Source organism: Lampetra fluviatilis, chromosome 56, assembly GCF_964198595.1.
Source record: "Lampetra fluviatilis chromosome 56, kcLamFluv1.1, whole genome shotgun sequence".
NCBI classification, from domain to species: Eukaryota; Metazoa; Chordata; class Hyperoartia; order Petromyzontiformes; family Petromyzontidae; genus Lampetra; species Lampetra fluviatilis.
Genome location: NC_136330.1, coordinates 2,319,671 through 2,430,021, shown reverse-complemented (window position 1 = coordinate 2,430,021; position 110,351 = coordinate 2,319,671). Strand labels below are relative to the sequence as shown.

Sequence of the window (110,351 nt, the reverse complement as noted above, 5' to 3'; positions counted from 1 at the left end):
TGCCGCTGGCCAAAAATCTCTGGGAGCAGGCGACTCAACAAGGCCCCCTTTGAGTGGTCAAATCGGTGCCGGGGAGTTGCGAATTTTACAGCAAAGGGGAAGCAATTAAGGTGCAGGTGGCTTTAGGTTACTGCCAGGTTAGGGTCGTTGAGTTGTTTTGTTTTATTGTTGTTTCAGTGTTGCCCATCTTTTAAAAAGCAAGACATATTTGAAAGGCGATTTCATTTTTTTTGTCTTGGAGGCGATCAGGATATTGAATTCGGCATGTCTTCGCAGCAAGTCTCAAGCATATTCCAACCACATCTGCATTCCGTGGAGGCTATTGGTAAATATCTCAGTCCCTCTCTGTGTGTCTCTCTTTCGCTGTCAAATCTGCGGTGCGATTACCATATAGAGTTGTGGTCGTACGCTGAGTTTGGTCAGTAGTTCGATGGCATCGGGAGTTTGATTAAAACAATATTTCGGGTTATTGTGTGCATCTCGCCACGGTGTCTTGGAGATGTTAGCTACCTCGCCTGGTATACAGGAGGTCGTGGGTTCGATCCCGACCCTGACGCCTGCTGCTGTATATTTGGAGTTTGCGTGTCTCTCTCTCATCATCATCATCATCATCACGGTGGCTAGGAGATGTTAACTACCTCGCCTGGTGTACAGGAGGTCGTGGGTTCGATCCCGACACTGACGCCTGCTTCTATATATTTGGAGTTTGCGTGTCTCTCTCTCCCCGTGGTCGCGTGGATTTTTTCTGCGTCCTCTGGTTTTTTCCCTCCACGTTTAGAATCAACATCACGCGTTCAGTGTATTGGGCTGCCGCTATAAATTTGCACGTGTTAAGCCACTTGGTTGAGCTATCATTTGCGGCCAGGTCGCTTCTGAAATAGAGCGATAGAGCTATATAGCTATATATAAAACCATGTTTCATTTGTTGCGCTGCAGAACTGCGCGATGATTTTTTCAGTTAAAATGCCGCGATCTTGACATAAAACAAAATTGGACGAGAATGCGTTCGCTGTTGCTGTTCATGAGTTTTTAATTCCGTATTTGTGTTGCATATAAAGCGTGTTGTTGCACAGAACGCGTGGTGTTGCACAGAACGCATGATGTTTCACAGAACGCGCGCTGTTCCACAGAACGCGTGATGTTGCACAGAACGCGAGTTGTTCCACATGATTCGTGTTGTTCCACATGACGCATTTTGTTCCACATGACGCAAATTGTTCCACATGACGAGTGTACCCGAGGTGACATGTGACAGCCGATTAGACTTCCGATCTGAGCAGGATTTTTTGCCCCGGTCTGAAATTTAGCGAATGCATCAACTTTTTAAACACAACATATAAAATGAATGCACATTCACCTGCGATTGAACTTTAAATCCGGGGCTGTCCATCGTGCGCAAGAAGCTCAGCATAAAATAATAAAAATAAAACATAATAAAATAATTCTCACGACGTTTCGGCCACAACGCAAGCAGCCGTCCTCAGGTGAAGAAACAGACCTGCTTTTTCACCTGAGGACGGCTGCTTGCGTTGTGACTTTACCGAAAGAACCAAGAAGGTGAATCCCTGCAGTCACGAAAGCTTTAAATCGAAATTTAAGCTCAGCATACTTACCGCACGCACACATCACAGGTTTAGCAGCTCTAAGCCTGGTCACTGTGTGAACACGTGGCATGACGCACGGGTGATGCCTCACTTATTTGCAGGGTGATGGACGCGTGTGAGTGTGTGTGAGTGTGTGAGAGGAGAGAGGAGAGAGAGAGGAGAGAGAGGATGCTTACGAATGAACCGCGCAAGGCATCTGACTCCTCCTCATACTCAGCCTGCTCCACTCAGTCTGCTCCACTCACACTCAGTGACTGGCTCATTTCCGTCGGCGCCTCCGTCACTCTGAAAGCCAACGGCTGTCACTTGAACTGCGGCGGCGGCGGCGTCATGCTGCTGCTGCGTAGCAGATCGAGCGTGTCGTGTTTACCACGATAATGAGCCAAGAATGTCTGTGTGTCCCGCGCGTGACGTCACTCCACGTTGACCAGCCCCCCTCATTAATTATAATCATTATAACTTATAAGGTGACGTTCTACAAATTGACACCCCCCCCTCCATTCATAATACTTAGCGGCTAACGTCACTCCACATGGGGGGGGCGAGGCGCCTCCTCCCCCCTCCTCGGCGTCAACTCACAACCCTCACTACAAAGGCAGAACCCTCACGTCACGTGATCTCCGTCACGCTGTTGAGACATCGAAGTAAAAAGGACGTCGTGATGAACGAGGGATTATAACCTTGACATGAACTAAGTCTGTGTCACCGCGCCCTTACAAGTTTCACACGAATTGATGCAATGAATATATCACGTCGCGTGCTGCTTTTCGCTTGCAAGTTTCACATTTACTGCAATACATCCGTCCTTGGACGGGCAAAAGGCTGTTATATATATATCTTTTAAACAATATAGTATTTTTTCTTCGATTTAAAGCTTTCGTGACTGCAGGGATTCGTCTTCTTGGTTCTTTCGGTAAAGTCACGTAGAAGGGAAATGATAAAATAATAAAAATAAAACATAATAAAATGCAATTCTCACGACGTTTCGGCCACAACGCAAGCAGCCGTGCTCAGGTGAAGAACAGGTCTGTTTTCCCCAGACGCTGTCTTTCCGACAACCCTGTTCTTCACCTGAGGACGGCTGCTTGCATTGTGGCCGAAACGTCGTGAGAATTATTTTATTTAGTTTTATTTTTCTTATTTTATGATTTCCCTTCTACGTGACTTTACCGAAAGAACCAACAACCACAACAACAGATGTCTCTGTTTGTTATTTTGATTTTGCCGACTCTCTCACGCCAGGTGCTCTGCTTTATACAATTTCACGAGTGCGGACGGTGAGTTTGCCAGCCGAATGCAGCCGAGGTTGGGGTAGTCGCGCATAGCAAAGTAATAATAACGACGATAGGCTGCTGCGGCTGCTGCTGCGGCTACGGTGGCTACGGCTGCATTCTCCCAGAGCGTTCGCTTTAAATATAGATACGGGCTTGAGTGCATTCGTGAGCGGGGCACATCGCTCGGTTCAATTGCGAGAGGCTCTCCCTGTTTTCGGCCTCGCTTGTTATTGCGTCGTCAAACGTGTGCACTTATTTAGCGGTGGGTTTTTTTTTAAGCTCTCTCTCTCTTTCATCTCCCGTCTACGCTTGCCTGTGTTACTCGATGTTGAAGAGTTTAAGTTTGGCCAGGGAGCCGCGGTGGCTGGGTGATGTTAACTACCTCGCCTGGTATACAGGAGGTCGTGGGTTGGATCCCGACCCTGACGCCTGCTGCTGTGTATTTTGAGTTTGCGTGTCTCTCTCATCATCATCACGGTGGCAAGGAGATGTTAGCTACCTCGCCTGGTGTACAGGAGGTCGTGGGTTCGATCCCGACCCTGACGCCTGCTGCTGTATATTTGGAGTCTGCGTGTCTCTCTCTCATCATCACGGTGGCAAGGAGATGTTAGCTACCTCGCCTGGTGTACAGGAGGTCGTGGGTTAGATCCCGACCCTGACGCCTGCTGCTGTATATTTGGAGTCTGCGTGTCTCTCTCTCATCATCACGGTGGCAAGGAGATGTTAGCTACCTCGCCTGGTGTACAGGAGGTCGTGGGTTAGATCCCGACCCTGACGCCTGCTGCTGTATATTTGGAGTCTGCGTGTCTCTCTCTCATCATCACGGTGGCTAGGAGATGTTAGCTACCTCGCCTGGTGTACAGGAGGTCGTGGGTTAGATCCCGACCCTGATGCCTGCTGCTGTACATTTGAAGTTTTCGTGTTCTATCTCTCTCTCTCTCCCCATGGTCGCGTGGATTTTTCTCCGGGTCCTCCCGTTTTTTTCCCCATCCACATTTAGAATCAACATCACCACGCGTTCAGAGGATTTGGCTGCTGTAAATCTCCACGTGATAAGCCACTTCGTTGAGCTATCATTTGTGGCCGGGTCGCTTCTGTTAAAGAGCTTTATAGCTCAGTGGGCCGTACCTGATAAAATAAAATATCTTTTTTTAAATATTTTAGATCAGTGGTTCTTAAACCGGAGTGAACGCATCCCCTGGGAGTGCGAGATGCCCTCTCTGAGAACAAAAAATGGGCGCAGACGACACAAAACGGCGAAGAACCACTGCTTTAGATTAACGCGTCAGACGATTTAGAAGGACCGCATGCAACCCCGAGGTCTTTGGATCTTTTGGGCCCCACGCAAATATGTGCATTGCTTAATAGTGTTGGCTGCAAGGCAACGCTGTGTTGTACTGTGATTAACGATGACGGTGACTGTGGTAAAGCCAGAATAGCATCACTGTAATCTACCGCCGGTTGCGTGCCAACATTTTCTTCGTGAAACGATGAGTTGGCTTTCACGAAATCGTACATCGCATTTTTTTTTTTACTAAAACTGAAATAACCAAGGTGGCTAACGGTATAGCGTGTTGGTGTTTTTTTGGATAGTGCTGGTAAACACAGCAAAGGGAAGGAATTGAATATACAAAGTATACACGCTGCAGTTACACACACCCACACGCTCGCTCACCAAGACAAATACAGGTGTCCTATCATTAGCCTTGAAACACCACGGGGGGAAAGTGCTGTTAGCGAGTGCCTATTAAGGCCAGCGCGACACACACGTGGATTGCAGTGTGTGGCGCAAACCACGGCGCCATGCCTGGATAACTCTGTCTCCCCAGGGTCACCCCACCACCACCGCTAGCCACTACCGCCACCACCCACACCACCACCGCGGCCACAACCACCACCTCCACTAATGCACAGGCTACCCATTTCAGGCTGAGTTGATCAACAGGAGATCAACTCTCTGCTTTAGATTTATGCGACAGAACAGTCGCGAATTAAACACATATATCACTTAGTTCCTGCAGTCACACTGCCTTGGATTATACCGTGCCGAGAAAAAAGTTATTGCGAACTCCTCAGGATTTCCACATTATAAAATATTTAAAACCTCAAATGTTATTCGATCTTAATCTAAGTCCGAATAATATATAAGGATAACCTGATTAAAACACATGACGTAAAAACAAACATGATACTCTTTCAACATGTATTCATCCTCAAATTATTCTGCGTTCAATAACCATGTGCGTAAAAGATTGTGAACCTTTAGATTTCGATTTAAAGCTTTCGTGACTGCAGGGATTCATCTTCTTGGTTCTTTCGGTAAAGTCACGTAGAAGGGAAGTAATAAAATAATAAAAATAAAACATAATAAAACAATTCTCACGACGTTTCGGCCACAACGCAAGCAGCCGTCAGTCACGTAGAAGGGAAGTAATAAAATAATAAAAATAAAATTAAAATAAAACATAATAAAACAATTCTCACGACGTTTCGGCCACAACGCAAGCAGCCGTCAGTCACGTAGAAGGGAAGTAATAAAATAATAAAAAATAAAATAAAACATAATAAAACAATTCTCACGACGTTTCGGCCACAACGCAAGCAGCCGTCAGTCACGTAGAAGGGAAGTAATAAAATAATAAAAATAAAATTAAAATAAAACATAATAAAACAATTCTCACGACGTTTCGGCCACAACGCAAGCAGCCGTCAGTCACGTAGAAGGGAAGTAATAAAATAATAAAAATAAAATAAAAATAAAACATAATAAAACAATTCTCACGACGTTTCGGCCACAACGCAAGCAGTCGTCAGTCACGTAGAAGGGAAGTAATGAAATAATAAAAATAAAATAAAAATAAAACATAATAAAACAATTCTCACGACGTTTCGGCCACAACGCAAGCATCCGTCAGTCACGTAGAAGGGAAGTAATAAAATAATAAAAATTAAAATAAAACATAATAAAACAATTCTCACGACGTTTCGGCCACAACGCAAGCAGCCGTCAGTCACGTAGAAGGGAAGTAATAAAATAATAAAAATAAAATAAAAATAAAACATAATAAAACAATTCTCACGACGTTTCGGCCACAACGCAAGCAGTCGTCAGTCACGTAGAAGGGAAGTAATAAAATAATAAAAATAAAATAAAAATAAAACATAATAAAACAATTCTCACGACGTTTCGGCCACAACGCAAGCATCCGTCAGTCACGTAGAAGGGAAGTAATAAAATAATAAAAAATAAAATAAAACATAATAAAACAATTCTCACGACGTTTCGGCCACAACGCAAGCAGCCGTCAGTCACGTAGAAGGGAAGTAATAAAATAATAAAAATAAAATAAAAATAAAACATAATAAAACAATTCTCACGACGTTTCGGCCACAACGCAAGCAGCCGTCAGTCACCGGTGGCGCCTCCTTGTGCAGCGATGACAGCAGCGAAGCGTTTCCTCTAAAGCGTTGGTCAATCACTCTCACACCGGATTCGAGACATGTTGGGGCCATTCCACCCTACAGAACTTCTTCAACTCGTTGACATTTGAGGGTTGCCTTGCCGTGGACAGCACGCTTCAGGTACTGCAACAACATTCCGAATGGGTAAATTTTTCAAATTTAAATAAATAAAAATAAAATAAAAAATAAAAATCACGACGTTTCGGAGGTAACACAAGCTTCCGTCTTCAGGTGGAACCGTCACAGCACGATAGCTGTATCTTACTTGATATTTATTTTACTTTTATTAATTTAAATTTAAATTTTTTACCTACGTGACTTTACCGAAAAAACCTAAGAATATGAATCCTTGCAGTCACGAAAACTTCAAATCTAGAATTCCGAATGGGGTTTAGGTTTCGGACTTTGACTATGCCCATTTTAAAACGCGGAATTTCTTCTTCTGCAACCATTTTTTGTAGATCTCCTTGTAGGTTTAGGATCGTTGTCTTGCTGCGAGAGCCACTTTCGGTTCAGCTTCAGCTCACGGATGGATAAGCCTGACATTCTCCTCTATAATCTTCTGATACAATGCACAATTCACGGTTGAGTCAATGACGGCCAGCCGTCCAAGTCATGGGGCAGCAAAGCAGCCTCAAAGCATCACATTGCCACCACCACCACACTGGACGGTTGGGATGAGGTGCTTACGTTCGAACGCACCGTTTGGTTTTCGCCAAACAGCACGTTTCTCAATAGGGTTTTCCCCTTTTTTCTGGCAACAAAACTGACACCTTTTGCAAGGAATCATGTCTACATTAACCGCAATACTTGCAGTCAAATGCAAACAAAAAACAATACTCTGGTAATTTATGCATTGTCTTTGAAACTGATTGGTCTACACCAGAGACAGCTTTCTTTGAGCCTCGTCTCATATGGTGTTCGACCAGATGACGCCAAAAGGCGCACAGTTCAAGACAACGCACAACCAGAGTAATAAGGACTCGGGGTAAGCAGCTACAATTTGGGACCTCCTTTGCCAGTACCAAAATATACCAATAGGGTTTTCCCCTTTTTTCTGGCAACAAAACTGACACCTTTTGCAAGGAATCATGTCTACATTAACCGCAATACTTGCAGTCAAATGCAAACAAAAAACAATACTCTGGTAATTTATGCATTGTCTTTGAAACTGATTGGTCTACACCAGAGACAGCTTTCTTTGAGCCTCGTCTCATATGGTGTTCGACCAGATGACGCCAAAAGGCGCACAGTTCAAGACAACGCACAACCAGAGTAATAAGGACTCGGGGTAAGCAGCTACAATTTGGGACCTCCTTTGCCAGTACCAAAATATACCAATAGGGTTTTCCCCTTTTTTCTGGCAACAAAACTGACACCTTTTGCAAGGAATCATGTCTACATTAACCGCAATACTTGCAGTCAAATGCAAACAAAAAACAATACTCTGGTAATTTATGCATTGTCTTTGAAACTGATTGGTCTACACCAGAGACAGCTTTCTTTGAGCCTCGTCTCATATGGTGTTCGACCAGATGACGCCAAAAGGCGCACAGTTCAAGACAACGCACAACCAGAGTAATAAGGACTCGGGGTAAGCAGCTACAATTTGGGACCTCCTTTGCCAGTACCAAAATATACCAATAGGGTTTTCCCCTTTTTTCTGGCAACAAAACTGACACCTTTTGCAAGGAATCATGTCTACATTAACCGCAATACTTGCAGTCAAATGCAAACAAAAAACAATACTCTGGTAATTTATGCATTGTCTTTGAAACTGATTGGTCTACACCAGAGACAGCTTTCTTTGAGCCTCGTCTCATATGGTGTTCGACCAGATGACGCCAAAAGGCGCACAGTTCAAGACAACGCACAACCAGAGTAATAAGGACTCGGGGTAAGCAGCTACAATTTGGGACCTCCTTTGCCAGTACCAAAATATACCAATAGGGTTTTCCCCTTTTTTCTGGCAACAAAACTGACACCTTTTGCAAGGAATCATGTCTACATTAACCGCAATACTTGCAGTCAAATGCAAACAAAAAACAATACTCTGGTAATTTATGCATTGTCTTTGAAACTGATTGGTCTACACCAGAGACAGCTTTCTTTGAGCCTCGTCTCATATGGTGTTCGACCAGATGACGCCAAAAGGCGCACAGTTCAAGACAACGCACAACCAGAGTAATAAGGACTCGGGGTAAGCAGCTACAATTTGGGACCTCCTTTGCCAGTACCAAAATATACCAATAGGGTTTTCCCCTTTTTTCTGGCAACAAAACTGACACCTTTTGCAAGGAATCATGTCTACATTAACCGCAATACTTGCAGTCAAATGCAAACAATGCATAAATTACCAGAGTATTGTTTTTTGTTTGCATTTGACTGCAAGTATTGCGGTTAATGTAGACATGATTCCTTGCAAAAGGTGTCAGTTTTGTTGCCAGAAAAAAGGGGAAAACCCTATTGGTATATTTTGGTACTGGCAAAGGAGGTCCCAAATTGTAGCTGCTTACCCCGAGTCCTTATTACTCTGGTTGTGCGTTGTCTTGAACTGTGCGCCTTTTGGCGTCATCTGGTCGAACACCATATGAGACGAGGCTCAAAGAAAGCTGTCTCTGGTGTAGACCAATCAGTTTCAAAGACAATGCATAAATTACCAGAGTATTGTTTTTTGTTTGCATTTGACTGCAAGTATTGCGGTTAATGTAGACATGATTCCTTGCAAAAGGTGTCAGTTTTGTTGCCAAAAAAAAGGGGAAAACCCTATTGGTATATTTTGGTACTGGCAAAGGAGGTCCCAAATTGTAGCTGCTTACCCCGAGTCCTTATTACTCTGGTTGTGCGTTGTCTTGAACTGTGCGCCTTTTGGCGTCATCTGGTCGAACACCATATGAGACGAGGCTCAAAGAAAGCTGTCTCTGGTGTAGATCAATCAGTTTCAAAGACAATGCATAAATTACCAGAGTATTGTTTTTTGTTTGCATTTGACTGCAAGTATTGCGGTTAATGTAGACATGATTCCTTGCAAAAGGTGTCAGTTTTGTTGCCAGAAAAAAGGGGAAAACCCTATTGGTATATTTTGGTACTGGCAAAGGAGGTCCCAAATTGTAGCTGCTTACCCCGAGTCCTTATTACTCTGGTTGTGCGTTGTCTTGAACTGTGCGCCTTTTGGCGTCATCTGGTCGAACACCATATGAGACGAGGCTCAAAGAAAGCTGTCTCTGGTGTAGACCAATCAGTTTCAAAGACAATGCATAAATTACCAGAGTATTGTTTTTTGTTTGCATTTGACTGCAAGTATTGCGGTTAATGTAGACATGATTCCTTGCAAAAGGTGTCAGTTTTGTTGCCAGAAAAAAGGGGAAAACCCTATTGGTATATTTTGGTACTGGCAAAGGAGGTCCCAAATTGTAGCACGTTTCTCATTGAGGCCAAAAACTTCTACCGTTGACTTGTTCTGGCCAGAGAACAACACTTTGTTCCAGAAGTCGTGTGAATCATCGATGTGCTCGTTGGCAAACTTCAGACGGGCAGCAATGATGTCGATAAGGAGCGGTGGTTTTCTTCTTGCTATCCTTCCAAGAACACCGTTCTTGTTGAGTCTCTTTCTGACAGCTGGGTCACGAACTCTCACATTAGCCAATGCGTGAGTGGTCTGCAGATCCTTGTACGTTTCTCTGGGGTTCTTTGTGACCTCCTTGATGATTTCCCGGTTTTTTCTTTGAGAGATTTTGGTAGGACGACCACTTCTGGGTAGAGTGATCGTGGTCTTGAACTTTCTCCATTTGTAGGCTGTCTGTCTGACAGTAGATTGGTTGAGCTGCACCTTAGAAATGGTTTTGTATCCATTTCCGGATTGATGAGCATCAATAACTCTTGTTCTGAAGTCCTCAGAACTCTCTTTTGGTCGTGGAATGACTTGTTCCCACACACATGTATGGTGAAGACCAGACTCACAAAGTTTATGATCTTTATATAGGATGGGGCCTTCCATACTCACCCCTAAAGATCTACCCAATTATTTGATTCGAATATCCCCTTGAGCTAATGAGACCTGGCATTAACTTAATTTCTCACATACCCTGAACCTTGTTGACTCGTTGTTTAATTCATAACTCATTTTGTTTCAAAAGACATGGAATTGGTTAATATAATCCCGATGGGGTATTGAAGCAAAGACGGCTTTTGATTCAAGAAGGTTATCGTGGTAACACTGTGGAATTCCCATCATTATCATTGGGGTTCAAGTTCATTTATTAGGTATAGCCCTGTGAGCCATTCGGCTCTTGAATCGGGTGCAACCGCAACAAACAAGCAAAAACATGAACAAAAAAACATCTTAAAGTGAGGGGGGTAAAGGGTTCACACACACACGCGCACATCTTTCTCGGCACGTGTTAAACGCGCAGCGGGGTTTTGATGTTTTGGTCAGCGCCTCTCTTCTTTGGCGATCGAACTACACAACCGTGGGGGGGGGGGGGCCTCAAAGGAATGTTTTAATGGAGCTGACAATGAACGAGCTTCGAGACGTTCGATTCCCGGGGCACGGCGAACGTGAAGGCGTCGCCGATCTCTGAATCGAGGCCATCGAGGCCGCCGCCGTTGCATTGAAGAAAATCGATACAATGACGGAAATGATTATCCATCGCTGTTGCATTGAAGGGATCGATACAATGACGGCAATGAGTATCCATCGCCGCGGAATAACAGCGCAGGCCGGAAGAGAAAAAACGCAGCTTTCAAACAACCGTGCAGAAATGTGTAGACACGGCCACACAGAAATGTGTACACACAGCAACACAGACATGTGTACACACAGACATGTGTACACACAGTCACACAGAAATGTGTAGACACAGCCACACAGAAATGTGTACACACGGCCACACAGAAATGTGTACACACAGCCACACAGGAATGTGTACACACAGAAATGTGTACACAGCCACACATACATGTGTACACACAGCCACACACAAACGTGTACACACAGCAACACAGAAATGTGTACACACATCCACACAGAAATGTGTACACACAGAAATGTGTACACACAGCCACACAGAAACGTGTACACACAGACATGTGTACACACAGCCACACAGACACGTGTACACACAGCCACACAGAAATGTGTACACACAGCAACACAGAAATGTGTACACACAAAAATGTGTACACACAGTCACACAGACACGTGTACACACAGCCACACAGACACGTGTGCATTGCGTAACAAACCAAGTTGTGCACTGTGGTGCAGCATGCCTTGACGAACAATAGGATGAAGATGAACCATTGTCAGGATTGGAACGAGACCCTAAATGTAGCAGGAGCAGCTGCCAGACCTGGGGGTGGGGAGAGGGGAGGGAGAGGGCAGGGGCTGATGTTACCAGCTAGGAGTTGATACAGAAGCTCAGATTTCTGCAGCTACCGTTCACAAGATTCATATCTCCGTTTAGTTTAACCACACGTTTTCACTCTGTCCCCCCCCCCCACCCGATTTCACTCAAATTGGGCTACTCATGATGAGACAAAGCGTCCGTCCATGTGGTCGGTGGTGACTCCAACCAGAGCTTTATATATAAGCTCCTAGCTTGGCAGTGTCTCATTCTTCACCTGAGGACGGCTGCTTGCGTTGTAGCCGAAACGTCGTGAGAATTATTTTATTGTGTTTTATTTTTATTATTTTATTACTTCCCTTCTACGTGACTTTACCGAAAAAACCAAGAAGAGAAAAAAAATCCAACCGGAGCTCTTTCCTTCACAGATGAATTCCACCTATCCTGGTTCATCTGTTCACCAACGCGTCCTTATATATATTCATAAAACCTCGAACACTCATCAAACCTTGATGTTCCAGAAAAGTTTGTAAAAGTGGGTGTCATGGGAAATCACTTTCATTTATTCTGCTAGGTACGGCCCACTCTTTTTTCAGAAGCGACGTGTCCATAAACTGACAGCTCGTCGAAGTGGCTTATCATCACGTGGAAATGTACAGCAGCCAAAGGCTCTAAACGCGTGTTGATGTTGATTCTAAACGTGGAGGGAAAACCGGAGGACCCGGAGAAAATTCCACGTGACCACGGGGAGGGAGAGACACGCAAACTCCAAGTATATCGATTTTTGGGTCGGGATCGAACCTACGACCTCCTGTATACCAGGCGAGGTAGTTAACATCTTGCCACGTTGGCGCTATCTTAGTAACCAGTCAGTCAACAAATTGAAACTGAATATAGTTCTATGTAAGATTACATTTAAATATAATCTTTGAATTCCTTTGACCACCAGCCCTTCATCTACAACATCGCCAATTGTGACCTCCCTTACATCCGCAAGCTAGTGTGGCTCTGCACTCACTCCTCATTGGGCAGGTCGACCACTTTAAATATCTTCTTGGTTCTTTCGGTAAAGTCAGATAGAAGGGAAGTAATAAAATAATACAAATAAAACATAATAAATAGGCATGACCCTGGACTCAAAACTGCCTTTCAAGGATCCACATTGACCAACATGGCCAACAAAATTTTTTAAAACAAAATTGTATACCTACACAGACTCCGTATGAATATAGTTGAAACCACCATCCTGCCATTCGTGTGATTACTGTGATACCCGCCTACCGCCAAGCTCTTGCGTCCACCTTCTCACTCCACTCTACCACTCCGCTCTCCGTTTTGCTCTTGGCTCCCTCCTATACAACTCACCGTTGCGTCCTCTACATTCACTCAAATCTGTCCCTCCTCCACATTACGGAGAGACCAACCACTGGGACCGTCTTCCTCCTAGAGGTCATCTTTAACAAATCTGCCAAACATCTGAAACACCATTTCGATTTAAAGCTTTCGTGACTGCAGGGATTCATCTTCTTGGTTTTTTCGGTAAAGTCACGTAGAAGGGAAGTAATAAAATAATAAAAATAAAACATAATAAAATAATTATCAGACGGCTGCAAGCAGCCGTCTTCAGGAGACGGCTGCTTGCGTTGTAGCCGAAACGTCGTGAGAATTATTTTATTATGTTTTATTTGTATTATTTTATTACTTCCCTTCTACGTGACTTTACCGAAAAAACCAAGAAGATCTAAAACACCACTTCGTTTCTCCAGCTAACCCTACCCCCAGTGCCGGATTATCCCAGTAGCACAAGTAGCTACAAATGCTAACGGGCCCCGCACTTTCAAGGGCCCCGCGCTAAATGCTTTCAAGCTGTCAATTCCGGTTCAGTGATTCTGCACTTGCTCTATTAACTTCAACTTTTACGAACGACCGGGTGTTTAAGGTTAGCGATTTGTCGTAGTATCTGGCTGTATAGCAAATGAAAAAATACAATTACTTTACTATGCCAGTAAAAAATGTATGTGTTTTAATATTTATGTTTGTTTCCTTTTATTTAGGGCCCCTTTATAATAAATGCTACAGGCCCCGCAACTAGCTTAATGCGGCACTGCCCATCTCCCTCAATAGCATCAGAAGTGCTGCTGCTGCTGCCTTATTCACACTAAAAAATAAAATCCGTGTCGCTAAAACTTTGGGTTGGCAAAAAAAAGAATCCTTCCACGTTGCTGCTCCACGTTTGTGGAATCCCCTTGGCTGCTCATCCTTTAGTTAAAATAATAATAGTTTAATAGTTTAAATATTGAATCTACAGCTTGCTTCCCTCCCTTCGCTCCCCCACTAAACCAAACAACGCAGGAGCTTTACCCGCACCCAACTTGGTTTTTCGTCTGGCGCCTCTTGCGCTCGTATCATATTCGCAACTCTGTTTGAATCGCCGTGTGCTTCGCTGGCAGCCGCTAATCGCACCTCCGATGAGCACGGCAGGGCGACGACGAACGGTGCGAGAGAAGTTCAACGGACGTGGATACAAATACCCCGTTTTGTAACTTGTGCAATATTCATCTTCTTGGTTTTTTCGGTAAAGTCACGTAGAATGTGACTTTACCGAAAGAACCAAGAAAATGAATCCCTGCAGTCACGAAAGCTTTAAATCGAACTTGTGCAATATTCCCGAAGGAGCCCGGTGTTGTGCTCCTACCCTGCAATGTCGACGTTTGTTGTCTTTGTTCATTTGTTGTGGCTGCTGCTGCTGTGGTCACGCACCACGGATCTCCCGTGCAAAATAGTCGGGGAACCCGGCAACACGGGGCCATCATCATCACCATCATCCTTGTAACAAATCTAATTTGTTACACATCTAATTTGCAACCGCGGTGGCGGGATGTTAATTTCCTCGCCTGGTGTACAGGAGGTCGTGGGTTCGACCCCGACGCCTGCTGCTGTATATTTGGAGTTTGCGTGTCTCTCTCTCTCATCATCATCACGGTGGTTAGGAGATGTTAACTACCTCGCCTGGTGTACAGGAGGTCGTGGGTTCGACCCCGACCCTGACGCCTGCTGCTGTATATTTGGAGTTTGCGTGTGTCTCTCTCTCTCATCATCACGGTGGTTAGGAGATGTTAACTACCTCGCCTGGTGTACAGGAGGTCGTGGGTTCGACCCCGACCCTGACGCCTGCTGCTGTATATTTGGAGTCTGCGTGTCTTTCCCCTCCACGTTGATAATGATGAACGCTCACGCGTCCAGAGTTCTTCGGCTGCTGCTGCTGTGAATGTCCACGCGACGACGAGCCCACCTCGTTGAGCTCATCGTTTGTGAAGGCCAGGTCGCTTCTGAGACAAAGATCGATATAGCTGAGTGAGCATTACCTGGTAAAAAAAATCAACAAGAGTTTTGAGTTTTAAATGCGCTCGTTATTATTCTGTCCGCAGTCAGTGGCGTGAGCAAAGCGCGCGTCTCTACGTCGCGACGACTCTACGTCTCTACGTCGTCTCTACGACTCTACGTCGTCTCTATGTCTCTACGTCGTCTCTACGTCGTCTCTACGTCGTCTATGTCGTATCTACGACTCTACGTCGTCTCTACGTCTCTACAACCTCCTCGACTCTTTTCCCCGTCCGCCTCGCCGTCGGCTTGTGGTCGTCATCGTCGCCTCCCTCCTCGTCCTCATCATCCTCCTCCTTGTCCTCCTCCTCATCCACCTCCTCCTCATCCTCCTCACCCCCCTCCCCCTGCTCCCCAGGCGTCTACCAGCGACGGAAGAAGGCGGCGCTGGGCTTCACGATCGCGCTTCTCGCCCTCGCCGCCGCCATCCTCGTCACGGGCCTCGTGGGCACCACGCGCACGGACAACGTCGCCGTCGTCGGCTTCTACGCGGGCATCGTCGTGAGTCCAACGCGGCCTCGTCTCTCTGTTGCTAGACGTGCGCTCTCCAACACACAGCACCGGTGTGCGCTGTGCTCGTAACAAATTGAAACAGTCTGCCTCATCAGCAGGCCACGCTTTCCCAACTGATGACGGGCGCTTGTGTTGCGCCCGAAACGTCGGGATTTATTTTAGTTTTTCTACCTGCGTGACTTTACCGAAAGAAGCAAGGAGTATGGATTTCTGCAGTCACGAAAGCTTCAAATCAAGATTGGCCACGGTCTGTTTGCGTGACAAAGCTCACTAATTGGCCGTGTCGGGTGGTGGTGGTGGCGGCTTTAACGACACATTTTTACGCGATCTAACCCCAACAACAACAACAACAACAAAAACCCCTCTTATAATTGTTTTTTTTACTCTTTAATCTGGCTACAAAATTGACACCTTTTTTACAAGGAGTCACGTTTGCATTGACCACAATACCTGCGGTCGGAATGCAAACAAAAAACACAACTCTGATAATGTATGCATTGTCCTTGAAGTTGATTGGTCCACACCCGAGACAGCTTTTCTTAGAGCCTAGTCTCACATGGTGTTGGACCAGATGACGCCAAAAGGCGCACAACTCTCTCTTATTACGGGATTCTCATTTCTTCCGAGTCTCTGACTTCCGTCAGCGGTGACACGTCGCTGCTCCGATGAACCCAGCTGGACTTGCCCGACGTTGGGCCAACGTTGAGACGGTCACCGCTGCATCGCAGCACTTTCAGGCGCACTTCTGCGGCCGTCTGGAATGCTCTTTCCCTCTGGTATTAGGAGGCCACTGGAAGCTTTGCACTTTTAAAATCATTTCTTTAGAATTTATTTTTGTGTTTAGTTTGTTGTCTTTCCGCCGACACCTCCGATGAGCGCGGTTGGCTACGTACGGTGCGAAAGAAGTTCTACCTCCATGCATACCCGTAGGTGTCAACCATAGGTGTCACACCTGCAGGTGTCACACCGTGTCATACCAGTGGTATCATACCGGGCACTTGTGCAGTTACACTTCATCCGTTGCCCATGCGCGACAATGTCCACAAGCAACAACAAAAAAAAAGGTAAAAAAAATAACTGCGTGGCAATTTCTCTCTCGGGTACGAGTTTGCCAGGGAATCCAGACGTAATTGGTCCGTGATGAAGTCGATGATTGTCGTCAGATGGTCCCGTGGCCCCTTTTCGCTCGGGGAAAACGACTTTGGTCTTTGAGAACTTAATTCGGGGGGGGGGGGTGGTTTGTTTTCTCCCCACCAGCGTAACTCATTGCTTAGTGTGGTTTTTAGCAGCTATTCGCATCGTTTGGCTTACGATCAGATGTGTTCCCCGCGCGGAGGACATCTGCTTTGGATCAACACACAGTCCCCCGGGTGCAAATGCTGGCTGCTGATGATCATATGAAGAAAATTAGCCGTTCTGAATCCTCAAAAATCTGGGAGGGTTATTTTTTAACGGGGCAAGAAAGTTTGGGCGGGAGAGAGAGTTTAAAGAGTGAGTTGCTCTGTGTGGTTCCTCCATATCACCTTCAATCCACGCTGTGCAAGAGATCTTCTTAAAACGACAAACAGCAGCAGCATCCTCCTCATAATAGGATTACACTGGTCAAAAAAACACATTTTTTTCTGGTCTGGACTTTTGCAGCTGTTCTAGACTAATTTCAGGGTGCTGATTCCAAATCTGATCTCAGATTTGCTCTCTCACATCTCATGTTTATGCTATCGGTATATACCACATTTTCATTGATTTTACCCGAAATTAACTCTGTCACTTATGATTGCAAGTTGTTGCGAGTCAGTGACTGCTATAGTGTTAAAATATGGTGCTGTATTTCTAGGATAGTGTGTTTATAATATAATTTTATGTAGATATCCACATTTATTTAACATTTTTCTTCTGCAGTTTTTATTGAAAATGCAATATTTGATTTCTCAAAAACCTGATGTGATAGACAAAAACTGATGCAAGATTTGGAATCAGCACCCCAAAATAACCTTCAACCCGTTGGAATACCTTATGCCAGAAAAAGTGTGTTGACCAGTGTTACCCGTGATCGATTTCGTGGTCCGTGATCTGTACGTCCCCTGGAGGGCAGTGCACGCACGGATCGTCAACGTGGTCGTTACGCCGACTGAAGACGCTCCTCTTCGGGCGCACTTGATTGGGAACTTCGTTTCTTGAGAACCGCTTTGAGTGTTCGGGGTTTAGTAGTAGGTTTTTACCCTTTAAACTGGTACAAAACTGACACCTTTATACAAGGCATCATGTATAAAGGTGTCAGTTTTGTACCAGTTGAAAGGGTTAAAACCTACTACTATATTTTGCCACTGGTAAAGGAGGTCTCATAGTGTTCGGGGTTTGTTTGGCCTGACACCCGCGCCGCCGCCGCTCCGCTGAGCGCGTGTCGGCTACGGACGGTGCGAATGGAGTTCGATATCCACGCTGGCGAGCAGTATGGAACCTTTCTTGCCAAGTATTGAAATATAACAATAGTGTTGATTTGAAGCTTTCGTGACTGCGGGGATCCATACTCTTTGATTCTTTCGGTAAAGTCACGTAGGTATAAAATAAAATATGTTTTAATTAAATTCAAGTAGGTATAAAATAAAATAAGTCACGTAGGTATAAAATAAAATTAATTATTTTACACCTACGTGACTTTACCGAAAGAACCAAAGAGTATATAACAATAGGGTTTTAGCCTTGCTGGCAATAAAACAAAGTTTGTGTGAAGATGTTAAAACACCAAACAGATTCCTTATTCAAGGAATGAATCAGTGGACCAATCAGCTTCAAAGACAATGCATCAAAGATAATGATCAGAGCACGTTTTTTGTTTCCACGTTCACCACAAGTACGTGTGGTTAATGCAGACAACATTCCTTGAATAAACACATTGTCCTGTGGAGGGAGCTGGTAGGAACGTTGGGTTGCTCGGTCAATGGCCAGGGTCAACGGCGGCGTGGTGTATTCCGCAAATATGGCCGACTGTGAGGGTGAGCACAAGCCGGCGTGAGTAGGTTAAACGTTGAGTTTTATAAGGGCACCACGGGGTGACCAGCCCCTCCCCACCCAGCCCCACCCCTCCCACCCCCCACCCAGCCCCACCCTCCCCACCCAGCCCCTCCCCACCCTCCCCTCTCCACCCAACCCCACCCCTCCCATTTTTGGATGCACGACGGACGGACCGACACAATAATCCCCTGTGGGCTGGTGTAACCAGGAGGTTCCTACCAGTATGAGTCTGTTTTGGTGTTTTAACATCTTCACACAAACTTGTTTTATATTGCCAGAAAAGGGGGCAAACCCCTATTGCTACGCTGGCCAGCGTTTTATCGTTTCATTCGCCGACGGTTCAAGGAGCCGCGATGCTTTTTTGAGACGAGCAGATTGCTGGGCCCTCTGCTCAGGCGCACGCTGCTGCCCCTCCCGTTGCCTTGCAGCTGGGCTTCGGAGCGTTCCTCGGCCTCCTCGGAGTGAGTCTCGTGGAGAACCGCCGGCAAATGGTGAGTCCAGCAACAACGTCCCCGAATGTCCCTCTCCCCCCCCCCCCCCCCCCGTTCATGCGACATTGAAGAGGGGCGAAGGCAAAGCCCCCGCAGTTGCTCGCCTAAGACAACTGCTGGCGGATAGGGTCCTCCGCTAGAGGGAGCTCTCTGGGGGGAGCTGCGTGGGTATTTGGCCTACTCTTCCACGCTGGATAGACGTCTTGGAAGAAGTGGAAGTACCCACGCTTCATCGCACAACACACGACCTTCTAATCGATTGTGGTATTTATTTGGTTGAGAAAATAATTTATCTTAGTTTGGTTTCCCCTTCTTTACCCAAGAGAGTCTCAAGACTCTTCTTCAGGAGGGTCCTGCCAAGTATTCTTTGCTGGATTTCCCCCAGCAGGGGACAATGTTACCAGTGTGTAATATGCAGGCGATGTTTCAGCATTGGGATGCATGGCCACAACACGAGTCACAGCGTGCTTTGTTTGAGCTGTGGAAGGATACATGATCAACCGGAGAAAACCCGTGCCGAACAGAAGGGGGGGAGGGGGGGTAGAACACGCACACTGCACACAGAACGGTGACCGAGTCAGGAGTCGAACCCGGGCAGTTGGTGCTGTGAGTCGAGTGGGTGGCGAGCTCAGCATTGCAAAGCGACGCAAAATATCGGAGAACAATGATACTAATGAGCTGGGGGGGGGGGGAGAAATAAATTCTACAAATATTTTTTTTAATAACTCGATTCTTGAGTTTAAACGTGGGGCCGAATGAAGGCTCCGTGTGAGATCGCGCAGATTCACGATGATTCATTCGGGTGAATAACTGCGCTCTGAAATCTGCTCCGTGTTTTACTGGCAAGCAGCCGGGAAAATCGTGGAATCTTCGCCCAGCATCTCAGCGGTGTTTGGCTCGGCGAGACCGGCGCCACTCCTGCGTTGGTGGCCTAAGCGGTCTCGTTTTATCTGCGCGCTGCGAAAGTCGTGCTTTGTTGAAATAAAATGTTTCGGGGGCGGGGAGAGAAGAAAACAAATGAAGAACAAATTGCCGTTTCATAACAGGAAAATCAACGAAAGTGGAAATTGACCGCGGCAAAGTAAATATTCACCGATTCCACTTTTGAGCTCCGTAATCCAACCGAGAAAAAAAAACATTCCAATACTTCCTACAATAATACAATTTACATTCGCTGGCTGAGTTTGCAAACGGTGTGTGTGTGTGATTTTAAAAGGAAATTGGTAAAATAGGGAGCTCATCTTGCAAAAGTTCACGCGGCGGTGAGCATCCTGGGGTTCCCAAGGGGCTCGTGACGCCCCTGTACCCGGCCGGGTACGGGTACCCGTTTGCGACCCTGGTGCGGCCGGGTACGGGTAGGCCGTGAGTCACTGGTAAGTAACCGTTTGTCACTCATTTCCCAACGTCTTGTCTCTTCTCACAATTCAAGTTCCTAGAATCAACCCACCCGCGCCTGCAACATGGCTTCATCCCAGAGGTCGCAATCAGGTATCCGATACCCGTACCCTACCCGTACCCGGCCGGCCGGGTACGGGTAGGGTACGGGTACGGCCGGGTACGGGTACCCGTTTGCGACCCTGGTGCGGCCGGGTACGGGGTAAGAAATCAAACCCCGTTTGCGACCTCTGCCCACAACGCCGAGCTCCTGGGTTTGAGTCTAGGTACTACGGGAGGGGGAGGGGGGGCTGGGCAGCAACAGCGAGCCCTCCCCCCAAACCTCCCCCAATCCTCGACATACAGAAGTCAAACTCCGCCTATGGCATCGCGAAGGCCTCTCGATTCCGCGCCCGTGAACGGGACTCTTTCCAACCCTCCGATGAGCACGGATGTCTACGTACGGTGCACACAAAGTTCAACACGCAGGCGGCACGCGTCGATGGTGAGTGATGGCGTTGCAACGTCAATTACAGCCCGTTGCATCAACCCGCTGCTGGCTGAAGGCATCTCTCGTGCTGTGACGGCCGTGGGAGTTGTTCGACCATACTTCGTGAGGCTTAAATAAAAAAAAACAGGAAACGCAAAAACGCCCCGCGAACAGCCATCGAAATTGATATTGATTCTGCGCGTCCGTGAAATGCCCCCCCCCACGCCTTCTAGACGCTCAGAGCGTGGCTCCGCGTCTCTGTTTAGTCACAACAAATCATCCCGTGCGAAAATATTTGTGGGAGCGATGCCATCCACAGGCTACGACACACCCTGCCTCGAATGATGTATTATTCTTTTGTGTTAGTATCTGCCCACAAAAATACCATACGATCCATACCCCTGTTTGTCTTGCTGATCGCATCGGTGGACAATAACACGCGCAGACGCTCGCACGCCCGCAATGTACAACTTGAAGCCCCGCCGCTATTCTGTTCAAACGCCGTACGAGAAAAGACGGTCGCACCGACATCGTGACCATTGTGACCCCCGCCTTCCCCCTCTGAGCCACCTTCCTCTGCTCATGCATCGGTCAGAATCTGAATATTTATTCGCACCGGAGGAAACCGATGAGCCATGAAGCTCTTTCACACCAGACGTCCACGGGACGTTGCGGCGTCTGGCGCAGTTGTCGTTCCGGCGTCGTCGCTGCTCCGATTGCTGTTGTTGTTTATTGTTCTTCTTGGTTCTTTCGGTAAAGTCACGTAGAATGGAAATAATAAAATAATAAAAATAAAACTCAATAAAATAAATTCTCACGACGTTTCGGCCACAACGCATGCAGCCGTCCTCAGGTGGAGAACAGGTCTGTCGAGAAGACAGAGTCTGAATGTCAAGACGCTCTTCGCCCCTCCATCCCAGCTTAAATAGACGCTCCAAGCCTGGGGCGTGTCATTCAGACTCTGTCTTCTCGACAGACCTGTTCTCCACCTGAGGACGGCTGCTTGCGTTGTGGCCGAAACGTCGTGAGAATTTATTTTATTATGTTTTATTTTTATTATTTTATTATTTCCATTCTACGTGACTTTACCGAAAGAACCAAGAAGATGAATCCCTGCAGTCACGAAAGCTTTAAATCGAAATTTGTTTATTGTTGTTGTTGTTGTCTGCTTGTTTGTTTCGCAGCTGGTTGCGTCCATCGTGTTCGTCAGCTTCGGTGTGGTCGCCGCCTTCTGCTGTGCCACCCTGGACGGGCTCTTTGCCGCGCGACAAATCGTGCGTAGCCTCCTCACCTCCTCGCTCAGCCTGGCGGATTTCCTCCGGGAATTCCACTTTCAGGCTCGCTCGCTCGCTCGCCACCAAAACTTACTCGGCGGTTGCCCCTCGCCGTGTGTACGTTGAACTTCTTTCGCACCGTACGTAGTCACCCGCGCTAATCGGAGGTGCGGGGGAAGGACAAAAAACAATGGTCTTTGTGTGAGTCTGTGGGTCTCTGTGTGAGTCTATGGATGTCTACGTGAGTTTGTGGGTCTCTTTGTGAGTCTGTGGGTCTCTGTGTGAATCTATGGGTCTCTGTGTGAGTCTATCGGTCTCTGTGTGAGTTTATGGGTCTCTGTGTGAGTCTATGGGTCTCTGTGTGAGTATGTGAGTCTATGGGTCTCTGTGTGAGTCTGTGAGTCCATGGGTCTCTGTGTGAGTCTGTGGGTCTCTGTGTGAGTCTATGGGTCTCTGTGTGAGTCTGTGGGTCTCTCTGTGAGTCTGTGGGTCTCTCTGTGAGTATGGGTCTCTGTGTGAGTATGGGTCTCTGTGTGAGTCTGTGGGTCTCTGTGTGAGTCTATGGGTCTCTGTGTGAGTCTGTGGGTCTCTCTGTGAGTCTGTGGGTCTCTGTGTGAGTCTACGGGTCTCTGTGTGAGTCTACGGGTCTCTGTGTGAGTCTATGTATGTACGTTGAACTTCGTTTGCACCATACGTAGCCGACGTCGCTAATCAGAGACGCTTCCAAGCAAGGTCCTCCTGATAAACACGGCGTTGCCTCGTTACTCACGAACTTGCGATCCGCGATCTTGGTTCTCCGCGATTCGCATCTTGAAGTCTACACAACTACCGCCTCGAGAGAGAGAGATAACGTGATGAGATCAAGTGATGAGAGATAACGTCTCTGAGAGAGAATGTAATGCATCAGCCACGGGATTTGTTTGACCATACTTCACCGATACCGGTTCGGTGGTCTGTGAGCTTTGGTGACGGTGGGTAACACGCGCCACCGATGGTAGCCATTGCCGGGAGTTGAACTCAGGTCGCCACGTGGTTAGTGAGGACCACCACCGTGGTCTCGTAGTGACCACATGGTTAGTGAGGACCACTCCCATCTCGTAGTGACCACGTGATTAGTGAGGACCACCACCGCCTCGTAGTGACCACGTGTGTGCCTCTCCGCTCTTCTTTGTGACTTTGGTTTGCGACCTCTGACCCCCCCCCCGCCCCCCCACGTGGTTAAATCTGTCACCAAACGTCAACGTTCGGGCTCTTCCAGAACACCATTTGCGACTCACGCGAGTCGCTCGCGATCGTGCGCGTTGAACTCCTTTCGCACCGCACATAGCCGACCATGCCAATCGTAGGTGCCAGTCGGTCATCTCCATGCGAGGAGTGTCCATCTCCTTCCCTCCCCCCCTCTGCCCCCTCCAGGACCCGAGACCCCTCTACGCAGAGCGCTGCCAGTTCTACACCAGCGGCGATGGCTACATTTACGAAAACTACTTCTCCGATGTGAGTATTTGCCTTTGGGCCCCAGTGCATCGTCCGCGCGCATGTACTGTGCGTTGAACTTCTTTCGCACCGCACGCAGCCAATCGCGCTAATCGGAGGTGCCGGGGGGAGGACAACAAAATAAACACAGCAAGCAGCTCTTAAGAAATGAGTTCGCCAATGCAGATGATTTAAAAGTGCGCAGCTCCCAGCGGCTTCCAAACATCGCAAGGAAGAGGGCGCTCCAGACGGCCACAGAAGCGCATCTGAAAGCGCCGCGCGACGCGGTGACCCCACCACCGTCTTTGTTCGAGCAGAGGGGTGGACGGTCTGCGATCGTGTGTGAGGACGGCGTGACGCTTCGCACGATGTCACCGCCGGTTCGACCCTCCCGGCGCGGCAGTTTGACGGCAACGGCGCAAGTTCCTGAAACCCGTGGCGGTGCACAGGTAGCAGCGAATGCCCACGCCACAGTCGATGTCGGCAGGTCACGTGCGCTGGGCTGAAGCGTGGGTACACTCCACCTGCGCGCCACAACGCGGGAGAGCGGTGCCCAACAAACTTGCCCCGCGATCACGTCGCTCTAGCCGCCGCCCGCCAGCGGGTGCAGTGAGCCGGCACCTGCAGGGCTGCGCCTTCACCCTCTTTTGTTTTCCGCGTGACAAAAACAAGCGCCCGCGTCCCATCCCTCGCCTCCGCGCTCCTCTCGTCCGCGTCTCACGCGTCTCACTCCATCGATCACCCCCCTTGGCGTGATTTCATTCCAGACGCCAACAGGGAAGCGACTTTTTGTAGTCGTCGTCGATCCTAGAAATGTGCGAAATCTGCGTTCCTGGCTCGAGATCAGAGAGGAGTCGGCTTTCCGTAGAAAACCTTCTGCTGACAGCAACCCATGGCGCCCAGGTGCGCTATAAGTTACCCTTGAGCTTCGGGCCAGCTTCTTGCGAGGTGTCGCCCCCCCCCCACCCCCACAATGATTGACTCAATCTGCCCATCTGTATATATATTATTTTTACTGAGGTGGAGATCCGGTGAGGCTCATGCGGAATTGTTGAGCACAGTGTGAACAGGTTTTGACTCCTAGTGAATGTGACGTCTCAATATTGTCGATGGAGACCCACGTTGCAAAAGAAAAATTAACAAACCCGGCTCAATTTCAAAAACGCATAGGTGTCAGATCGTGTGATACCATTTACAACACTCTAAAAGCTGATAATCTGACAATAATAATGATTTCGATTTAAAGCTTTCGTGACTGCAGGGATTCATCTTCTTGGTTCTTTCGGTAAAGTCACGTAGAAGGGAAATGATAAAATAATAAAAATAAAACATAATAAAATAATTCTCACGACGTTTCGGCCACAACGCAAGCAGCCGTCCACAGGTGAAGACCAGGTCTGTCGGGGAGACAGCGTCTGAATGAAACACCACCACGCTTCCAACCCAGCTTAAATAGACGCACTCTCTCTATATATATATAAAACCACTCGTTAGATGAGTCCGTGTTGGACTGCACCGCGTCACCGCTCCTCCTGATTTTACGTCTCTGTCCAACGTCGGACCGCCCAGGTGCCGTGCCGGAGCAGTCACGGTGACTGCTCGCTCAAGATCCGCAGCGGCACCTGCTATTGCTGCGACCTCTACAACTGTGGCAGGCAAGGAAGGTCGCGGCGCAGCCACTGACAGGAGGCACACACGAGTGTGGGATGAGAGAGAGGAGAGATGGAGGGATGATGAGAGAGCTGTAGATGAGTTACAGGGGAGTGTGCTGAGAGATGAAGAGGAGAAAGAGAGAGATGAGAGTTGGAAAGGAAATTCAGGTGAGTGTGATGAGAGATGAAGAGGAGAGAGATGAGAGGTCTGGAGGAGATGCAGGGGAGTGATGAGAGATTAAGAGGAGAGAGAGATAGGAGAGTTGTTGAGGAGATGCAGGTGAGTGTGATGAGAGATGAAGGAGAGAGAGATGAGAGTTGGAGAGGAGATGCACGTGAGTGAGATGAGAGAGATGAAGAGGAGAGAGACGAGAGAGTTGTCGACACGGGATGCAGATCGACACGACCCACGACGCAACCCACGACACGACCCACGTCACGACCTACGTCACGACCCACGTCACGACCCACGTCACGGCCCATGTCACGACGCACGTCACAACCCACGACACGACCCACGTCACGACCCACGTCACGACCCACGTCACAACCCAGGACCACGAGGATCGCCGGTCGGCGGCTTCGACCTCGCGCCGCGCGACTCGCCGCCGTCGCGTCGACGTTGTTACTCGACCGGCGGTAGACAATTAAACCGCGTCGCTCCGTGCCCCTCGCTGCTGCTGCTGCCGCTGCTGCTGCCGCTGCTGCTGCTGCTGCTACCGCTGCCGGCTGGCTGGCTGCCTGCCGCCTGGCTGGCCGGCCGCCGCTCGCGTCGCTGTGCAGCGGCGACTACGCGGCCGTCTACTACGAGTTCGTGGGCGTGAGGAGCTGCCTCGGAGCCGTGCACCTCTACCGCCTGCTCTGGCTCTCCACGCTGCTCAACGTGTGCGCCGTCTTCCTGGGCATCGTCACCTCCGCCGTCTTGGGGAGCTTCAAGGACACGGTGAGCGAGCGAACGAGCGAGCCGAGAAGAGGAAGCGATTGGCGTGAAGAGGCAACGTACCCCCCCACCCCATCCTGCCCCCCCGTCCACAAAACGATTGGGCGCTTTGAAATGTGAATGACCGTCAGAGTCTGGAGTGCAGCATGAAACTCTTATTCTCTCCGTCTCTCTGGCCAAGTGGATTATAATATATTATAATTATATATACATATAATATATTATATATACATATACTATATTATAATTTCTATAATATATAATGTATATAGAAAATATATCATCCTTTTAGGGCAGTGTTCTTGACGAATGTGAGTTTTTGTTGCCAACGCAGCGTTTTGCAATTAATTTTGTTCAAACAATGAGGGATGTATAGCAGGGGGCTTGGGGAGATTGTGTTGGGCTTGGACTGGCTGCGTTATGTCCCAGTGCCATGAACACCGGGAAGCGTGGAGCATCACGGTGGCAAGATGTTAACTACCTCGCCTGGTATGCAGGAGGTCGTGGGTTCTATCTCGACCATGACGCCTGCTGCTGTGTATTTGGAGTTTGCGTGTCTCTCTCTCATCATCATCATGGTGGCTAGGAGATGTTAACTACCTCGCCCGGTATGCAGGAGGTCGTGGGTTCCATCTCGACCATGACGCCTGCTGCTGTATATTTGGAGTTTGCGTGTCTCTCTCTCATCATCATCATGGTGGCTAGGAGATGTTAACTACCTCGCCCGGTATGCAGGAGGTCGTGGGTTCCATCTCGGCCATGACGCCTGCTGCTGTATATTTGGAGTTTGCGTGTCTCTATCTCTCATCATCATCATCACGGTGGCTTGGAGATGTTAACGACCTCGCCCGGTATACAGGAGGTCGTGGGTTCCATCCCGACCAGCAGATATTAAAGACGTCGAGACGACATTTGCAAGAGGAGGTCAATTGTGTGCCGGCTTCAGGACCCACATTGACCAAATTCTAAACTTACACCGCAAATTACTCGATTTGGATTATCGCCCCCTACCGACGGACAAATAGCGCGGGTCTCTCTTGCAAATGAGACTCTCCTGGTCTCTTGAGTTGTGTCACTTGGTGAGATGAAATAAGCGCAACCTAAACGTGACTTTAAGCGGACCACGTGGCTCCGAAGGAGGAGGTGGTGGTGGACGAGGTGGTGGTGGAGGTGGTGGAGAAAGTGGAGGAGCATTTGCCGTGCGCCGTCCTGCTTACTTTTTGGGGCAGGGGTCAAGCTCTCGAAGTTATTTGAGCTTGGCAGTGGTGAAGGATGAAGCAACGATACAGCACCGCCACCACCACCGCCGCCACCACCACCGCCACCGCCACCACCACCGCCACCGCCACCACCATACCATGGGGCGATGATTTGCTACGCCGACAAAGGCCTCCCGCTAGCCCTGCCGGTCATGGGGGCTGTTTGTCCGAACTCTGCCACCTTGGTTTGCGAAGGGGATGTTGCTGCTGTAGAAGCTGTTGCTAATGCTGCTGCTGTTGTTGCCGCTGCTGTTGCTGCTGCTGCTGTTGCCGCTGCTGTTGCTGCTGCTGTTGCTGCTGCTGCTGTTGCCGCTGCTGTTGCTGCTGCTGCTGTTGCTGCTGCTGTTGCTGCTGCTGTGCGCGTTATCAGGCACAGACGCTGCCGCGTGTCGAGTACGTTCCAAGTTCGCTCGCCCAAATCTCCTACAGCCCGAGCATGCAGTCGCTCTCCTACAGCCCGTGCTATCCCGGCCTGGCACCGTATCCATACACGGCACAGGTGAGAAGAAGAATAAAATAATGATGATGATGATGCTTTCAACTCGGACCGCGCCACTGCGCAGCGTTCTCTCGCTGAGAGAGAGAGAGAGAACGAGCCACACAGACACGCGAGGGACCATCCAGTTGGCACCCAGGCAGCAAGGCAGCACCCCCCAAAGCTCCGCGATCCTCTATATACACAAACCCTTCCCCGTTCCGAGACGTCTGCAAGTTGCAGGGTGGGTGGTGTCCCGTTCACCGCTGAATCTCGGAACATGCTAGCGGCTCGGGGTTCATTTAACTTAGAGAGGCATAGCGCCGTTGTTTTTAAATGTACTCGCCGCAGTGAAAATTAAAATATATATATTTTTTACGCACATGACTTTACCGAAAAAACCAAAGAGTATGAATCCTTGCAGTCACGAAAACTTCAAATCTAGAATCACCGCAGGGAACTGTAGCGACACGACCGCATTCTGTGCCACACGGCCTCCCGCATGGCCATGTGGGAGTCCCGGGTACGTCTTCCGACTTCCGACGTGAAGACGGACCGATGAAAATGTTTTATTTTAGTTTTGATCCCGTTCCAATGACGTACGTGTACGTCACTGGAACGGGAAAGGGTTAAGGTGTTATGAGCGAGTTAATGAGGGTGTTTATATGTTTGGGAAGAAAATGGAGCACCAGGAGATGCGAGGGGGTAACGCTCTATCCCGTACGTACGGAACCGGGCGAAGTCCACATTTGCTGTACTGCCTTCTCCTGACAATCCACAGTATCGCATCTCAACGCCCTCCGGAAGGGAGTTTCACAACACTTTCGCGATGCACCAACCCTCGCTGCCTTCTTCACGGTGCTTGGCTTACAGGCCACGTGCATAGCAACCACCGCCCGGCAAAGAAACACAACAACAACAACTATACACCTCATAATTTACTCTCGTATAAATGTCATCATCGTCCCCATCATCGTAGTATGTAAACAAATTCGGACTGTAACGCAGATCACAAGTACATTCTCCACCTCTCTCTCATAAGTGGAGAACGCTGATAAAGTGCCGCAGTTTTGCGCTTTCATCCACGCTGGGACGACTGCGACAGTGGTGGTGGTGGTGATGGAGCATCATACGGCTCCGTGTATGCGTCAAAACCCACGTAACCTTTGCCGCAAAATAAGCCCGGGTGCGTCCTAACCCCATAATCACATTGAAAGTTAAACCTCCGGTGGGTATTAATAGGTTGGCTTTGGGAGTGCGGCTGTGTGTGGGAGGGGGAGGATTGTCCAACTTGTGGAACTTGCCCCCGTAGTCAAATGTCTCCGCTAATGAGAGGGGGGGGCACTGCCTCTACAAGTGCGGATCGCCTTTCTCTAAACCGTTCGCGTATTCGGCGTCCGCGTTCGGTGTCCCGCGTCTCTCTCGAGAGAAACGGCCGCCAAAGTCATATCGCGACCACAGATGAGCTCACGGGGCTATGTATGGGGGGGGGGGGGGAAGAGGCGTTCCTCTTTAAATGCCTCTCGCTCTGAAACGCACGGCTTTGCTCGTCGGGCTGGGTCGGTTTTCACGGTCGCGCGAGCTGCGTGTATGTCCCGTCGAGCTTCTTTCGCACCGTTCGTAGCCGACCGTGCAAATCGGCCAGGCCGCTTCTGAAAAAGGAGCCTTATGGCTCAGGAGGACCTATACCTGGTAATATATATTAAAGAAAAATTGTTTACGAACGAAAAAAAATCAACGCAGCGAAGCAAAATGCCACAGCGCGAGCGAACACATTGTCCTGCGGAGGGAGCTGGTAGGAACGTTGGGTTGCTCGGTCAATGGCCAGGGTCAACGGCGGCGTGGTGTATTCCGCAAATATGCCCGACTGTGAGGGCGGGCACAAGCCAGCGTGAGTAGGTTAAACGTTGAGTTTTATAAGGGCACCACGGGGTGACCAGCCCCTCTCCACCCAGCCCCACCCTCCACCCAGCCCCACCCTCCCCTCCCCACCCAGCCCCTCCCCACCCTCCCCACCCAGCCCCTCCCCACCCTCCCCTCTCCACCCAGCCCCACCCCTCCCATTTTTGGATGCACGACGGACGGACGGACACAATAATCCCCTGTGGGCTGGTGGCACCAGGTGGTTCCTACCAGTATAAACATTTTTTTTACTTGAGTGCCCAACGTTGGGACCCCGACAAACCCACCGTTCTGTGTATTCCCCGCGCCCCTTCGCCCGCTGGGTCTCAACCCCGTCAGTGCCGAGACACGGCGCTGGACTACTACGCCGCCGGGGGAACCAGCGGAGCGGCGCTGGCGATCGGCGGCCTCCCGCGGGGGGACGCGGGCGGGCAGCTCTACCCGGGCGCCAGCGCGCTCTACCCTCCGCCGCGACCCAGTGCGCCGCCTCTGCATGCGTCCCACGCGCGCGCCCCTTCGTTCGAGAAACCCGTGCCCTACGCACCGTAGCGGCGGCTCTCGCGAGGACGAAGCGCGCACCCGGATCGTTTGAACGCCTACTCGACCGCACCCGCCCGCCCGCGTATTTGTACCCGAATTTCCGCCGTCGGTCGTGGAGACTGTTTTTCGGCCGCTCGGCGTTTTGGCGCCGGCGCTCAACAGCTGTGGGTTTTAATGAACGATAAATGTAGAAATGGACGAGCGCTGTTGTCTGTTTTGCACGCACGTGCGTTGAGTGTAACGAGGGCAACGATAACTCCGATAAAGACTGAACCATTACAAACGAAACTTCGGCGTGAAATCGTGTTGCTATTGGTCGATTGTTGAAGCGGGCACGTTGATGTAAGCGTTCGTGCCTACACTATTCACTACTACACTATACACTACACCAGAGGTGTGGACTCGAGTCATGTGACTTGGACTCGAGTCAGACTCGAGTCATGAATTTGATGACTTGCGACTCGACTTGGACTTGCATAACAATGACTTTGTCCCACCTCTGCACTACACTATACACTACTACACGATTATACACTACTACACTATACACTACATTAAACACAGACTCTAGCTCTACATTACTATACACTACACTATACACTAGTACATGATACACTACTACACTATACTACTACACTATACACGACTACTACTATACACCAGAGGTGGGACAAAGTCATTGTTATGCAAGTCCAAGTCGAGTCGCAAGTCATCAAATTCATGACTCGAGTCTGACTCGAGTCCAAGTCACATGACTCGAGTCCACATCTCATAGGTGGGACAAAGTCATTGTTATGCAAGTCCAAGTCGAGTCGCAAGTCATCAAATTCATGACTCGAGTCTGACTCGAGTCCAAGTCACATGACTCGAGTCCACACCTCTGCTATACACCACTATACACTACTACACTATACACCACAATACACGATACACTATACAATACACTATACACTAGTACATTATACACTACTACACTATACACTAGTACATTATACACTACTACACTATACACTACTACACTTTACACGACTACACTACTATACACTACTACACTATACACTACTACACCATACAATATACACTATACACTACACTATAGACTACTATACACAGATTCTAGCTCTTCCTGGGTAATTCCCAGGTGAGCCGAGCGACATCGTCCCACTGCCACCAGCAGCAGCAGCAGCAGCGTGGTCCTGGGCCGGCCCCGGGGTCTTCGCCCAGTGGGATGCTGCTGCTGCTGCCCGGTAGAGTCCCAGGGGGGGTCTACGGGGGGAGGGGGGCATCCTTACCAGGTGCCCGAGCCACCTCACCTGGCAACTGGCCACAGTTGTATTGACCATTCTTCATTTTTGTTGTATTTCACGAGGGACTCAACCCAAGTCCGCCACCTGCTGTACAAGGTGGGAACTTCGTGGACAGGACGGCGTATCTTCTTGGTTCTTTCGGTAAAGTCACGTAGAAGGGAAATAATAAAATAATACAAATCAAACATAATAAAATAATTCTCACGACTTTTCGGCCACAACGCAAGCAGCCGTCCTCGGGTGAAGAACAGGTCTGTCGGAAAGACAGCGTCTGAATGATTCACGAAAGCTTTACATCGAAAAAGAACGGCGCAGTTAAAACTTGAAACGTGCGGGTTTTTCGGAGCGGACGCAAAACAATGATGCAACTTGTGTTTTTGGGTTCGGACACATCGTATAAACGTTCTGGCCCACATGCGTGTCATTGACCCTCCACCACCCGACAATATCGTCTCGTTTACAAAGCTATCATTCGCTCGTGCCGACGTAATCGCACGTGCCGACCGTCGTCACGTGGCATACAATCCGTGGATCTAATTTTTAAAATCCTTTATATTAAGTTCGCTTGCTTGCTTAGGACCGTGCAAATCTTTCGGTCGTTTTTTAACCCACTTCCCGTGATCCAATCGAGCTGACATTTTCCACACAGACTCGTTGTGCGTGACAATTAATGTTCGTGAAATTTTGTTTCCAAAATTTTACACTTTTTAGGACAAAAATATAATATTTAATTACCAATTGCTTAATGCTGCCATGCAATCATCTGACCCAGAGTTGGCAGCCATCTCAAGCCAGAGGACGAGAGGACTCTAGCCGCCACGCATATAAAGGATTTATAGTGAAAAACTTTGTTTTTACGGGTTATACTTGTTACCAATAATCTCCTTACCGTTGGGCTCACACTTTCGGCGACAGTAATCAGCATCGGCATGAGACGACATTTCGCTCAAACTGCTCTTGAGTTTCATCGGGTCCGTCAACTCGAGAAGCTCACCGTTCCCGAAGTCGGGTGGTGGAGGGTTAACGACAATAATGTTGGCGTAAAGCCACGTGGCCTCACCCAAAAAAACCGAGTGTGGATCAGTAGAGCACAGTCCCCACTTCCATCTTGCTCCTGCCCTCCCCTGCGTTTTGTTCGTTGTCCTTCCCCCGTACACACTCCACGATTATAACGGTTGGCTACGTATGGTGCGAAAGAAGTTCTACAATACATACCTGTGCGGTGCTGCGGTGTTTTCCGCGGCGGGGAAACAGCAGTGACCTACGCTCCGCTGTAGGTCATACCGTGATACCGGGAACTCGCCATCAAAATCCATTTGAACAGCAGCAGCAGCAACAGTCGCCTTTGTCCGGCTTAATGATTGGAGAGCGAATTTACATTTGAGGTGGTGGAGCCGGAGAATTTTGTAACGGGAGTTGCGAAGTGATGCGGCGAAATACAAGTGGGCCTGTCTCATCAGCGCATCATCACCAACGGAAATGACGCAAGTGACTTTCCCAAAACCAAACAATGTTATTTTCTCTCCACGTAAACATTTAATGTGGTTTCGTTCCTTCGCCTATGGCTCTTCGGACTAGAATTACGTAAGATTTAACTCACTCTGGGCTGGTTTCAACATCACGAACGACTGCTGCTATCTCTGTGTGATGTATGCACGTTGAGTTTCTTTCGCACCGAACGTAGTCAACCTTGCTAATTGGAGGTGCTGGTGTATGCTGACCCTTCTTTTGCACCGTACGTAGACAACCGTGATGATCAGAGGTGCTAGCTGCATTAGAAGTGTGGTTCATCACCGTCACGCTTGGCAACACGTTTGCAGTGATATTATCAACTCACAAAAAATATAGCAAAACGTGCATAAAGAAACTTTATTACTCAAAAACACACAATACACTTTGAAAAGAAACACTGTCGCCAATTTTGTGCAATTAGTAATTAATTGCCTTATTCAGGGTAAAACAAGTTAATTTTCATTACTTTTCCTTCAACTGGCTGAACAGTTAAGGCTTACAAGCAAACACTGGTGTTGCATCTCTGCATATCACATTGCTACAAAGCGGAAAATAACATGCAAACTAAAAATGACACGTGTAAATACTTTTTTATACCAATAATAAAAAAACCCCTATATATTTGATGAACTAACTGGCCTGGAAGACATTCGCAGGCTTGCACACACACGTATCTCGTCTGCCGCTTACATGTTAATGAATGGCTGGACACCTACCCGCCCCAACTCGACATGTGTTAAAGAGCTTCGTGGCTCTTCAGATTCCTCCTGCAGTCGAAAGAAAGATTCCGATTCTGAAATGAGATCTGTGTCGCAGTAAGCTCGGGTGAGCTCTAGAGGTCCAAAATTGCCTTGCAACATCATTCAGCCAACATTGCCCCTACGTTCAGTGTGGCTGCAGGCAGCTACTTGCGACTAAAACCGTTCTTAATAGAGCGAGTACGTATTCTTGGTTCTTTCGGTAAAGTCATGTAGAAGGGAAATAATACAAATAAAACGATACAATTCTCATGTTTTATTTTTATTATTTCCCTTCTACGTGACTTTACCGAAAGAACCAATGATATGAATCCCTGCAGTCACGAAAGCTTTAAATCGAAATTTAGAGCGAGTACGATTGAGGAAAATGCCTAATTAACTACTTGGATGGGTGTCCACCACCAGGGCTTGCCAGGTGATGTAAATAAATGTGAGGCTGCGAGTTGGCCAGGAGACACCAGTTTTGCGTCACCCCCCCTCGAATGCATGGTGGGTTTTCTCCGGGTTCTTCAGCTCTCCCCTACCTACACACCACTCATTTGAGCAATTAGCCAAACATGTTAAATGTATCAGGAGCTTCTTCTTGGTTCTTTCGGTAAAGTCACGTAGAAGGGAAGTAATAAAATAATAAAAATAAAACATAATAAAACAATTCTCACGACGTTTCGGCTACAACGCAAGCAGCCGTCTTCAGGTGAAGACGGCTGCTTACCGAAAGAACCAAGAAGATGAATCCCTGCAGTCACGAAAGCTTTAAATCGAAAAATAAAATGTAGCAGGAGCACCAACTTTTTTGTTGTTAAAAAAATAAAGGCTGGTATGATGTATGGCAGTCTCAATTTGGTCACCAATGAGACAGAAAACAATGCACACGTTGTACTTTACTGAAATGTGGCTTCGCGTAAACCGTGTGGGTCAGATGACCAAGATGTAATGAACCGATCTTTACAAGCACAGAGCAACTTCCTTCGCGTTGAGCTAAGATAAACTATTGAATTGTAGTCGTTATGGAGGATCGTCCACGTTTAAACTGTGTCAAGGTGACGAGCACATTTTTTTATTTCATGTTATTCCCTTCACTTTAACGGTAAACGAGGTGTGAGTGTGGTTAAACAGAAACATTTTAAAAAATATATAAATGCCACACCTTGCAGTTGTGTAGTGCAAATAATATATACCACAACACGATGTGAGATTACACAAGACTTAATAATTCTGTATATATGCTAAAAGGTGCCTCTCAAGTGAAGAGCACACAACGGGAATGGCAGCACGCTCTGCACGTCGAGATGACAAATTCCGTGTGCCTTCTGTGTGCTCGTTCTGTGTTGTGTGCTCGTTGTGTGTGTTCCGTATGTGTTGTGTGTGCGTTGTGTGCTCGTTGTGTACGTTCTGCACACGAGACCTGTGATGGTCACCAGCTCAAAACAGCTCAAACTTGTGGCATTTTTTTAATTCAGCCAGCAGAAGAACAGCTAGGCAACTGTATACCAGTTTCATCCATATTTGGACTCATAAGCACAGTATAGCCGTCACTGCACACTGCTGCCATTTGTGCATGCATTGAGTAACATATGTTAATGAGCCCTCTCTTTCTAGACTATGGGGTCAGATTTGGCACAACCGAAGGTCGAACGACAAAACGACTCTTTTTCTCTAGCCGAAGAAGAGAAGTCAATCGACAGCAAGCAGAACCAAATCTTCATCCGTGGCCGACTTGTGCGATTTCCTTTTGGCTCCACGAAAACAAAAATCACTTCCTTGTTGATCCACACTTGGCCAGTTTATCCGCGGCCTCGTTCCCCTTGTGACCGCTGTGCCCCGGGACGTACATCCACGAGACTTCAATCCCCTCGTTCAGCTTGTCAAGCCTCTCGAAATCTTCCTTGTTCACCACCGGGCCCCCCTTGCTCAGCACCCAGCCCTTCTTCTTCCAGTTCTTCACCCACTTGGTGATGCCGTTGATGGTGAACTTGCTGTCCGTGTACAGCACGAGCTTCTCCAGCTTCATGCTGTGGGCCTGCTCCAATGCGCGACAGGCGGCGACGATCTCCGCCCTCTGATTGGTCTGCCTTCCGTGCAACTTCTCGCTTAGGTTCAGCGGGCTGTCGTCACCCCAGTAGACTCCGATCCCGGCGCAGGCCCCGTGTTTTCCGTTCATCGTGCAGCAGCCATCAGTGTACACGACGGGCAAGTCCCCCAAGAATTCCTGAGGCTTCAACTCGGTGGTGGCGACGACGGTGGTGGTGGTGGCAGGAGGCTGGGCCAGGATTGCTTTCATCCGTTTCGCCGGCTCCTCATCCTCATCGGAGCTGAGTTCTGCACGCCGCTTGCCACCGCTCTTGGCAGCTGCAGTAGAGGCGGCGGCAGCGCGGCTGGTCGAAGCCTTGTTCGGCCCACTTCCCTTGGCTCCACCGCTGCTCCCACCCGGCTTCTTCGAGCCGCCCTCCTGCGGGGACTTGCGGCCGCCGTCAGAGGACTGCTCCTCGGAGTCTTTTCCGGACGGCGGCGGTTTCTTTACGTCAGGCCCCACGAAGTTCCAGGCCTCTTCCTCGGTCGGGAACTTCTTGAAGGCAGGGCCGCGGAATTCGGTGACCTGTGCGAGGCATTCCTCCCACGTGAGGTACACCCCTGGCTGCCTGCCCTTCCGGACCGCGTAGAAAGCCGGGCCCTTCTTCCCCATGGCTCACACTTGCCTTCCACACGTGCTGGCACTGCCGCCGATGCCGTTTACGTAATCTTATTGCCTCTTATTGCTGTTGTGGCTTAATTATCAGACGTCGTACACTCTTTGTAAGTCCCAACGACAACGGATTATTCGCTATAGCGTTGCGAGTGATTGTCCAGTCCTTATTCTTGTTATGGTTTGCTTGTTGGACCGGGAGTCACCTCTTGTTAAATCTGTAAAAAGAGCAGATGCACGGTAGATGTTTATTATCATTACTACGAATGACGAATGGAAAAGAAAACTAAGCCACCGATAACTTACTTGTGAAGATTGCCCCGTGATTAGGACTATAATGCAATTAGGTTTCGTTATTATCGATTTTTGCACTTTTTCCTCCCAAATGTTATCCCAACTGTATTTTTAGGAAACAAAAGTCTCCATAACACACAGTTAAGCAACCTACACGACCCACACAGCATGGGCAGGCCTTCATTCAGCAGCGGATTGACAAAACGGGCTGCAGGATGACCAAGCGCGCAGGTCGCCACGAAGTCCCAGAACAGAACCATGATGTCGGAATCATGCAAGGCGCATACCTTTGGGGAAGGGTCCAATGTCAACTTCACGAAAGGTGTGGAATCGAGCAGAAGCGATGAGCCAGATGTGGTGGCACGAATGGCACGGGCAATGATGACCTCTTTACCTTGAAAATAGATACACACCCATAAGGAGACATGTGAATATACAGGCGGCGGTCCCTGCTTTTACGACACAATGGGCTCCTGGAAACCCTGTCGTATATTGGATTGTTATAAATCGGACCCTATTTTCCCACAGATGCAATCTTACAATTGGGGGTTGCGTTCTTGAAAGCGGGCTAGAAATCTAATTTTTCACACAAAAGGCTAGACATTGGATTTAGTCATATATATAAAAAGTATGAACCATTCTCAATGCTATAACGTGAGAAAAAAGTCCCCTAATTGCTATAAATTCATATGACAAAGGTCTTCAGTGTACATAATCAAAATCTTTATTTAGACTGGAGGAGGAATCCGATGAGCTATGCAGCTCTTTTTCACAGATGTCCGGCAGGGGCAAGTCAGAAAGTTACAACAAACAATTCGAAAGCCGATATGAGTGCAAAGTACAGAAAAGGTAATCAAGTCACTAAAATAAAATTACAGAATGCGTAACTACATACATTTCTGACGATTTTGCAACACTAAATGCAAGCTTGGGCAAGGCAGTAAAGCAGCAACATAGTCCCAGATCACGCCAAGACAACACACAATCTCTCGATAAAATTGCACATTCATATTTAACGATCGATACATGGGTAAGGATCAAAGTTACAAATCACATTCAGAAATGTGGTTGTACGTAGTACTAATCTTATGCTTAAGATATTTTTTGAAGGAAGATTTACGATATTCAAGGAGGAAACAAGGTTGCACCAAAATATTGGTGCTGCCATGGCTCGGGCTTTGTCACCTATTCCAAATTCAAACTTGTTTAAATATAAGAACAGATTTGGACACACTTTGTGGAACACCCTATATTATTTTAATATTTGTGGACGAGATGTTATCACCACATACCTTGTGAAAACGGTCTAAGAGGCAGCTCTTAAACCGTTTAATTACACTGTATCCAGATTTATTTGTTATTTTGCTATTTGGTGGTCTACAGCAATACATCAGAGTAAAATTGTGGTTACCTGGAGAAGAAATTATAAGCGCGATACATTCAAAGGTGCCCGGGTCAGATACAGTAGTGAGTTGTATGCAAGGTAGGTCAGTTTCACGTATACTGCCACACCTCCTCCTCTTATATCCTTCAAGTCCTATTTGGCTCGGATTTATATGCGAGGTAAGCCATGTTTCAGACAAACAAAAGATGTCCGGGAAAAAATTATTAATTAAAATTTTGAATTGTTCAAATTTAGCTATAAGGCCTCTATAATATTGAAATGGACAATGCCAAAACACCCTCTGTTTTTAATATATATTGAGTTAAAAGTGAGTAATGGAGAAGATGTGGCGGTAATGGAAACATAATTGATTTCAACACCGGACCGAATCAACAACATGCATATTAATAGTTTTACAATATATTTTGGAATAGAGTGCTACCCTAAATGGTGTTTTCTGACATGCTAAGGCACGTGCTTCTCAAACAATATCATAACATTGTAGAATATTGTACACTGGAGGAAAAGAATGAATAGAATATTGGAGGTCCCTCTATTTTAGAAAGTAAAGGGGCACATTGTGTGTGATGGACGAGGTGAGAATGACAGTGAGTTTGATGATTTGAGCAACAATGGGCTAAAAACAGAGACCAGAGTTAGCGAGTGGGAAATCAGCAGCAGCAGTCCGTTCTACCGGTTCCAGACAACCCAGTGGCAGCACAAACACCAGCCAGGGGAGGAGGCCCTCTCTCGAGCAGGAGCCCATCCTTAAGGCCATGGCCACAGCGCTATGTCTTCATAGAGTGAACTCCCAGAGTAGTAGCTGAGGCAACAGAGCAGCTGGGGCAGTCAGCTCACCGGAGTTGGTGGTGCTGGCGACGGCGTGCGCGGCACTGGAGACGCACGGCACAGGGAATCAGCTCCGTGCTCTTCACGGGGTGTTCTCCGTGGACGGGGAGGTGGCCCCGCTGGTGGAACTCAGCTCCCTGGCCAAGCAGCATGGAGCGTCGCTCTTCGTCGACGAGTGCCGCGCCGCGAGCGTTGTCGGCGGTGCCGAGGGGCGGTGCCGAGGGGCGGTGCCGAGGGGCGGTGCCGAGGGGCGGTGCCCGGATCCGCGTGCGGCTCGCCGCTGCCCACCTCCAGCGCCGCGTGCCGGCCTTCGTGTCCGCAGGGCGCACGCACCGGGTCCTCCTCGCCTTGGTTGAGAGTCCGTGGGGGAGTCGCCGATGCTGAATGGTGAGGGTGACTCGGGGCACCGAGGGGGGAGCCCACAGCTCACATGCACGCATTGGCACTGCCTGCCTCGCAACTCCAGAGCTCTTGGGCCAGCTTTGCGTGGTTTTGTAAGCTTGCCAATCTCGTGATGAAGGGCAGCAGCCCTGCGTGCTTCTTGAAAGGCCACTGGTGTTAGTGGTGGCCATGAGCAGAAACCACGTAGAGAGCAGTGCATTGACCAGCGTGAAGTATGGCTAATCAGCCAGCAGTGGATATATCATGGCTGCTGCTGATGTACGAGTGAGGGCTTGGGGAGGCCTTCATCGAGCAGTGGACAGACACTGGCTGATGATGCTGATGGTGCTTTAGAGGGGGGAGATGAGTGGAGTCTTCATCCAGCAGTGAATAGACCATGGCTGATGATGCTGATGGTGAATTAGTGGGGGGGGGGGGAAGGCTACGTGAGGCCTTCATCCAGCAGGAGATTGACAAGAGGCCGTGTTGGAAAAAGATGGGATTTAAAAAAAGACTATAATTAAAAGTTCTGGAGAGCAAAGGAGTAACCCCTTTACCCCGCCAATTGTCTCCGCACTTCACGAGGGCAGGGGGCAACACAGCCCAACAAGGAATCCAAGTGAGCCCGAGACTGAGCCATGCCGACCAGGCCCCACCACAATGAACCTCTTGTAAGCACTTAACGCTCGACAGCTTTAGTTGTCTAATTGACTCCGCAGTCTAATTAAGAGGTAATCAACACCTAAGGACCAGAGGGTTTTAAACAAAATTTACAATACATCTTGATGAAACAAGTGAGGATGAGGTGGGGGGGGTGACTTGACCTTTTGAAAAAAATATAAGATTCACTGTAGGAAGGATAGTAAAGGAAAACCTTCTGGTTCATCAGTCATCATTGGGGTGGGACTCTGCTAGTGGGCTCTTCAGAAGTGCAATTCGTAGTGCTACAGGCTTTTTTAAGAACAAGTCCAATGATGTCTGAACATCAGCCTTCTTTTGCTCCCTGTAGATCTCCCTGTAACAAGTATAACCACTCCTGATGATTTCGCTGGCTTTAGAGCTCCTTTCAAAGTTCGGATCATTTTTCTCAAGCAAGGCCATTCCCGTTTCAAAATGTTTGAAGGCTTCACTCAAGACTTTTGTTGACAACGATGGGTGAGGAGTCTCTTGTGTTTGCGTCTCTTCTTCAAGTCTTTGTTGTTCTAGCAGCAGAAGGTCTTCATTGCTGAGCTCTTGTGAATGAGATGCCAGCAGCTCACCAACATCTTCTGGTGCCACTTCTAGCTGCAGTTGACCAGCCATCTCAACAACATTTTCAGTCACCTCTTCCACTGTGTCGGTGAACCCTTGAAAATTAGAGACAAATTCTGGACACAGTTTCCTCCAAACTCCATTGAGGTTAGATTGTTTCATCTCTCTCCACGATGCACCAATGTTTTTTACGGCATCCAAAATATTGAAGCCCTTCCAAAATTCCGTCAGCGTCGGTCCACCTTCCTTATCTGTTGCACTGATGGCCTGAGCAAAGGTTCGCCTGAGGTAGTAAGCCTTAAATGATGACATGACACCCTGGTCCATAGGCTGGAGCAATGCGGTGGTGTTAGGAGTCAAGAAAACGACCTTGATGTTTGGATCAAAGTCTTCAACGGACACAGGATGGCAGGGAGCATTGTCTAAAACCAAAATTGCCTTAAATGCAAGGTTGTTAGTCCGGCAATATTCTTTGACAGCAGGCACAAAATAAACACGAAACCACTCCTCAAAAATTGCACCAGTAACCTGAGCTTTGGGATTTGATTTCCAGATGACTGGAAGAGTATTCATGGTATAGCCCTTGAGTGCTCTTGGGTTTTCGGCATGATACACCAGCAAAGGTTTCAATTTGAAGTCCCCAGCTGCATTTGATCCAAGCAGAAGTGTAAGCCTGTCCTTTTCAGATTTAAATCCAGGCATCGGATTTTCCTCCTTGGCAATATAAGTTCTGGAAGGCATTTTCTTCCAGAAAAGACCTGTTTCGTCCACATTAAATACTTGCCTGGCACAGTACCTGCCCTCCTCAATAATTTCAGCCAATGTTCTTGAAAAATCATTGACCGTTGCCGCATCTGCACTTTTAGCTTCACCTTTAACCCTCATTTCATGAAATTTGAACCTTGATTTAAATCTATTAAACCAACCTTTACTGGCCTGGAAGGTTTCTGATTGGGAGCCCTCACCACGCCTCGCCTTAAGGTGCTCAAACAAACTCCTCGCCTTAGCCTGAATTATTGCAAGACTCACGGGGACATGGTGGCGAGTTTGATCGTCGAGCCACACTATCAAATGCTTTTCCATTTCTGCAATAAGGCCAGCACGTTGGCGAATGTATGCAGCCTGCATAGGCGCCTGGCCCTTCACCTCTTCCAATATTCTGGCCTTATCTTTCAAAATAGTCACCACAGTAGTACGAGGTAGTTCCAACTTTCGAGCGATTTCGGTATTTGATTCGCCATTGTCTGCCAATTTAATTATTTTGTATTTAATTTCCAAAGTCACCGACTTTCTGCTACGCTTCACGGTCGAAACATCACTTGCCGATGTGTTTTTCCTTTTATCAGCCATATTTAACGGGGGGTTTAATGGGTAAAAACTACAATTTCACATTCAGGTGGTCAAGCCGGACAAACGCGTCAGGAGCGGCGGAGTGTAATCGCTGTAATGTCTCCTCCGTATTTGTGGATCGGGCATGACACTGTCGTTGCTGCTCTGCATCTACATCAGCCATACGAAAGAAGAAGCAGAAGAATAGGTAAAAAAATCTACAACTAAAAAGAAAACAATCGAGAATAACGAAAGCTCCATGCAAAGTCACGTCTTAAACCAGACTGACTGTTCAAATGTTTTCGATCATGGTCGGAAGAGGAGTCGTTCATTGATCCATTGGTGCCGTTATATTGATTTTTCTTCTTCAGACCGACTGTTGTTATGTGTTCAGTCATGTCAGAAGATGCGTCGTAAATTGATCTATGGGTGGCATTATCTATATTTATTCAGACTGACTGTTCAGTCGTGTCGGAAGATGCGTCGTAAATTGATCTATGGGTGGCATTATCTTTATTTATTCAGACTGACTGTTCAGTCGTGTCGGAAGATGCGTCGTAAATTGATCTATGGGTGGCATTATCTTTATTTATTCAGACTGACTGTTCAGTCGTGTCGGAAGATGCGTCGTAAATTGATCTTTCGAACGGATTTTTTGCGTTTAGTTTGTGGTCCTTCCTCTGCACCTCCGATTTCACGGTTGGCCACGTACGGTGCGAAAGAAATTCAACATGCGTACAGTATAAACAGCGTAAATGTGCATCGTAGTAAATCGGACAGCTCCTGTAGTGTATCACAATCCTATACTGTACTCAATTTATCCTACTCAACGTCAGTTCGATTCGTCAATAACAGTGGCCTTAACAGGTAAAACATATATAAAAGGTGACGGTTCGGGCTATGGTCCTTTATGTGCTATGAAGCACATTTATGCGACGTTTCGGGCAATGGCCCTTCTGTGTGCTGTGAAGAGCCTTTGCCACTAAAACTTCGCCTCACAATGTATATATTTTTTTCCAGGGCACTCTTACTAACGAATGTGTTGCAAAACTGAGACGAAATTACTGGCGGCGCAAGGTGAACACTTTAGCGCGACGTTTTTAATGTCGCTATAGCAACGCACAAATAAAATAAAATGTTAAAAAGTCTCGCCTAGCAGGCTTCGTCACCTCTAGCTAGGCCGCACCTTCGAAAACATTCAAACACAGAAAAAAGTGAAACATTTGCTTGTTTTAAAAAAAAAATGACCAATAAAAAAACACGTCTTGCGGTTAATTCGCGTAAAATGTTCACGCTTAGACTTAATTTCGTTGCAGCAGCAACAACAAAAATCAAATCGCGACACGAACCTGGAGAGAGGCGAGCGCGAGACTGCAGAGAGAGAGGAAGGGGAGGGGCCTCGTGTAGACCCGAGCAATCCATCGCAGCGGGAGACAAATCAAGGATCAAAGCTTCAAATCAAGATTAAAGATACATCAAAACTTAATTTGGAGCTTTCGTGACTGCAGGAATTATTCTTTGGTTCTTTCTGTAAAGTCACGTATAAAGATAAAATAATAAATTAAATTAAATACTAGCATACGACGTTTCGTAAATTAAATACTAGCATACGACGTTTCGTATGCTAGTATTTAATTTAATTTATTATTTTATCTTCATACGTGACTTTACCGAAAGATCCAAAGAATAAATCAAAATGTATTTAGTAGCAAACTATTCTTCCCTTTTTAAAAGACGGTGTTCTGCTCGCTCTCTCTCTCTCTCAAGGCACGGGCGTGTTTCTGTTGACACGTGTTCAGTTTTTGTTTATTATACAATTAACATTCGTGACACCAAAGTAATTCTTAGAACGCGGACACAAAATTATCAAATTGTTATTCTTTATTAGACGAACCCACGTTGGTGTTTTTAAAGTGCACGCCTCTAACTCTCATTGCTATCCACCTTGATTATTTTCTGCCTCCGTGTATGTGCTACTAAGAAGGGTCGTTGCACGAAACGTCACTCATTGTAACATTTTGTGTTTGTTAATTACAGTACTTTGAAAGAATGCTCAAATGGTTCTTGATTAACGCACACCTGTCAACCCCTTATTAGTGCCCTTGCTTATCACAGACCAATTCAGACCTTAGTGGTCACCACGTGCGCTTAAAATTATCAACGTTCATCCTGCAAAGTCCCATCAAAAGAGAGAAACGCCAAACAAATAAACGCAACAATTAGTTTTTTTTGCCCGCATTAAAACGACTGTATGAACCTAAAAAAAATACATTTCCCTGTACAAGAATACGGAGCTAAACCGTACGGGTTGACGAATATGTCCACGTGTTGATTTCTGTTCAATCATCCATCGCGTCGCTATTATCCATTGCAATGCCTCGCGCGTGCGCGTGGCAAAACGGATCCCCCCCCCCCCACACTGCAGACCACGCCCCCCTCGTTGAATGCGCGATGTCAGCTGAGAGGTTTTTCTCCCTTTAGAATTTTTAGATGATGCCTCATGCATGGCACGGTGCCAGCTGAGAGGTTTTTTTGTTTTCCCTTTGGATGCCTCATGCATGGCACGGTGCCAGCTGAGAGGTTTTTTTGTTTTCCCTTTGGATGCCTCATGCATGGCACGGTGCCAGCTAAGAGGTTTTTTTGTTTTCCCTTTGGATGCCTCATGCATGGCACGGTGCCAGCTGAGAGGTTTTTTTGTTTTCCCTTTGGATGCCTCATGCATGGCACGGTGCCAGCTGAGAGGTTTTTTTGTTTTCCCTTTGGATGCCTCATGCATGGCACGGTGCCAGCTGAGAGAAAACTTAATTTGGAGCTTTCGTGACTGCAGGAATTACTCTTTGGTTCTTTCGGTAAAGTCACGTATTAAAAGAAAATAATAAATTAAATACTAGCATACGACGTTTCGATTGCAACACAAGCAATCGTCATCAGGTATAAATGAAATAGAAACACAAATCTAGTATACTTAGAAATGTAATGTAATACAACAGAGAGTCGGATAACATAACAGTCAACACCCTACCTGGTTGATTACGTTCTTCCTGAGAATGCTAAATTTGAGAGAGGGATAAAACACAGAACCAGAGACATATAGACAGACATCCGATGGTCTAGTTTGAATAAAGCTGCGATTAAAGGATTAGATGTCTCAACACCACAGAGCTCTAGTGGCGGTCGATGTTCACCCCACCGCCCTGGCTTGCGGAGTCGCTCTACGGCCGTGGCACCAAAGTCTCTCTCTCTCTGCGCATGTGTTCCTATGATCACTGTTTCATTGCTTTCATGGCTTTATTTAGGTGATTCGAAAAGTGTATTGGTTTAGCCATGTTTGTTTGTTGTAGTACAGAGTTAGACTGATGGCCTTAATCTAAGTTGTCTTGTGGTTGTTGTTGGTTGTTTGACTTGCATCCCACTGGGATTTTTGCACACAGCGTTGGTGTACGGTGTTTTTTTCTGCAATATTTTGCTGTCTTTTCTTGGATTTTCTGTTTGCACTTAGTCACATATTCACTTTAAAATGTTTTTTGTTCATGTTTTAGTTTTTTGTTTGTTGCGGTTGCACCCGATTCAAGAGCCGAATGGCTCACAGGGCTATACCTAATAAATGAACTTGAACTTGTTTAAATATCAATGCAACATTCCCTTTGCTTTGCGACATCACGCCGACTTGGCTGGGATGGAGATGGCATCAAGGCGCTCTTCTTCCACCTCCAACCCAGCTTATATATAAGCTCCTAGCTTGGCAGTGTCTCATTCTTCACCTGAAGACGGCTGCTTGCGTTGTAGCCGAAACGTCGTGAGAATTATTTTATTGTGTTTTATTTTTTTATTATTTTATTACTTCCCTTCTACGTGACTTCACCGAAAGAACCAAGAAGATGAATCCCTGCAGTCACGAAAGCTTTCAATCGAAATTTAAGGTGCGACCGTTTCTCAGGGGCACAACTCCAGATTGCAAGGGAGAGGCTGTGTAAGATCCGACTTGGGCCCCTCTCTTTTCTCACCAACTCACTTTTACCGAAATAGCTACTGATGGTTTTAACCCCGTATAACAATACTATGTAGGCTAAACCTATACTGTATATATTATTCTAGTTGCACCGTGTATTGGGTTTAGATCAGGGGTGGGAAAGCTTTTTTCTGCCAAGGGCCATTTGGATATTTATAACATCATTCGCGGGCCATACGAAATTATCAACTTTAAAATTATCCCGTTGTATTTGGCCAAACATTACATTAACGCACCCCTAATGCGATGGCTGGAACTGCTTCTCTTTGGTGAGGCGTGTGATGTTAGCTGGTATTGATGATGTTGCTACTCGCAACTGCTTTTCCAGGTTTGCTCCGAGATTTATTGAATTTCGAGTCCCGCCTGTGGTTGCCTTGGCAGGGCCAGACCAAATGATTTCGCGGACCTCATACGGCCCGCGGGCCGGACGTTCCCCACCACTGGTTTAGATGAAGACAGTGTCGCAGTTTGACAGTATTAATACAAAAAGAGATGCAAAGTTTGCAATACTCACAATTAACTTATCGTGTATCTTGCTTCCATCCGTATGTCAGCAAAAAATCCCGGTGTTCAGTAACAAACACCAGCAGTAAGGCGACTATATTTCACGCTTGGCATTTTTCGGAAATATTATTTTTGTTCATTTGTAACAATGGATTTTTTTGTTCCCCAATTGATGGTTAATTGGTGGAATTTTATTTAAAAATAAAAACGTCTTAACATGCTTTGTTAGATTGTTGATCTGTTGATTCGCCAAATTACCCCCCCCCCCTCTCCCCCCATAGTTGCGTCCCTGTTCGTTCTCAATCTGTGTTTGCCGAGCCTTGGCGGTGAAAGCCCCTGGTGGACATCGCCTTGCACGCTCTTGGCAACACGTGGCTCCAAGGAGTGGTGGCTACGGTGGTCAAGACTCACGAGATGATGAGTGGCAGCCGAGCCAACGGACGCGCTCGGGAGCACGCCTATCGCGGAGATTGAGCGATCAAAATGCTCTCACGTGCGGGAACGTTGTATGAAGGTTGGTCCGGTTGCAGGACAAATGAGAGATGCCGATGGCTTGAGGAAGCCTTCATCCAGCAGTGGTTAGAGCATGGCTGCTGCTGCTACTGCTGAAGATCGTGGTTGTGCAGAAGTTCACCGTGAAGGGAGAAAAACGGCTCGTTTTGAACAAAGCATCTTGACGCACATTTTCGTTGTCAAACGATGAATCGTATCGCGCTCTCACTCGGTGATAACAGAGCGTTGTGTGTGTGGAGAGAGTGGCACATATTCAGATGGGAAGCGGCAGTGTAGCAGTTAGCTCACTACGAACCCGGCGACCAGAGTTCGATTCCTGCTCACGGCCACCTACACCAGTGAAAATTCTCTCAACCCGGCCCTGGGCCTCCTCTACGTCGACTCAGCCTAGAATGAGTACCCGGTGCGGTGTGTAAATGCCGCCACTGGGGAGACAAAGGCGGTCGAGCGTGGTGCTGGTCGCACATCCCCTTGTGTGCCGTGCCAGTCTTCAGGCAAGGCCTACTGAGCTATATAGGTATTTTTAGAAGCGATCTGGCCACAAATGATAGCTCAACGAAGTGGCTTACCACGTGGACATTTATAGCAGCCAAATCCTCTAAACGCGCGTTTATAAATGTGGAGGGATAAGCCGGAGAAAGATCCACGCAACCATGGGGGAAAGAGAGACACGCAAACTCCAAATACAGGCGTCGTCAGGGTCGGGATCAAACCCACGACCCGCGGCACCCTGCGAGGTAATTAACATCTCGCCACCGTGCCGCCGTTAGGGACCGTCCATAAATGACGTCACGCACCTAGGGGGGGGGGGTCAGACATTTGTGACGATGTGTGACGAGGGGGGGGGGGGTTGAGAAATGTGACGTCACATCAAAATGCGCAACTTTAAATAAATATAGACAACACGTTCCACTTAATTAAATAGACTTTTTAATAAATGTTTTCTCCTACAACATTAAATACGCTCTACAATGACAATAGTTTCAAGCGATTTGAAACATGTTTTATATTTTTTTGGGGGGGGGGGCAGAGCTTTGTGACGTCATATTTGAGGGGGGGTCTGACTTTTTGCGACGCCGTGTGATGAAGGGGGGGGGGGGGGCAAAAATCGTCCAAAATCGCGTGACGTCATTTATGGACGGCCCCTTATACGTTTCGACCACGCTGCCATCATCGTGATGAAGTGACCAGCTAAGTCACGCGCACTTTGAGCTGGGTGGCTCACGGGGCTAATTCCCGTGCCAGCTGGGGCAAAGGCTTCTAAATTAATGGAGGTCAAGCCCATTAGGTGCCGCGGTGGGGAGATGTCAACTACCTCGCCTGGTGTGCAGGAGGTCGTGGGTTTGATCCCGACCCCGACGCCTGCTGCTGTATATTTGGAGTTTGCGTGTCTCTCTCTCCCCGTGGTTGCGTGGATTTTTCCCCTCCACATTTAGAATGAACACGCGTTCAGATAGTTTGGCTGCGATATATTTCCACGTGAAAAGCCACTTTGTTGAGCTATCATTTGTGGCCAGATCGCTTCTGAAACAGAGCGATAGAGCTCAGTGGGACTTACCTTGCAACATGAAAAATAGTTTAGTAAATATTTTTTTAGTTTTAAGCAGCAGGAGGACAATAACACAACCGTACACGGGGTTTCATCCTCACTAGGAGTTATCGGTACTACAGCTGTACCATACCACTCTGCCTTGTGCCTTGGGGGCACTGCTCATTTAAACAATTTTTTACCATTTTAGTCTGAGCACAGTATAATTGACGATAACGTGTGGCTTTTTTAGTTAAGTCTTAGCCTGTGGATTTCATTATCTTAGTCCGGTTTAATAAATCAGTCAATCACTCAACTCTAAGCCATTACATTTTCTAGATTTGAAGCTTTCGTGACTGCAAGGATTCATATTCTTAGGTTTTTTCGGTAAAGTCACGCAGGTAAAAAAATTAAATTAATAAAAGTAAAATATCAAGTGATACAGCTATCGTGCTGTGACGGTTCCACCTGAAGACGGAAGCTTGTGTTGCCTCCGAAACGTCGTGATTTTTATTTTATTTTATTTAACTTTTATTAATTTAAATTTTTTACCTACGTGACTTTACCGAAAAAACCTAAGAATATGAACCATTCAATGTTGGTCTGGGCATGCAATTCCTCCTCCACCCTCCACTATCATCGGCTCAACCAACATTTGTTTCCCTACACATGAATCCAATAGCAAAGTGTCGTCCTCCTCAGTGTCCTGCAGTCTCCAACAAGGTGACTAAATTTCGATTTAAAGCTTTCGTGACTGCAGGGATTAATCTTCTTGGTTCTTTCGGTAAAGTCACGTAGAAGGGAAGTAATAAAATAATGAATAAAAATAATAAAAATAAAACATAATAAAATAATTCTCACGACGTTTCGGCCACAACGCAAGCAGCCGTCCTAATTCAGACGCTGTCTCCCCGACAGACCTGGTCTTCACCTGAGGACGGCTGCTTGCGTTGTGGCCGAAACGTCGTGAGAATTATTTTATTATGTTTTCTTTTTTTTCTTTTATTACTTCCCTTCTACGTGATGACTTTACCGAAAGAACCAAGAAGAAGGTGACTAAAGTGACCTTCACGCTGCGGCCTGCCGCAACACAGGTCACGCTCGTGGCGTTCATCTCGCCGTGGCCGCTCGCGTTCTGACTTCTGGCGGGCGGCAGTCGGAGTCACCGCCACGTTCGATGATTTTTCTCATTCTCCCCTGAGCCATCTTTGGCCCAAAATACAAAACAACGACTTGGCAGGGGCCGAGGGAGGGCTCCGTTCAGCAATGAAAGAGATCGTGGCTGCCGCTAACGACGATGACGACAAATGACACCGTCTCCCGATGTATATTTCGACCATCGTTGATCGTTAACATTTTGTATGACAACAAAGCAGGTTGGTAAGTGTCTGCTAATTGAATCCTAAGGTGCTTTTCCCCTTCGGATCAAAACAGCAGACTGCCGCTAATCGGCTTCGAAAGGTACGCATGCAAATTGTGTGTAATGCTATTAGCAATCCGCATGCACTGGAGCTTTATTTTGCCGGGAAGGTAGCGGACCCCACTTCGCTGTAGCCAGTTGCCAAACATGCCGATTGGTGCCGGCTGGTGGGATCCCACGGTTACTCACTTTGGCCCTTCTTTTGAAATTCCGTCTCTCGCGTCTTCTCGGAATAACGGGAGGGAGGCGAATGAGCCACGACAGTAGGTCAGGGGAAAACGAGGACTGACAATTAGGAAGGAAGATACTGAACATTTGGGGAGGGGGACAGAGGACAAAGGCAGAATATCCTGAAATAAAATAAAAAAGCATATTTCAGATTGCAAGAAGTTAAAACAATAAGTGCGAAATAAAAGTGAAGAGGATTTAATGTTTTTATTACACATAAAAGAAAAATAAGACGAGAAAGGACGGTTCATGAGCAACAAACCTAAGATTTAACAAAAAAAACAAGTAAATACCAAGACAAGAAGTAAAGACGGCAAGAGTCGTAACAATTAAGGAACCAGATCCAAGCTAAACAAATACACATCAGGTGCTGAAACGTGCTGATGCAGTAGCGGACGACAACGCAGACAAGAGAGTGGCTTTTCTTGCATATTTACTCATCGAAACGCAAACGCGAAAGAGAACACAACCGGCCGCGAAGAACGGGGACCACCTCCCGAAAGCGCCGCCGACCAGATGTGCGACATGGACTGCCTGGAGAACCTGATCGCCAACACGGCGTACCTGGAGGCGCGCAAGACCGGCGACGGAGGCGCCAAGGAGACTGCTCGCCGGAGCATCGCGCTGCCCACCCGGGCGCAGGGCCAGAGTTTGCGCAAAACCATGCCGGACTCGAGCGTCGACTACGGCTCCGTGTGCGAGGCTCAGCCGATCGGCAGGCACTTCTTCCGCAAGTTTCTCGACTCGCAGCCGCAGTACTCGAGCATCGCGGCTTTCGCGGACGCCGCCACCAAATTCGAATTGGCCGAGGATGACGGCGGCGGCGGTGGCGGCCGAGGGGCGATGCTGAACGAGGCGCTCGCGTTCCTGCGTCGGGGCGGCTCCGGCGAGCGGCCGGCGTTCGTGAGCGACGCGCTCGCGGCCACCGCGGGCTCGCAGGACGCGACGGAGCGAGAGGCGGCGATCGCGCTCGCCAAGCGAGAGATGAGGACGTTCCTGTCGGGCGAGCCGTTTCGCGAGTTTCTCGAGAGCGACTCCTACGAGAAGTTCCTCCAGTGGAAGGTGCTGGAGGGGAAGCCCGTGACCGACAAGACCTTCTACGAGTTCCGCATGCTCGGCAGAGGCGGCTTCGGAGAGGTGAGCGGACGAGGCGGAGGTGACCGAGTCTGGTACCGTCCGCCAACGTCGAGTGCCCCAGATGTTATCCGTCCAAGGCCCCCGAGCGAGCTCCCTTTTTAGGGGTCTGTGGTGGACCCTAAACCCACAAACCTTCCCCCCCCCCTCCCCAAAGCAACCCACCTTCCAAGGAGACCTCAGCGGCCCCCCCCCCCCTCTTGCCGGTAACAGCGCCGGATGATCCCAGTAGCAACAGTAGCTACATAAGAAGTAGCTACATGTGTAGTAGCTACATATGTAGCTACTACATATGTAGCAGCTACGGGCCCCGCGCTTTCAAGAGCCTCGCGCTAAATGCGTTCAAGCTATCAATTCCGGTTCAGTGATTCTGCGCTTGCTCTATTACTATAGTACTATACCGCCGTCGACTTTTATGAACGACCGGGTGTTTAAGGTTAGCGATTTGTCGTATTATCTGGCTGTATAACAAATGAAAAAAAAACAATACGTTTACTGTGCAAGTTAAAAATGGATGTGTTTTAATATTTAAGTGTTTTTTTTTATTTAGGGCCCCTTTATAACACACTGGCCGGTAACGAAACCTCCGCTCCGCATCTCAGATATCTAATTAGATTGGGCACATTCGGAGTCAATTGGTAATGGGTTTATCGGTATAATACCTTGTCAGTCATTAGTTAGAAACTCTGATGTTAATGAGCTATTATGAATTTAGCACCAATTGGCAGCTGACAATCTGTCGTTGCGACTGTGAAATCAACTCGCGAGCACCAACTGCTTCATACGCAGCCTTTCGTGGCCAATGCGATTCATAATTTCGTTTCTCGTGGGTAAGGTCGTTGTGTAGGTACCTCGCCAAGTGTCCAACTATAACCTAGCACCACCTGACAGAGCCAAGCAAATCGGAACGTTGCAAGTCAAATTGTCAGAAGATTTAGCTTCCTTTTCAACATTCCTCCTGCTCCGGTTTTGCTAAAACTGTGAACTAATCAATTGTAATATGTGCCCACGTGACAAACTGATTTGCTTGGCTCTGTCACGTGGTGCAGGTTTATATAGTTTTTTTATGCCATTGTGCACACAGTTTATCTGGAAAAACACACACATAATGAATCAAGCACTCACGGCTTTTGAATAGCCGTTTCAAGTTGCACTTCAGAACGATTTCTAAGAAGGGAAATTAACCTGGTACAGTAGTTAAAACGCGTGATTTACCGCCGTTCTTGAAAATCCTTAATCTGCGGGTGAAGCAAAGTGGATACAAAAATAATGATACATTTAAAAGAATCGAAAATATTCGTGGCATGTTGTAGCCGTTGGTTTCCCCAAGGCACCTACTGTAATTCCTACCAAAAAAAACTCGTTCAAGATTCTCGAGAGAAAGACACGTGACTTGCAGAGTTTGATTGAGGCAGCCTCTCGAGAAAAAACAATGAAACTTAACGATATTTATTTTCACCATGGGAACCTCCTTTGCCAGTAGCAAAATATGATAATTGTTTTTTTTACCCTTTTATCTGGCAACAAAACTGACACCTTTTTTACAAGGAGCCATGTTTGCATTTTTTTTGCATTTCGACCGCAGGTATTGTGGTCAATGCAAACATGACTCCTTGTAAATAAATGTCTCAGTTTTGTTGCCAGATAAAAGGGTAAAAAAAAACAATTATCATATTTATTTAACAAGGTAAGGCCCACTAAGCTATACAGCTCTTTTTCAGAAGCGACCTGGCTGCCACAAATCTTCAGTTCAGTTTATTTTGAAGTTCCCTGTGAGCTAGGAAGCCCTCAAGTTGGTTATTCACCAACACAAACGCACCGTTCCCGTGACAGACATGACACATCAGAGAAATATGAATGAACAATACAAATGAATAAATAAAACACGTGATAATAAATCATAGAATTATAAATATAAAATGTATCTTTGAAAAGTTTTGGTCAATTCAGAAATAAAAACGAGTGGAAAATTAGGCGTAAAGCGTTGCAGTGGAAAAACACACCATTTCCAAAGAAACACTACATTTAAATCTCCAAAAATATATAAAATTTATAAATGCGCCATCAATCAATAACGACATTGCACCGAGCAAAACACAGCATCGTTGCAGCAAAAAAAGAGAGAGTAGTGCGGACAAGGCAAAAGAGGTCACTTACAGGCAAGCGATATCCACACATCGTCTAGGTACTTATACAGTGGCAGCTAGGCAGGAGTTCACTGTAAAGGAGTGATTTAAAGTGACTTGAGTGATGACAGTGAATGCGGAGATAATCTTGTGGCAATATTATTACAAAGACGGGGGCTGGGCAGCCACTGTAAAAACCCATTATCTCGGAACATTCAACAGAAAGAATAATGGACTCCTTAGGTTTGATCTGCTTTCCCGCGGTGTCAACATATCACACATATCCAACGCACATTCCGCCGAATTGCCACGTAGGATGTTGCGAATGAACACGGCCCGGCGAATCGTCGTGCGGTCATGGAGGGGATGTGAGATGAGCTTGTTTATACAGGTCGCAATCGTGGCTCTTATCGGGGCCATCCAGAACAAATCTTAGAGCAGAATGACGTCGTGGGGGTTCCGCTGGTTTAACGTGGAACTGGAAGCAGAATGGTAAACAATGTCGCAGTATTTAAATTTCGATTTAAAGCTTTCGTGGCTGCAGGGATTCATCTTCTTGGTTCTTTCGGTAAAGTCACGTAGAAGGGAAATAATAAAATAATAAAAATAAAACATATTTTATTAAATATTATTTTATTATGTTTTATTTTTTTTATTTCCCTTCTACGTGACTTTACCGAAAGAACCAAGAAAATGTCGCAGTAATCAAGGCAGTACAGAAGCCCTGGCCAACTCAAAACGGAGCTTAGCTAGGAAGCAGTTTTTTGTGTCGATAAAAAAGCCAGTTTTTTTTTTGTTCGCAGTGTGGTCAATGTGATCCTTCAAAGTAAGTTTGGAGTCTATGATGAACCCCCCCCTTGGTAATGATTTTATCTGTGCCTGATCAATTCGTTTGTTATCGAGCGTACAAAGCTGAGGAAGACTACTTGCCTGTTGTACTTTCCCTGGAGAGACACACATCTCCTTCGTATTACAAAGGATACCTCGACGAAGTGGCTTATCGCGTGGAAATGTACAGCAGACAAACACTCTAAACGCACGTTTCTAACCGTGAAGGGGAAAAAACGGAAGACCCGGAGGAAAACAATCCACACGACCACGGGGAGAGAGACACGCAACCTCCAAATATACAGCAGGCGTTAGGGTCAGGATCGAACCTACGACCTCCTGTATACCAGGCGAGGTAGTTAACATCTCACCACCGGTGGCAAAGGGAGACACGTCCAGAGAGCCGTGCTGTGTGACTGCCTTGTTCTCTTAAGAACTTGCAAAAGAAGCGCTGAGCCAGTTGAAGCTGTGGATTTACAGAATTACTCGACTTTCCTAAAGCATAATCAGGGCTCTCTCTCGACCACGGCTTCGCCCTGTAAGCCCCACTCCTCTCCAAATTCGCAGCCCTCGATCTGTTTCTGATTTGTGACCTCAGAGTGCCAGTGTCTCTTCAAATCACCGTTCTTTATTTAACCACTCAAGGGCTCAGCGAGGCTTTGTGATCATCCCTGCGATAGTGGGAACAAGCGTTGCTGATGTTTTGATGAATTTTCTTACAGGACTATGCTCGAGAATTGAAGCTTTCGTGATTGCAGAAATTATACTCATTGGTTTTTTCGGTAAAGTCACTTATGTAGTTTGCCGTTCTCTGTGTGCTATGTACGTGGTGTCCCCCTGTGTGTTCCCTCGCTATGTGTTTTACCCCATTTCCACCTGATGATGAGCACTTGTGTTGCGTTCGAAACGTCGTGATTTATTTTATTTTTATTATATTTATTAAAATTAAATTTTATTTCTACATACGTGACTTTACCGAAAAAAACAATGATCAAGACTATACTCGTGTAGGAAAACTATTAGAATCAAGCGCGAGATTCGTGGCTGCAGGTTTATGGGTGAACCTTGCATCCACAGGGTCGGTCCCAAACGGCAACACAACTTCAGACGAAAATGTTTTTGATCATATGAGATATTTGTTTACGAGAGTTCAGTGTGACTCCCTATTACATTCATACATATGTAGTGGGTTCTACGGAGGCACACATTTGAACTTGGGGGCAACACGTTTATCACCACACCCCAACAGGGTAACTAGATAAACGTAACAACGGGTTAACTAGACCACAATGGGGTAACTACATAACCGGGTCAGTCAGTGACCGTAGCCCGAGGACCGAGGATCGAAGAGACGTCGCACTGACGGGTTCCATTCCAACAGACATCCACGATTGCTCTCGGGACCTCCCCTTTATGTTCCCGAGAGGCGTGGCCTCGCTCCACCTTCGGCCACGCCCCCTTCTGGATCTCACCAGAAGGTTCTCAACTGAGCATCACGTGCCCCTCAAGCCCCCCCATTGGCCCCCCTGGCTACCCTGTCCCGGTCACGTGCCCTCTCGGGTTCACCCAGACTGCCATGTCCTCACTTGCCCTCTCTCTGACCTCCACCAGAACCATGCCCCCTAGGGCTCGTAGGGAGCGGTGGTGTAGCGGTTAGCGCGCTGCGCTATGAACTTGGCGACCCGGGTTCGATTCCCACTCACGGCCAACACCAGTGACGATTATCTTAACCGGTTCTGGGCCTCCCCTAGGTCGACTCAGCCTGAAATGAGTACCTGGTGCGGTGTGTAAACATCAACACTGGGGAGACAAAGGCGGTCGGTCGTGGTGCTGGCCACCCACCCCCTCGTGTACTGTTCCGTCCTTCATAGGTGCTCGCTAACAGCACTTGCCCCTACAGTCTGTTAAAGCTATACGGGGGATCTTTGTGAAAACGGTCATTTGTTGCCCTGGTTAGTGTCCGAGTGTTGGGCAATAACCTTTTGACCAATTTGCCCGGTTTTCAATCGGGCAAGTCCCTAATCACAACACAATCTTACACTCAGCTTTGGTCCATGCTGGGTCACCCTTTACCAGAGTTATCGTGGCTCCACGTTACAGAACTGATGGCAACATTTTGGTGAACCTCGCCTATTCTTCTGTGACAAGGTAAGCCCCAAATAGCCACACGACATTATACTCAAGTTGGGTTCGCATTGGATCACCTTTCCGAGACTTATTCTGACCCCATGCTGCAAAACTGAGCTATTTAGTGAACGCCTTGAGCCTTAATAACAATGTAAAAGGAAATAACATCCGCGTCATGTGACCTTCTTGCACTCCCCTTTTGCTCCAGGTGTGCGCCATGCAGGCCAAGGTGTCGGGCAAGATGTACGCCTGCAAGAAGCTGGAGAAAAAGCGCCTGAAGAAGAAGAACGGCGAGCAGATGGCGCTGCTCGAGAAGGAGCTGCTCGAGATGGTGAACAGCGCCTTCGTGGTGCAGCTCGCTTACGCGTACGAGACCAAGACGCACCTGTGCCTCACCATGAGCCTCATGAACGGCGGCGACCTCAAGTACCACATCTACGAGATTGGCGAGCCGGGCCTGGAGATGGCGCGCGTCCTTTTCTACGCCGCCCAGATCACGTGCGGCATGCAGCACCTGCACGCCCTGCGCATCATCTACCGCGACATGAAGCCCGAGAACGTGCTGCTGGACGAAGCGGGCCACTGCCGCCTCTCCGACCTGGGCCTCGCCGTGCTGCTCAAGGACGACGGGAAGAACATCACGCAGAGGGTGAGCGCCGGAGAGGACGAGGAGGTGGAGGACGACGATGACCTAGGCGGAGGGCGTATGGTGTTGCGGTGTCGGCAGAAGGATCGGAGAGGGAGAATTGTAGACTCTAGATTTGAAGCTTTTGTGACTGCAAGGATTCATACTCTCAGTTTTTTCGGTAAAGTCACGTAGGTAAAAACAAATTTCATTTAAATTAATAAAAATGAAATAATAAAAAATCACGACGTTTCGGAGGCAACACAAGTCTCCGTCATCAGGTGGGACCGTCACATCCAGATTTGCTGTATCAGCAGATTTGGCTGTGACTTTACCGAGTAAGAATTGTAGACGTTGCAGTGGGTTTAACTCTCCAGCACACAGCCGGTGCGCTGAACTGGTAGCTAATTGGCACGTTTTGGTTACGTGACGCAAACTTTTACGAATTGCCTGTGTCGGGTGGTCACGGGCTTAACGACACACATTTATATTTAACGCGATCTAACCACCCCGCCCCCCAAAATCCTTTATTAACGAGGGAAGTTGTTGGCAAATGTTATTTTTATTGCACCTGAACTTAGCTGGAGGAACCGGGTTCGATTTGGCTCAGCGGTGGAACGGTTGAGGTTGCCAGAACGAAGATGGCATTGTGGACCAAAGCTCCCCTTGGTCGCCACACTCGCAGTGCGCTAACTTTGACACTGATAGATTATTATTACGACACTTTGATAGATTTTAATGACCCTGGACAGATTGTGATCACTCGGCCGCTGGTCGTAGTGCTGACCCTGCTGGCTTCAATCGACAATGTCGCGTCGACAGCTCGCTGTGACGATGGCGGCAGTGCTAAGTTCATGAACAGGGGAACTGGCGCACACGAAAGCATTTTATTGACTCGAACCTCGCGTAGGATGGTGATGGTTTAGTTTTATTTGTATGTGTTCGGGTGATTACTTCCTCTCTCTTGTACTTTGCACTCCTGTAGTGTTTTATGCCAATTCAAATCCCCCCTTCCCCCCCCGCTGATCAGGCTATTTCAATTTGATTGGCTGTTTCGCTCGGTCAATCAGGGCTTATCCAGAGCTTTCCAACTCAGCTAATGGCAGGTTCCCCACATCGTATTTGAACCGCTGAGCTGTTGAGAGCTAAGCCACGAACGTCGGTGGTAATTTATATATTTAAAAAAAAAGTTTTGCCTCTCGACGTCGCCACAGTTAGTGGTGGTGATGCTGATAATGGCGTTTCATTCGATTATCCCTTAGACTATTGTTATCATCGTGTGCAGTGCCGGATTAAGCTAGTACGGTGCCTGTAGCATATGTTATAAAGGGGCCCTAAATAAATAAAAAACACGTTAATATCAAAATAGTAAAGTAATTGTATTTTTTCATTTACTATACAGCCAGATAATACGATGAATCGCTAAACACACAGTCGTTCATAAAAGTTGAAGGCAGTATAGTACTATAGTAATAGAGCAAGTGCAGAATCACTCAACCGGAATTGATAGCTTGAAAGCATTTAGCACGGGGCCCTTGAAAGTGCGGGGCCCGTAGCTACTACTACATATGTACATATATGAAGTAGCTACTACATATGTAGCTACTGTTGCTACTAGGATAATCCGGCACTGATTGTGTGGGTAATGCTAGCTGTACCGGTTGTTGTCGGTGAACACAAATAATCACTATATTAGAGGTTTATTGTTTTTTGGGTTAAATTGCGTAAATATAAATGTGTGTCGTCACACCCGTCACCACCCGACGCAGCCAATTAGTAAGGTTTGTCACGTTTACCCTCCAACACACCGATGTGCTGAACTAGTCACGAATTGGCATGTTTTTGTTTACATGACAAACCTTACTAAATTGGCTGTGCCGGGTTTAACGACACATTTATATTGATGCGATTTAACCCAAAAAAACCCCTCTATTATGGCTAATATTGGTCGCGAAAGCCAAGGTTTTAAACTGAAAATTATTATGACGATGCTTCGATATAGGTAGTTTAATAAAACATAATTTATAATTATTTAAAAAAGAAATTGCCCCTTGGCGTCGCCACAGTAGTGCTGGTGACGCCGATATTGACGTTTCATTAGATTATGACTTAGACTATTATTATTATCGCATGGATAACGCTGGCTGTGCCAGTCGTCGGTTAACACTCATAATCACGATGACGCTTCAATATAGGTCATTACAACGACGCCGGAAATGCTGCTGCATTCGTGATGTGGTGACACTGATAGCTGAGAGCCAAGATGACGCCACGGTAGCGAGATGTTAACTCCCTCGCCAGGTATACAGGAGGTCGTGTTATTTAGATCCCGATTCTGACGCCTGCTGTATATTTGGAGTTTGCGGTGTCTCTCTCTCTCCCCGTGGTCGCGTGGATTTTCCTCCGGCTCCTCGGGTTGGGTTTCCCCCTTCACGTTTAGAATGAACGTCACGCCGTTTAGAGAATTTGGCCGCCGCTATGAATGTCCACACGACGATAAGCCGCTTAGTTGACCTGTCACCACCTGTGGCCAGGTCGCTTCCGACAAAGGAGCTGCATAGCTCAGTGGGCCTTACCTGCTGCCATTTTTTCATAATAAGAAGACGAATTTTATCTTCTTGGTTCTTTCGCTAAAGTCACGTAGAAGAGAAATAATAAAATAATAGATAATAAAACATTAAATAATTCTCACGACGTTTCGGCCACAATGCAAGCAGCCGAAACGAAGTGAGAATTCTTTTATTATGTTTAATTTTTATTATTTTATTATTTCGATTCTACGTGACTTTACCGAAAGAACCAAGAAGATGAATCGCTGCAGTCACGAAAGCTTTAAATCGAAATTTAAGAATAATTTTAGTTTGGGTAATTAAGGCTTCTGATGACCGCGTGCCCCACGTTAGGCTGGCACCAACGGCTACATGGCCCCTGAGGTGATCAACGAGGAGGGATACACCTACAGCTGCGACTGGTTCTCGCTGGGCTGCACCATCTACGAGATGATCGCCGGGCGGACGCCCTTCAAGGACTACAAGGAGAAGGTGGCCAAGGACGAGGTGCGCCGGAGAACGCTGGAGGACAACGTGGCCTACTTCCACCGAAACTTCTGCCCCAACTCCAAGAACATCTGTGACCAGCTCTTGGCCAAAAAGCCGGCCAACAGACTGGGCTGCCGGTGAGGAGCCAGTTTGATGGATTCATTACTTGGTCAGACGTTGATAGAGCAGTATTCCTTCCTCGTAAGGCTCATGGCAGGCTTACATAGAGTGAACTGCAGTTGAAGAACGATCAAGTAAATCTGTATCCGAAAACAATTAAATTGTGAAGTGCAATTACAGAGTCATTGTGATCTCATTTTGCAATAATTGCCGTATTGTACGTTTCACGTCGTATCTTTAAAAAGGATTTCATCGCAATCTTACTCGTAATCTCGATCTAGCCGTTCTACCTATTTTCTTCTCCACCACCAACCCACCACCAACTAAAATCCATGCCTAATGCCTCCATCCCTCCCATTAACCTGGCGACCTGAGTTTGAATGCCCAGCCACAGCTAACATCACATCAGAACCAGTCTTTGGTCACCTAGATAGGAATGGTCCAGCACTGCTCGGTTCTGTTTTCCCCCAGTCATGATAACTTAACACTTAGTCACTCCACAATTTGCATCCTTGTCATATTCAGTTTAACCAATCTACCTACCTTCTCCACCGCCAACTGACCACCACCAACCCAAACCCTCCCCCCATGCCCCACCCCCCACCCCCCATCCTTCCCCCTGGCCCGTCCTTCAAACAGAGGCGACGACGACAACCCTCGCAAGCACCCGTACTTCCAGAGCATCAACTTCTTCCGGCTGGAGGCCGGGCTGGTGAATCCGCCATTCGTGCCCGACCCCGGCAAGGTGTACGCCAAGGACATCAGCGACATCATGGAGTTCTCGGAGGCCAAGGGCATCGAGCTCAACGAGAAGGACCAGATGTTCTACTCGAAGTTCTCCACAGGATGCATCCCGGCAACCTGGCAGGAGGAGATGATCGAGACGGGCCTCTTCGAGGAGCTCAACGACCCCGACCGCGTCGTGTACGTCGAGAAGGGCCCCACGAGCAATGGCAACCGATCGAGCACCTGCGTCCTGCTGTAGGCCTCGCGCCCTGCCAAGCTCTGCCGCCGCTGTGTGTGCGCGTGGCCTGCAAAGCGTGGCCGATGACTGACGGGGGGGGGGGGGGGGGGGTGAATGTGTGCTGAGAATTTTCAGCTCATTCCGCAAATATCTGAAATTTAGGCCCTCGGTACAAAGTTTCGGACTGTCCTTCTTTGCGCGTGGCTGAACGCCCGAAAGCAAATTAGATGTTTAGGTCGAGTTTAATTGAGCCGATTGATGGAGTTTGTGGAGGCGTTGCGCAGCTCCTCCGCTCTTCGGTCGAGCGATGGTATGGAGCATTGGGTTGGGTAGGACACGGTCTGATACTATATTGCATTGCCCTTTGAATAAACAACACAATACAGCCATAATACAGGTTTCTTTGAGTTAGATCGCGTAAATATAAATGTGTCGTTAAACCCGCCACCACTCGACACAGCCAATTAGTAAGGTTTGTCACGTAAACAGAACGTGCCAATTTGTTACTAGTACAGCACACCGGTGTGTTGGAGAGCAAATCCACAACATTTACAATCTTGAGTGCGACGTTTTGCCAGTAATTACAACCGGCATCATAATGCGGACCGCCGGATTTGTGGATAAATCCTCCTCCTGTTTCATTCCTTAAAAAGAGGGTAGATGTGATTACGTCACTTGTGAGCACTTCTTACGCGAAGTGGGTGGGGAATTAACGAATGCACATAAATTACAATGGATATCCATTGCCTTGCTGGGTTATTTGCATGGTAATAAATGTACATTGCGCATGCACATGACAGCATTGCCCTTTGGTTATCCAGGATATTCTCAGGAGGGTCCCACATTGAGGGTTGTTTTGGGCCGTTTCTGTTGATGAGCATTTAGCTTCATCGTGTGGGGGGAAACCCGGAGTGCCTGGAGAAACCCCACGATGCACACAGACGGGGTAACGCTTAAAGCGCAGCACAGATAGATTTAAGAAGTCATTGCTGACGTGCTGTCACCTGTCCGCTGTGGAGCTCATCATGAGGCTTGTGGATCAGAATATCCGACTTGGGGCATCAGTCTTTGAAGTAATTTCCGCTTCTTGGAAAATAAATATTGAATATAAAATGCAGTGAAGAGAGACATTTAAGCAATATGTGGCAGATCGATGATATTTATAAATATCTATATATGAATAAGTACATAACAGCTAAAATATGTTATATATGTGTACAAACTCAAATGAATCTATAACCATATGTAAAATCCATGCACCAAAGGTGCTTGGTAGTGAGTGGCTCCATATGGTATTTAGACTGAAAACTTTCGTGACTGCAAAAATTCATATTCTTGGTTCTTTTGGTAAAGTCACGTAGATAGAAAACAAAAATCTAAATTAAAAGCAAAAAACCCACGACGTTTCGATCGCAACACAAGCGGTCTTCTTTAGGAGGAAATAAAGCACGAATAAAAGTTGGCACAGAGCATCGGTGTGGTGTCGGTGATTTGTGTGTGGAGCGACTAGCGTGCGGAGCGACACGTTGCGAGAGGAGTGAACGCGGAGCCGCAGCGAGTGCGCGCGTGTTAGGATATAATCGCCCGCAGGTGCGCGCGCGTTCGCGTTAGCCGTGGTGTGTGCGCGTGTGAAGAGGGAATCGCCCGCAGGTGTGGGTGCGGTCGTGCAGCTGTGCACCGCGTTGGCGTGAGAGGTGGTGTAAGAGGGAGTGTGCGGAGTAACCCCGTGCGGCGGTGAGCCAGCGCTGCAGCCTCCTCCCTCAGAGAGGGCGCTAACGCGGGGGGGGGGGGGCGATCACCCGGTCGGGGGGGGCCGGCGGGAGCCGATCGACGCGGTGGAGGAGGGAGCAGAGGGGGCGGACGTTGCACTCCACCTGCCCAGCGAGGACGGTGGGGTGCACGTCGGCCCCCACAACGACTGTGAATCCAACTATATGTCTTAGTGCCATGCCGACACACCCCATACCAATGTCCCGCTCATATAAATGCCTTTCTCTCTATCAAACTTTCATTCATTTTAGTTTTTCTCGGTTTTTTTGCCATTTCCCCCGCCGAATATACTGTTGCCGGCGTCGCGTCACGAGATGGAGAACTCATTCGCATCTCCCGCACGGCAGCGCCAACTCTTCCTGCAAGAGAATGGCCCCGCAAGACGTAGAACTCGCATAACTACCCTCTAAACCCAACCCACGCTGAGCGGCGCGGTGACGAGCATGGCCTGGAGAGGCATTCGTCCAGCACTAGATTGGACACAAATCTTAAATTATTTTAGTCTTAAATCTTGACCTAAAGCTTTCGTGACTGCAGGAATACATATTCTATGGGTCTTTCTGTAAAGCCACGTAGATGGAAAAATAATAAAAAAATATCACGACGTTTCAATCGCAACACAGCCATCGTGTCGCGATCGAAACGTCGTGAGATATTTTTATTATTTTCCTATCTGCGTGGCTTTACTGAAAGACCCATTGCATAATTATTTAAGCTTTGTCGTTTTTCCCCAATTATATCCTGATGTTCTGCTATCAGCCTCACGGGACGCAAAGTCCTGCCGGGCATAGCGACCCATCGCGTTCGAGAACGGTCCGCGGAAGTAGATGTCGCAGAACTAGCTCTGAAATCCCAAATGCACGTGACCTCTGGTCACCCACTCTGCAACCGAGAGTATTGTGTGTCACGTGACATGCTGTATTCGATTCACCAACTTTAATTTAGCGAAGCGCCCCAGAAGGTTGAAAACCGGTGAAGTGCAATGCTGCTGGACAAACAGAAGCACAGACATCCAGTCGCCGTATTGAATTTAAACAAAAATATGTGAAGCGATGAAAGGAAGTTTGCTTATTTATATCATTTATTGGCAACTGATATTCGTGGCCAGGAATAGAACGCGTCATTTGGTCTGGGTGACCAAGTGGTCCAGGTATTTAGCGGCACATCGCAGGGTGGACATTGGACACCACTGCACTAATCGGGGAGGACCTTCATGAGCCAAACTTCTGCAAGACACGTGGCTGCTGGTGGTGCTGATGCAGAAGATGGATATTTTATTCTTGATTTGAAGCTTTCGTGACTGCAGGAATCCCTACTCTTTGGTTTTTTCGGTAAAGTCTCGTGGGTAGAAAATAAAATAAATCACGTGACTTTACCGAAAGAACCAAAGAGTATGGATATTTTATTTTCCCAGTTGATTACCTTACGCCCCATAGGCTCACCCAAAACAGTGGCATGGGTGTGTATAACGATGCACCCACACTCCCAAGTCCATATTATAGCTCCACGTCATTATTATCTGGATGCAAATTAATAAGTGCATCCCCTCGTTACATTTATATTATAGTTTTTGACATTACGACCAGGATACAAATGAGATGTTTTTCAACCGTTTCGTTATCGACATATTCTCAATGCAATGTATTAAGTTGTTTTACATGTTTTATGTCCAAAATATTATTGTTTTCGTATTTATCAGCACAGTATTATTAATGCATTCACACAGCAATGGTAAATTACAGTCCTTTCTCAATCAAGGTTCATGTCGAGGACTCCACATGTGCCTTGTCAGTTATGTCGTTTGGCCATACTTCACCACGCTGGTCAATGGGACAGGTTCAGATGCTGTATATCACTTGGGTTTCGGCAGATGCAACTCTCTCGTGAAATCATGGGAGGAGCAAACCACGTGGACCATCTCCTGAGGTGTCCTGCAGCACCCACAATGCCACTCTTCAAGATTGGGCAATGCCAACCACCAGAAGCCGATGGCCTGTGCAGAATATTGGGGCAACAACATAGATGTTGGACAGGAGACACGAAGTTTAACACGTAGACTTTCGTGACCAATATCATCCCTAATAGAGTTTTTTTTGGATTAGATCACGTAAAAATAGAAATGTGTTGTTCAAACCCGCCACCACCCGACACAGCCAACTAGTAAAGGTTTGTCACGTAAACAGAACGTGCCAATTCGTCACTAGTACAGCACGCCGGTTGTGTGTTGGAGAGCCAAGCCACAACATTTACAATCTGAGTACGACGTTTCGCCAGTAATTACAACAAATCTGGCTGTCGCCTGATGAAGCTGGTTGTTTTTAACTAGCATAGTAAAGTAATTGTATTTTTTTTATTCGCTATACAGCCAGAAAATACGACAAATCGCTAACCTTAAACGCCCAGTCGTTCATAAAAGTCGAAGGCGGTATAGTACTATAGTAATAGAGCAAATGCAGAATCACTGAACCGGAATTGATAGCTTGAAAGCATTTAGCGCGGGGCCCTTGAAAGTGCGGGGCCCGTAGCTACTACACGTGCAGCTCCTACACGTGCAGCTCCTACACGTGCAGCTACTACACGTGCAGCTCCTACACGTGCAGCTGCTACACGTGCAGCTGCTACACGTGCAGCTCCTGCGGGTGCAGCTACTACATGTGCAGCTACTACACGTGCAGCTACTTGTGCTACTATCGGATAATCTGGCACTGTGGCTACGCCGCTCAGCGCACGTGGGAAGGCACGAACCACCGCAGCTCAGCAGGTGGCACCATCCTCACGCCGTCCACACAAACTCGAATCCGCACTTTGTTGTTGGGGGCCTTTTTGGCAGTGTCAAGAATGATCGGGGAGGGGGGTAATAATAAGTCTGTACCCTTTCTGGCAATGAAAACAGGCGTTGTGTGAAGATGTTCAAACACCACAATAGATTCCTTTCGCAAGGCATGACATCTGCATTAACCACACGAACTTGTGCAAAAATATGCAATATTATCAGAGCATGTTTGCATTTTTTGCCACAAGCACTTGTGGTTAATGCAGACGTGATGCTTTGCAAAAGGTACCTATTGTGGTGTTTGAACATATTAACACCTCCTGTTTTATTGCTAAAAATTGTAACAAACAAAAACACCTAATTATTATTTTTTCATCGAATCCGAACGTCTCCCACAACGACCACGACATTCGCACACGTGGACACTCTAAGACCGATTGCAGAAACACCGACCACACCATCGACCACACAGTAACGAAACAATGTGAGTAATCCATGTGAGTCTGTGGGTCTCCATGTGAGTCTGTGGGTCTCCATGTGAGTCTGTGGGTCTCCATGTGAGTCTGTGGGTCTCCATGTGAGTCTGTGGGTCTCCATGTGAGTCTGTGGGTCTCCATGTGAGTCTGTGGGTCTCCATGTGAGTCTGTGGGTCTCCATGTGAGTATGTGGGTCTCCATGTGAGTCGGTGGGTTTCCATGTGAGTATGTGGGTCTCCATGTGAGTCTGTGGGTCTCCATGTGAGTCTGTGGGTCTCCATGTGAGTCTGTGGGTCTCCATGTGAGTATGTGGGTCTCCATGTGAGTCTGTGGGTCTCCATGTGAGTATGTGGGTCTCCATGTGAGTCTGTGGGTCTCCATGTGAGTATGTGGGTCTCTATGTGAGTCTGGGTCTCTGTAAAACCTCACTATTAGTGAACCACTGTGAATTCTGTGAATCTGTGGGTCTCGATGTGAGTCTTTGGGTCTCCATGTGAGTCTGTAGGTCTCTGTGAAACCTCACTATTAGTGAACCACTGTGAACTCTGTGAGTCTGTGGGTCTCGATGTGAGTCTTTGGGTCTCCGTGTGAGTCTGTGGGTCTCCATGTGAGTCTGCAGGTCTCTATGTGAATCTGTCGGGACTCTCTGTGAGTCTGTGGGTCTCTCTGTGAGACCTCACTTGTTGTGAGACCACTGCAAACTATGAAAATGAACTGGTGGCGATGAATTAATCCACAATGACCACGACATCAACTGAAGCAATGTCCTGCGTAAACTAATCAGGACATTGACTTATGAGTTGAACTTCATACAGCTAATAAGTGCATACGTATGTATGTTGAACTTAATTCGCACCGTACGTAGCCAACCACGCGAATCGGAAGTGCAGGGAAAGAACAAACTAATACAATGAGTTTTCAATCTGGATTATTTAAAAGTGCATGGCTCCAGCAGTTTTCTAATATCGGGTCAGAGAGACAATTCTGGCAGTGAAGTCGATAATTCTAGATTTGAAGCTTTCGTGGCTGCAAGGATTCATACTCTTAGTTCTTTCGGTAAAGTCACGTAGGCACTTATCACAGCCGACCTACATCGGGGGCTCCTAGCATGTTGCTTGTCGTGTGCCACCTGTCAGATGTATCACATTTTCGCGTACATCGGGGCGATATACAGGGACTCCTCTACTTACAAACGACTTAGGTTCCGGAGGTGTATGTTCGTAAGTCGATTTGTTCGTAAGTCCAGCTCTACTCCCGTCGATTCCAAACACGTTTTACGGCGTGTACACGAAACACGAGGTATCATCTCCTGCAGATGTAGATGCCACTGGTTCTTCACGTCCTGCAGATGTAGATGCCACTGGTGATTCACGTTCTGCAGATGTAGATGACACTGGTTCTTCAAGTTCTGCAGATGTAGATGCCACTGGTGCTTCACATTCTGCAGATGTAGATGCCACTGGTTCTTCACGTTCTATAGATGTAGATGCCACTGGTGCTTCACGTTCTGCAGATGTAGATGCCACTGGTTCTTCAAGTTCTGCAGATGTAGATGCCACTGGTGCTTCACGTTCTGCAGATGTAGATGCCACTGGTTCTTCATGTTCTACAGATGTAGATGCCACTGGTTCTTCACGTTCTGTAGATGTAGATGCCAACTGGTGCTTCACGTTCTGCAGATGTAGATGCCACTGGTTCTTTAAGTTCTGCAGATGTAGATGCCACTGGTTCTTTAAGTTCTGCAGATGTAGATGCCACCACCGTCATCTATTGCGCAGGTGGTTGAACTTACGGCTCTCGGTCCGAACAGACAACAGGACATATTGACAGGTTTGTTCTAATCTCTGAAAATGTTCGAAAGTCCCTGTATATGGGTGTTTATATTATTTTTGGTTAAAATATAAACATATCGCAACTTTCATTTCAATTAATTAACACCTAAAACATTTACTTGACACTGAATAACTTAACCACAATTACCTAAATATTTCCCACTTTATGTTTATACTTCCATCAGCTGTGTCCTATCCACTGCTGGACGAAGGGGCCTTCCCCAAGCCACTTGCCGCCAGCACGCAATTGCCAACTTTGGCATAAAAAACATAAAACTTCAAATTTCGATTTAAAGCTTTCGTGACTGCAGAAATTAATCTTCTTGGTTCTTTCGGTAAAATCACGTAGAAGGGAAGTAATAAAATACGCTCCAAGCTTGGTGGTGTTTCATTCTTCATCTGAGGACGGCTGCTTGCGTTGTGGCCGAAACGTCGTGAGAATTATTTTATTATGTTTTATTTGTATTATTTTATTACTTCCCTTCTACGTGACTTTACCGAAAGAACCAAGAAGATAAAACTTCAACTCACAAGCAGGGCCACGGGTGATGGTGGTTGGCAAATGGGGCAATCAGTCCTTACAAGAAAGAGGGGACCCCCACAATTGGGGGGCTTGTTATTTTGTCCCTCCTGAATATGGGGGGGGGGTGCACGTGGCCTCCTGGGCCTCCATGATCTCCTTGAGCAGCCCCTGCACAAGGATAAAGATCCCACCCCCGCCGCCGCCGTATAGCCTTCAAAGACTGTTGGGGCAAGTGCTGTTAGCGAGTAGCACCTACGAATGCCAGAAAGGCACACGAGAGGGCGCGGGTGGGCCAGCACATCGCGCCCAGCCGCCTTTGTCTCCCCAGTGGCGATATTTACACATCGCACGAAGGAACTCAGTTGAGGCTGAGTCCACCTAGGGGAGGAGGCGCAGGACCGGTTCAAAATAATCGTCACCGGTGTTGGCCGCGTGCGGAACACGAAGTCGGATCGCCGGGTTCGCAGCGCAAAGCGATCTCACAGCTGCCGCTGCCCATGCGGCCCTGTTGGACAAAAGACAAAGATCCCCTGTATAGCCTGAACAGACTGTAGGGACAAGTGCTGTTAGCGAGCACCTATGAAGGCCAGCACGGCACACGAGGGGGTGGGTGGCCAACACCACGCCCGGCCGCCTTTGTCTCCCCAGTGGCGATGTTTACACATCGCACGAGGTACTCATTTGCGGCTGAGTCGACCTAGAGGAGGCCCAGGACCGGTTCAGATGATCGTCACTGGGTGTTGGCCGTGAGCTGGAATCGAACCGCTCACGGCCACGAAAGCCACGCACCCAGTGCCGGATTATCCCAGTAGCACAAGTAGCTACATAGCTACATATGTAGTAGCTACTCGTACTGCAAGTTAAGCAGCGTTGAGCCTGGATAGCAGAGGTGGGACAAAGTCATTGTTATGCAAGTCCAAGTCGAGTCGCAAGTCATCAAATTCATGACTCGAGTCTGACTCGAGTCCAAGTCACATGACTCGAGTCCACATCTCATAGGTGGGACAAAGTCATTGTTATGCAAGTCCAAGTCGAGTCGCAAGTCATCAAATTCATGACTCGAGTCTGACTCGAGTCCAAGTCACATGACTCGAGTCCACACCTCTGCTGGATAGTTCTTGGATGGGTCGTCACCACCACCACGCACTACTGGTTGTTACAGGTTGCTGGCCAGGCTACGTGGCGAGCAGCGTGTATCAGCTACACATGTAGCAGCTACACATGTAGTAGTAGCTACACATGTAGCAGCTACACATGTAGCAGTAGCTACACATGTAGCAGCTACACATGTAGTAGTAGCTACACATGTAGCAGCTACACAAATGTAGTAGCTACGGGCCCCGCACTTTCAAGGGCCCCGCGCTAAATTCTTTCAAGCTATCAATTCCGGTTCAGTGATTCTGCACTTGCTCTATTACTATAGTACTATACTGCACTTGCTCTATTACTACAGTACTTGAATTAAAGCTTTCGTGACTTCAGGAATACATAGCGGGTGGGTTCTCCCGCTATATTTTTTTCACCTGATGACGATTGCTTGCGTTGCGATCGAAACGTCGTGATATTTTTTAATATATTTTATATCTACGTGGCTTTACCGAAAGACCCAAAGAATAAACTATAGTACTATACCGCCTTCAACTTTTACGAACGACTGGGTGTTTAAGGTTAGCGCTTTGTCGTATTATCTGACTGTATAGTAGAAAAAAAATTCAAATACTTTACTGTGAAAGTAAAAAAAATTGTGTTTTAATATATTTTTTATTTTAGGGCCCCTTCAAAACATATGCGACGGGCCCCGCCACTCGCTTAATCCGGCACTGCACGCACAACATCGTCCCCTTTGGACGGAGCCGGCATCTCGCCGCTGACTGACAGCAGCAGCAGCAGACTTTTTGGCGCGCGCGGAGCGCCTCCACTCTTCTCAACGCACGATGGGACGGTCCATTCGACACCGAGGACCGGGGAAAACGGGGGGGAGGGAGGTAGCGTCCGTCAAACAACATTTTTTTTTTCAACAAATGGCTTCGCTGAAAAGGGCCGAGCTTGAATGACACCGTCCGTCCAACTGGCTCACGCCCCCCCATCCATCCACCCACCCATCCACCCACCCACCACCACCATCCTCTCTGCGCGGTCTCCGAATTATAGTACGAGCGAATATTCAGTCGTTGGGTTTTTTTTTTGCCGCAGCACTTTGTGGGTTTCCTTTGGTCACCCGTCCTGCGGCTCCGGCTCTTTTGACACCGCTGGTAAAATACCGCAACCGCCGCGTAGAAATCGCTCAGTTTGTTGTTGTTGGGGAGTGGCCAGGAGTCAAACAAACTTTTTTTTTGCCCTCTCGTGAGATCTCTGCGTGGCGCTGACCAACCTGGGAACCTTCCTGTGCGTGTGACCTTCAAGGTAAGGTCATTCTGCCGTCGGCTTGTTAATTCTTATGGGTTTTTAGGAGGGTCATAAATTGTTACGGATAGATGAAGCGGTGTGCATGCTTGGTTATTTTTGTGAAGGTTGGAAGTTGATCGTTGCATCGTCAATTTGCTGTACGGTGTTTAATTCCTAAATGGCAAACTTTTTAAGCAATGAGAGTGATACTATTGCCCATCGTATGCATATTGTACTGGTGTCATGTTATTATTGGGAGTTGTAAGCAAAGCTTGTATAATCGTTTCAAAGCGCCCTGAGATTAACAGTTACTTTGCAAGGTAACCCTCTAAGTGAATATGTAATATTCTGATGATGCTTACCGTAACATATGTGTATGATTATTTCCTACGTATTGATTGTGAGTGACTGACTGACCCATGTAATGTGTCATATTGGTTATAGAATGATTTAGACGGCTGAAATTGTGTAACTAATTTAGTCAAGCCAATCCACCTAACAGGCAAATCCGAAACTCAACATTACGGTCGGAGAGGTTGACAGGCTTCACTCATAGGGCAGCATCAGCCTACAATGTCCACGTTCTTGGTTCTTTCGGTAAAGTCACGTAGAAGGGAAATAAAAAATAAATAAATAAAAATCATAATAAAGCCATTATAAAATGATTTTTATTAAATAGTTATTTTGTTATGCTTCATTATTTATTTTATTTTATTATTTCCCTTCTACGTGACTTTACCGAAAGAACCAAGAAGATGAATCCCTGCAGTCACGAAAGCTTTAAATCGAAAAAAAAATGTCCACGTTGCTTTAAGTCTCGTGTAAAACGTAAACAAACACGCGATCTTCCACCCGTCAACCGAGCAGTTTGCCTCGCGACGCCAAAATTCGATGGGAAGTGTCCGACGGCTCACGCAGAAGAGCCTCGGCTGTGAAGGGCCGTCGAAGAGACGCGAACTCTAAACACCCCCGCCGTGCGTTACGGCCTGCTGGTTGACTGCAACGCAACGGATAGTCACGGGAAAATTGTCACGAGCCTCCTTGTGGAGGACGTGCCCCAACATTTGTCCCTCCGCGTGAGAGTATGCTGCTGAACATTTGTTTATTAGCCGCTGACATGCGCCGATGTTCGATGAGATGGTGCACTTCCAGAATTGCCGTGTGCTTGAAGCGGAGGGGACCGATGTATGAAGGGGATGATATTGTCTGCTTATTTGTTCTGTTGTTCTTCTTGGTTCTTTCGGTAAAGTCACGTAGAAGGGAAATAATAAAATAATAAAAATAAAACATAATAAAATAATTCTCACGACGTTTCGGCCACAACGCAAGCAGCCGTCCTCAGGAGGAGAACACGGCTGTCGAGAAGACACAGTCTGAATGAATGTTCTGTTGTTGTCAAAGTACAGTTTTGTTATCATTGTTATTATTGGGGCATTATGAATGACCGTGCTTGTGAGTTGCACGTGGCCCATGTGGATGCGTCACGCGCTCTCGTGATGTCCGATTTCCACTCACGCACCGGTTGCCCAAAGTTTCCCCTGTTATCATAATCGTCGCTGTTTAACGTTGGAATTGCACGTTAAGTTACATTTTAACAAGTAATTTTTAATACTTTTTTTACGTTCATACACCTGCCTCTTGTATGTTTCAAGAAGCTCAATCTTATATCCATTGAATTTTTGACATTTGCACGTGCATTCCGAGTTTCAATAGTGGTCTAATTTTAGAATAGTTAGGCTTATGCTTGTTTCGACTTAAGTCTAATCTTTAAAAGAAAAAGAGACGTGTAATCCTAATGGGCTCTCATCTGATTACAAATAAAGGATTAGTAACACTTCACAACTCGGGCAAAAATCACGAATGAGCTCTGTCTAATTCTAGATTTGAAGCTTTCGTGACTGCAACGATTCATACTCTTAGGTTTTTTCGGTAAAGTCACGTAGGTAGAAAATAAAATGTTTAATTTAGTATGAGCTCTGTCTGTTTGCCTCTTTTGTAACGCGGCGGCACGATAACGCCCGCGAGGATGATCCAACACGAGCAACACTTGAGTGCAAAGTTGCGTTCCTGTAAGACACTTTGCCCGGTTGGAAACCGCCCACATTGATCACAGCGTTGCCCACAACTTGGGAGATGAAAAAAAAACTGCGCTAAAAGTTTCAACCTGCCGGCCAGAGGTCGCAACCGGGTACCCGATACCCGTACCTTACCCGATACCCGGCTACCCGTACCCGGCCGGGTACGGGTAGCCGTTTGCGACCCTGGTGCGGCCGGGTACGGGTATGGGTAGGCCGTGAGTCACTGGTGAGTAACCGTTTGTCACTCATTTCCCAACGTCTTGTCTCTTCTCACAATTCAAGTTCCTAGAATCAACCCACCCGCGCCTGCAACATGGCTTCATCCCAGAGGTCGCAATCGGGTACGGGTAGGGTACGTGTACGGGTAGGGTACGGGTACCCGTTTGCGACTCTGGTGCGGCCGGGTACGGGTAAGGAATCAAAACCCGTTTGCGACCTCTGCTGCCGGCCCACGCGAAACGACTTCTCCTCCTCCCAAGCTCGACGCCATCTCGCTGTGAGGCTTGAGACGCATCCTCATAACTGCTCGACGAGTCAATCCGAGGACAAACGTGCGTTGGGATGTCCGGCGACTGATGCGACGTTTCGCCCCCCCCTCTCCCGCGTGTCCAGGTTTGGAGATAACTTTTGAGACATGTCCACGACCAACAACGCAGCTGCGGCTGCCACCCCGCAGAGCCTGAAGCACACCAATGCCCACGACGCGGTGAGTTCCGCTTGATGGCGACGCGCGTTCGTTCGACGACAATGATCTCACAGTCGTTCGCTCCTCACTCTCGAAGAGAGAGAGAGAGAACGGCCTCGGTGGCGAGCGGAGGAACCACGGACGAGCGGGGAAGGCATCATCAGGCCGTCGGTGAGCCGGCGCCAATAATTGCCAAAGCTCTGCGGTCCCCTACATGTTAAGGTGTCATCGGCCAATTCACGAGTGTTTCCACGTGGGTAGAAATCCGAGCACCTGTGAGAAAACCCACACGTACGAGGGGGAAACACTCGATCCCCTTACCGATGGAAAGGGTGGAATCCACACGATTGCCGTACCGCCTTCTCCTGGCGAGCCAGGGTGTGACGCCTCATCGACCCCCACGGGGAGTTCACAGCATCTGTGTGTGGTCCACCAACTCTCGCTGCTGTCTGGACTACAGGCCACGTGCATATCCGCCACGGCACGGCCCATTTTTTGTTGTTGTTGTTTGTGTTTCCTGTTTTGTGCTGAGAGGTCATTTGGAGGTTAATTCATGAAATACATCATCGGTGGCCGGGTGGCTCAGTGGTCAGAGCGGCGAGCTGCCACCGCAAAAGTCCTGGGTTTGAATCCAAGTTTGCAAGCCGGGCGGTGTTCGCCAGGGCATCCCCTTTAGCAGTGACGCGGCATGGTTGGCATGTGCCCTGGTGCAAGGAATAAAATTAGCCCCCCCCCCTCCCACCATTTCCCTGTCCAATATCCCAATTCTGCGGAGACCAGCGCCTCGGCCAGGCAAACTCTTGGTTCCTGGTCCAGTTGTAGCACCTGCACGTCGGTTAGTTTCGGAACTTCCCCGTAGCAATGTATACATGGCTATAGATGTGATCGGGTTGATGGTCCGGCACTCACTGAGTCACTCCAGGAACTCACTCATCAAGGATCTATGGCTTCTTTATCATGCTCTTATCTCAGATACCACAGTTGCTGTTTCCACAAACTTCACTCCCTGATTCCTCCACCCGCGTTGACCACTCGGTCTGCCAGACCGACCGCTTCGTCCCACCCATGCTGTGTTCACCCACCACACTGCAGGTCACAACAACACAAAGACAAAGATCTCCCGCATAGCCTTAACAGACTGTTGGGGCAAGTGCTGTTTAGCGAGTAGCACTTATGAAGGCTGGCACGGTACACGAGAGGGTGGGTGGCCAGCATCACGCCCGACCGCCTTTGTCTCCAAAGTGGTGCTGTTTGCACACCGCACCAGGTACTCATTTGAGGCTCAGTCTACCTAGGGGAGGCCCAGGAGCAGTTCAAATAATTGTCACTGCTGTTGGCCGTGAGCGGGAATTGAACTTGGGTCGCCGGGTTTGTAGCGCAAGTGCGATAACCGGCACGCTACCGCTCCCCCCACTCAGGGGCCGCACTAAAGGCCACCAGGCCACCAGTGGCATTGTAGAACACTAGTCTAGACAGTGTTCTAACGTACTCTTCCACGCTGATCGGACCTCTTTGAAGGGGTCAATAAACCACACTTTCAGAATCAGAATATTTATTTATACTGGAGGAATCCGATAAGCTATAAATCTCTTTTTTTACACATGTCCAGTCGAATGATAGGAGTGCAAAGTGCAAGAAAGGTAAACGAATCACCTAAACACGTACAAATACAACTTAACCATACCCCGACACACATGAACCTGCATATCAACTAACTGCGGTGCACCAAATTTCGATTTAAAGCTTTCGTGACTGCAGGGATTCATCTTCTTGGTTCTTTCGGTAAAGTCACGTAGAAGGGAAATAATAAAAAAATAAAACATAATAAAATAATATAATATCATATATTTTAATATAATTATTTTATTGTGTTTTATTTTTTAATTATTTCCCTTCTACGTGACTTTCCCGAAATAACCAAAAAGATGTGGTGCACCAATTTCTACAGCTGGGTGGACAGAAGCAGACAGCTTCAAGAATCTTGCCCCATCGTGTCAACTACCGCGCTGGGGCATTGAATCGAACCGTCCAGCCTCTTGCACTGCAAGCTGCAGCGGTGCCGCTGTAACCGTTACGCCACCGTGACAGCGTCCCCCTCTGCACAAACGCAGCTTTAATGGAACGGCCGTTCTCGAGTTAAGCCCGTTGTTCGCAATGGCCACTGGGTTGGCATGATCAGGACAATGTGAAACCGTACTCCGTCACCGCATTGACAACAGATGTTCTGTAATGAATGCTCTGCTCTGTTTTAAAAATAATTTGCCAGCCCGATGTACAGTGCTGCCTCGTGTTCAGCAGGAGCAGCCGTTCGGCCCATCGCAGCCACGGTGCCATCATTTTATTTTCATCCTTCCCTTTGAAAACGTGGAACGAGTCTTGTGTTGCCATGTTGGTGTCGGGTACCGTCTCAAAGCGAGCCGGCAGCCCATGTCCAGTTCCAGGTTTGTGTTGTTTGACTCAGGTGAGAAGAACTCGATAGACCAGGAAAGGAGTCTCATTTGCAAGAGTGACCCTGGGGCCATTTAGTATGCCAATAGGTGCCAATGGACTAATTTCGTGGGAAATTTTGGAATTTGGTAATAAATATTTGTCTTAGGGTAATTACGTTCTTTGGAGGTCAGCCCTGGTAAAGTAAGATTTTTTTTTGCCAGCAAGTCGTTGCTCGTGGAAGACGGAAAATATTGAAAGGGATGGGACACTTGCCCAAAGTGGCCCAAATTTGTTCTTCTGAAATTAGGCTTAGTGGTCTATGCCAAAACACAAGGCCATCATGGCTGAGATTTTGGATTTAAATCACATGCGTCCATCAGCTATGATCAATCCACTGATGTTTGACAGTCTCCACAAGCCATCTCCATCTCTCATGGTCATATGATGTAATAATCCATCTAGTATCTCACACACCAGTTAAATTTAATCTCATCTTCATGTGATCACCAGAGATTTAAAAAGGTTGTCAAATCCGGTGAGAGACTGGTCTCAACCCAGCCAGAATGTTGTGAGCATTCTCGCAAATAAACACAGATATAATCATTCTGTCTGCAGAGCAGAATGAAATATCATTTATGGCGTGGTTAAGTTAGATTCTTGCGGGATATCAATCGGAAGCCTGTGGCAGAGGAGGCCAGCGTCTTTACCCCACGAACTACGAACCCAAATCTTCACGTGACCACAAGCCACGCGTGGGGTGTTCACGTGGCTGTGTGTCTGTGTTGTCTCTCTCTGCTTGTGTGTCTGTCTGTGTGTTTCCGTGTCTGTGTTTTGTCTCTCTCTCAAATTGAGTTCTACCTGATGATGGTTACTTGTGTTGCAATCGAAACGTCGTACTATATTATCTAATTTCTTTTTTTTTCTACGTGACTTTACCGAAAGAACCAAATAGTAATTCCTGCAGTCACGAAAGCTTCAAATATCGTTTGGCTGTGAGGTTTTGAATTTTAGAAATAAATCTGCAGGAGAACCTCTGGGTTATCCATGCATCGTTACGTTGCCATGGTCGAGTGCCCCGGGGTTCGCAGATTGATCCTCTTACAATTAAAGTTTTACAGAGAAGTTACAAATCTACTGCGTTCTATGCACAAGTTATGGACAAGTTCTATGGACACGTGACAAATCTGCTGAGTCTCTGTCGAGCCTCGCTTGAACTCCCCGGCAGCCACAGGCGGATCACGAGCCGCGGTTTGGTGGTGTTGCTTCAAGGTCGTGGCACCGTGTAAATGTGTGCGGCGACCACTTGAGGTCATCCGAATTGATCCCAAATGAAAGCACAAAATATAAAGTGAACAGATTCGATGCTCATGGAGTCCTTACCAAATTTGAAAGTTTACGGACACATTGGTGAAATGCATAACAATCGTCGCCAGCAAATCGTCACCGATTGACGCAAGCATTTATATTGTTAACAAAAAGAAACAATTGAACGAAATTTGGACCAATGTTATCGATGCTCCCCCTGCCCCCCCCCCCGGCGGGCAAATGGGATGGCAAACTACCAATTATATCGCACGCAGAAGTGGCATGACCACCCCGGGTTGAGTGCTTTTGTGGTCCAATGATTGTTCATCAAACGCGCTTTTCAACAGACTCTGTTTCACTGCCTGGACGCCGCTCATTCACTGTTCTGCCGATGCCGTGCCGAGTTGCCACTGTTGCTCAAAGTCAATGCGTTGCCATCAACAATTGCTGCAACGTAGCCCTTGCGTACAACCAGTACCGGATTAGCCTCGTAGCAAAAGTAGCTGCATATGTAGCTACGGGCCCCGCACTTTCAAGGGCCCCGCGCTAAATGCGTTCAAGCTATCAATTCCGATTCAGTGATTCTGCACTTGCTCTATTACTATAGTGCTATACCGCCTTCACATTTTACGTACGACTGGGTGTTTAAGGTTAGCGATTTGTCCTATTATCTGGCTGTATATCAAAAAAGACAATAACTTTACTATGCAAGTAAAAAAATTATGTTTTAATATTTACGTGTTTTTTTTATTTAGGTCCCCTTTATAACAAATGCTACAGGCCCCGCACTAGCTTAATCCGGCACTGCGCACACCCGTGTTGATAGTTAACGGTAGACAGATACCGAGTGGAGTCATACCCAGGGCTTCATTTCAGCAAGAATCTGCCCGGGGTCTGTGACCCCGGAAATGTATTTCCGCGCCCGGCACACCGCATCCAGGATACCTCCCCCGCTATTGGCTGCGGGCCACTGGGCATGCGTCTGATCCCAGTCTACTAGGCGACCCGGAAAATATTCGGTGAGAAATTAGACCCGTTCGGAAATAGTCGAGTGATACCAATGTCGCTGTGGCGAGATGAGGGGGTTGGGGGGGGGGGCGCTTTAGAAGAGAACATTTAAATATCGTACTGTACCGTGGTGTCTCTTTTCGGATCGTACCCCAGGGTGATGACACGAGGCGTTGCTGTCTGCAGGAGATTTTGTTGTGGAAAGTGCCTCGCTCTGCCAAGACGTCAACAGCAAGATTTACATATAATTGCAAGAAATTATCGTAAAGGCGGTTGATGGAATACCGCGATTAGGCGTTCAGTTTCTAGAATGAAGGGGTATATATTTTATTTTACTTGATCTCATGGTCGGAATTTGCCAAATTCAAGTAAATTGCACAGTTGGCATTACACATAGCAATCATTGCCCCCCCCCCCACCCCTCCGTACTCGTAGACTAATGCACGTTTGCAGGCCAGTTTCTGAGTCACCTTCATGATGCACAGAGGCAGCTGCCACGGGGGGTGCCCTTTATTTCAAATGATGCACATCAGATGAGCTAAAAGTCACGTATCGCGTGTAAAGGAGCCTGAGACGCTCCGGTGTAAAGGGCGCTGTTATTTTAACAAGCCGGAAAAATATATACAATTATAATATCCCTTGACCACCGCGGGCTCAGTGGACGGGACATTGTGGAACTTAAACTGTCTACTATTTTTACTTGACCAAGTAAGGCCCGCTGAGTTATATAGCTCTTTGACAAAAGCCACCTGGGCACAGTTAATAGCTCAACAAAGTGGCTTATCACGTGCAAATTTACAGCAGCCACATAATCTAAAGGCATCTTTTATTTTAAAAAATGTGGAGGGAAAAAAACCGGAGGACCCGGAGAAAAATCCACACGACCACAGGGCGCGCGAAAGAGAGAGAGACACGCAAACTCCAAATGTACAACAGGCCTCATGGTCGGGATCGAACCCACGACCTCCTGTATACCAGGCGAGGCAGTTAACATCTCATAGCCACCGCGGTGCCCCCTTAGCTCGGAGTGGCACGCTGGGGGGGGGGGGGGCCTGAGGAATGTAGCCGAGACGTGTGACATTTTCACGCTCGATGCGATCGCCTTATTTGGCCGAGAGCGCGCAGGCCACAGGTAAAATTAGGTCTGGGAGGTGGTGGCACGCTTCACTCGGTGGGGCACCACATCTCGCGGCTTGGATTTTTCAAATGCTTGCCGGGATCGCTTTTAATGAAGGTGGCACTTTCAATAAAGTGCGACGCGGACGTTATTAATAGATGTGCTGCTACCTCGTGGAGAGTCGATAACGGCACTTGTTTGCATAACACGAGCTCGGTTTCTTGTGGTTGGGCTGTATAGCTCTGCAATGTGTGTCTCAAACGTTGGAGGAAGAGGCGGACAGGACGAAGGGACAGACGTGAAGAAGGTGACAGCGATGACGGAGATTGTGATGATATTGATGAAGTTGAATAGTATATTGTACTGGTAGGAACCTCCTGGTTACACCAACCCACAGGGGATTATTGTGTCTGTCGTGCAGGGAGGGGCTGGGTGGGGAGGGAGGGGCTGGGTGGGGAGGGGAGGGTGAGCTGGGTGGGAAGGGGAGGGTGGGGAGGGGCTGGGTGGGGAGGGTGGGGAGGGGCTGGGTGGGGACGGTGGGGAGTGGCTGGGTGGGGAGGGTGGGGGCTGGGTGGGGCTGGTCACCCCGTGGTGCTCTTATAAAACTCAACGTTTAACCTACTCACGCCGGCTTGTGCCCGCCGTCACAGTCGGGCATATTTGCGGAATACACCACGCCGCCGTTGACCCTGGCCATTGACCGAGCAACCCAACGTTCCTACCAGCTCCCTCCGCAGGAGGAATGTGTTTAATGCTGCTGCTTCTGACGAAGATGATGAAGATGAAAACGACACAGAAGAGGTGACATTAGAGCCCTCGGAATCATAAAAAAAATCGCATATGGGAGGAAACTGCGGTATGCAGAAAAAAACCCTATGCTTAGGGAGGTTAACACTCAAACATCCACATGGAGAGATTCAATAATCCACTCGCTGTAGGTCGCTTGGATTTGGGGTGGGCGGATCATCAGCAGCAGCGGCAGTAGCAACAGCATCTGTTTGTGACCCAGTTGAGATCATCAACTCGATGCACTTGAGAACCCAGCTTATTCACAGATGGCCAGAGGCTGGATTCAAGGCAAGACCTAAGTAATGCCAGCTCAGTTATCTGACCTCTGATCCACCCGGTCACCTCGATTGCTTTACAGTGATATTTAGCATATTGTACTCTAAACCATATTGTACTAGTAACCATGCCTGTCTGTGCTAGCAATTAATGAATCTCAGCGCAGTACATAGTCACATATCCAAACATAATGTATCCTCCTTGACCAACTAAGATTTCACTTTTTCTTTAAATGTCCACCACAAATCCAACCATTCCCACATAATTGAATGCATTCTTAATACCGCTAACTTCTAAAGGACTGTACTTCAAATTTTAAGTTGAAAGCAGCTTGCGCATTATTTTTGAGCAGTAACCAACTCACGCATATTTCCATAGATGGCCGCATATGCGACCTTTCCACACATCCGCCTATAACGTCACTCCACAGCGAGTCGGATGTGCGACTTTGTACGTGCTGTATGTTGAACTTTTTTCGCGCCGTACGTAGCCAACCGTGCTAATCGGAGGTGCCGTACCACCCGAGTTAAACGACGTCAAATTTGAACGTTACGCTAATCGCGTGCTAATTGACGAGACGGAAGAGCGTGATTGGTGAAAGAATGCCTCCGTTTTTTTGTGTTTTTTTTTCTTTTTGCTCGTTCATTTTCCCTTTCATTCACATTTTGGCCGGACAACCGTGCACAGACTTGGCCTTTCGGGCGGCCCCCTTTTCCCCTCCGCGCGATGCGCGCACACGTACGCAGCCCTGACAGGTTCCCACGGTGCCGGCCAACGCTTTGCGCTGGAAGTGGCCACCGACGGGGATAGGAGCACATCTCAAAGCATTGGGACCAGCGGAGAAGTAAAAAAGGGGCCCTTCCCTGCCCATTGGAAACCCAACGGCGGCACCTGAGACCCCCTCTCGGAGGACATTTGCGGAGCCGGCAACGCGTGAATTGATTGCGCATTTGGCACCCGGATTAAATTCCCCATTATCTAACCCGCTCACATCAATGGGTTCACAAAAGAAGAAAGTTCATGTAGCGGTGCACTGCCAAGCACGCTAATAGATTTATTGGTTCCTCCGTTCCTCGCCAGAACGGGGGGGGGGGGGGGGCGGGCTGCGTTGCAATTGTTAGCAAGCGCAGGACTTGCTCGATCTCCCGGCGTGGCAGGAGAAAAATGGGCGTGCTTCTTAAACCCCCCCGCCTGACCCCTGACCCCCCACCTCATCCCACCACCATCGTCCCTGCGCACACAGCAGGATAAATGGGTACACCAAGGTTCAGTCGATCAGCAGAACGCGTGTGGGTTGGTGGGGTGTAAAGTACCGCGACCTCAGTAGTAATAGGTTTTTACCCTTTCAACTGGTACAAAAACTGACACCTTTTTGAGTTGTACGCCTTTTGGCGTCATCTGGTCCAACACCAATGGAGACTAGGCTCTAAGAAAATCTGTCTCGGGCGTGGACCAATCAACTTCAAGGACAGTGCATATCATTATCAGAGTTGTTTCTTTTTGTTTGCATTTTGACTGCTTGTGTTGTGGTTATTGCAAACATGATGCCTTGTATAAAGGTGTCAGTTTTTGTACCAGTTGAAAGGGTAAAAACCTATTACTATATTTTGCCACTGGTAAAGGAGATGTCTCATAGTGTACCGCCACCTCCTCCGAGACGTCTGAGCCAGCATGGAAGAGGAGGCCAAATGCCCCCTAGAGGCCCCCTTTAGTGGAGGCTGTTCTGCCAGCAATGCCATGAGCAAGTAATTGCAGGGTTTTACCTTTTTGCTTAAGAGAGAAGCGATGGCCACATAGATCTAATGGCCGGATAGAGCAGTGGTCAGAGCAAATGACTAACAGCCAGCAACTTGATTATTCATATATTTCTCAAGTGTCCGTGCAGCACATCATCACCCAGCGGGTGATTAAATTGGGTACTAAATTGCGAGAAGCCAAACGAATATCGTTCTGTCCTGCGAACTTCTTGTCAATCCACTGCTGGATTGAGGGCCTCTGTGCATGTGAGACTGGTTTGATAACAAACGGGAGAACAATCTCAAGAAAGACACACAATGTACGTGGTAACATATTGACCAACCAGCCCAATGCTGAAAAAAAAACACACCTGCTAATTACTCAATCGGCATTACACATCGCTCTCTGACTCCCTAAAGAACGAGGCAGGAGCCTCCTGAAAAAGTGTCTGGAGACTCACTGGGTAAATGAGCATAGTAATAATAAATAATAATTTAAAATAAAGTAAAGGAAGTCCCAGCATGCATTGCAAGTCAAGCTTTCAGCCTGTGTGCAGAGTATATGCAAGCATGATGCTGTCATCAGGATTTCCTGTTGTGCTTCTGTTGTGTAAATGTCTTTGTGTTACGAACACTATCAATTTATTTTTTGTCCTGTGCAGCATTTCTTCTTGGCCGGTAGATTTTCTCATAAGCTCCGGAAATGGTTTGAATATCAGTTATGGTCACAAATTCACGCGTTATGGGTTTTTTTTCACCTCGCGATTTTGTTTTAAATATCACCAAATGTTGTGAATTCGACATTTGCTACACGACCGCTGCATGCCGATTTCACATTCGTACCTTTCTGACAATGCGGCAATCGTTCACACCTCAGGCGTCTCATGTAAAAGTTGGGTCTTGTTCCCACATTTATCTAACATTCACACGTTTAACTAAATGCCAACGACGAATTGCACCTTTAGATGTAATGTTTTATTTAATTCAAATTGGTGTTGTTGATGGTATATTCGTACATAGTCAAATCAGACAGGTGCTGAAAATATGGAATGTCTATTAATAATAAGTATTATGCAAAAATATGACGTTATTTTGTTTTTTACAAGGTCACCTTGTTTATTGTAAGCAAACTAAATCATAGCTTCTCGATAATGGGAATGATGGAAACACCTTTGAAACTTCCTCACAGCATACCTCGGTCATTTAAGTGTCTTCCTGTGTAACTCGAGGCTCAGGAAAGGTCAAGGCGAGTCCACTCATAGAATGTGCCGGAACGTTCAGCCAACTCGCTGTGTGTGTGTGAGGTGAGCGAGTGCGTCTGTCTGTATGTGTGTTTAGTTTGTTGTATTTCCCCCGCACCTCCGGTTGGCTACATACGGTGTGAAAGAAGTTCAACGTACATACACTCACACAGAGACTCATAGACTCACACAGAGACTCACACAGAGACCCATAGACTCACACAGAGACTCACACAGAGACTCATAGACTCACACAGAGACCCATAGACTCACACAGAGACTCACACAGAGACCCATAGACTCACACAGAGACCCATAGACTCACACAGAGACTCACACAGAGACCCATAGACTCACACAAAGACCCATAGACTCACATAGAGACCCACAGAGACCCATAGACTCACACATAGACCCATAGACTCGCAAGGAGACCCATAGACTTACACAGAGACCCATAGAGACCCATAGACTCACACATATAGACTCACACAGAGACCCATTGACTCACACAGAGACCTGTAGATTCACAAAGAGACCCATAGACTCGCAAGGAGACCCATAGACTTACACAGAGACCCATAGAGACCCATAGACTCACACATATAGACTCACACAGAGACCCATTGACTCACACAGAGACCTGTAGATTCACAAAGAGACCCATAGACTCACACAGAGACCCATAGACTCACACAGAGACCCACAGAGACCCATAGACTCACATCACAAGGGAGAAACACAAACAGACAAAAAAAATGTTTGGCCCGCATTACAACGGCTGTGACACGTATGGACCTTAGAATTACATTTCCCCGTACAAAAATACGGGGTAAACCGCATGGGTTGACAGCTATGGCTACTCGAATATGCAAAGTCGTGTACACAATGGTGACAGTACCCGTGATGTACCTTTAAAGTTTGTAGTTTTTTAAAAACACTTTTCCCGCCCTTTTTGTTTCCCCGTTCCCATTCATTGCAGTGGTTTAACCCAGTGAGAGGGGGGGGGGTTATCGAAGTTGCAGTTCTAACTTCAACAAATGCACTGCTAAAGAAGTTAAACGTAGTATTACACGATACATAAATGCACAGCTCTTTTGAGCATTGACAGATCCGATTCCGCCAGTGCGTTACCATTTATGGAATCGAGAATCGAGACGGTATCCAGACTTGTTCGCTATGGTGGAATCGAATCGATTATGGATCGTGACCACTTGAAATCGATTCGTCGTCGCCTACCGCCCCCCACCCACTCCCACTCTCCGTAACTTCATTTAAATAACTCGCAACTTGGCAACCGCATTCGCTCAAAGTTCTGCCGTTCATTCATTCATCGAACTCATTCGCCACGTGACTCGTTCGTTTATTCGTTCGTCCGTCGTCAGAACGGCGAGGAGGAGGAGGAGGAAGGCGACGAGGAGGAGGAGGAGATGGAGCCCGTAAAGAGGACGTGGGGAGACCGCCTCAAGGGGCTGCGACATTTCTTCTACAACCCGCACACCGGGGAGGTGGTGGGGCGCACCCCCAAGAGCTGGGGTGAGTGTGGGGGGGGGTGTTGGGGGGGGGGGGGGTGGTGAGGGGGGGGTGGTGGGGGGGGGCTAGAGAGTGGGGGGTGGGGGGGGGGGCTAGAGAGTGGGGGGGGGCTAGAGAGTGGTGGGGGGGGGGCTAGAGAGTGGTGGGGGTAAGACGGGGGGGGGGTGGTGAGGGGGGGTGGTGGGGGGGGCTAGAGAGTGGGGGGGGGGGCTAGAGAGTGGGGGGGGGCTAGAGAGTGGTGGGGGTGAGACGGGGGGGGCTAGAGAGTGGTGGGGGGGGGGCTAGAGAGTGGTGGGGGGGGGGCTAGAGAATAGTGGGGGTGAGACGGGGGGGGGTGGTGGGGGGACTAGAGAGTGGTGGGGGTGAGACGGGGGGGGCTAGAGAGTGGTGGGGGGGGGCTAGAGAGTGGTGGGGGGGGGCTAGAGAATAGTGGGGATGAGACGGGGGGGGGTGGTGGGGCTAGAGAGTGGTGGGGGTGAGACGGGGGGGGCTAGAGAGTGGTGGGGGGGGGGTAGCTAGAGAGTGGTGGGGGGGGCTAGAGAATAGTGGGGGTGAGACCGGGGGGGGTGGTGGGGGGGCTAGAGAGTGGTGGGGTGAGACGGGGGGGGGTGGGGGGGCTAGAGAGTGGTGGGGGGGGGGGCTAGAGAGTGGTGGGGGGGCTAGAGAGTGGTGGGGGGGGCTAGAGAGTGGTGGGGTGAGACGGGGGGGGGGGGCTAGAGAGTGGGGGGGGGGGCTAAAGAGTGGTGAGGGGGGGCTAGAAAGTGATGTGAGTGAGAGAGTGATGGGGGTGAGGGAGTGATGGGAGTGAGAGAGTGATGGGGGTGATGGGAGTGAGAAAGTGATTGGGGTTTGGTGTTGGCCCGGCAAGTTACTTCACGTGTTGAAGTGACATTAATAGGGGCTTGCTAACAGCACTTTTTACAACAGCTCTGTGTGAGAGTGTGTTGTGTGCTCGTTTCTTATCTTGACTGCTTCACGGGAACAAGCAATTAAGTCTCATTTAATCAAACTTTCCACCTTACGTTCGTGTTGACACACTGCGTGATGCTCGATATTTGCTACATTACAAGGCACACTTTTTCCCAATTTTAATGCAATTATTTGTGGGAAGCACCTTAGAATGTAGTCGGTGTGTGTATGTTACCAGATTAGTATAACTTCATACTGGTAGGAACCTCCTGGTTACACCAGCCCACAGGGGATTAGTGTGTCCGTCGTGCAGGGAGGGGCTGGGTGGGGGGTGGGACGGGTGGGGCTGGGTGGGGAGGAGCTGGTCACCTGGTGGTGCCCTTATAAAACTCAACGTTTAACCTACTCACGCCGGCTTGTGCCCGCCCTCACAGTCGGGCATATTTGCGGAATACACCACGCCGCCGTTGACCCTGGCCATTGACCGAGCAACCCAACGTTCCTACCAGCTCCCTCCGCAGGAATGTGTTCGGCGCCAGGCACGTGGTTTGGGTGCGTGTTATTTTCTGAAGCCTCGAGAATTTGCATGGAATATGCTCATCTATTTTAATGATTAAAAAAATTTGCATAGAAATTATTTGTTTTAGTCACAGACCTTTTACAAGTCGCTTACCGCTTCCTCACCAATATGATTGCAATGCCGCAATAGCTCTGACGCCTCTGTGCCTCACGAAGAGAACGTATCGTTCAAGATTTAATAACATTTGTTTAGCTGAGCCTTTGGACATAGAAAAAACATCTGAGCAGAAACCCCTGCTGGTGGAATAGATGGCAATTTTCTAAGTCGCTTCGCAGCATGATGGCGAAAAAAAGGCTCATCTATGGAGAGCAGTGGGCCCAGTTTGTTTATTTACTGTCCTTCGGGTTTCTCTTGAAATACGGCATCAAAAATATTGGTGGTAATCAGTAGCAGATGGGGGTCCGTTTTGGTTTGTGGAACAAAATCCAAATGAATCGGTCGCACTGGCCACTCAGGATAATGTCTCCCTTTTGGGTTCAGCTACACTGGCCATGGGACATAGAAGGTACATCCTTTTTATATTAGTATCACCAATTATATCTCAGTTGTGGGTAGCATAGGGAATTGCAGCAAAACCCATTGTTGTTTTGTACGTCTATGCTCCCTCGGCTATGCTCTCCACGTTCACCAAGCCATTTCCTGCCAGCATGGTGAACTGTGGCCTAATAACCCACGTGACCCGCACGGAGAGGGGAGGCACTCCCTTTGTCAGTGGATAGACAAAGGGATTTACTTTTACATATATATATAATCCCAGCTGATTTGAAGTCATGTCATGCAATTATCGGAATAATCGTAGCATCACACCTGATGGTCATCCAGTGTGGTTAAGAGATCATTCCATCTCCACAGTTTGCATCCCCATGCATTTGCAGTTTCGGCTATGCCAAAATGCTCCGTCTGGCCACATTTATCTGCTGCGCAATAACAAACACATTCCTGCGGAGGGAGCTGGTAGGAACGTTGGGTTGCTCGGTCAATGGCCAGGGTCAACGGCGGCGTGGTGTATTCCGCAAATATGGCTGACTGTGAGGGCGGGCACAAGCCGGCGTGAGTAGGTTAACGTTGAGTTTTATAAGGGCACCACAGGGTGACCAGCCCCTCCCCATCCAGCCCCACCCCTCCCACCTCCCTCCCACCTCCCACCCAGCCCCACCCTCCCCTCCCCACCTTCCCTTCCCCACCCAGCCCCTCCCCACCCTCCCCTCTCCACCCAGCCTCACCCCTCACATTTTTGGATGCAGGACGGACGGACACAATAATCCCCTGTAGGCTGGTGTAACCAGGAGGTTCCTACCAGTATAATTCCATGTATGTAGCAGCTTTTCATCAAGGATCTCAAGCGCTGTACAAGACACAGCAGCAGCAGACACTGAGCATGAATATAATTGTATCATAAATACATTTTAACAATCCATTTCCTAAATTAACTAAAAGTTTAATAAGCGGAAGCGTATAAATAGGTTTTAAGGTGCATTTTTAAAATGTCCACAATCTCAGAGATCCCTGATATCTTGTGGAAGAGCATTCCAGAGCCTGGGGGCTACACGGGGAAAAATCCGGTCACCTATAGACCGAAACCTCGACTTGGGAATGCAGAGAAGATCTGCATCCCCCAGATCTTCTGGACCTTGAGGGGGGCATATGGGTGAGGCATGTCAGTGATGTAGGCTTGGGCAAAATGGTTCACTGCTGATGTGTTCACACAGCCAAGCAGCCAGGTATCACAGTGGATCATTGGCACGTGAAAGATATTGCACTATGGAGATGATGCAGAAGTTGTTTGCGAAGATCTTGTTCGGCGAGCGGTTTACAGCCGTTATCAATTACAGGCACTGGGGGCTGGATACTAGCGGCCCCCTAAAGGAAGAGTTTACTAACAAGAAAAAACGAGCTCTTGTCGAATGTATAAAGCCGTCTCTGTGTCTCCTCACTTGTCTGACCACAGGGGTCAAAGGGAAGTGAGAATGTGTGGTAAGTAGAGGGCATTGTGTGTTCGGGCAGTAATGTACAAATCACTGGGAGTTCTGAGAAGGTCAAGATTGCATATATGGTGTTACCAGGGTGAGCTTTTAATGGAACACTTAAATTACTCTCATAGAAGGTGGTTCAGCAACAGATTGAGCAGCTTGCAATCAGAAGGTTGTGAGTTCAAATCCTGGCTGGGGTTTTACTCAGCCTATCACTCCGGGGTACTTAAAGTGGATAAAACTTCGTGGTGAAGTCAACTGTGGCTGTTCTAGACTCACCCCCGACAAAATAATGACGAGTTCCCATGGCTGTAAATGGGATGAACACCACTTCAATGCTCATTTAAACAGAAAATAAGTTTGATTTAACTTTTGTTTTGGGCCAGAGAGGTCAATTGTAATATCAAAGCTTGGTCATTTGAGGAGGCAGGAGCAATGTATGTTGATTAATGGACGCTTCACTTGCAAGGCATCCAGAAAATAAACCTTCGAGCCTTTTGAACAAAGGCCCATCCAAAAAATAAGACGGTAAATTCATTGCATTCTAGGCGATAAGCAACTTGGAAGTTCAGAAACAAATGTGGCAAGAAAGCAACTTGAGATATGATGAGAAAGAGGTTTGTTTGTGATGGGTGGGACACGTGTGCAGGACGGAGGCGGAAAGCGTGACGTTTTAGTGGCACCCAGAAAGTCGGCGACCAAGGGGGGAAGGCCTAAAGCCAGATGGTGGAACGCCGTGCGAGGAGACGATTGCAGGGAGGGTGTCAAATTCCCAACAGCTGAGGATGGGGTCTAGCGAAGGGGAACGTCGGGTGCTTACTTCAACTGTATTTGGCCACGATGACCTCTTGACCTTGACCCATGTTCTTTTAAATGGTGTCGTTTTTTATATATATAGTACTGGTAGGAACCTCCTGGTTACACCAGCCCATAGGGGATTATTGTGTCCATCCGTCCGTCGTGCATCCAAAAATGAGAGGGGTGGGGCTGGGTGGAGAGGGGAGGGTGGGGAGGGGCTGGGTGGGGCTGGGTGGGGGTGGGAGGGGTGGGGCTGGGTGTGGAGGGGCTGGTCACCCCGTGGTGCCCTTATAAAACTCAACATTTAACCTACTCACGCCGGCTTGTGCCCGCCCTCACAGTCGGGCATATTTGCGGAATACACCACGCCGCCGTTGACCCTGGCCATTGACCGAGCAGCCCAACGTTCCTACCAGCTCCCTCCGCAGGAATGTGTTTAAGTTCAGTTGACATTAACCTGACACAATCCTTGTATCTCAGATGTGCCGGTCCAATTGCTGTGATATGGGAACAACGCTGTAATATCAGGTGGGGAGCGGGGGGGGGTGGATGGGGCTTAACCCTCTCCACAGCCCCCATGCCCCCCTCACTGCAGAAGGCAGCCCTCCTAAATTCTTAAAATCAAGCCGTTAACTGTGCCGTGCTCCTCCCGTGACTTTGTGTACTTATACCTTTGAACAAAGTCGCACCAGAGGCTGATACAGGGATCAGCCTCCGCAACATTTATGAAAAATCCTAAATTCCAGTCGTTTTTCTTTTTTGTGGCGTTCGTAGGAAATCGTTTTTTTCTTTGTGGTTCTTTCGGTAAAGTCACGTAGAATGGAAATAATAAAATAATAAAAATAAAACATAATAAAATAATTCTCACGACGTTTCGGCCACAACGCAAGCAGCCGTCCTCAGGTGAAGAACAGGTCTGTCGGAAAGACAGCGTCTGACGCTGTCTTTCCGACAGACCTGTATGTTTTATTTTTATTATTTTATTATTTCCCTTCTACGTGACTTTACCGAAAGAACCAAGAAGATGAATCCCTGCAGTCACGAAAGCTTTAAATAGGAATAGTTTTTTTGTTTGCTTAGACGGCAGCATCGTCGCGAGAGCCCTGTTGGTGGTCGTTGGTTCATTGCCGCACTGGCGATCGTTGCAACGGTCAGTGAAGAATTTGTCACGGCTCCCCGCTGTGCACCCGTGGGTCATATGTTCAGGGCTCCAAAATGAAAACAACAACAATAAAAAAAAATACTCTGGCTAAATTGTCCCCACATGCCGGCTAGGGGTGGCTTTCTCCACCGTCAGGAAACAGCTGTAGTTACGATTACTGCGTAGGTTCACCATTGGAACCTCCGAGCTCTCATACTCTGATGGTGCATTGTCTTTGAGTTGTGCGCCTTTTAGCGTCATCTGGTCCAACACCATGTGAGACTAGGCTCTAAGAAAAGCTGTCTCGGGTGTGTACCAATCAATTTCAAGGACAGTGCATACATTATCAGAGTTGTGTTTTTTGTTTGCATTCTGACCGCAGGTATTGTGGGCAATGCAAACATGATTCCTCGTAAAAAAAGGTGTCAGTTTTGTTTCCAGATAAAAGGGTAATACACCAATTATCATACTGCGTAGGTTATTTCTTTTTTGCGGTTATGCTGTGCATCTTTCTGTGTCGTTTTTGGGTTGTGCCGAGTGTTGTCCAGCACGATGTCCGATGTTTCCCCAAGAAGCCCCCAGCAAGTGGAGCGAAACGTCGGAAACATCGCGCCGAACAGCACGCGTTAACGACCCGAAAACTAGACCAAACCAACCGTCAACAAACTAATCTCATCAGATGTCAGAATGAAGTCTGATGAAATATACCGCAGTTGGTTTTTAGCCAAGCTTCTGTACAGGAATCTTGCTACACAGGCAGAGACAACATTGCGTCTGAGGCGGGAGAGAGCGTGAGAGTCCTTTCGCAATCGTGAACGTCTTGCAAGCAGTTGTGCACAGTGAAACTGAAAGCTTGCATTGGTTATTTCGGTGTCATGGTGTTGACGGATGGAGGAATTGTTCTAGTCATTTGGAAAATCCTCTAACATGTATGTATGTATGCGTGGGTATTCTCAAAGAACTCCAATTTCCTCCCACATGCCAAACGCTCACTTGTGGAAAGTGGCCACACATATAAATGCTTTTTCCCTCTCGAAAAAATGAGTCTTGAGACTCTTTTGAAACTTGTGGATGCAGTCCCATTGCTGTTATGGCCCTTGTTCTGGTCACCTCTCTGTTTGATCACACACACACACGCGATAGTTAACGGGCACAAAGAGGTCACCGGTGGTCTTGGTGTGAGTCAGAGAGCATGGGCCTGCAGATGCGATCGCAAGTGTGTTTTCCCTGCCGCGATGCGTTGAAAGAATTCTCATTGAAATGCTAAACACGCCACATGGTTGCAACAGACCATAGACAGCGGGCAGGAAACACAACTTGGAATCGAGAACTTATTCATGAATGGCATTCGGCAAAGTACGCAGAATTTGCTACGGGTCTACGTTGTCTAACAAACTGCGGTGCAGCAACGCCAATTGTTGTACAGTACCGTTGTCCAACATCTATGCTTCTCACCTTTACCAGCCAGTGCTGACCCGTGTAGTGAAGCGTGGAGAAACATCGCTGTGGCCTGTGCAGAAGTCCTCATCCAGCAGTGGATTGACAAAGAGGGCTGTGCATGTACGTGTAGAAAAAAACTCGCCGTTCTTTCTTGAACGCGAGAAATCTTAAGCGTGTGATCATGCACGTGTGACTGCTGCTCAGAATAGGTCATTGTCCCCTTCCAAATGTAAATGAGCATTGGGGCAGTGCTCAGCGCTATTGACATTCTTGAAGCGGTGATGAAAATTCAACACTCTTAAGACAGGGAAAAAAAACCCATCCATAGTCCACTCACTGTTGACACCTCCTGGAAGTTATGATGGGCTGAGTTGACCCTCAATTGGGATTGTATCCCACTGTGCTGCCCAGAAAGTTAAAGGTGCAGCCCTGCAATTGCTTGTTCATGCCACTTCTGGCGTCAGGGACTCGACTAGGGAGCTCATAGAGAACGTATTTTTCCTACACTTCCACGCTGGATAGATGTCTAGAAAGAGGTGGGAGAGCCCACATTTTACCCCACTACACTCGGCCCTGCCGATACAACTACTGCTGACTGTGGCGCCCCCATTTATGCTGCTGGGTGGAGGATTAGTTGTGGAGGATTTATGGAACTCGCACCGTTGCAACTGCCGCATCGGGAGATGGAATTCAAGCGGAGACCTCTGGAATTCCCAAGTCCCAGTGCTCTTCTAAACCATTACACACCACTGTGGCAGCATCGCTACCTTCCTGTGAATGAAGCCTCGTGCTTCAAGCCAGAGTGAGAATGAGAGTGGATGCTGTTGGGGGCTGGGGGGGGGGCAGTAAGAGCTGCGATTTGCATATTGAACAACGGTTGATTGTGTGATGCTTGGCCCAGTTTGGACACAGAGAGTGCCTATGTCCTAAGGTGGTAACACTGGTCATTGGTTTGCGGCTGAATAAGCACCCAGAGGACATTTTTATGGCGATTATTGCATCGTCAATATTTTTTTTTTTAAATCTACTTTTTGGTCATTTACATTTTAGTTTTCATACATTTGTCAAGAATGCATGACCGGATTTAAAAAAGTCAAGTTTGTGATTTTTTTTTACTTTTTCTTCATTTTGCTGAGCGATCCGCGATCTTGACTCGGGCATATTATTTATTAATCCAAGATTACTCGGGTTGATGGTGAAGATGTGAGGGGGCAGCTCTGCACTTGCTTGCTCTCATGCCACAGGTGGTGAAAGGGTCTGCACTATTGGGAGTTTTAACGAGTATCTAAACTTGTCATGATATTTTTCGATTTAAAGCTTTCGTGACTGCAGGGATTCATCTTCTTGGTTCTTTCGGTAAAGTCACGTAGAAGGGAAGTAATAAAATAATACAAATAAAACATAATAAAATAATTCTCACGACGTTTCGGCCACAACGCAAACACCTGATGACGGCTGCTTGCGTTGTGGCCGAAAACGTCGTGAGAATTATTTTATTATGTTTTATTTGTATTATTTTATTACTTCCCTTCTACGTGACTTTACCGAAAGAACCAAGAAGTTGTCATGATATGTACTGAATAAATGGTTTGCGTCAGCCCTGTAGGGAGACTAACGCAGAATTACTTCTAAGATCCCTTCAAGCGACCTCTTATCTACACGTGGGATATTGCACCTCCTCACGTTGCCCTGCTGTAAAGATGCTCATTACACAGCAGTCAATCCAAACGTTGATTTATTTTAATCTCAGAGCTGAAAATGTAAATGATATACACCGTTGCTATATCATAGGAGAGCGGGTAAGTGTGTGCTACTGTTTATCCTTGCATCCAAGAGCTTGTGCAAAAGCGCAAACGTATAATAATTGTCATGAAGAGTATGAACGATTAGACAACAAATTAATTTGTTGAAGTCCAAATTATTATTTTTCTATGCTACGAACCCAGCGATCTGAATGCGATTTTCGCCCATGGTTAACACGAGTGGCAAAACGATATATAAACCTCGATTTAAAGCTTTCGTGACTGCAGGGATTCATCTTCTTGGTTCTTTCGGTAAAGTCACGTAGAAGGGAAATAATAAAATAATTAAAATTAAACATAATAAAAGAATTGTCACGACGTTTCGGCCACAACGCAAGCAGCCGTCCTCAGGTGAAGAGCAGGTCTGTCGAGAAGACAGCGTCTGAAGGACCTGCTCTCCACCTGATGACGGCTGCTTGCGTTGTGGCCGAAACGTCGTGAGAATTATTTAATTATGTTTTGTTTTTATTATTTCATTATTTCCATTCTACGTGACTTTACCGAAAGAACCAAGAAGATTTATAAACCGGTACGTGGCCTCTCCTCGATCGACTCAACCTTAAGTGAGCGCCACGGTCTGAGTGCGTAAACATCGGCACCGTGGAGACAGAGATGCGGCCGGGTGCGCGATGCCGGCTACGCCATCCCCTCGTGCGTCGTGTCCTTCCTTCACAGGTCGCTCGCAACAACACTCTCGTGTAGGCTACGTGGTGGGACCTTTGTGCGTGTGTCTGTGTGCCGTCGCAGGCCAGATCTGCTTGTTCTACTTCGTGTACTTTTCCTTCCTGGGTGCCCTCTTCGCCTTCACCATGTGGGCCTTGGTGATGACGCTGAGCTACGAGTTGCCCAAGTACCAGGACCGGGTCTCGAGCCCTGGTGAGAATTTTGTACCCAATTTTGTGACGTCCAGCAGGAAGCCGCTGGAAGCTATGCGCTTTGAAATCTAAATTTATTTATTTTTTCTTTCTTTAAAACTGTTTTTTTTGCGTTTAGTTTGTTGTCCTTCCCCCTGCACCTCGGTTGGCTAGCACGGTTCGCTACGTACGGCGCGAAAGAAGTTCCACATACATCCAAAAAAAGCAATCGTGGCATAATTCAGCATCATGCCCCCCAAAACAAATATTGACACTTGCATCCATCCTAATGCAGTCAAGGTTGCACTTTTAACAAATTCATTAAAAAGTTAACACCCCCACCTTCTTGACAAACACTCTGCAGTGCTCATATACAATGTTGGCCACAGAGCCAGTCGTGAAAATCCCACATTGCTTTGGTGGAACACAATATTTTGATTTAAAGCTTTCGTGACTGCAGGGATTCATATTCTTGGTTCTTTCGGTAAAGTCACGTAGAAGGGAAATAATAAAATAATATAAATATAAAACAATAAAAATTCTCACGACGTTTCGACTGCAACACAAGCAATCATCATCAGGTGTGAAATCCACAGCAAGAAAATTTGTTTTATGTTTATATTATTTTATTATTTCCCTTCTACGTGACTTTACCGAAAAAAACAAGAATATGAACACAATATTGTTTAAGTCTTTTGATTTCTTTACTGATCCCAAAGGTGTCATGATGATGATGATGCGGCGGAGTCAACCCTGGTCAGGATAAAAATTATTCTGCGCTTCTGACCAAAATATACACGCAGATTGTTGATGTTTGTTTAAATGTGCAACCTTGGTCAATCAACTGCTGGATGAGGGTTTTCTCATGCCGTGCGGGTCATGGGGGTTACCTGACCTCGACACGCTGATCAGTGTCGGTTGGCGATGACGGGGAGCATAGCCGTGGGAGCATAGACGTATAATACAACAGTGGCTTTTGTTGGACTGCCCTCTGCTGTGCACCACATAGCACCCCGCAGCCTAACAACAACTCTCGCTGTTACGGTAGTCGCCCATCCAAGCACTCTCCACACGCTCAAGCCTGCTCAGCTTCCGAGATCTGACGAACTCAGACAGCGTTCCGGATGATTTTGTCACGGCGCGCTGTTCGGTTACAGTACGTTAATGGTGGCTTTCTGAATGATCGTATTAAACGGGGCGCATGCACGGGGTACGAGCGCACGAAAGCGCTTTCACGCTGCGGGGAGCCATGGCGTGCCTTCTCATTGAGAGGGCCTAGACACGGAGGGGATCGCCTGTGAAAGGGAACACACAAATAAATCAGGGCTTGGCTTGGCATCGAGACCCAGCGGAGTCGTGCCTTTAACGGGGGTGGGGGGACACTGCCTCTCCCCACGCTCTTCACTAAGAACCGTGGCGCGGTGCGGCCAGTTTCCAAAGCGAAACAACAAAAAAAACGGCGCCCTTCTGTTGAATAATGCATGCGGCACCGTTATTTCAACCCATTGCTTTTTTTTTCGTTGAATTGACGAGCCCTTTCAAATGCAGGGGGAGGGTTAATTTATAAATTAAAATTTTCGTTCGTTTCGGAAATCCGCGCATAACCGCGAGTGTTTTGTGTTTGAAACAGTAGCACCGTTGTTTATTAAATCGACCACAATTGAAAGGAATATAATTCGCAAGCTGGCAAAAATCACCACACAGGCATGAAATTACGTAACGCGTGTTTGTCCTCGGAAGTATTGAATTAGCGGCGCGGAAGTCGACGAGCGGCTGTCGGGGCATTAAAAGGCATTTGCACTTTTTTAAATTGTCCCCCGTTACACTGGTTTGTGCCTCCAAGCTCTTGGCAACGTTCCGGTTAATTTGGACATTTTCAATAGATTGGGTCCCAAACAGCGACACAACTTCACACAAAAGTTTAGTTCACTTTGAACCATCTTCACGAGCGTTATTGTGTGTGTGTCCCCCCCCTTTTACTACGAACAGACGGACAGATCAAATGGATAAAGTCCTTCAGCCTTTGTTAAACATTGTTAATAACGGGCAATGACATAAGAATGATTTCTCAACTGAAAGTTAAAATATGAAATCCAAATGCATCGTGTTTATTTTAGCAAGCCTGCAAAAAGGAACCGGAAGCAGTGTTGAGCCGATCGAAGAGCCAAGCGAGCGGCGAGGAATCACAGCGCTCGCCACTCAGCCAGCTTGCTAATGAATCGGTAGTTTTCCTACGCAAACTGTCGGCACGTTCCTACCATCTTAATCACCGTTCTCTGCGCGGCTCACCGAAGAAACCTAACTTTTATTTTTTTCTACTTAATCGCACATTCAGAATATAACCTGACACGGCCAATCAGAAAAAAAAGTGTCACGTTGACAAAAGACAAATAGTTCACTACTTTAGCCCATCGGGCAATTCGCGAATTGCCCGATGATGCTGGATGTAATTACCAGCGAAACGTCGTACTCAAAAATCGTAAATGTTGTGGATTCACTCTTCAACACACCGGTGAGCTAAAGTAGTGAACTATTTTGTCTCTTGTCAACGTGACACTTTTTTTGCTGATTGGCCATGTCGGGTGGTGGAGGGTTACGACACATTTATAAATAACGCGATCTAACCCAATAACGTTTATCATGAATAATATTGGTCGCGAAAGCCTACGTGTTAAACTGAGAATATAACCCCTTTCCGGCGGTCGCTCGTTTTTACCACGCATTCTGGGGGCCTGGTGCTACATTCCATCGTGTGGCCCCTACCCAGGAATTCCCATTTCTTTAGATTGAAAGGAGGGTCTGGTGACTTCCTATCGGGAGCTGTCAAGTTGCACTGTAGTGGTCCCCAGCCTCGAGTGCCGACAACATGGACATTAACAAAGAAAACGGTGACAATAGCTGAAAAGTGTGCAAAGACGCGTGGATCTTGGGACAATGCTGAGAGACAGGAAACGGCACTCATGGATTCCTCTTGATATGCAAATTATTTTGTCAAGGCGCTCTTCCCCCTCCAACCCAGCTTAAATAGACGCTCCAAGCCTGGGGTGTTTCATTCAGACTCTGTCTTCTCGACAGACCTGTTCTTCGCCTGAGGACGGCTGCTTGCGTTGTGGCCGAAACGTCGTGAGAATTATTTTATTATGTTTTATTTTCATTATTTTATTATTTTCATTCTACGTGACTTTACCGAAAGAACCAAGAAGATTCGAGAGCAAGCACAAGTTCGAGTCCTACATTTTGACTGTTCATGGAAATGAAGTGGCCTTGGGCTGCTTCAGTCCTCCGACGTGGCCATTCTGAGCTCACGACGTTCTTGCCGTATTTCTGTGAACTATTTGTCTTTTGTCAACGTGACACTTTTTTACTGATTGGCCGTGTCGGGTGGTGGAGGGTTACGACACATTTATAAATAACGCGATCTAAACCCAAAAATTGTTGATTATGAGCCGTATTTCTTGTTGGAGATAATTGCAGCCACGCGCTCGATTACCTCTGCTCGTTTCTGCAGGTCTGATGATCCGGCCAAGGGCTCCGCTGTTCGAAATTAACTTCATGAGCAACTCTCTGGAGTCGTATGAGCCCTACGTGAACTCCATCAACGATCTCCTGAGCAGTGAGTGCTTTGGCGGGAACGAATGCCCTCCGCGTGCACCGCGGGAGTCTCATTCATCCACATTTATAATAAACGTAATTGGTCCTGTGTCTGTCTGTCTGTCTCTATGTCCGTCTGTCTGTATCTCTGTCTGTCTGTGGGAGTCTCATTCATCCACATTTATAATAAACGTTATTGGTTCTGTCTGTCTGTCTGTCTCTCTGTCTGTCTGTGGGAGACTCATTCATCCACATTTATAATAAACGTAATTGGTCCTCTGTCTGTCTGTCTGTCTCTCTGTCTGTCTGTGGGAGTCTCATTCATCCACATTTATAATAAACATAATTGGTCCTGTCTGTCTGTCTGTCTCTCTGTCTGTCTGTCTGTGAGAGTCTCATTCATCCACATTTATAATAAACGTAATTGGTCCTGTGTCTGTCTGTCTGTCACTTCTTGAGTTGTTGCTCTGGAGACTGGGAGATCGTTGGTCGACGTGTGGTAGCCGGATTGACGGCTTTCGTTGTGAATTCTCACTGAACAGGGTGGGCCGCGAGGGGCTGCCACCTTCCACTCTGGTGTTCTGTCTGTGAGGCTCTGTGTCTCTCACAGAACTCACTTGGGAAATCTTTGTCCTGTAGAGTTGAGTCGGGACTCATTCTGACTGGAACTAACCAGTGACCAATGGTATCGATGATGAACTTACGTACAACTTGTGATCCTCAGCTTAAAAACTCACTGGACATTTTCACCATCCTAATGTCGTGGATTTGTATTACAAAACATTAAGTAATAATAGATCAAGCTCGAATCATAGATGCGGCTATGCACAATGTCGTCCCAAGGTGTTTTATGTATGTATGTTGAACTTATTTCGCACGTTACATAGCCAACCGTGCTAATTGGAGCTGTTCAATAACTGTAAAACTCTCACTGTTCATTTAGGAAATGAAAACATCAAAAAAGTGGTGGGGAGCAAGGGACCCAAAGGCCCAAAACGCCAAGTGACCAGCAGCAAACAGCACGATCGAAGTTTGCAATAGATAAGAGTTCACAGGTTTTTTTTTTTACACGAGCAAGATTATATAAACTTGGGACAATGGGGAGGGCATTCCACATTGTAGAGGTGCGAGGGAAGAAGCAGAAAGTGAGGCGTTGTGGCCTGCAGTGCAGTGAGTCGGTGGGTGAATCGGTGAGCGTGTGGTTGTGATCCAGTGTAGTCTAAACAGACTGTTGGGTCAAGTGCTGTTAGTGAGCACCTATGAAGGCCGGCACGGCACACGAGGAGGTAGATGGCCAACACCACGCACGGCCGCCTTTGTCTCCCCAGTAGTGATGTTCCCACACCACACCAGGTACTCATTTTGAGGCTGAGTCGACCTAGAGAAGGCCCAGGACCGGTTCACATATTCGTCATTGGTGGCCGTGAGACGGGAATTGAACTCGGCTCGCCGGGTTCGGAGGTCAGCGCGCTAACCGCTACAACTACTGCACACGCGCACATGCGCGCGCGTACCCATCTGTCCACGGTACCTGCCCAGCTGCCTTGCGAATGCCCTCCCGATGCGTGCACCCCACCCCCCTCCCCCCAGGCTACCCAAACACCTCCGAGAACTTCTGCGACGCGGGGCTGTACCGCGACGAACAGGCCGGCGCCGGGCAGCCGGGCCGCGTGCCCCTCATGTGCCCGTTCTCCCGCAAAGACCTGGGGCTCTGCTCCGGCCTCGAGGACCCCATGTACGGCTTCACGAGCGGCACGCCTTGCGTGCTGCTCAAGATGAACCGGGTACAGGGCACAGCGAACGCACGGCGCCCTCACACCCCTGTGACCCTGAGCCCCTGCGCGTCGTGCGAACACCGCCGTTGCATGCGCAATGCTCTCAACGTTAGGTCAACCTTTTTTTGGCTACTGTGACCCCCTTGTTGAATTTTGTTTCGAGCTATGTTACCCCCCCCCTGCCCCCACCATGCCTTGACCGACCCAGCGCGGTTCTTTGGTTACCGTATGGATTTGCGATGTTATCGTAGTTATTTTAAGTTGGCAGATTCACACGTGATTATTCGCCAACGACTCTCACGTGTGGTAGAATTTCACACCCTTTTATAAATCAGCTCACGTACCCCCCTGGGACATTGCCACGTACCCCCGGGGGGGGGGGGGTCCGCTTACCTCCAGTTGAAAAACCACTGGCCTAGACCACTAGCTCAAGATATTTGATGACACCCACAATGCCGTGCAGCTCACGGGCAGTAGGAACGCACCACTTCCTGTACACTTGCGAGCCCACCTTTGGACGCGCCGTACGTTTACCGCCAATGTTTCTCTTCTGCAGATAATCGGTTTCAAGCCGGGAAACCACACGAATCCGGTGAAAGTCACCTGCGACGGGAAGGTAAAACTCACGCCAAGGAACTTGTCACCGCTGGAGAAATCGCTCTGACCCAGTCTCCCTGAGTGCACCTGATCTCGCCAGGCCTCAGAAGCTACGCCGCGGTTGAGCCTGGTTAGCGCTCAGATGGCGGGCCGCCTCGGAAAATCAGCTGTTGTAGGTTTTGGGCTGTGAATTGGCCAGGGGACAACGGGAGTTGGTAAATTAATTGTACAATATGTGTGGAGCTTTGAGTGTTGCTCCCATCGAATACAGTGGGGATTTCTCCGCATTCACCGGATTCCTGCCACACGCCAAACACTCGTTAGCAAAGTAGGCCAAACTTCTAGATTTGTAGTTTTCGTGACTGCAAGGATCCATACTTTTTGTTTTTTTCGGTAAAGTCACGTAGGTAAAAAAATAAAAAAATTTAAAATGAAAACAACTAAATAAAATCACTTCATTTATTTAATTTTTTTACCTACGTGACTTTACCGAAAAAACAAAAAGTTTCGGCCAAACTTCCCAATTGTGAGGGAGTCTCCTGGAGACTCGGTCCAGCCCTTACTGGGTAAGTAAACCGCTCAGCGCGGAGCACTGTGAGCCTGGCAAAGCCGCTTTCTTGGCTATCGTCAGCGGTCAGTGGTGAGTTCTTTCTGAAGCAGTCTTCGGTCCAGCCCATCACAAGCTCGTAACTGCCCGGAGTGGTAAAGTATGGACCCTACTACCCCCTCGACCCAACGTGGCATAACATTCATCCCATCAATCATCGCATCAGTGGGGGTGTTTATGAAGGTGCTGTAAATAAACTCATCGTGAATAATATTTCCTTTGAAAAATATCGAGAAATATTGATGTGTGTATCGAATAATGTAAGTTGTAGTTGTAATATTTTCTCCTTATTTTATTGTTGTTGTTGCGCTAATTTACACATCAAGAATCTGCCCATCATCATCATCACCACCATTGTCATTCGCATCATCATCATCATCATCACAATTGTCACGATCGTCGCAGTCGTTATCATTGCATCAAACGACCTACAACGTCAATATCATCATCACCATCGTTACTAATCACATCACCATTCACATCGACATCATGGACATCACCATCACCGCTAACATTAACAGCATCATCACCCAAGCCAGTGGTGTGAGTGTCATTTTTGTGGTGGTTGTCTAAGTGAGTGCATTAAGGGGAGCGGTGATGTAGCGGTTAGCGCGCTGCGCTACAAACCCGGACACCCGAGTTCGATTCCCGCTAACGGCCAACCCCAGTGACGATTATTTGAACTGGTCCTGAGCCTCCCCTAGGTGGACTCAGCTTCAAATGAGTACCTAGTGCGGTGTGTAAATATCGCCACTAGTAAGACAAAGGCGGCCGGGCGTGGTATTAGCCACCCACCCCTTCGTGTGCCGTGCCAGCCTTCGTAAGTGCTCGCTAACAGCACTTGCCCCAAAAGTCTGTTAAAGGCTGTACCGTGGATCTTTGTTTTTTTTGCATCGAGATGAGGTGAGCGGTGATTGTTTCAGTGAGTGTTGTGAGTAGTGGCAGCCAGCGGTGAGTATTGGTGAGGGGTTTGCGAGTCTTTATTCTTGTTTTGCAATCTCCACTGCTCCGATGTTACAGAAAGAAGAGCAGCAGCATCTTTTGGGAGACATCGAGTTCTTCCCAAACGACATTTTCGACCCCATGTACTTCCCGTACTACGGCAAGGTCCTCGACGTGAGTACGCAGCGGCCGCTTGGAGTGCGACCAAATCACCCAGAGCGCCGCGCCATATCTCGTCAACGCTTCGCAAGCTGAGCCGAATTTGAGCCTGAACAGTGCCCGGATGTCGCGTATGCAAGTTGAACTTGTCTTGCACCGTACGTCGCCAACCGTGCTAATCGGAGGTGCGGGGAAGGACAACAAACTATGGGTCTGTGTCTGAGTCTATGGGTCTTTGTGTGAGTCTATGGGTCTCTGTGTGAGTCTATGGGTCTCTGTGTGAGTCTGTGTGTGTGTCTGTGTCTGAGTTTATGGGCCTTTGTGTGAGTCTATGGGTCTGTGTCTGAGTCTAAGGGTCTCTGTGTGAGTCTATGGGTCTCTGTGTGAGTCTATGGGTCTCTGTGTGAGTCTATGGGTCTCTGTGTGAGTCTGTGTGTGTGTCTGTGTCGGAGTTTATGAGCCTCTGTGTGAGTCTGTGTGTATCTGTGTCTGAGTCTATGGCCGCGAGCCGTGGTGTGCGGTGTGTCAGTTCAAGAGCCCCGGTTGTGTTCCCGTTGCGCGTGCAGGGCACGTACACGCAGCCGCTGGTGGCCGCGCGCTTCCTGAACCTCACGCACGACACCCCCGTGACCATCGAGTGCCGCCTGGAGGGCAACGGCATCATCAACAAGCACGAGCGCGACCGCTTCCTGGGCCGCATTGCCTTCACGTTCACCGTCAGCTCATAGCGCCCACCACCCTCCCTCCTCATGCTGCTCTCCCCCCCCCCGCTCGCCTCGCTCTGCCACCGTCACATTCTCGCTCTCCCTCCTCCCAGCCCGCCTGTCCCATCGGCCCACCCGCCAGTCGGCTTAGCCGCTACCGCACCTTCTTTAGCGGCCGGTACGCGCGCACTTGAGATCCCTCTGAGCGACGGGGCGCGACTGGATGCCGACCGTCATTCAAAATCGTCGTCCCCCACCCACCCCCACTTCTAATTGGCGATTTGCCCTGACCCGCAACCTGAAGCGCCTCGCCGAAACCTAACAGCCATGGTCCACTGGAGGCACGTTTAGGGCGCCTGTCCCCGGCAGCGTTTCCCATAGTCGTGTGATCTATTTGCCAAACATGCGAACAAACGGAGCTCTCCCTAGCGGGCAACTGGGATGGAAACTTCCACTTGAGATCCCAGATAGAGGTCACGTGACTGCCTTGCCGCCGGGCTCTATTTTCTTGAGGCACGGGCAGCTTCAAGCAATGGCGTGAGTGGCATCTGGGGAGGAGAGAGAGAGAGAGGGGGGGGGAAGTCTTCTGCTTGATCGCTTTTGTGGTATCGACCGAGTGGCTGGCAACAATGGACTGCATCAAGGAATGAGTCGCTCACTCCCATCTGCTGCCCACCAAGTTGCCATAGTCTCTCCTGGTTAATGCGATGCCGGCGATGATTGCCGGCAACGATTGCCCGAAACTAACTCTGGAGTGGATCATGGCCTTTATGACAGCATTTGGGGGCACGGTTTGGTATTTTGACGTGCGGTACATAGAAATAAAACTTAACATGTTTTTAGTATATAACTAAACCGTCGAAACACAATATACGCACATTTGCATTTAAATTTTTTTTAATCATTTCATTTTTATTCAGCGATTACATTTTATGATGTCGTATCTGAGCCAACCGCGACTATACACCCGAATATAGCTTCCCATCGTCATCAAACACCGCCTTATGACTGCACCTCACATTAGCACGGTTGGCTATGTACGGTGCGAAAGAAGTTCAACATACATACACAGTCTATGGCAGTTGAGCAGAAGGGATTTGCATTAATTCTCCGCTTAAATTCTCTGCAGTATATTTGGCAATACCATCGACAGCCAATTAGTAAGGTTATTTTACGTAAACAAAACATCCCAATTAGTTACTAGTTGACCACACTGGTGTGTTGTAGAGTAAATCCACAATTTGCCCTCATTCATCCCTCCATCCATCCCTCCATTCATCAGGCACGTCTCTGTCTTAGTCCGGCTCTAGACCTGAGCCATCGGTTGCGAAACCACATCGCTCTAGAAACCGTGCTACTTAATCAACTGCTTTGTCCGCATCTGAGCCAGCAGTTGTGCAACAATGGGCGTGTCCAAGGGCGTGTTCAAGGGCGTGGCTAAGCCATCTAGCCACACCCCTTAAAGGAGAAGCGCACCGCCCATGGTTCTCATTTAGCCCCCCCCCCGACCCATCCACGCCACGATCGTGACGACCAATCACAGCTCGCGAATGTGCAGCACGTAAAGAAATGCGTCGCTGCTCCGAATCCCTCGGCAGATCGATGCTCGAAAGTGGGGTCCGTGTCGACCGCTCCCAGCCGTTTGCAGAGACGTTCCACGGGTAAGCGACTGAGCTGCACGTGGCCAAGTTGCACAAAACTGATCGCTCAGGTGCGGAGCCGGCTTAAGACAGTGGTTGTGAATGCGTTACTTTCCAACACTTTTTTGTAGTTAATTTAAGAAACGTATTTCGCCTGGCACGGAAACCTACGGTAGGGATAGTTTACTTAGGAGAGGGTCACTGAGTCTAAATATTTCAGGAGGTTCCTGCTCTTCGACGTTTTCAACAGTTTCCTCCTCCATGATAACTGCAAGTGGGAGGACAATGAGAGCAGAACAATGCATCGATCTATCGATTAACACGGATTATTAAGCTCGCGATACATGCGTCAAATCGCGCGCGCAATAACACTGGTCAACAAAAAAAAAACTATTTTTTTCTGGCCTGGACTTTTGCAGCTGTTTTAGACTAATTTCAGGGTTCCAAATCTGATCTGATTTGCTCCATCACATCTCATTTTATGCTATCGGCATACCCCATTTTCATTGATTTTACCCAAAATTAACTCTGTCACTTATGATTGCAAGTTGTTGCGAGTCAGTGACTGCTTTATAGTGTTAAAATATGGTGCTGTATTTTTAGGATAGTGTGTTTATAATATCATTTTATGTAGATATCCACATTTATTTAATATCTTTCTTCTGCAGTTTTTATTGAAAATACAATATTTGATATCTCAAAAACCTGATGTGATAGACAAAAACTGATGCCAGATTTGGAATCAGCACCCCAAAATTACCTTAAACCCGTTGGAATACCTTATGCCAGAAAAAGTGTGTTGACCAGTGTAATCGATGTTTTTACCCTTCATGTCGTGTTGGGTACGCGTCACCCCTGCAACCACTATAGGCGCAACCATTCATCACATCGTTAAATAAATAATCGGTTCTTGTATCGAATCGTGACAATTCATTGAATCGCGGCGGGGAGGTGAGCTTTGTCAATCAATCTACCACGGAGGGCAGGGCGGAGGGGGAACATTTTTTTTCCTGATTTCTGACGAATAATTTCTCTACGGCCACGCACGAACACACGCCGCGGGCACTTCTGCCACTGCACCAAGGCTCTCTTGCCGTTGACAGCCCCCCACAAATTAACAACACGGTGTTTGCCAGGTCCAAATTGTTTAAAATAATTATAATAATATTCCCCTCCTTGGTAGCCGACAGAGGTCGCAAACGGGTTTTGATTCCTTACCCGTACCCGGCCGCACCAGGGTCGCAAATGGGTACCCGTACCTGTACCCGGCCGGGTACGGGTACCCGTTCCCTACCCGTACCTTACCCGAAATGAGTGACATACGGTGACTCACCAGTGACTCACGGCCTACCCGGCTACCCGTACCCGGCCGCACCAGGGTCGTAAACGGCTACCCGTACCCGGCTGGGTACGGGTAGCCGGGTATCGGGTAAGGTACGGGTATCGGGTACCCGGTTGCGACCTCTGGTAGCCGACGAGTGCGGGCTAAGATGCTCGTGGCGTTTTTTGGATAAAAGTGTCGCTCTGCGCGGCCGTTTCGAATGGGGGCAGCCCCCCGTCGCGTGGCTGGATGCCGTGCGAAATGAAATCACGGGGACCGATGTTTGCCCCCCCCTCCACCTCTCGAGGAAGCGGCAATCGTGCCCAGAGAGATTTTCCACCCTCGGTGTTGGCTGCGGTGCAGGTCGGGTTGGGCCGATTGTGCTGCTGCTGCTGCTGCGTTTCTATCGGCTGGTCCTTGTCATCTCAGAAACCTGTTGCTTGATCTCGCGCTTTCAAAACTCATTTCCTGCGAACTGCTTTCTTTTTGTTCATGTTGTCCTTCCCCCGCACCTCCCGATTAGTACGCTCGGCTACGTGCGGTGCGAACGAAGTCCAACGTGCACACGCACAAACCCCACCCTCATGTGCCTGGCGCTCGCATATTTAAAGTCCCGTCTGTGTGACGCGGTGCGTAACCCTGTTTAGCCCCGTCTGTAATACGTACCTAAACTGTATATCAGTATGTTGCTGTCAAGTACCATCGGCTGCATTTACACTAGGGCATCGGCGCTGAGCACTTCAGTTTCCAGTCGAAACGGAAGCGGTCAGCGCGAACTGCGTCTCGTCTTTACACTTCTCGAGCAAAGCCAGCGTCCCCCCCCCACCACCACCACCCCGCCCTCGTGCGCCAACCTCGTCTTGAAGAAACGAGAGACGCGTCCGACGATTGTCGCAGGCGGAACACGCCGACAAGGATCGTGCGCCAGCCGTTTCTCTCGGCTATGGGGGTTTTGGGGTGGGGGGCATTGCCAGAGGGATGGGGTCAGGGGAACGGTCATGCTCACTCGTGAACCGGCGGCTATGGATTCCGAAATGCCATGATGCACTCGGGAAATTTTAGGGAAATTGTCCCTGGCGGTTGTCACCGGCGAGGAGGGTTTCCACCGCTTGAGTTGATATTAAATGGCGTAACAACCTCGATGTGCACACGTAATGTTGCAGATTTCAACTTGCTACACGAAAAGAGAGCACTTAAGTGCAACAAACTGGGACATGTCGTTGGAAGATTATCGGACTGTAAAAATCGATTTGCCAGGGCTTTTAGTGACCTGGTTAGGACTGACAGATGTCACGGGACAGCAGCTACCTCAACGAGAGGACGATCCTGAGAAAACCAGGACAGGTGGCAAGCCAATTGGAAACACATTTCCTCTTAGCAACTATTTTTTTCTTATGGCCGCAACAATTGTGTTTCGTGTCGAGGGGTGGCGAGCGAGCCAGCGGACGGATTTAGGAGTAGCCTCGTTAATATCTAAAACTCTGCCGGCGTAGAATGGAAGCGGCCAGTCGCGTTACTGTGTGACACGTGGTTTGAGATTGGTGACCGTGGTCATACTCTGGGCCATTCTTAACTTTTCCATCGGCGGAGGAAACGCGACGATCTCCCTACACCGCAGCTGGTATTGATTACCATTCAATCAATACCAGACCATGGCTACTTGGTCTGGTATTGTTTGACAGAAGCTCCGTCCAGCCAGCGAAAACGGAATTTGTGGAAGAGGGTGCATTATGATTGACAACGGTCGGTCTACACCCGCAGGGGTGGGGAACCTTTTTTCTGCCAAGGGCCATTTGGATATTTATAACGTCATTCGCGGGCCATACACAATTGTCAACTTAAAAATTTGCCCGTTATATTTCATCAAACATTTCATTAACTCGCCCCTAATGCGACGGCTGGAACTGCTTCTCTTTGGCAAGGCGTGTGATGATGTTAGCTGGTGTTGATGATGTTGCTACTCGCAACTGCTTTTCCAGGTTTGCTCCTAGATTTATTGAATTTCGAGTCCCGCCTGCGGTTGCCTTGGCAGGGCCACGCCAAATGATTTCGCGGGCCTCGTACGGCCCGCGGGCCGGACGTTCCCCACCCCTGGTCTAGAGTCACAAGCCTCGGGGTTAGTGGTGTGACCTCTGCCTACGATCTGATTGGAAGTTGCCAGTCACCCACGAGGGCGGTGGGGAGGGCAGCGATTGGTGTGGCGACTATGACGATAGCATCCGGCGTCTGCCATCGATTTGGTCCAGTGCATCATGGGCTTAACAGAATCTACGATGAAAAGAATTTGTTCAGAACTGAATGTTAGTTTAGTTCTAACTACTGTGTTCGGAATAAACTCCCTAGTGTAAACACAGCTGTAGTGTGGATTTTTAAATTTAATATATTACTCCAGTGGGTTTTAAAAAACTGCATCAATGTATCAATGTCCCCTGCGTTAAATCCAAACGGAATCTCATTGTTGGACAGACCCAACAAATGTCACGTCTAACATCTAAACACTGTCATGTATTTTTGTTGTTGTTTAAATGTTGGGTTTGTGAGGATGCGCTTATGTTCAGTCCAAACACCTTCAGCGACGTGGCATGAATGTGAACTTTTTAGTCGGGGACAGGTTGGTGAAATCAGAATGTGGATTTGACAGCCAGTACAGTATCGTAAAACACACGAGCATTTGAATGCACTGCTATTAAGTTACCGTCATATTCAGAGTTATCAAACTTGGCGTGCACGTCGCACTGCACGTATATTTTAAGCCGTAACGACTCCAGTCTTTAATGTCGCCAGATCCACAGAATCCAAGGTGGAGTTGAATGGCGAGCGACCGCATGAGTAAACGTCAAATTCTCGAAGGGGGAACGGTAGCTTCGGAAACCTGTGCATGAAGTGGAACTCACGAGCCCAGCTTGCGTTCAGCTACCCGGCACAGAATGATCAAGGGTCACAGTGCTGTAAGAAGTAAACAAGATGTTCATATAACTTTTTTTTTAAATCTCTAAAACTATTTCGTATTTAACCAGGTAAGACCCATTGAGCTGTTGAGCACTTTTTCAGAAGCGAACCAGCCACGAATTAAAGTTGAACGAAGTGGCTTATCATCACGAGGAAATATATAGCAGCCAAATACTCTAAATGCGTGATGTTGATTCGAAATGTGGAGGGAAAAACCGGAGCACCCGGAGAAAAATCCACGCCACCACAGGGAGAGAGAGAGAGACGCAAACTATAAATATACAGCAGCAGGCGTCAGGGTCGAGGAACGAACCCACAACCTCCTGTATACCAGGCGAGGTAGTTAACATCTCCTAGCCACCGTGATGATGATGATGATGAGAGAGAGTCACGCAAACTATCAATATACAGCAGCAGGCGTCAGGGTCGAGGAACGAACCCACAACCTCCTGTATACCAGGCGAGGTAGTTAACATCTCCTAGCCACCGTGATGATGATGATGAGAGAGAGACACGCAAACTATCAATATACAGCAGCAGGCGTCAGGGTCGAGGATCGAACCCACAACCTCCTGTATACCAGGCGAGACAGTTAACATCTCCTAGCCAACGTGATGATGATGATGAGAGAGAGAGACACGCAAACTATCAATATACAGCAGCAGGCGTCAGGGTCGAGGAACGAACCCACAACCTCCTGTATACCAGGCGAGGTAGTTAACATCTCCTAGCCACCGTGATGATGATGATGAGAGAGAGACACGCAAACTATCAATATACAGCAGCACGCGTCAGGGTCGAGGATCGAACCCACAACCTCCTGTATACCAGGCGAGACAGTTAACATCTCCTAGCCACCGTGATGATGATGATGAGAGAGAGACACGCAAACTATCAATATACAGCAGCAGGCGTCAGGGTCGAGGATCGAACCCACAACCTCCTGTATACCAGGCGAGGTAGTTAACATCTCCTAGCCACCGTGATGATGATGATGAGAGAGAGTCACGCAAACTATCAATATACAGCAGCAGGCGTCAGGGTCGAGGATCGAACCCACAACCTCCTGTATACCAGGCGAGACAGTTAACATCTCCTAGCCACTGCGGCGCCCCAATACTGCAGTGCTGCCTGCCGCGTGGTCAGCAAAATGCTCCGTGTCATCTTGCTGGTTAGGAAATTAATTAAAGCAAAGTGCCAGGACGAAATATGCATCAATTACAGATATATAATTGGTTGTTT

The 110,351-nt window shown here is 47.9% G+C and overlaps 3 protein-coding genes and 1 pseudogene across 5 annotated transcripts; 3 read left to right on the top strand and 1 right to left on the bottom strand.

Moving 5' to 3' along the window:
• Nucleotides 1–258: 258 nt before the first annotated feature.
• Nucleotides 259–30,470, top strand: LOC144950194 (transmembrane protein 255B-like). Its single transcript, XM_078880271.1, has 9 exons — nt 259–325; nt 15,425–15,567; nt 19,020–19,082; nt 22,131–22,220; nt 23,634–23,714; nt 25,263–25,348; nt 26,129–26,288; nt 27,915–28,043; nt 30,261–30,470. The coding sequence occupies exons 1-9, from the start codon at nt 265–267 to the stop codon at nt 30,468–30,470; spliced, it is 1,023 nt and encodes a 340-aa protein (XP_078736397.1). The 5' UTR covers nt 259–264.
• Nucleotides 30,471–33,618: 3,148 nt separating this feature from the next.
• Nucleotides 33,619–43,614, bottom strand: LOC144950073 (ribonuclease H1 pseudogene; annotated as a pseudogene). 2 transcript variants are annotated; one of them, XR_013640343.1, is made up of 4 exons: nt 43,559–43,603; nt 39,258–42,380; nt 37,303–37,409; nt 36,736–36,939 (listed from the first exon to the last, which is right to left on the bottom strand). The product of XR_013640343.1 is annotated as a ribonuclease H1 pseudogene, transcript variant X2 (transcript). The 2 variants fall into 2 exon arrangements; XR_013640342.1 differs by lacking the exon at nt 39,258–42,380 and having other exon boundaries at nt 33,619–36,939; nt 43,559–43,614.
• Nucleotides 43,615–50,927: 7,313 nt separating this feature from the next.
• Nucleotides 50,928–61,472, top strand: LOC144950193 (rhodopsin kinase GRK7-like). Its single transcript, XM_078880270.1, has 4 exons — nt 50,928–51,548; nt 56,835–57,275; nt 60,155–60,426; nt 61,049–61,472. Exons 1-4 carry the CDS (start codon nt 50,928–50,930, stop codon nt 61,392–61,394), a joined length of 1,680 nt encoding a protein of 559 aa, XP_078736396.1. The 3' UTR covers nt 61,395–61,472.
• A 9,264-nt stretch (nt 61,473–70,736) lies between these two features.
• Nucleotides 70,737–103,467, top strand: LOC144950084 (sodium/potassium-transporting ATPase subunit beta-3-like). The gene is made up of 10 exons (XM_078880103.1): nt 70,737–70,999; nt 71,096–71,150; nt 73,823–73,916; nt 85,183–85,333; nt 94,718–94,846; nt 98,333–98,437; nt 100,006–100,199; nt 100,747–100,806; nt 102,415–102,510; nt 103,062–103,467. Exons 3-10 carry the CDS (start codon nt 73,845–73,847, stop codon nt 103,221–103,223), a joined length of 969 nt encoding a protein of 322 aa, XP_078736229.1. The 5' UTR covers nt 70,737–70,999; nt 71,096–71,150; nt 73,823–73,844; the 3' UTR covers nt 103,224–103,467.
• Nucleotides 103,468–110,351: the final 6,884 nt, after the last annotated feature.

Bases quoted from the DNA above. Each gene is read 5' to 3' on its own strand.
- LOC144950194 (XM_078880271.1), top strand. From the start codon at position 265: ATGTCTTCGCAGCAAGTCTCAAGCATATTCCAACCACATCTGCATTCC. The intron at 15,568-19,019 runs GTGAGTCCAACG...GTTGCCTTGCAG, and splicing joins GCTTCTACGCGGGCATCGTC to CTGGGCTTCGGAGCGTTCCT. The intron at 28,044-30,260 runs GTGAGAAGAAGA...CAACCCCGTCAG, and splicing joins CGTATCCATACACGGCACAG to TGCCGAGACACGGCGCTGGA.
- LOC144950193 (XM_078880270.1), top strand. From the start codon at position 50,928: ATGTGCGACATGGACTGCCTGGAGAACCTGATCGCCAACACGGCGTAC. The intron at 51,549-56,834 runs GTGAGCGGACGA...CTTTTGCTCCAG, and splicing joins GCAGAGGCGGCTTCGGAGAG to GTGTGCGCCATGCAGGCCAA. The intron at 60,427-61,048 runs GTGAGGAGCCAG...TCCTTCAAACAG, and splicing joins GCCAACAGACTGGGCTGCCG to AGGCGACGACGACAACCCTC.
- LOC144950084 (XM_078880103.1), top strand. From the start codon at position 73,845: ATGTCCACGACCAACAACGCAGCTGCGGCTGCCACCCCGCAGAGCCTG. The intron at 98,438-100,005 runs GTGAGTGCTTTG...CCCTCCCCCCAG, and splicing joins CATCAACGATCTCCTGAGCA to GCTACCCAAACACCTCCGAG. The intron at 100,807-102,414 runs GTAAAACTCACG...CCGATGTTACAG, and splicing joins AAGTCACCTGCGACGGGAAG to AAAGAAGAGCAGCAGCATCT.